The sequence below is a fragment of the Hippocampus zosterae genome, chromosome 3 (genome assembly GCF_025434085.1).
Source record: "Hippocampus zosterae strain Florida chromosome 3, ASM2543408v3, whole genome shotgun sequence".
Lineage (NCBI taxonomy): Eukaryota > Metazoa > Chordata > Actinopteri > Syngnathiformes > Syngnathidae > Hippocampus > Hippocampus zosterae.
The window spans coordinates 15,410,443-15,521,380 of NC_067453.1; the positions used below are offsets into that span (position 1 = coordinate 15,410,443).

The following is a 110,938-nucleotide window of genomic DNA, read 5'->3' on the forward strand; positions in this document are numbered from 1 at the left end:
AGAAATGCGAGACAAGATCGCTTTACAAAAGTCAAGATGGAAAGCAAACCTTCATTGTCAAAGTTGTGTAAACATTTTCCCACTAGTATATCAAACATGTTTGCTTGGTTTATGTTTGATCAATTTGGCCTCACAGGTAGCTTGCAAGCTAATGTAAGCTCCACTTCGCGCTATCAATTTGACCATCTGACGAGCATGTCCGCGGCATCATCGAAAGTGCAGGGATCATAGGTTTATTAGATAAGTGTGAAACACATACCTCAAGTCAAGTTTGTTCTTCACATCGCCCTTCATCACAAAAGATTCTCAGGGAGCTTCACAAGCCCACAGTTGACAACTATTAACAACGTCCCTTGACCCTAACTCCACAGAAGGCAAAGGGAAAACTCAAATAAGCCCATTGGGTGGTAAAATAACCTTGAGAAGGGGCTGCAGATATGGTAATCCCCCTTCCAGGATGACCAGACTGCAATAGATGCCGATTGGGCAATGTTTATCTGATAAAATGCTTCCATACAATATTAAGTAAAGTCCGTTCGTTTAGCGGTGTGAAGCACGACAGTAAGATGCCTCTGGAGAAGTGGGTCTTCCTCAAAGGCTATCCCGTAAACGCTGGCCATAACACTAAGATGTCTCACCGTGTGTGCGTGTCCTGACTTTTGGAATGACCCAAAGGCCGCAACCAGAGGACCTGCAAGCGCTTGCGATGGTTCGTTAGGTCACAGGAGTTCAAAGAGATGAGAAGGTCCAAGACCATTCAGACATTTAAGAAGCCCAAAAAATAAATCAATCCTAAAACACACGGGAAGCCAATGCAGTGATTTTGAAATCAGCGCAATATGCTCCCACCTTTCCAGTCTTCATCATGAAACGCGCTGTCATCATTGTAACACTTGGAATGCTTTTATTGGGGAAGACCGGAAAGTAGAGCATTACAGTAGTCAATCCGATTTGCGATAAAAGCATGCATTAGCTTCTCAATGTTTGCCCGAGAGAGAAAAGGGCGGACTGTGGTGATATTCTTTAAGTAGTAAAAACCTTTTTTTTTTTTTCACTTTTTAACATGCGGTGCAAAATTGAGCTGAGAGTCATGTTTGTGTTTGTTGTGCTGCGTTGTATTTGTTATTCTGGTTGTGTTGCATTTGGGTTTTGTATTGTATTATGAATGTTGCTTGTGTTGTTTTTTTTGTGTGTGTGTTTCAGTTGTTTTGGTCTTTTGTCTGTGTTGTACTTCATTTGTCAGGCGTTTTGTGTTGTGTTCAAACTGTATTTGCGTTGTTTCGTGTATGTGTTGTGTTTTTGTGCTACTTTTCTGTTGCGTTCGAGGTTTCTGTATCGTGTTTTTGGGTGAGTTTTGTTGCACATATACTGTACGTTTCCGTGGTTTTATCTTGTGTTGTATGTCTGGTGCTCATATTGTATTTGTGTTCTTTTGCATGTTGTGTTGTATTTGTGTTGTTGTATTTTTGTTGTTTGTGTTGTGTTGTTGTGAAATTGTGTTTTGGTTTTATTTGTCTTGTACCTGTGCTATTTTATTTATTTATTTGTCTGTTGTTGTTCAACCTCTATTTGGGTTGTTTAGTGTGTTGTTGTGTTTGTGCAATGTGGGGATGCTCCTCTGTCATCCAGTGCCCATTTCACACATGCTACTGCACTATACACTTCAATAATCGCAATGCAAACATGCATCATCAACACTTCCACGCTTGATGTGCTTTTAATTGCAAGGTGGACAAGGAAGGAAGGAACAGGGAAAATACTAAACTGGCATAGTGTCGATCACTTGTTTGTTTGTTTTGAAATGTTTAAATAGTGACCTTTTACAGTCTCCACCAGAGCTCCATCATACACATAATAAGGCACATTGCCATATTGAAAACATCACAGACACACAAGAAGACAAATCAGAAGAAGAAGCAGCGAGGAGTCATTTGTCTCTCCTCCAACTCGTGATGGGGAAATGAAGCCTCAAATTTGCTTCATGAACCTTTTTTTTTTTTTTTTACTCCTCTCAATGACACTCTTTGCTCAACGTTGGACTGAAAGCACACTGACTTGCCCATTTAAGAAACCCTTTTATTTAAACCAACAGTGCCATTAACAGTAATAAAAAAAACCCAATAAAAATAATAAAAAATAATACAACTGCTTTATGAAGCAAACCTGAAGCTTCATTTTCCCATCACTACCTCCAACACAAAATGTGTTCTTTAATTTCAATGAAGCAATTGAAAATTACAATGGCCTAACTCAATTGTTGTAAACATTGACTACTGGTGTAAATGAAGGTCTGGTTCCAATTTTGACATTGGGTCCAGTCCAATCTCCACTTTCCGATTCATCAGTGCAACACTCGGCCAAAATGCCTAAAAGTGACTTTCAGCTATTGATAGAAGACTCAGAAAGTAAGCAGTGCATTAGCTTGGGTCCCAATGAAAACTTTATGAAATATTGATTGATTTAATGAATGTTTGGATTTATGCCACTATTTTGAGAAACCCTTTTTTCTAATCCCTGTTTGTTGACCGACCGACCGACCGACCGCTCTGCATTCAGGCAACCTAGATTATATGAACTGGGATCCAAACTATGCAGAGGATGAGAGTAACTCAATTACAGATAAAAATGTCATTATAGTTGGTCAGTCAAAATATTTGTCAAGGCAACAAAATCGGAGGGAAATGGCAGTTTCTGTAAAATAATGAGCAAGAAGTAACCATTGCCAGATAGATAGATGGATAGGGTGATATTTACTCCCCCCCTCCATAATATAACTTTAAAAAAAAAAATTCTACTTTTTCCTCTTATTTCTACATTTGTATTGCAGCATTCCACGCTATATTTTGTAATATTGCAAATATATTTTATGTTATAATTTATTTCCATGACGTTTTGACTGTCATAATGCAACTATGGCTATTTTAGTTACATTTCATCTTTATCCTTGAGATTTTTACTTATTTTGTCTTGTAATATCACCGCTTTATTTACGTCACATTCAGATTATTTTTTTCTTTATACATATTGTAACATTCTTGTAACATGAAGAATTTGAATCTGATGAGTTTACATTTTTTTTCAGAAATATTTCTTGTAATAGTTAGACTTGACTTTCCCTCCAGCGTTTTGGATTTATTTCCATGTCAGATGTCATTTTAATATTTTGGCTTTACTCTCACAATATTTCAACATTTTTATCAAGATATCCTAATAATCTCAACACTCCTTTCATATTTTATTCTCCCGACAATTAGGTTTTATATTCTTTTGGTGATTCAGACTTCATTTGTTGTATGTGACTTATTTGTCACTTAGTACTCATAATCTTTTGACTTTTTTTTGCCATACTTGCACCAATTGAGTCATGTAAATTTAAAATGTGTTTTTCTTGTACTATTTTAACTGTCCTTATGTGAGTAGGACATTTCCCCGGTATTATTTGAAGTATATTCTGTCCATCTTTAAAACTCATCTCAAAACTCATTTTTATTCTTTGGCTTTTGACCCAGCATGACTCAGACTTGATTTCTTTTGTTTTACTATTTTTGTGCTTTCTACCGACCTTGTTATTAATTTATTGTTATATTGATTGTTGTCTCTTTTCTGTTTCTACTATTGCTTGGGTGAACACATGCATGTGCATGTAACTGGCCATTTGAATAAAGGGATTCTATGATTAGACATGTTCTTTTATATAAAAACAAAAGTATCAAAAGCAACATAATTCCATGAAGACGTAGTTGTAATGTAGTTCTTTTTTTTTTTTTTTTGTACAAGTTGTCCATTACGCTCACATTCAGTCCTGCCCAAATACTGTGACACTCATTGTGCTGTTTCAACCGTGGGCCATACTACACAAAAAGATACACACTAGAAATGCATACATTGGAGTATTATCATTATTACAATGAGAACCTACAAAAAGACCATGAGAATAAACATCATAACAATAATAAAAAGTCAGTGGGGTATTGCAAAGGTCCTCTTCTTACCACCATCTTGAACCTATTTACATCATAATAACAAAGCTATCAAAAAACAAAATGCTCCAAAAGATCCTCCTAAAAATGTTTATGGTCCCTTTTTTATAGTCTACATCCCACATATTTACAAGCCTTTTAGAAAATAATTTAATTACTGTATAGTTATACATTTTCTATACTGCTCGGACCGGTCAGTTACGGAGGCTGCAATAATTGGGTAGGCCAATGAAACCTCATTGGTTCATAGGGACTTGGTGGGCGGGGTTAACAGTCGCAGGGCGTCTTTGTGGGGTGGGCGGTCACAGAGACGAAGTGGTTGAGTCGACAATTTCTCTGCCGTTGCACACGGTCGGGACATAGTGGGCGCTGACGGAAGCTGCAAACAAAATGAAATCGCATTTCATAAATGTGACATTTGCTATTTATGGACAAAAAGCCTTTCAATGGGTCCTGACCAAATTCATATGTATGGCTTGATTGGTGGGAATGAATTCTATTACCTGGGAAACATGCCTGAAATTTGAAAAAAATGCAACTTTATATTGATTTGTTGCACTTTTAGTCATCCCTGATATCTTCACCCTACCATATAAGAATGTGGCTCATGATGAAAATGAGTTTGACTTTCCTGGTAAATAGTGATGACAGCAAATTGAGTGTGAAAACAAAAGTCAGTGAAAATGATGCCAAACACAGTACAACGCTACAGTATGTAACTTGTGCCCCTCCACCGCCACCCCAGGCCATAATTCTGCACCTTGTTGGGATGCTCAGTAAGAGCTTGGACAAATGTTGAGTTTAATTGTGACAGCCACTATTTTCACTTGAATAATGATTTTCGTTTCCAAAGAAATTTCTGTATGATTCTTCTCTGTTTCGTTAGCTATTTACAATTTGGATATGAGCATGCTCAATTGCTAGGTAGATCACATCATTTAAGCGATATGATTCACAGTGGGCCAGTGCAAATGATGGCATTCGACATGAAATATCAATAATCAAATACGGAAAAATAAAGCAAGATGTTAGATCAGTTATTAGCCTTAATTAGCAATGTGTCATCTCCTCTAGTATTGGTTTAAGTGAAAGGGACTTTTTTTAAGCAAGAAAAATATGGTACAGATACTTCATTTGCTTTCGAGGGCCACAAAAAAAATGAGGTGACAGGCCCTCTAATGCCCACTGGCCTCGAGTTTGACACCATACCGTGAGAGGCATAGGAGGCGACAGCTGCCCCGCTGACGCTGAAGCGATTAAGGTTGAGCCTGTGACTGGTGACGTTCTTCTGGGGCTGGAACATGATGATATGAACCTTGGGGGCAAACATGCAGCCCAGCACCACAAAGCCACTCAGGCTCACTGAGATGCACATGGTGGTCGTCTGGACCTGAAAGCACACCCGTCGTAGTGTGAACAAAACTTTAACAGCACAGTGCTACCTCGACTTACCCCTGACCCAAATCCACTTTTTCCAGCAATGAGATGTTACTGAGAAATTTTTTTGCTTTGTCATGGGAGACTGAGTAACTCCAACTCTCAACCTTTAAATGCCAATCAGTTTGCTAAAAATTGTGCTTTTCCCTTATGTTTGTGTAGATTTCCAACCACATAGGTTGAATGGGGGCAACTAGTCTCTTCCTGTTTTTTTTTCTTGTTTTATGAAAATGTTCAACAATGACTGAGGCAACTGTGCTATTAGGCAAACAATTTTTGTGTTGAACCTGTTTGTCTCTTTCAATAAACGACTGAAAGAGCATCTGTGACCATTGCTCTCCTTGCCCACAGGTGAGGGCATTACGATACAAACGCTCCATATTTTTTTCCCTGATAATTCAGGTCACCAAACAGAATGATGCCATTTGTCTCAGTTTTTCGAACAGGAGAAATATCAATAATGATATGAATGCTTGTGTCAGGTGAAAAGTAGTAAGTACTCTGTAGTCACTGGACGTGACATAGAAGATGGGCAGAAAGGCCAGCCAGATGATGCAGGTGGTGTACATGGTGAAGCCAATAAACTTTGCCTCGTTGAAGTTCTCGGGGCACTTCCTGGTCTTGAAGGCATATCTACATGGGAGACATTCATATTCATATTCAGAAAGCAGCGGTGGCGAGTAAGCAAGTGCAAACCTGTTATTTACTGTTATCATGTAGATTTTTCAGGTGTCTATACTTTACTTACGACAGCGCAGTATGCATTTTTTTTTCTGATGTTCTTCTTACTCTAAAAAGACATACGTATTTTCCGCACTAAAAGGCGCACATAAAAGCCTTCCGTTTTCTTAAAAGCTCATTGTGTGCCTTAAAATCCGATGTGCCTTATCTATGGTCATTACGGTAATATTTAGACCCCAAAACGGCTCCATGGTCGAGACATGCTGACAATGCAGAGTTGAAACTTAAGGCAATCGATCAATTACGCAGTTGAACATGGAAATAGAGCAGCGGCAAGAGAGTTCAACGTTAAATTAATGAGTCAATGTTATACCTTGCTGTTGGTTAAGTGAACTGTGTCGCTGCATTATTAAATACGTTTTACTGACATCTGATTGTTCAGTTGGTGTTTCCTTGAGCGTGGCTCCATCTAGTGGATGCATTGTATATTGCGTCTCATAATGCGTTGCGCCCAATGTATGAAAAAAAAATCACAAAATAGGCCATTCATTGAAGGTGCGCCTCATAATCCAGTGCGCCTCTTAGTGAGGAAAATACGGTAACCTATCTGGTAAATCTAAAATCCATTTTAGTAAAATTTGACCTGTAAAATCCTCAGCACTTTGTAGCACCTCCGCAAAACGTTTACATTTTCAAATATTTGTCTCCGGTATAACACGCTGCATTAGTATCATCATAAACAAGGACATGACAAATAAGTATGGAAAAATAAGTATGGCAGGACATTCTGGAATGTAAGTGAACCGCAGTGTGGTGGTACCACCCAGTGACAACTGTGAGACAATGTGCAAAATATCAAGCAGACCTAAAGTGATCAGTGGTAGAATACAATACGATAACAGTTGTACAGTTGGTGCAGAAAATCATTGAACCATTTAAAAGTGACCATTGGTGTTAACAGGGGTCAAATTTGGCCCAAGTAGTAACCCAGTCAGCAAAGGCATCTGGCCCGGATTCGGCATGAAGCTGGCACAGCTGGCCTTGAGTCGGCACTGGAATAATGCATGTGGGCCGAACACGGCCCAGCAGTGGCAAAGGAGGCACTGGCTTGACTCTGGCATACCAGATGAGGGCCAGTTGTGGAGTGAAGTATTTGGGCCAGAAATCAATTTACAACTCCAGCCCGTATATGGCCAGCCAGTATTGAGCCACCCTTAAATGCAGTTTCAGATTTATTTTTTTCAACACACAGCCTTGTTTTCCAATTGCACACCGATGCGGGATTCCATTCATCACACACACACACACACACACACACACACACACACACACACACACACACACACACACACACACACACACACACACACACACACACACACACACACACACATACACACACACACACACACACACACACACACACACACACACACACGCGCGGTGTTCAATCAGGCCCGCAGGATAATTTAAAAATGAAAAAAAAAATGCATAAAAAACAGAATGAATATTTTTAATACAGTGCAATTCATTGAGTATCCGCTAGGTTTTAACCAGAGTTTTAACCAGAGAAGAAGACAACAGCAGCCTAAGTCCGTCACTGACACAGACCCATGACAACAGACGCTATCAATAGCACTCTCACATTTACACATTTAATAGCACTCTCCTTAGTTTGTAAGGTGTAGGCAGGGATTACATTTAGATTTTATATGCATGTGTAAATGGTGTAAAACTTTCTAAATTTCTTTATAAATCTTGTTTAATCATAAAGTGCATTACTATAATACAAATTACTTGTTAAAGTTTGTACAACCAGTGGGATCAGTTGCAATGCATATATGTGAATGATAAAAGTAAATTGCGCATTTGTTGAAGGAAATGTAAGGTGCTTCATGAAATGTTTTGTAAAAGATTCGTTCATTAAATTTCAACATTTTCCAAATGTCCTTGTGCTTCTTTATACCAAAACATACAAGGAAAGACATACTGTTTTGGTTGATTATAACAAAGTATGATATCATTTTAATGGTCCGGCCCACTTGACATCTACCGAGGCCGTATGTGGACCACCATGTGAAATGAGTTTGACACCAGGGATGTATAGTAAGGCGTTTTTAGCCGCAAAAAACAACCATGTACAGAAAGGCGTTTTTAGCCGAAAAAAACATGTGTAGTAAGGTGTTTTTAGCCGGAAAAAAATGACCATATATATAGTAAGGCGTTTTTAGCCCCAAAAAACGACCATGTATTGTAAGGCGTTTTTAGCTAAAAAAAAACAAAAACAAAAAAACGACCATGTCTATTAAGCCGTTTTCAGACCAAAAAAAAAAAGACCATGTATATGAAGGTGTTTTTAGCCGAAAAAAACCTACCATGTATAGTAAGGCGTTTTTAGACAAAAAAAAAACCGACCAAGTGTAGTAAGGCGTTTTTAGCCAAAAACAAAAAAACAAAAACGACCATGTAGAGTCAGGTGTTTTTAGCTGAAAAAAAGGACCATGTAAGGCGTTTTTAGCTGACAAAAACGACCATGTATAGTAAGGCGTTTTTTGCCCCAAAAAAACGACCATTTATTGAAGAAAACACAAAACAAACAAGAAGTTATGTGGTGGTGTGGCTCAGGTGTAGGGAAACCATGTCCTGAACTAGCGGTGGGGTGTTCGGTCCCCAGAGGTTGCAACCATATGCCGTCTTTCTTTGACAAACATGATAAGTAAGGCTTATTGAAGTCGTTTTTTTGAATCGTAAGGTGTTTTTCGCCGCAAAAAACGACCATATATGTAGGTGTTTTTGGATGAAAATTTTAACTGAAAAAAAATGACCATGTATAGGAAGAGGTTTTTAGCCGACAAAAACGACCATGTAGTAAGCCATTTTTAGCCGAAAAAAAACGACGATGTATAGTAAGCCGTTTTTAGCGGGAAAAAACGACCATGTAGTAAGCCGTTTTTAGCGGGAAAAAACGACCATGTATAGTAAGGCGTTTTTAGCTAACAAAACAAACAAAAAACGACCATGTCTGTTAAGCCGTTTTTAGACCAAAAAAAAAAAAAGGCCATGTATATGAAGGCGTTTTTAGCCGAAAAAAACCTACCATGTATAGTAAGGTGTTTTATTGGCACTCCATCACTCTACCATTGAGCCAAATGACCCAGAGAGCAGTGTGTTGTGTTTTTTTTTCTTTTTTTTATTAATCATGGTCGTTCCTTTCGGCGAACCGCGTTGCTATACATTGTATTTTTTTTCGGCTAAAAATTTCGTCCAAAAATGCCTTACGCCATATACTTGGTATTTTTTTTCCGGCTGAAAACGCCTTACTAATATGGTCGTTTTTTTCGGCTAAAAACGCCTTCCTTCACATGGCCGTTTTTTTCGGCTAAAAAAGCCTTACTATACATGGTCGGTTTTTTTAGCTAAAAAAACCTTACCATAAATGGTCATTTTTTTCATCCAAAAACGCCTTACTGTACATGGTCGTTTTTTTTTTTTGTTTGGCTAAAAACGCCTTTCTATACATGGTCGTTTTTTTCGGCTAAAAATTTCGTCCAAAAACGCCTTACTATGTATGGTATTTTTTTTCCGGCTAAAAACGCCTTACTAATATGGTCATTTTTTTCGGCTAAAAACGCCTTCCTTCACATGGCCGTTTTTTTTCGGCTAAAAACGCCTTACATGGTCATTTTTTTCGGCTAAAAACGTCTTGCTATACGTGGTCGTTTTTTTTGCGGCCAAAAACGCCTTACTATACATGGTCTTTTTTTTTCGGCTAAAAACACTTTATATGGTCGTTTTTTTTCCGGCTAAAAACGCCTTACTATATACGTGGTCGTTATTTTCGTCGAAAAACGCCTGACTATACATTTTCGTTTTTTTGGGTTAAAACACCTTACTATACAGGGTCGGTTTTTTTTCCGGCTAAAAACGCATTACTCTACATGGTCGTTTTTTTGGGCTAAAAACGCCTGACTACACATGGTCATTTTTTCATCTAAAAACACCTTACTATATACATGGTCCTTTTTTTCGGCTAAAAATGCCTTACTATACGTGGTCGTTTTTTTCGCTTAAAAACGCCATGGTCGGGTTTTTTTCGGCTCAAAACACCTTACTACATGGTCGTTTTTTTGTCAAAAAACGCCTTACTATACATGGTTGTTTTTTTTCGGCCAATAACGGCTTACTATAAAAGGTTTTTTTCTTCCGGCTAAAAACACCTTACTATATACCATATTTTCACGACCATTCGGCGTACCGTATGGTTGGGCGCAGTCTCATTAATGGCTGCTATTTCTGTATTTTACACATAGACAAAACACACTGTATTATTGGGCGCAGTTTTATAGTGGTAAAACATACCACAGCTTAAACATATGGCATGCATGCGCGCACGCTAAAAACACGTTAGCTTGAAGCATACGGTAGCATGCCAAGACATACAGATACAAGCTAAAAACACGTTTTTAAAAAGGCAACGGAAGCAAAACTGAGTTCCGTTCTATTTTATTTAGCCATTGTACAATGTACTCATGTTTTTTGATCAATCATCAACCAGAAATCCATCAAAGTCCTTATCCTCTGTATCAGAATTGAACAATTGTGCAAGTACCGGTAATCCATCAAAAACGCTGTGTTCCCTCTCGTTGTCAGAGTCACTCTCATTGCCGTGTGGCTCCACAGAAATGATGCCGGCTTTGCCAAAAACTCGAACAACAGTGGAAGCAGACACGTTCGTCCAAGCAGCCAAAATACATTCGCAAATTGTGACGTAACTTGCCCAGCGCTGCCTCTCACTCTTTGTAAAGTTGTGTTTGCCATCAATCATCCATTGTTCCCATGCCGTTCGCAACTTTACTTTGAACGCCCAGTCGCAACTTTACTTTGATGCCGATGTCCAGCGGTTGGAGTTCTTTAGTCAAGCCTCCGGGAATAACGGCAAGCTCAGAGTTCATTTGCTTGACTTGGTTTTTCACCGCTGCTGTGAGATGGGCACGCATGCCAAAAGCATAACCGATGGCTTGAAGTTTGAACTGAGGTTCGTAGGCGTGTCTCTTTGTCGAATTTATTTTCGGGGGTTCTTAGAAACGAAAACCGGAGTTGTTTTGCAACAATGCACATTGCCACACTCTATACAGGTGTTGGTACCTGCTTGCGGCGTCCCTTTAGCGTCCACTTACACGCCCACCCTTCACCCATTGGCGGACTGCTCCCCAAGCATGCCTGTCCTCTCTCTCTCTCTCTCTCTCTCTCCATATATGTATTGTTTTTCATGGTCTTTTTTTCATCTAAAAACGCATTATTATACAGGGTCGTTTTTTTTGGGTTAAAAACGGCTTACTATACATGGTCGTTTTTTTCGTCGAAAAACGCATTTTTATACAGGGTCGTTTTTTTTGGTTAAAAACGCCTTACTATACATGGTCGTTTTTTTCGTCTAAAAACGGCTTACTATACATGGTCATTTTTTTCGGCTAAAAGCGCCTTACTCTACGTGGTCGTTTTTTTTCGGCTCAAAACACCTTACTATACATGGTCGGTTTTTTTCGGCTAAAAACGGCTCATCGTTCACTTCAAAGACTTCTTTGTACCCGCTCGTTTGCGACCGACACATCACTTGTGAAAATGTAGGTGATTGAACAGTCAGAGGTGCTGCCAAAAAGAACCCTTTCTGCACTGAAATACAATGAAATTAATTTTGATTCCGTTTGCTGCAATACAAACTGGATACTTCATTCTTGACCATAAAGTTAATTTAATACTAAGTACCTCAATTCAAAAACAAAATCTGATGTTGAAAAAAAATGTCGTTTTGTATTTGTAAGACTGAATATAAAAATGAACTGCATTTAATTTTCAGTGAGGATCAAATACAGTTTCAAAGAAAAAAAAGTCTAGCGTATCAAATTCAGATTGTACAATTCAGATTCAGTTATTCATTATGATTCAGAGTGAAATATACAAATACATCCATTATCCGAGCCACTGACCTTCAATTCACGTAATTCAAATTCAGTATAACGTTTAGTTTTTGGTGGCAAATATTCCGCCCCACAGCATCACACCTAGTTTAGTTTTGTTTGTAAAGTGTCCTAGAGTGTCTTGAAAGACGCTTATAAATGAAATGTATTATTATTATTATTATTACAAGAAATTTCAGGGGTTATTTTTACCGACCATTCATTGTTCATGACATGTACAGTACAAATGTTTGTTTTCCTAACACACTGTCCATTCTTGTTTTCTTACAGTTCTTACAGCCGCTGTGAGACCTAATAGCCTAACATCTTGGGCCTCAGACCAGGAAATTGATGTCACAAACAAAAGATGGCTACATCTAGCTCCTTATCGGGATGGTGACAGGAAGGAGAGCATGAGAAGAAAAGAGGACATGGAGAGTGAAAGAATTTGAAGGATAGAAAAATACCGTTCAAGAGTAAGCTGCATTCCAATTTGGACTTTGTGTTCACTGTTAAATAAAGAAAAGTGCATTTTATGAGTATGTGGAGTTATATGTGAGGTTCACAAATTATGACAATAAACTTATTGTCGTTTTTGAGACTTTTTAAAAAATGTGGGTCAAATATGGGTCATGAAAGATGTGGCTTAGTTGAGGTTGAATTTAGGCTGATATCAAGAACCTGTTCTGGCCCAGCGTCAGGCCGGAGTAGGGCCAGATATGGTTTTACAATGTGGTTCAGATCTGGGCCAAATGCAGCCCACATCATGGATGCCAGACGTGGGCCACTGCAGGACCGTCATTCATTAAGGTATGCGGGCCGAGTGCACGTGCCGTGTCTGCCCCAGAGCTGGGCCAGACCAATTTTGCTGACTGGGAAGTGTTAGGTTCATATCAGAGTCTGTCATTCTATTTTGTGGGAGTGGGTCCACTTTTGAAGTCATTGTCAGAAACAAATTAACAACATACTACTGGGTGGCACTTATCCATCAACTGGTTGGTGTCTGACCTTAGGAAAAACACCAGCACTTTTTCTACTACTGTCAAAAACAAATGAACAACAAACAGGAGGGATGACACTTACACAGTACACAGGATGACCAGGAGTACGTCGTAGCTGAGCGACAGCAGCATGCTGGCCTCGCGCACGTTGCACTTGAGGATGACCGTCTGCCGGCGCTCAGGCAGCGTGAAGCGCCGCGTGCCTGGAACTTCCAGCAGCAGCCACACGGACACCATCACCAACTGCACCGAAATCAGGCTCAGGCAAATGAAGACCTGTGACACATGGGGAGTGCTCGGGTCAGGACGTCGCTGAACTATGTCATGTTGTGTCGGTCATTTTGGCCGACGCTGACTTGAGAAGACGGGCTGATGAAGCGCGGCCTGGCAGCACCCGCTCCATCCTTGACGCCACCGAAGATCCTGGCGATGCGGTTGGTTTTGGTGAGCAGTGCCGAGTAGCAGACGGCGAACGATGTGCCCAGGCCGAGGCGGCGCAAGGTGCAGATGGCCGGCGACGGCTTGGCCAGGAAAAGGAAGGTCATGGCGTAAGACATGAAGACGCCCAGGAGGAGGATGTAGCACAGCTCGCGGCCCGACGCCTTCACCAGTGGCGTGTCATTGTGGCGGACCAACACCCACAGCACCAGGCCGGTGCACAAGAAGCTGGAGGGGTAGATTTAACATAACATGCGTGTAAATCAGTTAGTATTTGTGGATGTAATTCTCTAGATCAGCTTGAACATGGACAAACATTCACATAGAGAAAAAGAAAAGGTTGCTCGGCATCGCACTTCATAGAATTATCTTCAGTAAGACAATAATTAAATAATCAAAATCAAATATTCAAAATATTTCCAAATCTATTTTTAAATGACTTAAACAGTACATATAGTTCTTGACAAATTTGTTTCTATTCATTTCTATTGTCTGGGTTTGTGATGCATTTCCAGTCTGCTGCGCACAAATCTTCACCCGTCGACTCCCATTAAAAGCTTGACTTGCATCGTAGAACCTTTTCATTTCAATAGATAGGACCAAAGCGGGGCACAGCAATCAAATGCCCTGAGTTGGCCAGCTTGTCATTCAGCGACACCCAATTATAACCTTGGCTCCTTGCTGGGAAGGACGTCGTATGCAAACAGGTTCAACTTCAAGAATGGAGAGATCAAGTAATTCAGTGAAGTCACTTAACACCTTTTGTAAAGCCAAACCATCAGGAAGGAGATGAATAAAAACCTCAATCTGAGCGACATGCACAGCAATTCATAGACACATGCTCTTTGGAAGGCTCTTGCTTTATTCTGCTTTAGTCCACCTCATCAAATCAACCGAGCAATGGCTCGTCATTGGAAAAAGAAACTTGTCATTTGGGATACTCGTAAATCCAGATACCACAGAATGTACTGAAATCAAGACTTTAGTATTGCTTGAGTGTCGTTTACTTCCCATTTTGGTACACATTCAAGAGAGTACCTCCATCATAACCAAATCATTTTCTGGAGGTTTAATCTGCTTGGGTCAAAACGAGCGCAGGCATGATGCATGACGATCATCACTCACCCCACACAGGCGATGGTAATGGGCCCGATGGCCCACGCGTCTTCCCACATGATGTAATCCTCAGGGAGCTCGTAGCAGGACGTCAGGTCGTCGGTGGGCCACTGACCCGGAGCGCAGGGTGAACAAGTGAACTCGTCAGCCAGGTATTCGTGAGGCTCGCATGCAGTACAGATCCAGCAACAGTACTCGCCTGGGACGCAGACAGAAAAAAAAAACTGGCGATAGGATTTGATCTGCTCTCGGACTGATAGTGTGTGGTGAAAATGCAAGCAATGGCTGTCCCACCTGCCTGCATTTTCTTCATCTCATTGCGCTTGCAGGGGTCGCTGCACTGCGAGGTGGGGGCCGCCTCCCTGGGCCACTGAATCAGACCGCCATTAAGACTGAGACTCTCAGCCCATTCGCCGACCGGCACGTAAGCGTAGCGTTCGCCGGAGTGCTGGTAGCTGAAGATGTTGTAGCGGCCTACGCCGTCGCCCTGGGAGTCGAACTTGACGGCTGTCTCGCTGCCGGCGGGGGAGAAGGGGGCTGAAAAAGAAATGAAATGATGAGTGGACATGTGCGAACAATCACACCATGAGAGAATTTTTGCTGCGAGCACCTTTCTGAAGCCTCAAAGTGACCATGAAACTTTGACACCATACTTCCTCTTCTATTTCTTGCATGCATACCTGAGACATTTTTATGCATGATGTTATGATATACATCGGCAACAAATTCCAGTTCAATAAACTGCTTTCAGGTTTTTTAAATTTATTTTTTAACCTACATCTCATGTGGTGTTACTGAGTGTGATTTTGGGCATAATATTCTCGCCCTGTCAAATAAATGCAATGCAATTTTACCAGGGTGCACAAACATGTAAAAATGGATGAGTTTCAAGACCGTTGAGGTCCACGAAACTAGCCATTTTTTTCCGTTCTTCCCTTTTTGATGGCTTCTTGGAATGGTCAGCAAACATTGAACCCATGCTTCATCCAGATAAGAGGACATACAAAAAAGCTTCACAATTGAGCACACACATCTGTGCATACTTCCACTTGGGCTCATTTGGGTGACTTATCAGCATTAGAAAATAACACGTTAGTCTACTACACCCACTTCTTTTTCACAATAACGACTAACCTAACTACTTCTCCCAAACATATCATCTGTCTACATTTACGTCCATCAAGTACCATTAGTGCATTGAAATTTGACAAATTTGAAATTGACAAGAACCTATATTTCACTGCAGTTTACTGTTCACTAGTAAAATCAAAAATATAGGAGAGGAGGTTCGGTTTGGAAATCCAGTGACTACTTTCAGCTTGTGTTACCGAACACACACACACGCACGCACACACGCACGCACGCACGCACGCACACACACACACACACACACACACACACACACACGCACACACACACACACACACACACACACACACACACACACACAAACACACGCGCGCATTGTGCTGTTGGATCATTGTTATATTCTGATTGGAATTCTAATTGGGGCTGATTTGGCCGAATTCAATTGAAGGAGAACCTGGACTTTACCAGAAAATGTCTTCTTTTTTCAATTTTTTTTTGCATCATGTTACGATAGACATGTCCACTGAATTCTGTGTCAGGCGGAGGAACTGGTGTCTAACTTTGCAGACGGTGCAACTTTGGCAAGGCCTGGTGCTCGGGCTCTCATAATAAAGTTGTGTCTGCGGTGTGTGAGGCTGAAAAACTCAGAGCGAGACATTTTCATCAAGTATTTGCAAAGAGGCTATAAAACGCCTGCTATGCTTGGCCATGTCTGCCTCTGTCAATGGCCTCCAATTTGTCCCCGAGGCCACATCGACACAAAAATCACGGCTCCACAATGAGATCTGACAACACCTCGTACCGAAATGCGTCGTTAACAAAGGGCCCGTAAAATCATGGAGGCGTGGAGGTAGAGCACAAGATCCCTGGGCATCGCTCTTGCTGCCCACTCACTGATGGAACTGGCTTCGGGGGCTTCTCTGCGAGGGCGCTACGCTGAGGAAAAGCGCCAAATTGGTTTGTACACAAGTTGTTAGGAGAGGATTAGCTTGGACCCCGAGGACATTGAGCTAGATTGGAACATTGGCGGCGAGCAGGAACGGTAATGGAGAAGCCCACCAGGAAAAGGAGGATCCAAGGAGTGCGAGAAGGTAATTTTGGACGTGACACCGGAACAACTCACCGACGAAACAAAAATTACATCAAATTATTACGTGGTAGCAGCCAGGAAAGAGCAGAACAGACCTTTGGCTTTGGATCTTTCATGCGAATCTGTCACAGATCCTCCGTTATTTGACGATGTTGTATTTTTAGTTGCCTGCAGATGTCGCAAGGCAGTGGCAAAGCACTTACCGGTAGTTTGAAACACGCACCCTCAACACTCTAAGACCCTACCCTAAATTTGACATGACTTGAAGCTCATCAATAGTATTAGCCAGCACAGATTATTGGTGTCTGCATTCATTTCAATGGAAAATGATATTTTCTAATGGGTATTGAGTAGAGAGCGTGGGAACCGAGCAAATCAGTTTGCACTGTGCATCTCAAATTTTGGCTTGCAACACAAAGCCAACAAACCGTAACACAGTATTACAATGAATACGTTTATAAAAGCAGTAGCTGTAAAAATGTCCTATACCCAAGGAGCAGATATTTCCTAAAAAAACATTTGGGAGGTGTTTCTAAAAGTGTGTCCCTCTCCAGCAGCTGACGGCTGCTGGCTTGTGTCCAGGCAGACTGCTGGCTCCAGCTCGTGGGTTGGACGGCGCAAATTAGCTGGGACTGTGCTGTGAGTGGCATTTCAATTGAAATCTTTGCAAGCGTCGAAAGCTGCTCCAACGGTGGCGGGAGGTGGGACTTTTATGAAATCCATAAATCACGGAGACAACATAACTCTCGCATCTCCGTCACAGGAAATTCTCCTTGTCAAGTCTATTTCGGAGTTTGGTGGTGGGGGTGGGGTGGGTGGGGTGTGGGGGGGCTAAATGTTGGGGTGACAGCTAAATGAAAATGATTTAAATAAGCGCTGATAACATCTGCAGACGAGGAGGAGGAGATATGAATCCATTATATTGCCAAGTTGGCAGATAATAAAGTCTGTTAAGAACACTAAAGCAATAAGACAAGCGGGGCCCACCTCCCATTAGACACCCATACACACTAACACAACAGTTGGCCACTGGTTATCATAACGACTCCTTATTAGAATCTGTGCTGAACCCTAATTAGTGTGTACATAATGAAAACTAAGATGTCCTATTTCGGAGCATTAGCGATCACGAACACCAGTAACCTTGCTTGAGCGACCAAAAAACCCCAGACTGGCAAATGTTAAATTGTGCTCAATCTGACCAGCCGTCACAATGCACAGAAGCGCTTTGGCCTACGGCCTGATGCCAAGCGCTGATGTTAGCACAAAGCCTGAACCTGTGTCAAAAGGACATGCTGATGTCAAGTTCAGTGGCGTTAAAGTTAGGCCCCCACTAGGGTTTAGCTTCTTAGCAGCTACAAATACCAAGCCTTGCCATGAATAGCAAAAATCTGCTATCGGTGGCGAAGGTACAGGAATTTAAGTACCGAGGATCAACAGATCAGCAGATCGCAGATCAGCAGAGGCTGTGGAAGAGAAGTGAAGAATAGAGTGCAGGCATGATGGAACAGCTGGAGAAAAGTGTCAGGAGTTATTTGTGATCGAAGAGTGTCAGCTAAGGTGAAGGGAAATGTTTACAGAACAGTTGTGAGACCAGCCATGATGTACATTCTAGAGACAATAGCAATAGGCAAAAGACAGGAGGCAGAGTTAGAGGTGGCTGAGTTAAAAATGCTGAGATTCTCCTTAGGACTCACAAGGATGGACAGGATCAGAAATGAGGTCATCAGAGGGCAACTCAGACAGGAAAGTTTGCAGAAAAAGTTAGAGAGGCCAGACTGAGATGGTTTGGACATGAACAGAGGAGGGACAGTGGATACATTGGTAGGCGAATGTTAGAGATGGAGCTACCAGGTTGGAGACAGAGAGGAAGACCAAAGAGGAGATACATGGATACCGTGGGGGAAGACATGCAGGTAGTTGGAGTCAGAGTAGAGGATGCAGAGAACACGGAGAGATGGAAATTAATGACTCCCTGTGGCAACCCCTGAAGAGGGACAAGATGAAAGGAGAAGAAGATGCCAAGATAGTACCTTGACAATAACCCTGGTTGTTTTAGTTAGCAAAAAACAAAACAAAATCAGGAAATCTCTACTCGACACTCCACCACTAGGTGGTGCCAGTGAATTTCTCATCATAGTTTGCGATTTTGCTTTGCCAAACCTTTTCTCAGTACATTTTTGTCGTATTGTTGTATTGTTTTGGTTTTTTTGGTTGTATTTGTTTTAGATTTCAAGCAGTCACAAAAACAAAAAAATATTCATGTCGAAGTCACTGCTCTGCTTGACATTCTTTGCTCTTTTCACAAAAAGCTCATTTTAGCTGCTTTTTTCAGCTCATTATTTAAAATGTTTGAGTGTTTTCAACGAAGAAAGTTGCTTGAAGATGGTCAAGGTACCTTGGTACCAGCGTTGCAGCTCCGAAACAAATAGAGCTGTCGTGTTGTTTTGTTTTTTGAACATACACTATATTCATTCTTTTAACACTCTCAAACAAATCACAAAACACATCTCTGTCCGACAACGCGCCTTCTCTTCTGCCGTTCGGTTCAAGAGGCGTTCAGAGACCGCCTCGGAAAAACGTAAATTAGCGATAGCTTGGATGCCAACATCGAAAATAATGCACCAAATCAGAAATTCCAGAAATCACAAAATAAATTATGTGTGTGTGGGCGGGGGTGTTTGTGAACAAACAACAAAGGAATACATAACATAAACAGTTCTGAAACAGCCCATTCCATACACTAGTACAGTACAGTATATACTTTCTAATCTTGAGGAGTCCCGAACATAAGATAACACAACAGCTAATTTTACTCATATAAGCTATGTCAATGTTGCCAATAGCAGGAGCATGTGTGTTGACATTAGGCTGCAAAGTTTAACCAAGCTTGCAGATGGCATTATTCTCGCCCCAAATGACTAATCATGACTTTTCCACACCGCTCAGTGACTATAAGCTGCATAACCTTTTACTTTCAGATGTCCCTTACCTACTTATAAACAAACGAACCAAAAGCATGTCTAAAATTAATCCAATTAATTAGAATTTAAAGGTGTTTCTGAGCTTTCATGTGTTCTCCAGTGTGCTGATAACAAGGGAACGAAACGCTTCTATTCCAAAGAAAAGCTGCTGGTTGGATGGAACGGGCTACAAAAATGATGGTCAGAGGTGTGATTGTAATATCTGAGCATACAGTGATAATGTATGATGATGAAATTGTCACCAAAAAAAAGTACCATGAGAGCAAGCGGCACACAATGTCCTACAGCAAGTATCCAAAATGAGAAAGTGCTTATTATTGAAGATTAGGGGTGTGGTGAAAAGAGGCTTTTCCTTTCAGAATGAGTAATTAATTATGTTCTCGAGCATGTCAGGCTAAGTCTTGCCCAGGGGGGATTGTGGGTATTAAAGGAGGGCAGCGAGAGATAGAGAGAGATGACGACAAAGGAAGTCAGTGGCTGGAAAAAGTCATCTAAAAGTGAGGAGATTAAGGTTGCCAGTTTGGCTTCACTTTTCTTTGTGTGATGCAAATTTGAAATGGTAATTAGGCAAAGGGATTGACAACATTACAATATATTATGAGACTGGACCACATATTAGGGCTGAACTATTCATTGCATTTGCAGTAACATTGCAAAATAATAAAATCATTGATTAAGATAAGATATCCTTTATTTGTCCCACAATGGGGAAATTTACATAATTATTGATTGTAGCGAGCTTGCTAGCACAATTAATACATTTTAAAGTCTGTAAACTGCAGCATGAGCGAGTTACTTTCACGTGTGTTATAATTCTAAATGGAGAAAAACACTGATGTGTAATTAACTTTCTCGTGTTTTGGTACGCAGCTCCTCCTCAAAGTTCCTCTCGTCAGCACAATGAATACATGCTGAAAAGACATCACCCAAAACATCTAGACTAGAAAATAAGATAGATAGATAGAGAACAGATAGAGAGTGATAGAGCTTGATACTTTTCATTACTACAAGCTTGATTACAAACACTGCAGTGATGTTTTTCTTTTTGGCTACTAATTTGAATACACACAATTTTTCCTATTCCAAGAAAGATTTGATGGTAAATATTACCCCGTATTCACATTTTAATTTCAAAGCTAATGGAACATAATACATCCATCCATCCATTTTCTAATCCGCTTATCCTCACATGGGCTGCAGGCGTGCTGGAGACTATCGCAGCTGTCTTCAGGCAGTAGACGTGGTACCCCCGGTACCGATTTCCAGTCAATCGCAGGGCACACATAGACAAACAACCATCAATACTCACACTCACACTCACACCTAGGGACAATTTACAGTGTTCCATTAACCTCTCATGCATGTTTTGGGAGTGTGGGAGGAAACTGGAGTACCCAGAGAAAACCCACACGGGCACGGGGACAACAAACTCCACACAGGGAGACCGGAGCCGTAATCGAACCCTGTACCTCTGCACTGTGAAGCTGACGTGCTTACCAATTGACCACTGTGCCGCCTAATGGAACATAATGCATCTGCAATTGATTTTATTAATAGAAAATATGTGAATACTATGTACAAATGATTCTGAAAGTACTGTATGGTACTATTGGTACACTAAAGAATCACTACCTGCGGTGGACACTTCAGTTGTATGTAACTTTTAAGTTAATTAAATTTGTATATAACCTTTAAGAACAGTTTTATTCCTAACATTTCAGGCAGAATTACTATTTAAGCTACCGGTATATGCAATGCATTCTAATAAAATCCTCTCTCTCTGTCTCTCTCTCTCTCTCTCTCTCTCTCTCTCTCTCTCTCTCAATTATTCATGTTATTGTCCTAGTGTCATGATGTGGAGCCATTGTAAAGACTCTCTTAAGTTAACAAATGTGTTCCTTACGAGTCAGGGCATGGATATACGTATGTTAGAATATACCTGCTCCACATAAACATAACAATCAATGCTCTGCAGATGCCTTGGCCAGCATTACACAGACAAAACCCCCTTTCTTTATTTACTCCAGAGAGTTGATGACCTTGGTACACCTGTGGCCAGTGCACGCAGCATAAAAGGGACGCACTTACAGATCTGGACGTGGGGATGCACTCATATGTCACCAATGTGCACACACAGAAACACACAGTTTCTATATTTGTTCTCCCTGTGGAGTCAATCCCCAGGGGGGGAAATGAGCAGCAGCGGCAGCACACAAGGGCGGGAAGACTAAAACAAGGCAGAGCGATGCATAGACCGAAAGGTGTGTGAGGAAGGTAGCTGAGATACAAGAGACAAAAGGAAGACTAGAAGAGGAGAGCTGAGAGACAAGATAAGAGCAAAGAAAGGTGGCGAGTATAAAGGGAGAAGATGGCAACAGAAGGTGGGCATGACGGCATTAAATGGAGGAATGCTTGAAGGACGGATGGATGGACGGATGGGGAGAGGGATGAAGGAGGCGACAAACAGACTGACGCAGAGAGGTGGCGAAGGCAGGAGAGCAACCTTGTGAAGTCTGAGTGGGATGTGCTGTTTTTGAATGTGGCGAGAAAACACTTTCTAAGTGCGAAAGACGAGGAGCAGGAGAAGGGAGTCTGAGAGAGATGTCGAGGGATGGAAGGATGAGGAAGAGAGCGACAGAGACGGAGGAGGAGGAGGTGAGGAAGGTTGTTCTCGAGCATCCAAAACGTCACAGTAAGCTCTCTGCTGCTCAATATGGCCCTGGAGAAACGCCACCTCTGCCAATACAGACACATCACACAAACGCATGTGCACATTTTTATCACTCATGTCATATATCTCAACTTGGAGCCATAGAGAAAGGGACATTTGAAGCCCGAAACTGAGAAGTGTGAGCCAGATGTGCGAACCACGAGACCACCGACTGTACACAAGAATGACCAAAATGCACTCTGGTGTATCAAACCACGAATATGCTGTGCAAATCACTTGTGTGTGTCTTGAAGTGCTCCTCCTCAAAGCCCCTCTCACATCTGCAATTAATATGTTTAAGTCAGTCAACCACATAAAATAAACATACACAATTGCTTTGGGTGAAGAACATGATTGAGAGATGGAAGGTGTTTCCCTTTTTAATGTCTTGACAAGCAGCTCCTCCTTGAAACAGTGAATACATTTAGGTTTACCAAACGCATCATCTGATATAAAACACAAACCAGCTGAACTAGAAAATATGACTTTGAACTAATATTTGGTCCTCATGAATGCATGACAATGGGTTAGGCTTAGACCCATATTGTGAACTTGGCACTGACAAATAAACGAGGACAAGTTCATCCAACACGATGGGCCCTATTTTGGTAGACCGGCACCCGTGCATTCCGCGTAAAAACAGGCGCAAATTCATTTTCGTGCTGGAGCTGTTGCTCGCCCAAGGTACCGCAGATTGTGCTATGCATAGAAAGCAGCGCACCGTAATTTTCTTGGTGGGGCAACTCCAGTTTGGCGTGTTTGTGATTTTGGCAGGATATGCTATTTTTTGATTGACATTGACATTTTGGCGAACTGTATTGCACGCCCACGTCGCAGCTCGCAAAGTACGTCAACCGCCTCATGTGATGCAAAATCTAAACAGAAAATCAGCCTGACTGAATTAATTTAGACTGCAAATTTCCCCAGTGTGGGACATATAAAGGTTATCTATCTTATGTCATCATATTTTATCTTATCTTATCTTATCTATCTTATCTTATTACTCAGCTTCGCCCCGATCAGTATGACGAAACCTAAGGCTAAAATGCATCTTGTTCAGTTAGTCCTAATGATGATAGGAAAACATTTACAGCTTAAACACGTGTTTCTGAACACGGTCCCCATAAAGGTTAGAACACTCCTCCTCAAAGTTCTTCTCCCCAGCGCAATGAATACATGTTGAAGTCCGACAACCACATCATGTGATGCAAAACCCAAACTAAAATCAAAAATAAGATTTTAGAGAATTACTACTAAGCTTGGTCTCCATAAATACATACCATAAGTACAACTAATCAATATACACTTACAAAATTCAGACCTAACAATCATGTCCAAATCACACAGTTTCTAAACTTGGTCCCCATAAAGCGAAGAAGACAAGCAAGGCTAAAACACCCACATCTTCTTTAACTAAAAAGAAAACGATATCATCGAGATGACTTGCATATCTTTAAAATATTGTCATGCAGTACGTTCTCGAAGCTCCTCTCACCTGCATAATGGATATACAAGAATGTCTACCACAAAATAGAATAAAACTGATTGACTTATCTTCAGTTCGACCCCCACCAAGATTGAAAGATAAACTAAAACACATGGCTTGGGTATCTCTCATACATCATCGTTTGTGCTTGCGAGTTTGTGTGTGTGTGTGTGTGTTAGTGTGTTTGTGTTTGCTCCACGTCAGAAGAGGCGAGTGGGTGGTTGATAGCTGGTAGAGGTGTCTGTTTCTGTGTGGGTTGTGTGTCTGCAATTTCATGCGAGTTAAAAAACAAAAGCTGCCTTTGTAAAAAGCCAACAAACAAAAACACCTTTTGTCTACATGTGCATCTATCCACATATATACCAGTGGTGCATGCTGGTCTGTCAAGGAGGGGAAGCTCATTTTCGGCCTACATCATAAAATGTGTCCATTTATTGACACGTGAATTCTAATCTCTGTTCCTTTTCAAAAAAAAAATGAATAGGATGCCTTCACCATAAGATTGGTGATTGGCTCATTTTGCTGTCAATCATAAAGAGATTCAGCCTCAGACAGGTCATCCAATCATCATGCAGAAAAACTGAGCGTCCAGGCCAGCGATCCACTGTCCATAGACTCTCAGAGACGCTGAGCGTCCGATGGGCGGGACAAAACCATCATTTATCCAATGACTCGTCTTGTTTTAATGCACCGGGACAACCTACACTGAACTCTCTAGACCATGCATTTCCAAAGTCCGGCCCGGGGGCCAAATCCGGCCCGTGTTCGAATTTCATCCGGCCCTCGGCCCCTGTCATAAAATCAGTGCCGTCTGGCCCGCAGGTTGGGCGCAATGGAACACGTGTTGCATTGACTGAGGTCGCGTAGACTGGTGAGTGATGTTTCATAGAGTACTTCCCTCTAGTGGCTAAATGAGTAATAGCATTCACTAAATGAGTAATAGCATTTAGACACTAGAGGGCATCACTCACGAGTTAACAAGACATCACTCCGTGTTTATATTGACTGATATGTCATAGTTCAAATGATCCTTGCAGTTGTGGATTTGTTCCTTTCCCTGTTGTTCGAGTCAAAGGTTTTGTGACTATTGAAAAGTCATGGTGATACATTTTATGTTTCAAATCAATCAATTTGCACTCAGAAGACTTCTGTTTAAGAAAAAGTCAAGTGAATAAGCAGTTGCATGTGATATACCTGTTTCAAATGAACCAAAAGAAATTCTTAAGATTGTTGAAATTAAAATAAAAATGGAAATGTGAAACAGACTGGCTTACTAAAATTTGTTGAACAATATTGTTGTTCAATGTAAAGAATGTCAGCCAAGGTCGGCCCCCCGACATTGTACCACATAAAATCTGGCCCCCTTGGCAAAAAGTTTGGACACCCCTGCTCTAGACGGCCAGGGTCCACACGGTCGACGCTCAGCGCCCACACAGTTTAAAGCACAGTGAAGCTGTGGGAATGAATGAGAAGAGAGTCGCGTCGTAACCAGTAATAAGAGGCTGATTCGGAACAAAAGTTGAGCGCGTTGTAGCGCATATTTAGTCAATGACATGTCCACACAATTGTATGTACACACATATATTTGATCACATATTTTTGACATTTTAGGGGAAGCTGAGCTTCTTATATATACAGTATATATATACAGTATATATATATATATATATATATATATATATATATATATATATATATATATATATATATATATATATATATATAGTCCTAGAGCAATCGCCTCTGATATATACAGATTGTCTTTGTGCGTGTGGCCAGCAACAGGGCCCATTGCATGATCGACTGGAAGACTCGAAACAATTGGCACCGTCTGCTTGAGTACCATAGCAACCGTCGAGATGAACAGAATGTGAACACACACCGCATGCAGCAACAGCAGCGCGCCGAAAGCAACACACACTCTTGGATTGTTTTCAAACGGCGGGCTGAGAATCTTGCCCTCCTCTCAACACTTTTAAAACTTCTCCTGACTTCTCTTTCTGAACAGTGATGAAAAAGTAGCAACGATTGGAGCAGCTGGAGCTCTGGTGCACAACCTCGGGCTGAACATGGTCAAGACTGTAGAGATGATCATGGACTTCAGGAAACATTCTTCTCCACAGTTGCGCCTCACACTATCCAACTGCCCTGTGTCAACCGTTGAGACCTTCAAGTTCCTGGGAATCAGAGTCTCCCAGGACATAAGATAAGATATCCTTTATTCGTCCCACACTGGGGAAATTTACAAATTTACATGAAGTGGGAAGTCAACACCATCTCCATCCTAAAAAGGGCCCAGCACAGTATGTGCTTCCTGAGGCTGCTGAGGAAGCATGGCCCGACACAGGAGGTGCTACGACAGTTCTACACGGCAGTCATCGAATCAATCCTGTGTTCTTCCATTACGGTTTGGTTTGGTGCCGCCACAAAAAAGGGCAAAATCCGACTTCAACGGACAGTTAGGACGGCGGAAAAAATCATTGGCACCGTTCTACCCACTCTTGAGGATGTGCACACTGCAAGAATCAAGACAAGGGCACGGAAAATCCTCCTGGATCCCCCGCACTCTGCCCACCACCTTTTCCAGCTACTCCCTTCAGGCAGGCGCTATAGATCCATGCGCACCAAATCCAGTAGATACTTAAACAGCGTCTTCCCTCTAGCCATTAACTAACGTAGTCACTCTTCTTGTACTACAAATACTGCTACTGGTCATTCTAAAATGGTTCAATGATTTTCTGCACCAACTGTACAAACTGTCATAGTATTGTATTCTACCACTGTTCACTTTTGCTCTGCTTGACTGCTTGACTTTGCACTTGCCTCACAGTTGTCACTGGGTGGTACCGCCGCACTATGGTTCACTTACATTACGAAATTTCCCTGCATACCTATTTGTCATGTCCTTGTTTACGATAATACAAATGCAGCGTGTTATACCGGAGACAGATTCCTTGTGTGTTCTACATACTTGGCCAATAAAGATGATTCCGATTCTGATTCTGATTATCCACTGCGTCACACAAGTCCATCCATTCATTTCCAAACAGAGCTTGGCCTCATTAGAGTTGCGGGTGAGCTGGAACCTGTGTCGGCTGACTTTTTGCAGGGTGTTAAATGCGGAAGTTAAGTGTGCTGTTGATTTGCTCTTTGTGTATTTTGACTAAAGAGTGTGACAGTCATGTTAAAAGACACCTGGGTATCGTTTTAACACTTACAAAAAGTACTGTTTGAGTGACAGTAAATGTCATCCATCATTACATTTGTTAGCAATATAAACATCCTCAGGTCATTCTTTAGCTTTTGAAATTCGAACGGTTTTCCAAAAGTGCCCCCTAATTCACAAAAATATTATCAGTTACAGGTGCTATAAAGTCTGTGTCCACTGAGGTGATTCCTGGTCAAATTTGACCCATTTTTAATAAAATAGATTGAATCAAAGAAAAACATTGTTAATAGTTGAAATCATGAAGCCCTACAGGCCCTAAACACCTTTTTTTCTTGTTAGCACAATGAATGTATTTCCCTCAAACATATCATATAGCGGCGGCCCGGTAGTCCAGTGGTTAGCACGTCGGCTTCACAGTGCAGAGGTACCGGGTTCGATTCCAGCTCCGGCCTCCCTGTGTGGAGTTTGCATGTTCTCCCCGGGCCTGCGTGGGTTTTCTCCGGGTGCTCCGGTTTCCTCCCACATTCCAAAAACATGCGTGGCAGGCTGATTGAACACTCTAAATTGTCCCTAGGTGTGAGTGTGAGTGCGAATGGTTGTTCGTTTCTGTGTGCCCTGCGATTGGCTGGCAACCGATCCAGGGTGTCCCCCGCCTACTGCCCGAAGACAGCTGGGATAGGCTCCAGCACCCCCCGCGACCCTAGTGAGGATCAAGCGGCTCGGAAGATGAATGAATGAATGAATGAATATCATATAGCCAAACTAGAATACAGGGTACAAGAAATAAAATCAAATAAACATGTGTAATTTTTACAGTGGTAACAGTTTGAAATAGTACGGTTCAAAACCAACAATGTTGAACTTTCTCTGTCACATTTGAACAGGTTGCCACAGAAACAGGGACCTGTTGGTCTTTGAAGAGATGTTGGGGTATCTCCAAAAAGTACCGGTATACAGCATAAGAATGTTACTGAGCATGCCAAATACTTAAAGGTCAACTGTGAAGTAATTTCAAAAAATACCAAATGCAATATTTTTATGTAATCAGTAAAGTAATTTGAGAACAAACATTAAATAAAGAATGAAAAAAAGTAATTTTCTTTCATAAATTTGACAAAGTGATCGTTTTCCCAAAGTGAAACCTGGATGAGCGTCAAACCCGGAAATGTGACGTCAATTCAAGAACACAATGGCACAACCTAATGTGGATAGTGTACAAAGTGACTCAGAAATTGATTCAGAAAGTGATTTTTCAAACATGTGTTTGAAGAATTGGCGCTAGAGCAGGTTGTTGGCAATAAGTATGTTGGACCATACATGTACGAGCCAGATGCTTAGGATTTGGAAAATGCTGTGCCCGGACGACCAGACATGGAGTGGAGATGAGACACATCGGTAATGGAAGAAAGGTAAGCTATATAGGCTGCGGTTATTAGCCTCGTGTTATTGCTTGCAATTCATCGTGGGTTGGTGTACATTGTCATTGGTAAGGGACCGGTAGTTCTATCGCGTTGTTGGCCACTCCAGACAATATATCGGCAGCCTTCTGCAGCATTGTTGGTTGGAAAGCATTACAGAGGATTCCATACATGCACTAATATTTTGAATGTTTTCATATAGGATTTTGAATTGAATGTTTTTATAAACAAAAGCCAATTTTTGATTGATTTGACGAGCAATACCATTTTTAAATAAAATACCCAATCATAGTATCACCACGCAGGATTTTACTTTTTTGACTCAGGTGAACTGAGTCAATGGGTCAATGAGTCACGGAGAGCTCTGTTACAAACCAACAAACCATAGACGGAAATAAAAAAACAAACTCCGATCTGAGGAATTACAAGGTTGCCTCCAGACTGAAGAGGGTGTAGGAAGCTTGTTTGGAGGGCATTTCTGTTTGGAATACCAAATGCACAGATCCACATCAGCTTTGTGATGAAGCGCTGCCTCCACGAGTGAAAATACAATTGTAATCACGCCTCCCATTTTACAGGGCACTGTGAGAGGGGCTTTTGAAAGAGGGCATTCGGGTTTGGTGTTGATTCACTTCACAAATTCGCAAGTGAACTGGGCGGCTCGGTGATGAAGTGCTGCATCCACCAATAAAAATTCAATCGCAATTACTCATTTCCCCAGCACAGGACAGTGTGACGGAGGGCTTTGGAGTGAGAAGAGCTCTGTCGTGCTACTGTTTGCGCATTTTTGATGTTCGGGCATGGGAAATAAGCACCTCTACACCTGTGTCAGTCCCTGTGACGCTTGAGTTTATTTATACCGCTGCTTCTGTCGCGCTGTCAATCAACACTTTACTCCCTCTCTCTTTCTCTCTCTCTTTCCGGCAGATATGACGAGAGCTGCAGATGCGGCAGCAGGCAGCCCGCTATAGGAGCTATTATAATGCACAACCAATCTCATTAGTGCAAGGAGGAAAGAATACGGCACCGTGGATTAGCCGCCGCTCTTATTGCTCAAAGCAACTTGGTCATGGTGTGTCGCCAGTAATAGTTGTTGCTGTTTAACAATACATGGAAATTAAGGCGATTGGTCTCAGGACTTGGATCCTGAGGCTGTGAAGGACATCAGCTGTCCTTACTGTTCATAAAAGGTGACAAAACTACTCATGCTCCATACTTAAGTAGTACAGACAAAATAAAAAGTTAAAAAAAAAAGACTGGTAAAACTTGAAGTACTGATTCAATGTCTTGACTTAAAGTAGGCTACACATTCTGACTTATGAAATATACTTAAGTATAGAAGTAGAAAAAAGCCCCATTCTTATTTGGAAATGACAAGCTGTAATTGAGATTAATTTTCACAGAACAATGGCTACTTTTCATGAGACAGAACTCATTCATCCATCCATCCATCCATATCTTTGTTTTCCTGCCTTGCATGTCCCCAAAATTTAATTCATTCATTTTGTAAAGCCCTTTGCCTAACCAGGGTCACAGATGAGCTGCAGCCTATCCAAGCTGACTTTGGGCGAGAGGTTGAGAACAACCTAGATCTCAATTTACATTTTATATTGTTGTCACGTCATCATCAAGTCAAGAATGGAGTTACAGATATCGGTGGTCAAAAGTGTTCCCTGGTCAAAAGTTCCCTGGTCAAAAGTGTTCCCTTTTGACCAGGTAAAACTTAATTGCGACACCTATCCACTCCAGTTTTTAGATCTTAAAAAGACTTGCCCTTGCAGTCTTTGGAGTTCCCACGCAATCTTACCTGTGAAGCTGACGTTCAGTATGAAGTCCCGGTAGAGTCTGCGACCATCCAAGGCCTTCATGCTATCGCACAGTGTGCTGGTGTTGAAGCAGAGGCTGCGCTGCATATTGTGAAGAGCGTAGGCCATGGCGTACACTGCGTTTACCACAAACATGATCTTGGACTCAGGTTCAAAGTTGCTCTTGTCCATGGATATTTCCTTGTCGCACAGGGGGAGAGATGTTTCCCCTCCGCCGCTGCCCAGTGAGCACTGGAAGCGCTGCTCCCAGAATTCCCTGAACCACGGGTTGCGAAGGTTTTTCTTGGGGTTCAGACTGAGGAAGTAGCGGTTGAACTCTGGCACGTGATTGGCGGCCAGCTCCAGCGTGATGGCTCCTTCGGCAGTCACCTCGTTGCCCTTGACGATGCTCTCCTGTGCCCCCCAGCCATCGCTGGCCACCCAGATGAAGGAGGCATTAAGCCTGGCGGCGGCGGCCAGGAGCTCTCGCGCGTCGTCGCTGCGCAGGAACAGGACGGCCACACGGGCGTTGGGCTTCTGGAGGAGTTGGCGGACTACGGCTTCGTATGACTTTTTGGCGTTGGAACGTCCCACCTGTATAGATCCAAGGTTTTGAACCAAATGGCACATGAAAAAAAGTCCACTTGTAGAAAGAAAACATACCAGGTCAAAGTTAATTCATTTTCTTTCTTGCAGGACACTGAAATACTGATACAAGCCTTCTACTTAGAGTTATCAATGTCAGGATGGGGAAAAAAATACCTTGACTCAACCTATATTGTTAAAAGCAGGTGGGTCAAACCCATTTTTGACACGGGCCACGTTTTAGTTAACGTTTCCCTTGGAGGGCCGTTATGACTGAAACCATAAAACGAAGTCAAGAATAGTGGTTTATTCAACTGTTGTTTAAGTTACTGTAATGAGGGGTTTGGTAACAAGAAAATGCCTCTCTTATTTACTATGTATGAGAATATGAATTTTGGCACAGATTTTAGAACGCATCATGTAAGTGGACATGTTTGATTTGGTTGCGCGGGCCACATAAAATTGACTTTGACACCAGTGGTTTAAAGCATCCGTACCAATCTTTATTTGTACTGTATCAGAAAGGTCTGTCACTAACTTCCATGTTCATTACAGAACTGCTAACACTGCTGCAATAGCAGCAATAACCCCATAGCAGAATAAAGGTTCCATGTGCAAAAACCTATGGATACGATCCAAATATTTTGAATAATATGTAAAATCTTTGATTGGTCGTAATGTTGTAATTTGTAGATCTATCCATGATGTCATGAATCGGAGCCGCATAATCCGACATTGAGGGATCTCAACATAAACAGTATGATTTTTTTTTTTTTTTTTCAATTGTTCTTGTCTGTGAATGTTTCTCAGCATTTTGGAGAATATATTTTAGGCTTTAATTGTGCCTATTGTTGCCCAATGCATTTCAATGGGTGTCCTTAAAACAAAAATATCTGCTTTTCAGTCGTCCAGTCCCAATCCTCCGTCAATAACGGGGGTTCACTGTAAATAAACAAGTTGTTTCAATTGGTATGCTGGATTGGTCCATCTTCTGATCGGATCGGTGATAGTTTACAGTAATCCCTCGTTTATCGCGGTTAATGGGGACCAAAACCCCAAAAAACGAAAATCCGCAAAGTAGCGTCCAATTAACATAAACAGGTAAAAAAAAAAACATGTTCTTTTTTAAAAGTCCGCAAACGGTAAGAGATAAGCTGCAAAACAACAGCGAGTCACATAGAGGAACATATACAGCACTGTACTCCATGTATATGTTAAAAAAAAAAATATATATATATATATATATACATACTGAATATATATGTATTTTTAAAATATGTTTGAAAAACGCACTGAACCCGCAATAACCGAACCGCTGAGTAGCGAGAGATCACTGTATTAATTTTTTGTAATTGATCGTGGTTAGCTGCAATATTCTGATAAAGTCTAGCATGAATGGTTAAGATCAGTACCTCCATTTTACTTAATGCATTGCAATCATTTGTGGCATTGCCCATCACTCTTTTTAGTCTTTCACTTCTGAGAACAAAAGGCAAAAGAAAATGGTGCATTATCACGCTCTGTGTCAATGCAAATTAAAAACTTGATCTAAAGTTCATCTCCTAATCATACCATAGCTTACTTTTTCTGATGTGGCAATGCAGATGTTTCTCATGCGGGCCTCCTGCTCGAAGGCCTCGATGCCCGTTTCTCCGTAGTCGCCCTCCGACGCCACGGTGGAGACGTAGGTCCAGTTGAAAAAGCGCAGGATCTCAGCCATGGCCTTGGCCTGATAGAAGTCAGGCGGCACGGTGCGGGCGAAGTAGTCGTAGCGGGTCTTGTCACTTAGCTTGGCGCTGGTGGACGCGTAGCTTATTTGGGGGATCTGGAAGAGCCTGAGAAGGTTGGCAACCTGGATGAAGGGCAGATGACAGCGACCACAACTGGATCATTGGCAAGATCTTGAAGATTTTGTGTCACAACTTGGTACGCGCAACTGCTTTTAGATGTGTCAAAAATCTCATTCATACATATTAAACATTTAAAACACTAGCAAGGGGTTGATTTGGTGAAAAACATACAGTAAGTAGACACTACTTCTTTGAAAAAGTGAGTGAATCACCCTGGCTGGTTGACAAGGTTGATTTCACTTTGTGAATGTGCAAACAGCGGCCCGTGGCAGATAAGGAAGTCGAGCTAAATAAAACTAGTGTACCTTTCACTTCCTTCACAGCTCTCTAACACGGCCCAGTGGGAACTAAAACAAAACAAAAGAAACCCCGCAAAACATGGAAAACAAACCCTTTCAGCACAATAGTCACCAGAAAAATCCCCCATCGTGTCTTTGTAAGGAATCCTCCTTGTTCGACGGCAAGTAAAGATGCGCATACAGCTAATGATGTGTTTGGTTTCTGTCAAAATTCATCATGTATGGAATTATTCAGCGCTCTATATAAGCACACGCTCTGCATGTGTTCATCTTCTCACTGTTTTGTATTGGCCAGCGCATTCCTTGTGTGTGCGTGTGTGTGTGTGTGTGTGTGTGTGTGTGTGTGTGTGTGTGTGTGTGTGCGTGCGTGCGTGTGTGTGTGTGTGTGTGTGGAGGTTTTTAATTAAGCGTGTTAATGAAAGTTTGATCAGAAATGACTGCTGGCCTGTAATTTAAAAAAAAAAAGGCTTAGAGAGTAAAACCCATACAGTAGAAACGATCCTCTAATTAATGCATTTTCCCTCCTTTTCAAAGATAAAAATGTCAATATATTTGGAAGTTTGCTGCTGATAGCAATCATGTATAATCAAATTCGGTCAAGATACGAGTGAAGTGTCACACATGCATGCAGGCACGTACGCACATCTAAAGTATGTAACGGTGATATGTACCGGTAGTTCGATTTTTAGGGATGTTTTCTATTGCACGTTGTCTAGTTAGCACACACACAAAAAAAATCTGCATTACAACAAAGTGTTTACAAGGTCAACCTAGTGGATAGCATGTTTGCCTCACAATTTTGAGATTCTGGGTTTGAATCCCTCCTGTGTGTGGAATTTGCACATTCTTCCATGTCTCCCAAGAGGTTTTTTTTCCTGAGTAGTCCGGCTTTCTCCCACAAAACGTGCATTCTAAATTTTGTAACGTTTATTCAAGACTAAATCCGCTATTTTCAGTTTGGTAAACATTCCACCCAGTTTAAATTGAACCAAGACTGACACAAAATCTCACTGGTCTAACTTTACTGCCCCATGCTAGTTACGAATGATGATACAGGGTGGCCCACTTAAAAGTAGCCCGGATTTTTTTTTAAATTAAAATATTTTTTTAATTTTTTTCAAAACATGTATTTAATTACGTGAATGTTACAAGTGACCCAAGTCTTTCCAAAACCTGTTTTTATTACTTACTGGTTACAAGAGATGCTGGAAGTGTCCCCCATTGACATCTATACATTTTTGAGCACGGCACAGGATGTTGGCTGATACTGACTGCAGCTCTGCTAAGGTGATGCTTCGGATAGTGTTGGTGATGTTCTGTTTGAGTTCGTTCAGGGTATGAGGATTATTTGCGTACACCTTTTCTTTTAAATTCCCCCATAGATAAAAATCGCATGAGGTCAGGTCCGGAGACCGTGGTGGCCATAACCCCTTGCTCACAGTTCGCTCTTCCGTAAAGACTTCATGAATGGATGCCAGTGACATGTGGGACGTGTGACATGTTGCACCATCTTGTTGGAAGAAGGAGTACATTCTTTCTTGTGGTGTTAGTTGCTCGTAAAACTGTTCCAAGATGCCCAGATAAACATCGGTATTCACTGTTGATTCAAAGAAAAATGGGCCCACTATCCGTGTTCCTGAAACTGCACACCAAACACCGATTTTCTGGTCATGTAGTGGTTTTTCGCGTGTCATGTGGGGATTCACAGAAGACCAGTACCGCGTATTCTGGGAATTTACGTATCCTGATAAGTGAAACCATGCTTCGTCCGACAAAGTATAGCAGTGGGTCCAAAAGTCCGTCTGCAATGGTAGTCAGCAACCATGTACAGTAATTAATGCGTTTAGCTTTATCGGGCTGCTTTAGTTCCTGAACACATGAAATTCGGTATGGTTTCAGTTTCAGAGAATTCAGTACACGCTGACATGTCGTTCGTGATACACCAACTTGCTGGGATAGTCTCCGAGTTGACTTGTGAGGGCTATTTGTAATTCGCTGCTGAACATCACTGACAACTTCGGGCGTCCGGACTAATTTAGGTCTCTGCTTCTTCACGTTTGCGAGAGAGCCAGTGTCTCGCCATTTCTTAACCAGGCTCTGAACACAACGTTTAGCCGGTGGTTTTGTTTGTGGGTACTCGCGAGTGAAGGCCTCTTGTGTTTTCTTAATTGATCCGGTTCGCACATAGCCTTCCACAATCACTATTCTCTGCTGCAAGGAAAACACCATTTTCTTGAGGTATGGTACGCACCCGGAGAAGGTAGGAGCACTACTGTTCGTATATAATCTAAAACAAACAAAAATTGGCTCAGCGCCAACGTGTATAACCGGAGCAGTTTTGGAACACTTCCAGCATCTCTTGTAACCAGTAAGTAATAAAAACAGGTTTTGGAAAGACTTGGGTCACTTGTAACATTCACGTAATTAAATACATGTTTTGAAAAAAATTAAAAAAATATTTTAATTTAAAAAAAAATCCGGGCTACTTTTAAGTGGGCCACCCTTTAGTTTGCCCATCTCTCCCTGTGCTTTCGTAGTGGTGAGGTGCAGCGCGGCCCTCGAACTGCTGAGGAAAATCGCATTGTGAGCGGAACCGAGTTGTTTTAGAATAAATCGCTGAGCAAATTGAAATTTATCGAGTGGCTAATTTGGATTGTTAATCATAACTCACACTAACAGTTCACACAGGACTGACTCATACATCCGAGGAGCGTTCTGAGACAGTGGAAGTATCATAACCACACACACACACACACACACACACAAGGACACACACACACACACAGGCACAGATGGAGCAAAGACATTTAAACAGCACGATCAAACATGCATGCACAGACACAAATAAATACAAGGCCATTCTTTGAAGGATTCTCCCATCTGCTGCGAGCTGCCACAGGAAAAACAAAACAAAACAACAACAGCAGACAAAGAGGAAAATAAAAATAAATAGACGGTGAATGGATTATGGTTTAATATGTAATTGCTAATCTTTTCCAACATGATGATTCAAAGTGATCATATACAGTTCTGGAAAAAGAAAACTTATTCAACAATGTTGTCATTTTATGACCATCTTTCCACATTTGGAAGTATCATGTCCACCCCAGTCGCCCCCCCAAAAACGAAGAAGATTTGTAATGTTTTTTTTTTCCAAGAAGAAAAATAGCACTACACTTTTTTTCTATTTTATAAAAATGTAAGGTTAAGACAAAATTGAATACAATAAAAAATAATTCTACAAGTTTAGCCACATTTTTGTGGCTAAACCTCTGATTTTAAGGCCTTGGTCACCAAGACAGACATATGTACAGCAGTATAGTCAAACCTCCACAAGTCGCAGTGACAGTAGTAGTAGTAGTTCTTCGCAGAAGATAAAGAATAGTAGCAAGGTAAAAGGGAAAAACAAAAGAATGGAAATAAACCGCCAGATTAAAAAAAACAAACAAAAAAAGAAACACTGGCTGAGCAACGGGTTTGACACACAACTCAGGTCCCTCGTTTCTCAAAGCATCACTATACATCTATTAATACTTTTTCAAAGATTTTTTTTCCTCATACCTTTGTGCATATTTTTTCTACGTAATTTTCCAAATATGTTTGTCCGTACATTTTACCAACATTACGGAGTTTTACATTCATTGCATGTACTTCCAGTGGGACTATGGGACTATATATATTTTTCCAAGTCTACCTTTTTCCCCTAATATTTCTGTAATTTCTTTCAAATATGTTCCATTTTTGTATTATATTTGGATTTGGGTTGATGTTGACGTTGATACGAACCCACACAGAGACTGTCAGACACATATTGACAGCTGCTTTTGATGGCATGGGCAGGTTTTATTTTCAAGCTGGACGTTGATTTAAATGTCATCAAAGGGCAGCAGCACATTGCTCCATTATAGCTGCCCCCTCAACAAGCAGCACATGCCCATATTATTATCATATTATATGTTGATTTTAATGAAATATGCTTTGTGTAGCGTGCCTAATGTTATGCCCATTTGCGCCACACCCCTTGACAAATCCCTGACACGCGGGTACAATAGCCGCTACAACCTGAGCGAGGAGAGCAGCACTTGGCTCAACAAAGGGAGGATTCCCGACATCAAACACAGAACTGTGTGTGGTGTTTCCACCGCCTGCCCCGGGACACAGGAGGATGAGAAGATGAAGAGGAAGAGGAAGAGGAGGAGGCTGAGGTCAGCACACAGTCTACAAATATCAGGCAGAGACGCCTTACAGGTCAACAAACAAGTCGAGTATCGGGAGCAAAATGCTTAATCAGCCCTCCATGTTCTCTCTCTCTGTTCCGCCCCCCCCCTTTCTCTCTCTCGCATCCATTGTAGCAAAAGCTCAGGATGTGCTCCTCCGAAAATAGAGATGCTTGGAGTAGGATATTAAAGGAAATAAGTGCACATTTTAAGAGGATGGAACTTCATGAGGGAAGGCATTTTATGAGAATAATGAAAAAGAATTGAAGAGAAAGTCTTGTTCGGGGCAAAACGGTCTTGATGGGATAATACATATTGTGACTGAGGAGAATAGAAAACAGTAAAAATGTGTTTTGAAAGAACAACGTTGTAGTCAGGCAAGACTACCACTTATCACATTTCCAGTTTGTAGTAACTGTGACTAGGTAACTGTAATTACACAACTGAAGCTAAGTAATGAAGGCTATGGAACTCAGTAACTAACGTAACTGAGTAACTGCACCTAGGTAAAAACTGAATATAACTCAACAGCAAGTACATACAAACTCAAACTGCAACTCGAGTGAATGTAACTAAGTCGCTACATTTGTAACTTACTGTAACTAGCTGATGTGGCATCTTTTTCCCCTGAGTAAAATGTTTCATTTATTTTTAAATACAGGTTATGGGTCATACTAATGTTAAATCAGGGGTGTCAAACTCTGTTCCTGGAGGGCAGCTGTCCTGCATGTTTTCCAAGTCTCCCTGTTGCAGCACACCTGATTCAAATGTCAGGTTCAATGTCAGGCTTCCGCAGAGCTTGCTGATGATCTGATCATTTGAATCAGCTGTGTTGCAACAGGGAGACTTGGAAACCATGCAGGACAGTGGCCCTCCAGGAACTGAGTTTGACACCCCTGTGTTAAATAAAACATTTTGAAATAACTTCTCTTGGTCTCATTGTATCTGGTATTCGAACAGCGGGGTGTAGACTTTTTATATCCGTGGACAAAAGTTTGCTTGTCTTGTCTTTCAGTAATTCAGCAAAGCATTATTGCTCACCTTCTACCTATAACGTCACACTGTTCATGTCAGTCCATGCCGTTAATCCGAGCAACAAAAAAGGTCAGTCATGACTGACACATGTTACCTGTATGGAGACACTGCTGAAGGAACCGCCGATGACGCCAGCGATGGCGAGTGGGCTGTCATCCTGCAGGGCATAAGAGCCGTCCGGACAGATGAACTCCGAGTCGTCCACCTTGGTGAGCGACGCGCGCACAAACTCCAACGCCTGCAAAAAGGCAAGCGGAGCTCATCAGAAGTGTACCCGGGGGGGGGGGGGGGGGGAGCCAGCCCATCGTGAGCATTATTAGATTTGTCGGGCCAAAATGTTTCATACAACTCTTGCTTTGAATCTCACTCGTGAAAATGTCGAATACAACTCGCATATGTGAAAAAAGAGAGATATTAGTATAATAATATATTAGTATAATTAATTAATATAATAACATATTAGTATAATAGTGTACCATTTGTTATTTTTGTTTATCGTATTGCTACTAATATATTATTATTATTACTCCTCCCACATTTTTGATATGCATCTCCTTTCATATAATTCGTCCAATCCAATTTCCACATATTCCCAAAATTCACATCATGGGGCTCGTATTTTTCTTATTCAAACAATCCACGGTTTCGCGAAAGTCAGCAGCATTTTTCATCCCAAAAGTCTCCACTCATTCCTCTTGCCAGAAACAACAAAACAGATTCCCGTCGTTCCCATTTCAAATTTGTATTCTTTTCACCTTGGAAATGATTTTCAACAAGGCAAAGTTTTCACACCTGACAAAAAACATTCGAAAACGTATTCATTATATCATATCATTATGTCATTTCACATCATTTTACATCTTTCATGATCATTCAATATTTTTCAATATCATTTAATGTTTTTCAATATCATTCCGTGTTTCAATATCTTTCCATTCAGCATTTTAGCCTTCACGTGCAAATGTCCAGTTTCCTTTTAAAACTGCCGTACAAGGTATTTTGTATTTATTCATTTAATGTGTTTATTATATTTATTTATTACATTTATCAACCAAACCTCCATTGGGTTTGTGGAAGACATTTACCTCACAAGTATGACTTCATTTAGGTGAGTGTCATTGTGCGTTCGACCAACCTGCTCCAGTGCGTAGGTATCTCGCGAGCACGTGTCCAAGATGTGCACACCGAGGGAAACGCCAGGCAACAGTACAGGGTCCCTGTTGATGGCGTCTATGGCGAACAGCATGGCCTCCAGTCTCTGGATGCCTCGATCTTCATTGACACGGCCGCACTCCTCCATGCCGCTGCCTTTCTCATGTACTGGGAACAAGCCGCCCAGGACCAGGTCGCCTTCCATTCGGATCTCCCGGCGGGTCGGCGGCGGGTCTCCGACAGACAGCAGCACGCCTCGACACAACATCACCACCACGAGAGCGCGGGCCACCATGGTTGAGGGTTGGGAGTAGGGCCGGGTGAGGAAGGTTAGGGGTGAGGGGCTAAGGGTGGAATGGCGGGGGTCACTTGGAAGCCCATGAAATGGTCGAGGGGGACAAGCAGAGCAGTGCACGTTGAGGGACACAGCATAAGGACATCAGCCCTGAAGGACAGAAAACAAGTCATCCGGATTTTTCAACCGAAATAAACCACTTACCGGTACATACACCGCCAAAGACATTTATATTGCCAAGCTTGTCCGTGAAATTCAAGGTACGAACATAACTGTAATGACAAACAGACCCCAATAGATGGCAACATTGAATCTCTTTGGATTTGAGATCAGCACAGCTTTTGAGTTGAAGACATAGAGTAGGGGATCAATCTAAGCTTGTCACGTCAGTCATGAGGGAGAGAAATGCCAACGTGTTGGAAGTCGGAAAAGTTTGGGCACCTCACACTTCAGCAGATCATGTATGATGAAGTATGGTCAAAACAGAATATGTGTTGCTCAAGGTAATAGAAAGTGTGTGTCGCGATGATGAGAAAAAAATGATGCATGAATGATAAACACCATATAAAAAAGCCACAAACATCCTACTCAAGCCATATGGTGAATTGGTATCATTCACAGCAAGTTTCCTAGTTGTATATCTACAGCTATGCAGATTTAATGAAAAGACACAAAAAAAGACCATGACAGCTAAACTGCAAGACTAAACTGTAATGCCAAAAGGATGCCACTGAGGTTATTTGAATATTTATACCACAAATTCCATGCTAATTTCTTTAACCTGTCTATGGCATTTTCTTATGTGTGGGCTTGAAGATCGTGGACTTTTGTAGGATGACACTGTGAAATGTACAACATGTAGCTGTCTTTATATTGTGTTAGTATGACAGTAAACGTCCTGGGTGTGGCAATAAACATCTTGAAACAAGCATTATTTTTTCAACAACTGTTCACTATCTGCAAAGCTAGTATATGTCAAGCTGGTGAAATGTTATTTGTGTCATCGGATTAGCCCGTTTTTAAGAGTACAATTGCAGATGGACTGATACCGTATCGGTGCATCACTAACTAAATGTGTGTCGAAAAGTGTGTCGAAAGAATAAAAATAGTCTCTCTGCATTGCAGATTTTTTTTTTACCAACACTATAGCAGATGGGTCAGAAAGCCACTGAACTGAGTCTGAGAAAATACAGATGTAGTGTACAATCCTGTGCTGTAAATATCAAACATCTGTGGTCCCTCTCAGGGTACAGAGACAATGTCCCCCTAAAGGTTCAAGAATGTTCTTGATATCAGAGAGTAGCTGCCATGACTAACACGGATTTGGAGTTGTTTGCTGATCTCCACCCAGCTATCCTTTAGATCACACGGTCAACCTTCTTCTTCTTCTTCAGGTTATGTGTGTGTGTGTGTGTGTGTGTGTGTGTGTGTGTGTGTGTGTGTGTGTGCCCCTGGTTGTATCTGGATAAACCAGCTTAGATGGCTGCTTGATACATGAGACTTCTTATAGCACAAATCAGAAAAGCTGCTCTTATCTGATCTTGATTGCAACACTTCTCCACTCTCCCCCGGCGAGTGTCTGTGCACATGTGTGTGCGTGAGTGCACATGTTTGCGTGTGTGTGTGTGTGTGTGTGTGTGTGTGTGTTTGTGTGTGTGTGACGACAAGGACATCTGATACTACCAAGTTCACGACTCAATCCAAATTATCGGAAGCTGTGTTTTGGCTGCCGTGTTTGCTAATGTGATCACCGACTTTCACCTCAAACACTAAAACAAGAAAAAAAAAAGAAAAACAAATCAGTCTAATGTGAGCGGAACACACGAGACAAAACTTCAAAACATTCAAAATTTGTAGAAGGCAGCGAGACAATGTGTATTTAAGGTGAAATCAGGGCACTGGGAAAGGCAATACATTTAATTCAAATTATGTTGCAAGAATAAGAATTACGTTTTAAAGTGGCATGCAAATGCCAATATGGCTGTCATTCCTGTGACGATTGGGGGCGGAGCGAGGGCATCGTGACAAAGTGAGTGCTCCTCAGCATTGCCGACTTAGTGACAGTTCCGGCAGCAAATTTGTTCCCTTCCAAAAAGCAAACAAACGCCTGTGATGTTATGGAGCAGGAGATGTTCACCTTCCGTGTGCAGACTGTAAATGAATCACCCTTGCTCACCGCGGCAGCTTGACAAACCGGATGTTGACATGGCATCGAACATGAAACCCACCAATACCGAAGAATTGCATGCAGTGTGATATTGGCCTGCTCGGAGTGCTAGAATATAGCTGATTGATTGACAGAAGCTAATGCCGATCTATGCATCCAGAGACACCACAGCTCTACTTAGCTGACACCACAGTGTTTCTGCATTGTCTGTATGCCACTTGAAAATTACAAATCTTCGCCCATCACAGCGGCCAAGTCACCAGTGCACAAAACACAAGGTACTGTAGAAGTGGTATTATGCAAATTCGTCACAATGCACAGTTTGCTGAGACACACAGTTTTGGAGCTGGGCAGTTTACAAAAAAAAAATTACTTTAACTTCACACTTGATCAGTGGGAAATTACACTGGACTATTTGTCTACAAGCAATTAAAAAATAACATATCCACAACCCCCCCCACCCCCACCCCCACACTATAATGAAAATGTTATGTTATCTTGGGCTTTTATAACTTGAAAGCGGGTTTTATAATGCTCGGGAAGCTTGACGACAGGTTCTTTAATGTATCTCAAAGCTGAATTGCAGAATCACTGAGTTGTGGTGCATAAAAGGTCAGAATCAATGCAGTAAAGGGGTTGGAATCGCTTGAATTGTATCATCCACACGCTGGGCAGAAAACTGATCATATTGATCTGGCTCAGCTCGGCGGTCTGGCCCGCATGGTAATGACGGCCAAGTTTAAGTGCGACACGAAGGTCGCAATCAGCCGGCGGAATCAAAAGGTCACACTCCTCTCCCCTCCCGCCCTCGTCCCAACACACACACACACACACACACACACACACACACACACACACACACACACACACACACACATGCACACACACACACTTCCCCTGCTCGCTTAAAATACCAACTTTCAGCTGAATCATACTTTTGATCAGAATCATATAGAATGTGGGGTTGGTTACAGCAACAGTAGTTCACCAGTAATTAAGCTTCAATGATTAGCAATAATGCATAACGTTTAGTGGGACTGGGCTAGCCGTTGCGCTAATTGAATAAATTGCCGATATATGTCACAAGATACAGTATGTGGCAAGGCAAGGCACTACTTGTGGCACTACTTGTTTCTCAGTGAAGCTCTTCAACTCAATTCTGCATGGTTTCTTGTTTTCAAGATACTACAAGAAAGCAGCAAACCACTTCAGTAAAACCCAGAATTATTTTTATGGAATTTGCCGACACAAAATGAAGTGCCTCAACGTACTTTGACATAGTTCCATGTCAACAAGATGCGGCGAGTTGTTGGAAAAGCACTACAGCAAACTCCCTTTTGTTCTCAGTTCAGAAGTTGTGAACCCCTCAATAAAGCTATGGCACAAAGATGACAAGAGATGGCAGGTGGCAATTCACAACAGTAAACTCTCACAATATTCATGGTTCGGAATTGGCTTATTCAGAGATTTTTTTTGTAACCTGCGTTATGCTGAAACGCTCTCCTGTTTGCATTTTTTTTCTGCTCAGGTCAAAGCCATGTCTCATATAAAAATATTGCTTGCACACAGTATAATATATATATATATATATATACAGTATATACTGTATATACATATATCAAATATATATCAAGTCCCATATATGTCCCATATATGAATATATATCACAATATATATTCACACACACACACAATATATCAAACATTCATTGAAGTGTAATTGGACAGCAATTATTATGAAGGGCTGCCTCCACAAAGGAAAATGCAATATGTTTTTAGGGTTTTTGTGGTGGAAATGTATGCCTTTTTGCCTTTCACATTCACTTTTCGAGAAAGAAGCCCCACCCACTAACAAAGGCCACACTTGGCACTGGCTCTACAGTCCAAGGGGCAGGGTAAGCAGTGGTAATTTAACAGTTACATCTGACGGGCTAATTTTAGTTTTGCTAGAACAAGAATGAGCAGTTTGCTATCATGCTTAATCTTTGGGTTATTTTGATGAAAACATGTCACAGACATGATAATAAGACACCTGCGAGGTGTTTTAAATCATGATAAAAATGTGCAATATGTCTTCTGTCAAATAAAAATCGTAAATGTTTGGCCTATTAGAACAAACTTGAATGTCAATCTCAGTGTGTGTGTGTGTGTGTGTGTGTGTGTGTGTGTGTGTGTGTGTGTGTGTGTGTGTGTGTGTGTGTGGGCAGGTAGGAGGATGAAAGCTTCCCTTTGGATGCAGGCAGCAGAGATTTTTCTTCAGGCGGCTGCCATATCTTTACCACTCTACTCTGTAATATGACACACACGTAAAGACAAACAGGCGCCCCCACACGCACACACACACACACAATCCACACACACACACCTCTGCGGCCTCTCTAAGGAGTTGACCTAAAAGCAGACTATTTCTATGTCTTGCCGCCTCCCTCGTCTTCTTCCTCTTCTTCCTCTCTCTCTCTCTCTCTCTCTCTCTCTCTTTCTCTCTCTCTCTCTCTGCAACAGACGTCTGGAATGCTCAGCAAACACCATAAACGCCTGTTTCAGAAAGCAGTGCGGTGCTAATAAGACAATTGAAGTAAGATTTGTATGACCAAGTCACTGGCGTCTTCATCTTTTCCCATCACAAACCGACAGGAGGCGAACTGACGTGTGATGATCACCCAGCATTGAGACTCAACAACATCTCCATGATATGCTTTGTTTTTAACTTTTACGTAAGAGATGTTGATGTGTTGTTATATAAAAGCAGCCGAGACTCTGAATAATGTGCATTCCTCGAAATGGGCCGAATAACAACTTCTCTGGTGTGTGCGCTTCATTAGATCTTGATGGAAAATCATAAACTTTTTAAAACTTTTTGTATTTTAAACAGAGCATGTTTCACTTGATGATCCATCTTTGCCAGTGTTGCAGTGACAGGCAGAACCATCAAATGTTTACATTATCAGGTCATGCAAGAAAAAAGAAAAAGCAGAAGCAAGAACAGAATTCTTTTTTATAGACCGTGGTGCATTCTAATATTACAGGGTGTAAAGTCAGTGGCTAGTGTGTGTGTGTGTGTGTCCTAAAATGCCTTATTTTTCTCATCAGATAATCCCAGTTGAATTTTTTTTTAGCCTGGAATTAATGTCCTTGAAAAAATGCCAGCAAAATCCATCGTTCTGTTCAAGCACCTCTGATTCTATTTTCAAGAATATTAAGAATATTGCCATCAAAAACCGTCTCGTGATTCCCAACCACTCAACAGTGATGGGAATTCATAAAGATATCGACTATGCTTACATTATTGATACTACTTATCGATCAGTTTCCTTACAGATTCTCCTTTTGATTCTCTTTTGGTGAACAAATACAAATAATTGTTACACAATGTAACAGTTGGAGGTTGATAGGTCACATGAGAGTGAGGGACAAGTATGACGTATTAGAAAGGCGAGTTTTGGTGTGGTGCTGTCTCTGAGCGAACAGAGCCAATACTATCGTCTTCACTTCCAAACCACAATATAATATATGTTGCACGGTTGGATGGTATTGCCAAGTTGGTAAAGTTGCTGAACCAACATAGACTTGCTTGTTGATTTAACATATACTTTACTCTAAAAAAGAACCGGTTTCAAGTTCCCATTCCTAGCTGTGGCACATTAGTGTGAAATTATTCATTTTCACCAAACTGGAACAAACACATTTCGTTTTTCATGACAAATAATTTTGTTCAACTATCCAAGCCAGCGACATGATGGACAGGACAATTAAATTCACGTGATGGCAGATGATCCAATCAAACTGCTTAAACAACCTTTGACATGCTTACTGCTCTAATCCTTGTGTTAAACTACACAGGACTGGATTTTACACGGAGTATATTGGGAGTATATTGAGATAAGCTCATCATTATTTCAAAATATGTCATTTTGGTGGCATTTTTATTTTTTGGGGCAGTGTGCCATGAGAATTTTCTAGTCTAAAACTGCATAAAATGGGGAATGCCGATTCGGGAATACAAACTCGGTCACATTCACAATTAAACTTGGAAGTCAAGGAACTCCCGTACCCTGAGAAGTGCCTTACCTGAATGAAGAAGAAACAAAGCAGATGGCCGATTGCAGCTTGCAACATCTCTCACCTATTGAGGACAGTCATGCAGAACATGAGTAAACAGTCAGAAATAAAAAAATAGAGATGATCATGAGCTAGAGATTGAGCAGTTGAGGGACGCGTCAAGCGCACACTCCCTTCTCATGTTGTGCCTGCTTTTTAAAAAATGTTTTCCACCACCGCATCCTGTACTCGTCTAACAGGCAGGACTGCTGTGCAGGGCACGCATCCGTGCAGGGTCGATGCTCAGACCGCCACATAGCACAAAGCCCAACAGATTTCATTGCAGCCAACCAACAATCTCTGCCGTTTTGTTTTTCTGTCTTTTGAGCAGGTTACGATCAAGGCACATACAGTTTAAAAATTTTTTTTTTAAAAATCAGCTGGGCGAAAGTCATTGTCAGGGTCCATAGAGTAGACCAGGGGTGCCCAAACTGTTGTGACCAAAGAGCTACTTTTCAAGCCAACCAACCCTCCGCTATCGACCGTTACCGTACATGCACGCATACGCACGCACGCGCGTGCCCAAGCGCTACGCATGCCATGATGAGCAACAGCCATAACGGCCCCGAACATGAACAAAACAGGAAAAAAAAAGTAGATACAAGAGTTCATGAAAATGAAAGCATTGCCTGACGCGGAGGCATGGGCCGCACTTTGGCAGCGTGTTAAATGCATCAACATCACGATCGCAGCTCACTTGTATCATTTTAAAATGCTTCTCCTGGAGCTCCCTATTTCCATTCTTTGCCCGTGCCATCTGTGAATTGCATATGAAACAAACGAGATATATTGCAACAGCTCTGACCGCAAGCTGCAATTACAGACTGTAGACTGCTAACAACTTCCGGTGATGAGGTCACCCACCACCAAAGGTAAATGGTGACCTGCTTTTTTATTTTATTTTTGAAAGACCATACTTTGTTGTGAAAGTGAAACTGATAGGATGCTTAGGGTCTAGTGTACACAAACACAAAACTATAAAATAATAACACTCACACAAACACATCTCTACCCGTCCCCAATTGCCCCTGACATCGGCAGCGATCGACTTGGGGCCAGTCCAGTTGATCGCGATCGACTGGATGGGCACCCCTGCAGTGGACAAACAAAGAGCCAGTCACCAGCTAATGTCAAGGCACATATAAATAAACAATGGATTGTCCGTCACGGTGGAGTGATTGAAATTCTGATTCACACAATTAAGTGTCTTCAATGAGCACATTGTGCATGTTTTTGGAATGTGTGAGGGCGTCAGAGTACCTGAAGAAAACCCAGGGTGAAACCAACAAACAAACTTCACACAAGATTATTTGAGCCGAGATTGCTATCCAGAACCTCTCAACTGTTAGGTGAAGGTCAAGTGATCAACTGGTCAATGCATAATAATGTACGCCTATTTACCTGACCATTGTGTACCAGTTGAGCTCAAATCTGAGTGAATTTTGGCAAATGTTAAAAAAAGCTGGCCCCATCAGTCAGATGACTCCATGAGTCCATCAGTTGGATGATGTGCCTGTAAAAGGCAGAATTAACCATCTGCAAGAGACATCTATCAAGCTTAAATGTCATGTAATGACCCTGGGGGCAATGGCGGAGGCATCATTCAAATGCGTGATTGCCGGCCCTGGCTTGATTCATATCCATGCTGCGGCCGTGGAAGCACCAGCGGTTACCAAGTGGAGACACAAAGAGGTGATACAATTACAGAAATACATGCATACAGACAAGCTACACATTGATTTGATGATGAAAAACAGAAAAAAAGGCAGTCGCAATCTAGCTGCTGTAATATTTTTCACAGAGGATAAAGGAGATATGCCTGCGAGTGTTGTTGCATTCTGTTTGTTACTACCGTTTGTGTTTGAATATAATTAGTTAGATTAGAACTGCAAACACATCAATACTAGTTTCATGGAGGCTACATGAGGAGTAGACTTTGAAGGCGTCAAAGGACTGAGCCTGAGAATGGTCTATCTAGAATTTGTAAATCACATGCACCTGAAAATGCAGCCTCCAGAGGATGCAGTCTGTGAATTTAGACACAGCCTACTTGTCCATTGCCTCTGATGGAAATTTTGCACCTGCCAATATGGTCGCCATATAAGTGTGTCTGTTTGCTGGACCTGGTCTATACACCACTTTATGTCTTTGACAACTGCGGAAACACATGTACCAGTCCCTAGTAGACAGACTTTGACAACTACTGTACAAAGGGACAATTTAGGTGGATTCTGTTTTCTCTCCATTACATTTTCCAATGTACATTGTGATTTATCTTTTTCTTGCCGTGTGGGGAGTCTTGGATATGATTTAAAAAATATATATCTTTCTGTTTGAAGGTAAAGCGAAGAAAACAACAGCAGAAGATGGCAATATCTTAGTACCATCAAAACTTTGGATTTGTAAGGCTGCAGAGAAAGCGTCCCAATTGATTGTGGTTGTTATCATAATTGCTCTGGCCAATGCAAATGGTGGCCCACTTATGCACCCTTTGGTCTAATTAGGATCATAGCCAGCTGACAAAATTTGAAACTCTCAGACCCCTTGTCGCCTGAACTGTGAACAGGCAACATTAGTCTCACTGCTTATGCACACACATACTCTTCTCCTCTAAAAGTGAATGTGTGTGTGAGAGAGAGAGAGAGAGAGAGAGAGAGAGAGAGAGAGAGAGAGAAAGAGAGAGATGGAAGGGCGATCTTCAGGCGCTGTTCATTAAATCAGAAGAAACAGCAAAGCATTAAAACACAAACGCATACACATCCCCACCAAAAAAGCCTGAAAAGCAGAGACCACTACAGGAAGCCTCCAAGGTAATTAGTTTAATGTTATAATCATGGCATAGCTGAAAAACTGTTACATATACAGTAATGTTGATCCCAAAAATGTTTTTTTTTTAAACTAAATTTTTTAACACTTATAGGATGGCTTTTGCAGTTGATTTGAATGAAGTCACATTTTATGAGTAGGAGTGAGGTTTACATTTCATGTGGAGCTTCAACATGGCTGAAGGATACTGGAGCAACATTTCAAGTAGAGGGCTCTTTTAAATTTGGATTTGAAGTAAAAAGGCAACATGAGGTGACTTTATATTAGAGTGTTAGCCTACCCTCCTATACTGCCTATTGTATAGATTGTGCCCCAGCCATAGCGCAATTTTTTAAGAAATTGTTTTTATGGGTTTTTACAGTAAAATTGCACTGGCCTATTTACCAACATTCACCATATGAACATTTTGGACATTCTATGTTCCTCAATACATTGGTAGGTCAGAATCTTCAGATATCTACCTCCAGTGCAGTGCCAAGCTCTACTTTAAAAAATGCCGTTTAATTAGGAGCAAAAGGAAGAGGATGTTTCACATTTTTTAACTTCAATATTCTTGTTCCCATAGAGCAAATATTTGCCTGATAATTGTCGTATGCTCCATTTGTTTGTGTTGCTAGTATGAGTGTAATAAAGTAGCAGTTGTTTGACGGTTTATAATTGTTCTAACATACATGCTAATTTCTGTTATCCTGCTTGTATGTTCTACATACTTGGCCAATAAAGATGATTCTGATTGTAGTGATTCGTATTATATGTTAGCTTTAGGCTAACAGCTAATGTTGGTTGAACATTTGGCGGCCTATTTTGGTAGAGTAAACCTGTACACTCGGTGTAAAAGCGGGCGTATCTTCATTTTCGTGCCAGCGCAAGTCTAGTCTTGTGCCTCGGGCCGTGTTGCGCCCATTTGGACATTTCAGTGCACGGAGTTGCCTCCCTCTGAGTCATCTGACGATTTGGTATCAGAAAATAGTCTGCGCTGAGCGTAAAAAGGAGTGCTTCGCCATTTTCGCGCGAATGCAATAGACTAATTCAGCGTGTTTGGCCTTACCGGTCGTTTATGCTTCACCCCCCAATGCATCTGCAAATTTGTTCATATAAGATATAGACACAATTTTATACTTCTCAAAAGCAGGTTTATTTTGTAGCGCAGGCAGGCGGTTGAATGCGATTTTGGTGTATTTAATTGAGGCAGATTGGGTGCTCCGCGGATTCTTGTGGTGCACGTCGCCGAATATGATTCATAAATATGTAGAAATCAATTCAATGAACGAATTATAATCATAACACCTTAAAAGTATTTTAATATCACCCCCCACCCCGGTCACTATTGCATGGGTGCATCTACATCTCCCCTAAACACACATGATTCAACTTAAATATATTTGACACACATTGATCGGCTGATCAATAATACAATTGAATGTTGAAGGGTGAATACTCCAAATTGTCCCTAGGCGTGAGTGTGAGCGCGAATGGTTGTTCGTTTCAAAGCTGAGGAGAACAGGTTCCAGCTGAGCCGCCACCTGTTGAAAATGGATGGTGGATGGACATGTGGAATGGTCTCACATCATTATCCTGCACCTGATTTCAACCTCACATTACCTCGGGGAGTTGCTTGTCGCAAGGTTTTATTTATTTATTTATTTTTAGGACAATCCTGCCAATGCGGGGAGGGCAATAAGTAAGTAAAGTAAGTTAAGTAAAGAACTGGTCCTCATATACAGTAGAATCTCCATCAAACATTCAATAAAGCTAATTGCAACTTCTCTTTCCCTGGTAGTCTGTGAAGGCAAGGAATTGCAAAAAATGTGATGGAGAAAAGACAAGGTCAATAATCATACAGGACTTGCTTGAGTCAGGCAAGAACAAGGAATGCTGGTAACGTGATGACAAGGTATAACGAAATTGTGATGAAACAGAATGAGACACAAGGTAAAGTATGATGTAATTGAGGATAACAAGGAGCAGATCAGGAAGAAACTTTCAACATCTTCTATTTCGGCATCGTCCATACGCACATCATGATTTGCCAAGTCGACCAGAGACATATCTCACTCATATTTTTGCATGATTTCAAGCTTTAATTTAAGGGGCATTCATCTTCTCAGCCCTCACTTTCCGAGGATCCTTTGGATGAGGCAACCACGAGAACTGATGGTGAATGCATTTCGTGAGCTTGGCCATCACCATCTAGTGGTGGAATGGCTTTAAGTCAAGATAACTCCATATTTGCATTCAGAGCGTATGTACTCTTTGGTCTTTTCAAACATGTATAGTGCTGGTGTGTCATTAGGTGGTTTATTCCAAATATTTCACTCCATTACATGTGCTACCTGCTTTCAAAGACACAGACCATTGGAGGCTCCACAGCATTGGAGGGAGCTTGTATGCAAAATAACACCTCTTAAATTTTGAGCTGTTCCAAGATCGTCTATATTTTGATCTATCGACCATGTTCAAGGATGTACACGCTCACTATTGGGGTTTGGTGCTGAAAACAAAGGGCTTGTCATAAAACAAACAAAAAAAGGTTTCCATTCTCACAAACACAATAAACTATGTTTTGAAAAGACAAAAGTCAAATAAAAGCATCATCACTAGATTTGTGAGCCTAACAAATTCATAAGTGTGTATCTTAACCCATTCACTACTGTGGATGTTCACAACATTTGCGTTTTTGGCAGAGAAAAGAGTTTCACGTAATCTAACTGCCAAATTCAGATTTGAAAACCACTGCAATGACAAAGAGATCCCTATAGATGGCGGCCTCACTTTGGATATGAGATCAGAACCGCTTTTGAATAGAGGAAAAGATGAGGTTGTGATTCTCAATTTATCCCATCAATTATGATGGAGAAATGTAAAACATTCATTCATTAATTTTCCAATCCGCTTTATCCCCACAAGGTTAACCGGGGGTGCTGGAGCCTATCCCAGCCGTCTTCGGGCAGTAGGCTGGGATAAAACCGGATGCCAGCCAATCGCAGGGCACACAGAGACAACCATCCGCGCTCACACCTCGGGACAATTGTGAGAGAGATTTGTGTTTAGTTTTTCTTTTGACATTACCACAAACATGCACCACTGCTGTGTAAAAACACAGTATAGAGACACTTAATATGTCACACGCACGAGCATCACTGATAATTTCACATTGCTGAGGCAGTGTACTGCATAGTCCGGTGAGAGGGGTTGTGTGGAAGCTACAAGGCCACGCATGCATGCATGCACGCACTTGCGCACGGACACACACGCACACACACATGCACGCGCACACACATCATCATCATCAAGGTGCTCCAACAGGAGCTCATGTAAGCATATTCACCAGCAGAGAAGTGCTGAAACACAAGGCCATGTTGCAGGCTCGCCCCCTCTCACATTAAAAACACACAGCCTTTGAATACACACAAAATATATCTATGCAGAGCACACATGCACACCCACACAGGAGTATCGTCAAGGTTTGACACACCGTGCCAAATTCCCGCTTCCTACATCTTTTCATTTTTTTGTACCCACCTTTACTACCCGAATCGCAGACACACAAACACACAAATATGTACATGAAAAAGAAGTACCATTAGCCTAATAGCATAACTGCCCATGTTATTTTTACCTTACTGTCACGACACCGAAAACTAAAATAAAATCTTGAGGTGTATGTAGATTGACAGTCGTCTGGGTCATTGCATTCCGCAAAGACTGAATCGAGGTAACCTTACTTTTCTTGTTTGTTGAATTTGTCGTGTTTTTTTTTCTTGTTTTGACAAAAAAAACAACATAGGTTATTATGCTAACAATAAGACAATGCGTTGGACAAAACATGGCGCCTGCACATCCTCAGAAGATCAGTTTATTCAAATTAATATTGTTAGAGGTATTATTACTTTCATGACATTTTTGTCAGGATTTTACGTACAGAGAACCATGACATATTTGTGGTTCGTCATGAGCATGGTAGGTAAAAATATTGCTTTGACTGAGGAAGGAGCTTAATTTCATCCTTTTTGTGTTGGCAATCATTTATCGTGGATCTTTACTTGGCGGGGTTCAGTTCACTGCTCTGTGAAGAGTTAAAAAAAAAAAGCTCTTTATCATATTTGATCATTCTTCTTCCAAACATTGTTAAGCAGCTTTAATTCTGGATGTACTCTCGCTAAAATATTAGGTCCAAGATAATGAGCTCCACTACAAGGAATTGTATCATACATTTAAAATCGCTGTGCTCCTAATTCTTAGGACATGCCCCAAAACTCTGATTTTAAATGATCTGCGTGTGAATGTATGCATTTTAGGGGTCCTGGAAACGCAAACTACAAAAATATTTGCCCCAGACGTCAGTTTCCGCGATTAACGTGGAATCGGGTAAGCATGTCATGCATGAAAGTCTTTAGTACCAATGCCTGAAATTTGGCAGGCAGGCAGTCATTTTGAGCCCCAATCGAAAGCAAGTAACCTTGACAGAGGGCGACACTAAATGCTCAAGCTTTTTTTGCCGACATCGTCTAATCAGACCATCGAAGTTCGATGATTTTCCATGAAAAAGGGATGCCGGGGACCATTCTAATTTGGGCCCCCAACACCAATTGCGCCGATCAACATGAAAACATTGAAAGAGCCCATGCTGTACTCCGGCTTCCTCCCACTTTCCAAAAACTTGTATGTGTCGTTCATGACGGGTTGTTTGTCTATATTTGCCTGGCGACCAGTCCAGAGTTGACCCCGCCTCTCGCCTATAGTCAGCTGGGATAGATGCCAGCACAACCGTTCCCTAATCAAATAAAGAAAATAGAAGGGAGGGTGGATATTACAAGCATGTTGTCCCCACCAAATCTCTTTTTAATCTTAACTGAATAATAGCTGAACCATATTCTTGACTTGTGACTTCTGATTTCAAATCCAATTTGTTGTTAAAAGAAATGTACAGTACTGTATAATAACGAGAAACTAGAAGGGGAAGTGAAATCAAATGATGAGGTGTTTATACAATTATTTGATTGTCAGATAAATGATGAAAAGGATCTTGACATCGAAGGAGCATTTTGAGATGCCATTTTTGCTTTGCAACAGCAGAATTTTTTTTCGAGACGTGCAGGCATACCTAATGTTATAGTCAGAGCCAGATGTGAATAACATTGATGTGCATTCTTTTAAAAAGTAAGGAAAAAGCAAGGTCACACTTCCACAATAAGCTGCAGCTCTCCACCTTTGTTTGATTTAACAGACGGCAAAGTTAAGCCTTTTGCAAGGGCGGCGTGACAAAATGCATGCAGATTGGATGCAAACGCTTGCGACTTCTGCACCTTTACTTGCCAGAAAAAAACAGACTATTTGTTGACGTGGGTGCACTTTTAAAGGATTTTGAGGCAAGATCGCACGGGGTCATCAGATGGTCCACCTGTATGCATGAGACGCCGACGTACATTTCCATGAGAACTTCAAACACACGACTGCATCATTTCAGCTTGTCAGTCACACATATGCTGCAGAGGACCACCGAACAGTACGTTTCTTCTTGCGATCAGTAGAAGCGAAACAAATCAAAGTTCAACATCAATTAAAGACACAGACAGACAATGTATTTTCTCAGTTATCTAACAAAGATGAGAGAGATGGGGAGGTTGTTTTTTTACTCACCTTACTGTTGTCTTGTTGTGAATCCCTTCTCTGCTGGAAGTTTGACTGGGTCTGCTCCCGATCCCCGGAGGAGTCGCGCTGAGAGGGAGGATGCTGCCGCTGTGTGTATGTGTGTGCGTGTGTGTGAGTACATGTGTGTGTGTGTGAGAGAGAGGGAGAGAGGGAAAATGTGTGTTTGTATATGAGAGTGAGAGAGAGGGAGAGGGAGAAAGAGGGAGGGAAAAACAGACGTGGTGAGATGAAGCCTGCTGCCAAAGGATGCTTCAGTCTCCTAGCAACAAAAATCGATCTTTGCGTGGAGACATTTTTATTGGATAAAAAGAAAACTTAGCCATTCCAACAGCCCCGCCACCACCATCCTTTTATGTACGTGTTTACCACTCGAACCAACATGAGCCAACAGAAACACAGCAAGGAGAAAAGAGATGTAGAATTTACCTTTAACCATCCTCTCCAGTCCTCCTAAAGTGCAAAAATATAAAAATTAATATAGTAAAAATGCAAGTAGAAATGCAAAAAAATTCATGGAATCATCATCAACCTTTGACGGCATGCTCCTCCCACATTGGATTCCCATAGATAGCTTTGCCTAGCCAACTAGGAGATCTGCTTCTGATTTGTCAATTGCCTTGAAGATCAAAATATGTTCCCTGAATTTTGCCCGTAAAAATGTTGCTTTAAACCAACATGGCCAACCTCCTGCAGCCTACTTGAATCCTGTCATGATAGTGTCATGTTCTGTCTGTTTGTGTTTTGAGTTGCTAACGAAGGCTTTTACAAAATACCTACTGTATGTTGCACCCCCCTAACTCTGGTCGACTGGGGAGCACTGGGACAACACTGCCCCAACTCCTGAATCCGAAGCGTCAACTTCTACAACAAACCCACCCCTGTGCCTTCTTCTCTCGTTGACTAACACACTTGTGTTAGTCACCAACTATGACGTGGAGAACAGAGAACCGATGGCTATAGTTCTCGTGTTACAGGAGTGGAGACACTGGCTGCAAGGCACCAAGGAGCTATTCACTGTGTACACCGATCACAAGAATCTAGCATACCTCCAAACCGCTAAGAAACTAAACTCTTGCCAGATACAAAAGCTCCAACAATACCAAACCAGATGCATTATCTACTACCCCTACAGAGGAGAGAGGCGAGCTGGACAATATACACTCAGACTTCATTTTTGGGCTACTGAGGCAGGGGGTAGAGGAGATAATTGAGCAGGCTCAGGAAGGTACTGAACTACGATCCCAGCTGGATGCCCTTCTGGAAAGCTTTTCGTGCCTCCATCTCTTCATTCCAAGGTGAAGCACACCTCCAAAAAGCCTGTTCTGCCTGTGTCTGTGGTAAGGCCACTCACCAACCTCCTGCAGGGTTACTATATCCCTTACTGGTTCCGGCTCGACTCTGGTCCCACATCTCCCTGGACATTATCGTCGGCCTTCTTCATAGGGCTATCTGTAATACTCACCATAGTAGATCGATTTTTTTCTAAATCTGCCCACTTCATCACGTTATCCAAGCCCCCATCTGCACTAGAGACCACACATTTCCTCTTTAACCATGTTTTTGGTATCTATGGAATTCCGGTGGACTTTCTGTCAGTAGACCAGTGTCCGCAGTTTGTGTCACAGGTATGGAAGTGATTCTGCCGAGCTCTGGGAGCCTGTTGTTTGGATACCATCTACAGTCCAATGGACAGCCTGAGAGGAAGAATAAGGACCTGGAGATATCCTGATGGTGCGAATGCCTTCACCAACCCGCGTCATGGGTCACACATTTGCCATGGGTGGAGCATTCGCACAACACCACCATCTCATCCGCAACAGGCTGGTATCCCTTCATGTCAGCATCTGAATACCCGCCACCACTTTTCCCGTCTCAGGAGAGGTTGGTAGAAATTCCCTCCATCCAGCTCCACCTGAGGGGGCTCATAGCATGTGGAGGGAGACCAGGGCTGCACTGCCATACACCACCTCTCAGAATAGGCTCATCGCTGACTGTCGGCGCCACCTCACTCCAGTCTATCAAGTTGGACAGAAGGCCAACTTGCCTGTCTTCCATGTCTCCCTGTGGCATCCAGTCCTCTAGCTCCTCCACCCACCCCAGCCCCTTCTACATGGGTAATCGACGGCGACCTGGTGTACACAGTAAAGGAGATTTTGGACTCTAGGCTCAGGGCAGGGGCATACAGTAACTGAATGACTTCGTACATGACACTAATCCCACTCGTCCAAGCCAGGTCTTCTGCCTTTTGTACTGTCATGTTCGTTCTGTTTTTGTTTTGACATGGACACCAGGTTTTGTGTTGATCGGTAAAACTGGTAAAAGGGACTTATTTTTTCAAACTTTCCAGGGCGTACTGCTGAGTGAGTTTTGAGTGGGTTGTGGCAAGGTCTCCATATGGCCTCTTTTTGAAGGTGCCAGCTAATGTGATCCAACATTCAGAACTATTGTCTCTCCAGATGACCATCCAAAGCTATCGTGTAAACAAGTCCAAAGCTCAAAGTGGAGAGGAATGCACACACGCAACAATCTGTGAGCGCGAACTTGTTTGTATGAAGCCACACTCATTAGAATGCAAGTATGCACGTCTGCAGTGCCGATTGAACAGAAAATCCTCTTCATGCATGATTGAGTCACAGAGCCTTCTCACTCAGCTCAAACACACAGTCTCTGGAGAGGCCTGATTTCTCTGTTGTAAAGTTAACAGGGTGCATGAACATACACTGTGTGAATGCTTTCTGATTGCAGCTAACGGCCAAAGATGCACATTATTCTCATGCATGTACAAGTATTTACAAGATGGGCAGGTCAGGTTGGAGCAAATGCCTTTCAATTTGCATCACATCACATCGCACCAGACTTAAGCCTATTTGACACGTCATGCATTCATTTTTTTCCCCGTAATAGTATGAACTTTCGTAGAAAGTTTTGATATTCTGCTCATAACACTGTACATTGCTGCCAAGCTTCAGTTTGTCAAAAAAATGAAGTAGCCAATATACTGTAATGCCCTTGAATGTGAACAAGTCGAGGCATGTGCTCCAATGCAGTTTCAGCTGTTTATCAAATCGTACAAGCAGCCAAAAGCAGACATGTGAAATGAAACAACTGTGAGGAGAATGGAACAAATGTTACCTGTGGGAGAAAATGTGGCCAACCAGTGCTCACAAGGCCTCGCCCCTTCAAGGCACACAGCATACAAGTGCACAACTGTGTGTCTTTGACTTTCAGCTTTATAATGCTTCATAAAAGCTGTTTTTTGTTCACATTCTATTTTATGAAGCTTGATTATGTTTTTATATTATATTGAGGGTGACATTGATGACCGAATAAATTAAGCTTATGGCCTCCAAATAATAGCCAGGAATTTTTTGTTAATTTTGTTAAGTGCTATTTGATATGAAATATGGCATTCTATTATAACGTACTTCATTAAAAACACAGTATTGCCATAATTAAACAGAAGATTAAGACCCCCCAACCCATTTTTTTGCTTCACTTAAATGGGCATTGTGCTACTCCTTCTCAGATTCATGCCTATACCACCCGGGGTGAATACTGTACATCCATCCATTTTCTGAACCACTTTATCCATGCTGGACCCAGCTGTCTTTGGGCAGTAGGTGGGGGACACCCAGATGTCTGCCATGCATGTTTTTGAAATATGGGAGGAAACCGGAGTACCCGGAGAAAACCCACACAGGCACCGGGAGAACATGTAAACTCCACATAGGAAGGCCAAAGCTGGGATCAGACCCACGACCTCTGCACTGTGAGGTCGCAGCGCTACACACTCAACCACCGGGCCGCCCGGCAGTGAATACACACATACAAATATACCATACATGTAGCCGGTCACAAGTTATCTGTAAATTGCAATAATATTCATTTATTTCACTGAGGAACAACATTTGCCTTTGAGTGTTGTTTAATGATCTGTCTACATGTGTTGCGTCACAGATTTTGCTTGAAACTCCAAACAAAAAGCTGGAGCCGGAGTCGAACCCTGCACCTCTGCATTATGATGCTGACATGCTAACTATTTGTATACTGTGCTTCCCCCAAACATTTCCATATAAGTAAATGATCAACCCCCCCCCCCCCCCCCCCAGACTTTCTTGCAGCCATAAAACTTTAAACTCCCTCTCCTATAAAATGACAAAAATGGATTTAGCTCAGTAGAGCTCTCACCCCTCAAAAGAATCATTGCCGACTTCAGCGTGAATGATTTGTGATGCTAATTTTGTCTCCGCCTCTTTTGTGCTACCACGCTGTGCAGGGGAAAACTGCGTGTGATCAGGCAGTGATTGATCAGGGGGGGACTAAAAGCATCTACTTCACACTTCTGACTCGTATGTGTGCAGACACGAAGTGGAAAGTGCACGCACGCGCACGCAAACACACTTGCACACAATCACACACACACACCAACACACTCGCACAGTGTCAGTCACAGCTTTTCCCCTGACCGCATCCCAGAGCAAGCAAGCGAGATGCTGCCACTCTAATAAGGGCCTCATTGTCTGTATGGCATGCATAAATGCAGTGAGCTCCAGAAAGCCAGCTTTGTCCAGTAAGGGTCCCTCAGCGAGTGGGCTTTGTGCCCAATACTTCCCTACAGAAAGAAAAGGGGGAAAAAAATAACTAAAGATGGAAAGAAAAGGAAAGAAAGAAAAGACATGAATGCAGAAATCTATACAGATGATAGTCAATAAAATGGACCAATTGGAGACCAAATGGCACCGCTGAGTACGATATATACATTCATTCATTTCATTCATCTTCCGAGCCGCTTGATCCTCACTAGGGTCGCGGGCGGTGCTGGAGCCTATCCCAGCTGTCTTCGGGCAGTAGGCGGGGGACACCCTGAATCGGTTGCCAGCCAATCGCAGGGCACACAGAATCGACCAACCATTCGCACTTACACTCACACCTAGGGACAATTTAGAGCGTCCAATCAGCCTGCCCATGCCTGTTTTTGGAATGTGGGAGGAAACCGGAGCACCCGGAGAAAACCCACGCAGGCCCGGGGAGAACATGCAAACTCCACACGGGGAGGCCGGAGCTGGAATCGAACCCGGTACCTCTGCACTGTGAAGCCGAAGTGCTAACCACTAGACTACCGGGCCGCCCGATATATATATATATATATATATATACACATACATACATACATACATATATATATACACACACACACACATATATATCAAGTTGTTATTTACAGTAACAAGTGTGTACGTGCGTGCGTGCGTGCGTGTTTCGCCTCATCGCCAGTTCATGGAGCAGGAAGTTGGTACACCCGGTCCACACGCTTTTCCCGATTTACCACAGATGGTTTGCGTCCGTGCGCTAATAGCATTAGCAGCGCCTAATTTCACACAACCTTCGTCTGCGATCCACGAGATGGATGTCGCGCGCGCGCAAACACACATGTCTGTGCACGCACACACACACACACACACACACGCACACACACACACACACACACACACACACACACACACACACACACACCCACACACACACACACACACACACACACACACACACACACACACACACACACACACACACACACACACACTTGTTACTGTAAATCCCATCGACTTTTGCTTTAGTAGTCACTTGTGATGTCGTCAAGTGGCTCAAAGTTCTCCCAAAAGTCATTAAAAGACAAATCCAATTTAACTGACCAATTGCAAACAAATTACAGTCAAATTACAAATTACACTTGCACAGCCAATGATTGACGCTTGCACGTACTGGTCAACCAGCTTGCTGCACTCGTAAAACTTTGTGCCCCGGTGTTGTTATGTTGTTATCGGGGAACATTTTCTGTATTGCAGATTTCATTAATCTTGAATGTAATCCTGTGATGGACGGGGTGCGAGAGGGGTGTTACTCTGACATACTTTTGTACAGTATGAATAGATTAACAATACCACTGACTCACCATTGGGAGATGTGAAGCCATCGGCGGCTATCTTAAGTTGCCACTCTCCTAGCTTGTGAAATGTAAACCTAACCCAATGTCGTTTGTGAAAATAGTTGTGAAAATCTTTGTGTAAGACTGCACTAGAGTCGGTACTGTACAGTGGTACCGTCAGTGATATTGTTTTGGGCTCTGCGTGGGTCTCCAAACAGGGGGTCTTGTAATTAACTTGTGTACACAGGCATGGCTAACACACTTCACAGGACATGCACTGACCTGTCTATTGTTCATCTGCTCATGTTTGTCATTTTCACTCCTGGAAATAAACACAAAACTACTTAAAAACTGTAAATGTGTCACAATCTCACTTCTTGGGGGGAAAAAAATGAATATTTACACCCCCGCGTACCCCAAAATCCAGTGTACGGTGTGTGATTTGTGGTCTCCTCAGAGCCTTCTGACTACGAGCACAATTCATTAGTAATTGACCGTAGCAGCCTCGCTCATGAAATATTAACAGGCTTGTGGTGAATAATTGATTAATGATATGATGCGGTCTGCAGCAGCATTCTGACAATAAGAGCAGCAGCAAGAGCACAGCGGCCACACCGCCGATTCATGCTCATCACTCAAAACACACACACACACACACACACGCACACACAACTCAGTCATTTGTAATCTCTTGTAGTCATTCACATTGCACACTCACCCCTCATTCACCTGGCCACTCATTCATTTCATCATTCCATTTAGATACATTATTGCTGACTTCCTTGGCAGTGTATCAGATACCATAGGGTTGAGTTGGCAATGCAAAGTGGAAAATGCAGCACTGAAGTAACATAGCCTTTCCAAACTTTGCTGTTCATTTTTACATCCACGTCAGTTTTGCCCAATAATGTCCTCATAATTGTTTGCATCAAATTAGCATTAATTCACTTGTGTGGACATTTATATTTGTCAAGTTGGAATCCAGCCGTTTACTGCCGCCGATGAAAAAAACTGGTCATTATGATTTTAAGAAGTCCCGCCCAGCTTGTCTGTGAAATTCAGGTTTGTAAATTGTAATGAATCATAGATCCCATTAGATGGTGGCATCACATCACTTTGGAATTGATGTCAGCACAGCTTTTGATTAGCCCATAAATATTAGGGGGTGCATTACATCTTGTCATTCTAATTATGAGAATCCTAATCAGAATCAGAATCATCTTTCTTGGCCGAGTAGGTACAAGGAATATAGTAGTAGGAATTTGTCTCGAGTACTGTAATACAGGCTACACTAAAGGGGTGTTCACACGGCACACATTTGCTCCGGCGCTGCACCAATGTAGTTTGTTGCGATATATTTTGCACCGCAGCAAATTTTGTGGAGCGTTCACACGTACAAAGCCGCTGAGCGCGTCTGCACCTTAATAGCGTCGGTGAAGCCCCACTTGCGTTCACACGGCAGTTTCTGCAGCGGAGCAAAACGAGCTGCCGTGTTGGTTCTTTTTAAAACGTATACACAACTCAAGCGAATACTGGACAGGCACGTCCTTCTCCTTCTCGGTCTCTGTGCCTTCTGCTCGAGAGTGACCGCCCCCGAAAACATAAAAGTCAACGATGACTTCAATGACACTCAGAAAAGCAAATACATAATGCGCCAAACGGAAAATCAAGAGAGGAAATCACAAAAAAAAATATACCGTATATGGGGAACGGGGGGTTGTGAACACACAACAAAGGAACAAACTACACAAACAACTCCGAGACAGTCCAGCCTCCTACAAAAGGAAAGATGTTACCAGCCAAGTCTTGTGTCGTTATTAAACAAACACATGACGGAAGTCCGACATAGCACGAAAGCAACGCATTTTCGCCATACGTACTATTCACAAGCATTTGTTCTGGAGCAAAATTAACCCAGTTGCGTTAACACGTGCAAATTTACATCGGTGCTGCTTCGCAAACGAGCATTTGCTCCGGAGCAAATTTTTAAACCACCTCCCTGAGGTGGATCAAATTTGGTCCTGTGTAAGCCTTTTTCCGGGGCTACGCCGGAGCTAATTTGCACGTGTGAACGCTCTACTGGGGCAGCCCCGGCGTAGCACTCGACCAAATCTTGCCGTGTGAACAGCCCTAATGTGCAGAGTATTGAGCAGAGATAAAGTGATCACTGATGCAATACAATACCATGAAGGTTGTGCAGTTGGTGCAAATAATCTTCGCACAATTTTTAAAGTGAGCAGTAGAAGTACTTATAGTACAACTTTAGGTGTGCAATTATACATCAAGTCCTTGGCCGCTTTAAAGAGTCTGGCGCTGTGGAATACTGATCAATGACAGGGAGACAAATGCCAACATGTTGGAAGTAGGGCAAGTTTAAGCAGCACACAGGCATCCCTTTTTCAATCTTGTGTTGTTTTATATTTAGAGGTGTCACAAAAGCAAACATAGAGCCAAAGTCAATATTGTGCTCGCTATGTTTCTTTAAAAAAAACAACAACAACAAAAAAATTTCTCGATGCACAGTGTGGTAAGAAATGAGTTTTTGTTGTAAATGAAACTCGTGTTTTGTTTATTATTTACTAAAGAGCAGAAGAGAAAAATCTTGAAAAATGTATTTGGGAGAAAGGTGAGAGTTGACAAATTTTCTGGGTGTGCTCCATGCTTTTATTGTCATTGAGCAGCTACCACCATCCCATTAAAAATACTCACATTTATGGTACGTACAGTTTCACGGTTTAACAAATTTTTGTTACTTTAACACACCCTGGCAACTCCCAAATTCATTTTAGCCAACAGAACAGCTTCACTGTAGACACATTTTACAGGGCCTGTACAAAAAAAAAAAGCTTTTTTTTCAACCCAGTTTAATTTTTTTAATGCATCTTCACTCTATAAAGTCATCAAATTCCAGTGTAAAAAGAAATACATTTAGGGTATTTTTATGGGTGCCAAATGTCAACTTTGACTAAAACAGTTTGGAAGGGCTGAAGACTACTTTAAGGCTACTTGAAGCTGTCAGCAGATTGCGATCTCAGCGGTTGAAGAGTCAATGAAAAATTCATGTTTCTTCATTTGGTCAGTTGAGATCCTCACGAAAATACGTTTCTTTGTTTTATTCACCACATCACAGTCAATTTTAATACAGATTATACATCTTTTCTTTTTTACTGTAACACAGTGAAATGTGCACGTTTACATACGTCTTCCTATCCACGTGATATTGATGCAGGTCCTAGAAGTGAACATTGGGAGAACGACACTTGATGACACTGATGATGATGATGATGGCACGGAAGATGAGAGCTAAATGTCACGCTGAGGGACGAGCGAGCTATTCGCAGAGAGACAAAAAGTGTGACGACGTGTCCACTGTCAGCGCTGATGAAACGAACCGGGACCAGTCACACATGGCCATCTCTCCCTTTTAAATCGACTAATGATCTGTGTGTGTGTGTGAGTGTGTGTGTGAGTGTGTGCGGATAGGCGTGTGTATGTATTCGGTGTTATAAGGAGAAAGCTCCATTCACAATCACGCGTTTTAATATTTAATTGATCCAATGGGAAGAAATGTCACTCATGATGAGACCCAAAAGAGCATTCAAATGTGATACATCTACACTAGGAGTGAAACCTTGATGTACAAATAATCCAATTTCACAAGTTTTGTGGAATAATAAACTTCCTCCCTTTTTTGCTTATTTTTCTCCAATAATATTCCATACTGAAGCATCACTAACCGATAAAGACTGTAACGCAAGCTAAGGAGAAGAAGAGAAGATTAAATTCACTAAAGATTAAATTCATTGAAAGTGATTTTTGTGGTTTCCCATTAGCAATTAAAGAAAAACTGTTCATTTCATTACACATGACTTTATTCTGTTTTTATTGCTAGCAATGTTTTTTTTTATTGGTGGGTTGGGGCATAGGGCTGTGGAATGGATCCATGGCATTTCTATTCAGGAAGGTTGATGTTGACTTGAATTACAGATAATCTGGGTTATTACATTTAGGTATCATTGCACTACTTTTGGTGTATCACAGCATTGTATGTTTAAATGCGAATGGAATTTTTCCATCGATAAAATTTGGTAGGGGATTTTTTTTCACAGTTTTTTGACAGCTGGATATTTGGTATGACTTTGATGAAAATAACTGCATTAGACAATAAGAAGGTATTAATGACTTTGACTTGACATTTTTCAAATTCTATGCCCCCCTCTCTTTCATACACACACACAAAAAAAAATGAAATTAACATAAAAAATAGTGCGATACAATTGAGGATTCCAAACAATTATTTTTTGTCTCGAACTTTATGGGGAATTTATGCCGTTCGTGAAAACACACAATCTTTAAATGTGTTGACTCATATAATCATAACGTAATGGCGGGTTACATTTTGTTTGATGATAACGTTGACCCGATTTCTTTTTGTTGTTGTTGTGATTAACCCTCGTAGTGGACCGCTTGCGATAAATGTAAAAATTATGTCTTTGAATCAAAGGCAAACGCATTCAGAAAAACAAAAGAGAGCTGAAACTTATGGAGGGGTTCTAAAATAGCCTAAAATTTATGACGTCACCGGCTGATAATTCTCAGGCATTGCAGCAATAATAACAAAACGTTTTGATACCTTAATCTTCACAATTTACATATTTTGCACCATAGAGACCCATTATAATTCATATTTTTGAATGCATCGTAAACCTAATGTGTAAACATGCATTTCACGCGATTTTTACGCCAATCGCTTTGTTTTTGCTTGGACATATGTATGCATGCCACATTATTGGGTTGAGGTCATTCCAATTGTGCAACTTTTAGGTGGCGCCAGAGGATCGCCTTTTTGCAGGAGGCTTCAAACCAATGCATTGTACATGAACACGTCCGGTCGGGATTAGTAGGGCTTGGTTGGGACCTCCACAATTTTTTTTTTCCTTTTTCAAAAAATAAAGAATAAAAAATCCCAAAGAACTAATAAAAATTATGTATGTATGGATAACACAGATGCCTCTGAACATTTTGAGTGTTTGAAAAAAAAAGAAAGTTTTTATAACACAAAATACATCATTACAAAATTGTAAAATGCGTAACTTAAGGCCTTTTTAATTTGGAGCACACAAGGGTTAAGTGTGCTACTTGTACCCTATTCTAATCCTCCTACCGGTACATTTAGCGAATCTGGTCATTATCTGCTATGAGATCCTGTTATCTCTAGCGACATGCATGCTTGAACAGCGCCCAAATCATCTCCCATCCATTAATCTGCCATCTGCTTCATTATCACAGTCGCTATTTGCGACGCATTCAGCTCAGGTACACAGACCCTCCCAACATTTCTGGGTTGCCGTGCTCAAGGTGGCACACAAAACAAAGTTAGGAAGGACAGATGAAGCCAAAAGATGCTTTTCGGAGTGAATGCTACCCATGAGTCCCTGGGCATTAAATTGCTATTTCCGGCCTCACTGCACTGGCCGCTATTACAAGCTCTGAGGAGATGCCCAGGTGGGAACTTGGCAATAGAGCAGCGTTTTCTGTTATCGCCGCTGCACGCGGTCCAAAAACTTCCCAAATTAATTATAGGATGACAGGCTGTCCTCGATGGAATCCCAAACGTTATTGTAGTCAAACCTGAAGAAAGGGAAAGTGTTGACAAATACTGTGTGTCTCGGATGCCTGGAGTATGATGAATGAAGCAAAAAAGGTGCATACATTCATTTTGGCTTGAAATATGGCAGGGATTTACAAGCTCTGTCTGAAAATCACTTACCTGAGTGTTAAGTGCATGCGGTTTGAATTTTAGCTCTGTTAAAAACTAACAAACAAATAAACCCATTAAAAAAATACTTCATCTGTAAAATAAAAACCAACTGAATATAATATACTGATCTTGAAATTTGGCATGACTTTTCAAGCCCCATCTGATAATCATTCAATGACCTGAACTTGGAATGCGTCATGAATTTAAGCGCTATTTAAAACAAAACAAAAAAAATCCAGAAATAAAACAAGAAGTGTTATAAAATTGCTAGCTGTTGAAATTTGGCATGAGATTGTTGGGTTAGCTAGAAGTTTAGTGTGTCTTTTCTCATCAACTGCTCAAAAATGGTCAAAGAATTTAAAAAATCTTAAATTTCTAAAGTGGAATGCATTTTCTTTAGAAGGCATGACTTTTCCAGCTACCCATTTCAAAAGAAAGGCCTTCAACTGCACCTGCCTTTGTCATCCTCATTGATCTTGCTGCTTCTAAACTGTTAGATGAGACCATATGTGCCTGGTTGTGTTGGTGTGTAATTACCTGTGCAATTTTATGCCCACGTTTAACGGAGGCAATGGAGCCATTTTGGGAAAATAAACTTTTTAAGCGCTGGATGGTCTGAAGCCCTTAAGTGTAGTCATTTCCTGCTCCAGCTATCTTTTGGATGGCCTGTGTGAATCTAAACTAGACAAAACATTAGACCAAGTCCAAATAGATCCTGTAAACACACTTTTAAACTTGGAACCGCGATTAATACATTCCCGCTGCCCCCGTTTTTTTCCCTAGTCAGAAATATTCCACTGTATGATTTTATACTGTGTAAAAGAATGTTTATTCACTCACACCACGCGTAATCTCACCCCTCTCCTCCTCACACAATTGATCATCTATTTTTTTTTCCACGCTTGAATTTAATGTGCTTCATTTGCCTCTTCTAAGCACTCACTTTCTTAGTACTAATTTTAATGTGAAAACAAAACTCACAACATCTGCATTAACAACGGAAAATGCAAGCACAGAAACCTGTAGTTTAACGGAAGGTAACAACATAAACTGTTGGGAGGGCAGATGTTGCGATGTTTGCTGCCGCCCTCTAGGGTGTCTGAAGTTCACCCGCAAATCAGATTTTTTTTTTCCCCAACACAAAGCAAAGCAAAAAAAAAAAAAAAACATGCTTCCTGCGAGCGGTTTCGTATGTTACACAGTTTGTCCAGTTCAATAAATGATCCTAGTGCAAAGGTGACAATGGCTCCCCTTGAAACAACGAAGCTGTGCGATGCCTCGGTGTGAAAAACAGGTAACCGCGTATGCCGCTCAAGACCTTAAACGTCCGTATTTGTGTCTTCTGCTGCAGAATAAACAAGTAATGAAGGTCACGGTGCTGATTTAGACACGGTGCTTGTCTTACTTTGAAAGGACACATCTTCTATTATTCTTCCTGCATGAAGAACAAGAGGACCATTTGCCACGCTAGCCAGGCAGATACGGAAATTCACTTTGCATGCTGGCTCACAGTTGGGTCGAGTCGGCTCCAAAACAGACCACCGAGCAGCAGAGATCGCAATGTAAATGATTCTGGATGACGTTCCAGGCCTTTATTTTCTGCACTGTTAGACAGCCCCGTGGGATGTCAAATGCTCCTGCTAATATCATCCCAAAGGTGACACTGCCGCCAGTGAGTCACATATACACAAGTAATTGCATACTCCGGGCATACTGTACATGCTGTATAGTGCCGTGGAAAAAGTTATTTGCCCTGTTCCTGAATTCCGATTATTTATTTATCACACTGAACTGTACATTATCCATGAACACACAGTATATTCTGAATCAATGTGATTGTAGCATGATCAACTTCATTAAGAACTCTTCTGAAAAGAAGACTGAGCCAAACATAGACATCTCCACAATCCAAAACAGATCAAATGTAGCATGTACTTTCTTATTTGGATCAATGAAATTGAAATCTCAACGACACAACTAAAGCAGAACCTTGAGACACCCCTTTAGAGACATTCAAGTAAGTTATTGTTATCTTATGTTGCAGTATTTTTATTGCCGTCCTATGTCAAAACGGTTCAGTACAGTAAGCACTGTAATGTTTCAGATCGTTAAGACAATTTTATAAATCACCAACACAAGACAAGAAAATACAAAATGCAGTTTCGAAATGATGATTACATTCAGGGACGTGGGGAAAAATGTAAACGAATCAGACCTCAAAAGTAATTGCAAAATTGAGATGACTGTGTTTAGCCACAATGTTTGGAAAGCCAATTCAATCTCATGTGCCACACCCGGGCTCGGCTCCTGCTCGATTGGTCAAATCAAGAAATCACTTCAAAAGACAAAGGGAAGTGGGTTGTATGAACTCAAAAAGAAACGCATCATGTCACGATTCAAAGAAATTTAGGACCAAATGATAAGTGATTGGAAAAATCTATCCGTCTGGAATTGGTCATAGAGCCATTTCCTAGGATTTATGACTCCAGCAAACTACACTCAGAGCCGTCATCCACAAATAGAGAAAACAAGGAACAATGGTGAATCTTCCCAGCAGTGGTCAGCCAAACCAAAATTAGACTCCAATATGACTGAGTTAGAACAATTCTGAAAAGAAGACTGAGCCAATATTCCTCCACAACAATGGGAAAGACTCATCGACCACCAAGGTCACAAACACATATTTAGGTTCAGCGATCTTTTTTTTCCTCCTCATCGGACCAGATCTGTTTGGATAATTCCCCTCTTAAGGAATAAAATCATAATTTAGAAAGTATTTCTTTCAAGGCACTGATTTTTTGGTTGATGTGTTAAGTGTGTGAGGAACAAGGCAAGTATCTGGCATATGGTAAATAATCATCCAAAAGGCACACCGGTTTGAAATTTTTCGTCCAGGTTCAGCTCATTGGGGTCTATAAAACATACGTAAAGTCTACCTGATGGAATTTGCATAAATTGGGCATAGGGGCATGAGCAAAGCAAGTGTGACAGGTTTATGCAAGATTGGTCCACAGCACTTTGAAAAATTCACTTTGAAGTTTTCTAACAAAAGTTCAGACAAAGAGTTCAGACTATAAATGTAGAACACAGATTTTAGTTCGTTAGTTTACTAAATTTTGCTCACCGGCTCAATTCACTGACACACTTCCATAATATTTTAGCAAGGTTACCAAATAAACATCAGCCAAAGATTTATATTCCAGGGGTGTGGTTTACCAGCGAAATTGCTCGCAATTCACTGATCCTTAATCTAGTCCACAGTGTCAAAATCAAGGTGCGGGGGCCACATCATTTTATGTGGCCCTCTAAAGAAAATCATGCGTGTCAACTTGCGTGACGCTTACTAAAATCTGCACTGAAATGTCAAAATTGTCATGTGTAATAAATGATATTGAGATTTTGCAATCATTTTGTGACCCTTTTTACACTACTTCAACAATAATGCAACAAACCAATAGCTGTTTTTAAGACACATAACAAGGAAGCAGTGACAGCTCCGATGAAGGCTGAAGTGACAGCTGAAACTGTCAGCCAGGTACGAGTTGAAGTGAAACTTCACCAAAAAAGACTGTCTGGAAAAAAAAGAACCTTTCAAACTAATTTAACAAATAAATAGTTGACTTGAGTGATTTCAAAAGTAGTAATCCATCAATTGGTTGTGTACAATTTATGTGAAGAGATGATTAAACATTTATTTGTTTTCACTGTCGTAATGGCCCGCTGAGGGAAACCTCAACTTCAAAGTGGCCCGCGACAAACATGAGTATGACACCCCTGATCTAGTCATTATAAAACCCTGAGAAGATCTGTCCAAAACGTCTGTCATGAAATGTTTCCGGAAGCCATAGGGGTGCCACAACTGCCCCCACATAAGTGTAATCAGCTTGAAAACTCACGCATAATTCCAGCTCAAGGTTCAGACTTTTAGTACCTTAGTGTATTGACTATCCATTTATGAAATTTGAGCTAGATTATTCAAGAAACATGGAGGCTATGTTAAAATTGGCATAAACATATGGTAGGTGGGTTGCATTTAGGATGAGTGGGGGCAAGTAAGCAGGATAAGTAGACATAGTCACGTATTCCCCAAGAACCGGAGACTTGATTTTGCAGCAGACGCGAGTTGAGCATGTGGGGCGGCATACATTAATCACAATGATTTTTGCACAGAGTGACAGATACTCATATCAGCATTTACATAAACAAGGAGAAGTGCTTAGGAATCCAAAACGGTTCCCCATAAAGAATGCGCGGCCTCAGACGAGAACGCCGGTGTAAACGCTGAGCGCGGCGGCGAGGAGCCTCGGGGAGGCTGCAAGCGACAGCAAATAAGAGCGGGAATAAGATGGATGGTGCAAAACAGGAGTCGCCATCTGCAAGTTCAGCTCACATCAATGAGCTTGGAAAAAGTTCAACTGAAACGCGCTTCAGTGGTTCAAATAGTAGAATCACTGTTGTTTGAGTGTGTGTCACAAACACCCCCGATCAAAATGTTGATTATAATATTTCAAAGCAGTTGTTCACAACCGCAGCAAAAGGTGTTTCGACAAAGTATTAACCCAGAGGGCTGAATTCACACTACTGTGTCCCACTTGGTGTCGAGTTTTCACAAACAGTCCAATTTTACACAGTGCAGAGGTGCAGGGATCGATTCCGGCTACGGCCTTCCTGCGTGCAATTTGCATGTTCTCCCCATGCCTGCGTGGGTTTTCTCCGGTACTGCGGTTCCCTCCCACATTTCAGGTTTATGGAACACTCTAAATTGTTCATCTAACGTGTACCCTGCAATTGGCTGGCAACCAGTGCACGGTGTACCCCGTCTAATGCTGAAAGGCAGCTGGGATAGGCTCCAGCATGCCCGTGACCCTCCTGAGGATAAGCGATTAGAAAATGGATGGATGGATATTTGAATCCTGAAATGTGGCAAAAGGTCAAACAGTTCAAGTTTGTCGTCAAGTCAGTATGTTGATATGCGAGTCGAGTACATAGGTGGGTCAGGTAAGTCAGTTATATGCAGGGTAAAAAGGTACATGGATAGGAGATCTAAATCATTCAGCTGTGTAGGTAAGGTTGGTAAATCACATAGGTAGGATAGGTAGGCATGTATGCGTGGAGGTGGGCAACTCAAGTAAGGCTGGTCGGTAGGAAGGCGGATGCATCTAAATGCCAACTCTTCAACGTGATTAGTCATAATTAAATAACTTCCATCCAAAGTGGAGCGTATCCAAATGGGTGTCGCTTTCAGACTATAGCGTGTGAGTGCGCGTAGGTGTGTGTATTCAGCTCTTCACTTGTGTGCTCCTCCAGTGCACAAATTCAGGCAATAGGTGATGCGAAGTGTTTGAAGTGTGGCTGCTGTGGCGGCGGCGACGGCGGCAACCCGAATGTCGGATGGCTTTGTTGCCACATGAAACGTCGTGAAGGAATGAGGGGAGCAGGGGGAGGTGGGGGGAGCTGTTGGAGAGAGACAGAGCGGGATCCGCAGCTGAACCCAAGTAACCCTCTAAGTGAGAATTTAACTCAAAGTTAAACTTTTCCTGATTGTCATTTCGTCGCTACTTCTGCGCCAGAACATTCGAGATGCAACTGTCGTTTTGGACTTCAGTCGAATAAGTTTGGCGGATGGATACACTGGGATTGAGAATAGTGAGTCAAATTGGGAGGTTAAGTCGCTATGAAGTTCATCAGGGAGGGTGTGTTTTAGACCACCTTGCCGTGTAACTAATAAGTATCAACTTTGGAATAAAAAGAAAAAAAATCAAAATAGATTCACATATTTAACATGGTTATGTTCATGCAAGCAAAGAAATGTGTGCCACAGAGACTCAGTGTTTGCAAACTGTATGGAAGAAATCATAAAAACCAATTTGTAGTCAGAAAAAGTAGGCTTCCTGATGACATTTTGTAGTACAGCAGATGTATTTCCAATCTGAAGCTTGAAGTAAGCTCACCCGTTCCCAAAGTGATACCCGTTTAGAGTTCCGTCCTTGATATGGACCATTATCAGCCGTCTGTTGGAGGTGCAACCCACCTTCCGGCAATAGCTAGCAAGGGGTCTTTTGCTTGTTGTTGTTGACTGTAACACAAAGTCATTACAGTGCTTTTTCAATGATGTGGGCCAATGTCAGTATACTCAGATAGGAAAGTAGATCAGCTAAAAATGGTTAGGACAGCTAAATCAAGGAGTGAAGGTAGGTAGATATGTGACTGAAGTAGGTAGGTGTGAAGGCTCATTCACACAAAAATAAAAATGTTTGGAAAGCAAACTTGTAAAATGCAAGTGGGGCACCTTAATTTGACCTTGGTCGACTTTGTAAAAGATGGATTAAAACGCCCAGACTATTGGACTGGAAATCAAATCCCTCTGAATTGTTTACACTTTGGTGAATCAAATTTCGGAAAAGGCTATCTGCACATGCTCCCAACTCCGTGGTTGATGACAACACAGAATTTCATTCAAAAATAGTAGAAGAAGCCAATTTGAGAATCCCATTTGTCATTTGTTATTTCAGGTCTGCATTGAACATCGAGATGAGTTCAAAGTATCTGCAACAAGAATGATCGCGTGAGAAAATGTAACTGTTTTCACATTTGGTGGCAACAGTATTTTATGCCTCATGCGTCACGCTTGCGTTTGCTTGACAGTGATGGGTGAGTTTTTGGGGTGTGAAAGTGTAGAGGGGGCTCGCTTCATTCATACGATTTACATCGCCCACAGCGGTGCGCTCTTTAAACCGCAGCGGGGCCCTTTTATCATAACCTTGATCCCTCCGACTGAGGGCTGACTTGACTGACTTGCGTGTCAGAGCTCAGGTTGTCACGCAAGCACCATGCACATCTAACTTTCCCGCATATATTCTTGTCAACACCTAAATAGTTGCCATATTTTTACGCTTGTGCTCATTTTCGACATATGCCGTGTTCATTTGCTACCAGGCGCCGCCTACAGGCATAAATATAAAGCCACAGGGTTAAACATGCGTTTGCTGCAAAGACACGGAAAGAATAAGATGACAAAGTCGTGGAAGCAGTACATTTCCAAAAAGTTTCCGTTAAAATTACAGCCAGGGAATTTTGGAAACATCACAAATTGGATAACTTCCATGGGAATTAAGTCAGAATTGAGGGTATTTGGAAATGGAAAGAGATAATCTGTTTTTTTGGGGGGGGGGTCATCCATATTTTTAGTTGGGTGTCAATGCAGCACATACACACAGTGTAGCTAAAGTGTGTATGAGACAGGTGTGAAAAGGGTCCTCAAATTCTTGATCGCTGAGGTATTTTGACAAAAGCAAGTCACATGGAACTTGACTGAGAGACATGGGAACTGTTTTCAAAAAATATATATATATACAGTGGTGCCTTGAGAAACACTGAAGTGACTCCCAGGTTTGTCAAGCTACGAGCACTTTTTTTTTCATGAGATACGAACAGAAACCTGAGATACAAATATGCTTCACACCCCAACCGCTACACAGTACCAGCAAGCATTACAACACCTGTGGGGTTTGAGAACAAACCGAATGATGTTTTGGAGCGGCAAAATGCAGACACAGACAAAGTGTGGACAACAAAAATGTTTATCAAAAAACGCAAAACCGACAAAGTCTAAACAAACCTAAATCGCTGGTCACCAAGAGCCAGGAAAGACAAGCCATAAACAAAAAAGCGCTTGAAAAAGGCAAATGACATGACGAGAGTCCAATTTACATGAACAAACAAGAACAAAATCTAAAAGCTGAAATAAAACCAGTACTTAAAAAATGAGGAACGAAGAGAGCAAAATGACTATGAACAAGCTGGAGAGTCGTGAAAACAACCCTTGACAATGACTAGGCAGCGTTGCGGTCCTTTCATATACAGCAAGGCTTGATTGGAAACAAGGAACAGGTGCGCCTGCTGGAGGGAAACGCCCTTCACACCATCTGGGGCTGAAAACAAAATCAACACAGAGAAACATGACAATGCCTGGCCAAAATGAGTTCACATTGGCAGTGAAAAGACAAATCAGCTGGTGCTGCGCTACTTGGCCAAGCGACAATAGACGCCACAGAAGAAGAACGCCAAGGACAGACACCACGTTAGGCACAGTACAATCATACAGTATGATGGGTTTTCTTTTTGACAGGTTCTGTGGACAAAGAATTTCACCATTTTCTGTTTCATGAGATTTTTGCACAACAGTAACTCAGATTACGTGTATTGTAAAATAAGTCATATTTGCAACCACAAAGCCCCTTCCAAAACATTTCCTTTCCGTCTGAGCTGTGCATTATCAGGATTTGTTGTTACTGTTGCATAAGAAACAGGAAACAACACATTTTAAGACGTGGGCGAAGTGTTGATATGTGAAATGGCAAAAGACTGCCGAAGATGTGGCCTCCTGCCTCCTTGTGCTATTTTGATTTGCAGAGTTGCTTGTGATATGAAAAGACAGCTATATTTCGAAACACGTCATAGCACTTTTGCTTCCTTCACATTGCTAGATTTTCTTAAATGGATCAAATAATAGTGAAGATGAAGTACGGTTCATGAATAAATGGGACAGTTTATTCCTCTCAGGATGCTGCTCAGTTTATCAGCAGTCTTGTGGGAAGTGCTCACTACAATCCATTTGGGTTCTGACTTTGGGTATTAAAAATAAATTATACTCAAATCTTTCCAGTTGGACCAGATGGGATACTCATAACGGAACCAACATATTAGAAACTGCTCTCAGTATGATGGAGTACCATTCGACCACCCATTTCCTGTTGATGTTTTCATGTTTGTTAACAATAGAAAGGAGGGGACTTCCTGGTGGCAATAAAATGCTGAACTACCGCTGGCCTGAAGTGAGACCATGGCAAAACGTTTTTGAGTTTGGGGTTGCGTGGCTAAATATACCACCATTTAAATTTTTTTTCTTCAGTGAATTACCTCTCGTTTTAGTCTTAGGAATGAATCTTAAAATTCATCGTTATTTTAACCATACTTCAGTCATCTTCGCGTAAGGCTATAGTCAAGAGAGAAAGATTCTTTGCGGAACAAGGATGCACAGACCACAAACCAGTGCTCCTCTCAAAATATGCATTCTAATTCTAAGGGTTTTTGCGTGCGGCCTTGAAAAACCCGAATAATCGCCAATATTCGGGTTTTGAAAGGGTGCACGTAAACATAGTCAGTGAATACTTCCTTAACATTAAGTTGCAACAAGAAGGCAGCAAAATAATACTTTGTATTCTCAATCCCTTGAATAACAGCGGAGCGGTGAAAAATAAATATCCAGGTGAATTTGTGAAAACCGAAGCGCGAATATATTGGAGTTCACTTTATGAGTAAATTGAGTTGTGAGCTTGGTCACAGAACAAATGTAAACTCTCAAGTCAAGGTACCACTGGATTCTCAAACTGTTGCTATTTGACCACTTTGTTTGCATCGGTTCACAATGAGGAGAGATGACCCCATTCTTCGAATTGCATTCAGTCACTTTTCAACAATTAATTACACCCCACACATTAACTTGTTGAAGGCTAAAAATTAGTCAAGCCCTTGACCAAATGTGACAGTTCCAAAATGACGTCACGTGACAGAGATGACTGAACCTCCTCATGGAAGGCGTACTGTATTGCATGCCCCGCATTAACAATTCAGCGCCCAAATGTCTATTCATCTGCACGGTCGTCACTGCGAGTCAAAGATTTATTAGCTCTGATTAGCAAATTCATATTTTAGATACCGCAGAGCCCCATCAATATTCAGCGTCCAATTCTCACACACACACACACACACCAAAAAAATGAATCGGCATCCGGGGTGAGCGACAAAACTTTCTTTGAACTTGATGATTAACTCCACCGACTGCATTTGGAGCTGCTGAGCGAGTCTGAGATCACTTTCGATAAGACTGCAGTGGGTCAATGGATCTGTTGATGAGTGTCAGTGGCACTCTTTCAAACTTGAAGAGACCTCCACTCGGACCGTGAGGGTCATGGGAATTCTCTCACTTGTCTTCTCCCTCTGTCGCCATTGAATTGCAACACGCACGCACGCACACACACACACCCACACACACACACACACACACACACACACACTCCCTCCAGAATGGATTAGCACCAATGTTTTGGCCAACGACTTTGCAGGCCTACATGTTTCAGCTCAACTTAAAGGGCCAGTTAAGATTTACCGGAACTACTTCAGGGGTTTTTCAAAGGGGGCATTTCCTCGTTCTTTCATAGCTCATGTATTGTGTGATTTTTAACAATTGCAGGGATTTTGCGGAATATCAAGTCATAGAACATTTGAACAAATCACTGGCTTCTATGGCTGTAATAATTATTTGAAAGTACATCCTTGAATTTTCACAGTTCCAAAAGTCAAACTTGTGTGCAGTTTCAAGTGTTTTGAACATCTTACAATGGGATCTGACAATGATATAATCATTGCTACAAATAAATGATTTTACAATCTACGCTTGTTCACAAACTGATTTTCTGCTGGCGTCAACTTTTGCTCTCCCTTCAGACCTAAAAATCAATTTTGCCTTGAACATATAGCAGAAGCCAGTTAAAATGAGGATTAAAAAAAACTATGTACCGGGTATATATGTTCTTAAGCTCCTGCATTTCCCCATTGTATGCAAAGATGGCTATTTTAACAATAGTTGGAAGCAAATTAATGCATGGCCTTTGTGAGAAATTTGAAATACAGTATTCCAGTTTTGTAATTATTTCTCAAGTTGCTGCTCCTCCTCGAAAACATTTTAGCATTTGGCATCAGAAGGCTCTGTCAATGAAGTAACTGTACGCAGTGTTGTTTCAAAGATTTGCTTTATTTTTTTCTCAAGTTGCTCCATTAGACACGCCTTTGGTAAACATTGCTTTTGTCACAACAGCTAGCTTTTTTTTCCATGTCGTTTTTAAACATACATATCCGACTTGTTTTTGACAAGAAATATCCCCTGCTAAAATATTGCTAACAAGAACACGAAGCTAACTTTTTCAATGCATTTTTTTTTTCAAGCTGCTGTTATCGAAAAGAGAGCAAACCAAGTTCAACGTGAACATTTCAAACTGTTTTTTATTATTGTTATTTTTTTAAAATGCTGCTTCTATTAGGCTGTATAACACACACGGGAACGCACGCACACAGAAATGAACGTCCACCGAAACAATACAAATAATGCATCACACATAGTTCATTTTAAGAGGAGCACAAGTGACACTTTAACGAGCCCTTGTTTATTTATTTATGCTACTAAATGTCTTGCTGATTTGTTATTTGTACTGGTGTTACAATAGACTGTATCTTTTGAAAATACTTTAAAAGCTGAATTCAAAAAGGTTTATCCTCATCATTAACCAGGGGAAATAAATTCTACGAGTGATAAAATAATGGCTGGTGCCTTGATCACCTGACATCAGATGTCACAAAAAAAATGCTAAGGGTTCTTACTTGAGATGGAATGCTTTTGTGTTTACAGCTGCCGCTGTTGTGAAAGCGCTATATAAATCAGCATGTATTGTTAGGATGGTGAAAACAGCTTTGCCAACATCCTTTTTTTACATTAATTAATTTACTTTTAATAAAGAAAACAGCAGTCCATGTTGGACTTTGTAAAAACATACAGGAGTGACATAATTAAAGAGAATGTAAAGATGTGCTAAATCAGCAGCGATGCACTCGTGTCGTACGTCTTAATTTGACACTTCAATTATTGCGGCATTTCGGCAACATACAGCACAAGTGGCAAAGCTGGAGCAAGGGAATGTTTGTTATCTACAGTACACCCAAAACAATTTCCCGCCCTAAATCGGCCGACAACGGTGTGATGCATGGCCTCAATTAAGCTCATTTTGCCAGGTCGGAGTGATTTGCAATCCATTAAGCAATTTGCACAAGTCTGTGTTTGTTTTGAGGGAAGAGTGGAGGCAAGAAGACATGAAGGAAGAGGAGAAGAAGAAAAGAAGCATACAGTGTAATTAGTGTGTCTTGCGTAGAGTGCTAATGAGGTTTACACACACGCATGCAGCTGCGGGCATGCAAATTCATTTGGATTTCGCTTTCAAACGTGTCTGGCTGGAAATATTCTCACACATGTACACACTGCAGTGTAGTGCAAGGTTGCTGTTTAAAACAAACAAAAAAAAAGCTTTATGGATTTAAAATGCTGATACGATAATCCCTCATTTATCGCGGTTAATGGGGACCAAAACCACCCGCAATAAACGAAAATCCGCAAAGGAGCGACCAATTAACATATTTTTTAAAAAATATTTAAAAATTAAGTTCGCAAACGGTCCGCGAGAAGCTGTGAAAGTCATCAAAACAACAGCGAGTCACATAAAGCAACATATACAGTACTGTACTCCTTGTATATGAAAAAAACCCAACATTTGTTATGAATATGTAAAATCCGCCATGCTCTGAAGCCGCGATAAACAAACCGCGAAATAGCGAGGGATCACTATACTTGGGAAATGACTTTAGCCATCTTCTCCACTACTGTTTGAACGTGTTAAATTTTACTCACTTGGCCATTTAACAGAACAAAAAAATGAAACAGTTACGACCAAAAAGAAAAAAGCACACCCGCCCCAAAATGAAATTGAGGTGCAAGGCAAAATACATACAAAAGGAACAAAACAAAAAACAAAGACGAAAAACACATATGACTAAGCGTGATGGGAAGAGGAAAAAAAAACAACACAATTTTTTTACATTTTTTTGCAAAAGTATTGAGGGAGGAGCTTGAAACAGTCCTGAGAACTGGTTATATATATGTCCACCACACAGGCACAGGTTGTGCAGAAACATTTACCTAATGGTCTTTATTTGGTCTTAATTTTGAAACAGTAAAAGCCCAAATCACGTTTCTTGTTCATTTAAATGGGACAATAGGAAGAGTGTTCACGGGAGAACTTGAAACAGACCGGACTAGTGTCCACATTACCACAGAAAACATACACCTGTTGTTCTCTGAGGGGTCATGGGGGGAAAAAAATATTAAACTCAATATCTGTTATTTTTGTCAAGTCTTAGGCTAAATAGGACTGGTACCGTTATAAGGTGCTTAGAATAGAAGCTCGAATTGTGGCTCTGGTTGCGTTATGCATCCACTAGATGGAGCTATGTGAAAGAGAATACAAAACATTCATTCATCTTCCGAGCCGCTTGATCCACACTAGGGTCGCGGGGGGTGCTGGAGCCTATCCCAGCTGTCTCCGGGCAGTAGGCGGGGGACACCCTGAATCGGTAGCCAGCCAATTGCAGGGCACACAGAAACGAACAACCACTCACACTCACACCTAGGGACAATTTGGAGTGTTCAATCAGCCTGCCACGCATGTTTTTGGAATGTGGGAGGAAACCGGAGCACCCGGAGAAAACCCACGCAGGCCCGGGTAGAACATGCAAACTCCACACAGGAAGGCCGGAGCTGGAATTGAACCCGGTACCTCTGCACTGTGAAGCCGACATGCTAACCACTGGACTACCGGGCCGCCCGAATACAAAACAATGCAGTGTTATTTATATAGAGCTTTCACAACCGCTGCAGCTGTAATAAAGTGCTTGACAGAATATTTAAAATAATACTTCCAAGAAATCCGAAATTTGATCCATATATAAGGTACACTGTCGGCTTTTGAGAAAATTGAATGCTTTTAGGTGTGCCTTATAGTGCGGAAAAACTGAACTCAAAACTGTCACGTCGCGTGTCCGCCAGCAGGTGGCGGGTTTTCTCCTCCGCCATCTGCACACCTGTCCGTAATTTCGGGCTGATTACCCCCCTTTATTAAGAGACTCCGGCAGTCATCTCACTGCCGGAGAATTCCACGCCGTGCCATATTACTCTCGCGCTCGATTTCGCTATTTGTCATTTGACCCGTTGCCTTTTTGTCTTACGGCCTATACTCTTGTTATTCGCGTTTAGCCTCTAAAGATTTTGTATTATTCGTATTTCCGCCAATTCAGGCCCTCCTCGCGCTTTCTTGTTTTCCGCGAGCGTTTTCAGTTGTTGTTTCCTTCTTTGTTATTCCTGGTCCTTATTTGACCAGCGTTTTGTGTTACCGTTTTTTCCCTGTCGGGCTCTTTCTGTTTTTGTCATTAAATACACCCTTTTCTTTGACAAGATTTTTTCGTTGTCTGTTTTCCGGGTATCCAACCCTTTATTTCCTTGTTCTGCACGGAGCGATCGTTATCGCTTCGGGCAGAACGTGACAAAAACATTGATTAAGCTATTTAAAATCATACAGGGTATGGATACACTTTGAAAATATCCAGTGTTCATGATTTGATCGAGACCGTTATTATGAGAATATAGTCTTTCCCCATAACTCTCTGTAAATGGAAAATACACCATATGTAAGGGTTAGAAAAACACATGGAATCAAAGTTACTTGGTACATTTGAGGCCCCTCGTCACTTGCTGTGTTTTGGTTTCTGTCGACTGTTACACAAACACGCACACAGTCGTAATGAGCTAATCCGTGTAGCCGCAGTAGGGTCTGCGCACGGGAGCCCATGTTCTCTCAGGCTGAACCATCAGCAAGCTGTTACCCTCTCAGACACTTAATGACTTTCTGCTCCGTGGACAACTCGGGCCAAAGAGATTACATAGACACTGTATATATAAAGCAAACCAGTGTACGGGAGAGAAGGAAGGACAAAGACATACAAAGAGAAGTCGGCCGAGAGAGAGATGCGGTAAAGTGTGGTTCTCCGCTTCTCCAAGTTGAGTGTAATTTGGATCAGATGCTGTTGATATTGATCGCTGATCAGAACATCTGTGACCAACGTCATGCTTACTAACTTTCACGTCAAAAGCAACACCAAGGAGCCTGGTAAATTCGGTTTGTGTCTACAGGTGGGCGTCTCCCAACAAGAGAACCATCCGTTCCCATGAAACGCAGAAGCCAAAAGCTATGTTGACCGTTCCAGCGTTTTGCCATGTCACAAGGCCTTGTGGGCCTATAAAGATGCACCTGTAGTTACACGACGATACCAAGGTGGTCAAATAGCTCGTGCTGAAGATGGTGGAGCGTGTTATTAGATTCGATGGATTGCAGGAGTGTGTGGGATGATGATTCTCATTCATCAAAATTGCATTGTTGTTCCTTTAAGCCTGCCGCACGCTGGAGCTGTCTGCTGAGCAAAAAGTCATTTGAGAGTGTTTGCTCAGCAGATAGCTCGGCATGTGCGCTTTGCGCTCTACCTTTAATTCTTGCCACAAGTGCCAACAAGAGGACTGAGTGTATGTGGGTGTCATTGGAACATGTAAGAGGATATTTTTGTGTGTGATCTGTTGACCTACAACATGCCATACCATGCCAACGAGTTCTATTCAAACAAGACTTATCTACTGTAAGCAGGATTTTCTTTATGCTTTCAGGGACAAGAGCTAATTTTGTAGGGAATCAATGTGCCTTGACAGTTTTGTCGTTCCATATTAATCGCAAAGGGTAGATTATAGTTTGTTTATTGATGTGAAATTATTGAACATTTTATCAAAAAGTATTACAGATGATGTGTTAAAAGACAAAAGTGCATTATTTTCCCATTGTCTGGAAGGAAACAAATGTGGAAGATGTCTGGGAGAAAGAGCGAGAGATGGTGTAGGGCAGCCATGTCCAAAGTCCGGCCCGGGGGCCAAATCCGGCCCGCGGTCGAATTTCATCCGGCCCTCGGCCCCTGTCATAAAATCAGTGCCGTCTGGCCCGCAGGTTGGGCGCAATGGAACACGTGTTGCATTGACTGAGGTCTCGTCGACTGGTGAGTGATGTTTCATAGAGTACTGCTTCCCTCTAGTGGCTAAATGAGTAATAGCATTCACTAAATGAGTAATAGCATTTGGACACTAGAGGGCATCACTCACGAGTTAACAAGACATCACTCCGTGTTTATATTGACTGATATGTCATATTTCAAATGATCCTTGCAGTTGTGGATATGTGTATTGCTTGTTCATTTCCCCGTTATTCGAGTCAAAGGTTTTGTGACTATTGAAAAGTCATGGTGATACATTTTGTGTTTCAAATCAATCCATTTGCACTCAGGAGACTTCCGTTTAAGAAAAAGTCAAGTGAATAAGCAGCTGCATGTGATATACCTGTTTCAAATGAACCAAAAGAAATTCTTAAGATTGTTGAAATTAAAATCAAAATGGAAATGTGAAACAGACTGGCTTACTAAAATTTGTTGAACAATATTGTTGTTCAATGTAAAGAATGTCAGCCAAGGTCGGCCCCCCAACATTTTACCACATAAAATATGGCCCCCTTGGCAAAAAGTTTGGACACCCCTGGTGTAGGGGATGTAAAAAAAAAAGGCTCCACCCCCCTGTTCAAATACCAATTTAAAAAAAAAAGTTACAACAATGTAAATTATTTTTATATTATAAAGTGTTACAAATTATTTCAATTGCATTTTCCACATTTTCATCTGATATATATTTACAACCACTACAACTCAATTTCCAACTGTCACTCTGATTTATAACCAAGATGACTCAATTTAAAAGTAAAAAATTAAAAACTGCGAAAATAGGGTTGTATAAGTGTGCACATAACTGGAAAGTGCCATGTCACAACAACCTGCCATTTAAACACCGGGGCTGTAGTGTTTTTAAATCCAATGGAGTCAGACAGTCTCTAGATTAAGATTAGTGAAGATAAATTTGGAACATTTGTACCTGTGCTGTAAACCGTGGCCTGTATGTGCAATTTCAATATCAGAGGGTCCAGGCTAATAACGCCGGCTCCATTAAGCAGCCAGATGTTCCTTTCAGACACAGAGAGCCAGATACAGGCAACACAACTATACATTGTTGCCTCCCTGCGGTCTTGCACCAATTACGTGCCGGTTGGAATGCCTTCCCTCTACTCTGGTGACCTGGCGTGCTCATTGTCATGCTAAACTACTTTTCATCTGCTAACGACCATGCCTGAATATGTATAGGAGGGGCCAGCGGCTATAATGGGGATGGGCTTGCTCCTGCCCGATTGTCCAACCCATCAGCCTTCAATCACCATTCAATCTCAGACACTCGCACCTGCACTGGTGTGTGTTGCCAATTTGCCAAGCTCTCATTCCGCGGCGGCTAACACATGCGAGCGCAACCGAGCCTCTCTGATATGCAAAGCATCCACTTCACTGCACCTGGTATCCATACGCTCCTCGTCCCAATTTGCTCCCTATTCAAATGTAATAGGAAAACACTCATACAGGACAATGCTTTGTTTTGTCTGCCCTCCTTGATAATAATGCCCCCTCCCCACCTCCTATTTTGCCGGGGATGTGCCTCTGTGTGTTTGTGATGAACAAAAGGTTGCGTTTGTACAGAGGAGTGGTTACAGGTGTGATCGAAAGATAAACATAATGACCATTATGCTACTGTCATATTCAGAAAATCTTGATGACAACCTTGTATTAGCAATGTGGTAACCATATTTTAAAAAATAGGTCTGAGCTAGCTGTTCTGAATTTTGCGATACAACAGTGAGGCTAATTTACAATATACTGCCCTCTCACTGAATTTCTCAGCTCATGATTTGACAGATAGGCTGCGTGAAGAACCGCCACCTTCAAGTGCCGGCTAGATCCCACAAAACAATTCCACGTCGAAGATGAAGGCTAAGAAGAGTTGAAGTGTAGATTGGCGTGAGCTTCTGCTTCTGTTAAACGACACATACTCAAATGTACAGCAAAGTTGCTGACATGGGGTATTTGTGTTCAGCAATATGTCCGCTGCATGTGACACATCCATAGATCTGCACATTTCTTTGACTTTGTCGAATTGGTGGCTTTTGTGATGGATGGCTGCCACAGGGATGAAAAGCCAGCCCTGTTCGAAACCTGGATAAAGATTTGCAATACTTCTTCAACGTCAACAAGAGCAACAAACAACCATTCCCCTTTCAACCCTTTGTGCTGACTAAAAAGAAGTCCAAAGCTGTCATGAGATGTGATGAAGGACTGCGCAAAAGGGTTCAACTTTTGGAGTGCTCCAACTTCAATGCAACAATGTTTTCTTTTGTCAGCATTAAAATGCAACATCATCTTTTCAATAGATTACTTTAAATGGTTTTGTCACAGCAGTAACTCGGCTATCTCCAATACCCGCAATAATGAATCATCGGCTGACATTTCTAATATCTACTGTGAGTGTGTGCATAATATGTATGAAAAAAGATGATAAGACAGTCAAGCCTGCCGTCTCCCGTCTCCTCCACGATGTTGAAATAAAATTGGTGACATGTTCTCCGAAATTGATTATCAATGCCTGGCCTTGTTACCACGCTGCAATTAAAGAGTGGGACTCTTCTTAAAACATGAGAAATATAAGCTGGTTGATGAAAATGAGTCTAAAATAAACGCTGTTTTCAAAATCTGCAGATTGAAATAAGAATATTAATAATAATGCTGCCAGCATTGATAAACTGGCTCTCGCAACCCCTTAATCATCAAAACCGCGAAACAATGTCATGCAACTCCCATAATAGATGACATCGCCCATCTCAGTAGGATAGCTGCTTCCATTTGTCGCTCTTTGGAGAGAATTCCATAGTACAGGGTGGCCCACTTAAAAGTAGCCCGGATTTTTTTTTAAATTAAAATATTTTTTTAATTTTTTTCAAAACATGTATTTAATTACGTGAATGTTACAAGTGACCCAAGTCTTTCCAAAACCTGTTTTTATTACTTACAGGTTACAAGAGATGCTGGAAGTGTCCCCCATTGACATCTATACATTTTTGAGCACGGCACAGGATGTTGGCTGATACTGACTGCAGCTCTGCTAAGGTGATGCTTCGGATAGTGTTGGTGATGTTCTGTTTGAGTTCGTTCAGGGTATGAGGATTATTTGCGTACACCTTTTCTTTTAAATTCCCCCATAGATAAAAATCGCATGAGGTCAGGTACTCCTTCTTCCAACAAGATGGTGCAACATGTCACACGTCCCACATGTCACTGGCATCCATTCATGAAGTCTTTACGGAAGAGCGAACTGTGAGCAAGGGGTTATGGCCACCACGGTCTCCGGACCTGACCTCATGCGATTTTTATCTATGGGGGAATTTAAAAGAAAAGGTGTACGCAAATAATCCTCATACCCTGAACGAACTCAAACAGAACATCACCAACACTATCCGAAGCATCACCTTAGCAGAGCTGCAGTCAGTATCAGCCAACATCCTGTGCCGTGCTCAAAAATGTATAGATGTCAATGGGGGACACTTCCAGCATCTCTTGTAACCTGTAAGTAATAAAAACAGGTTTTGGAAAGACTTGGGTCACTTGTAACATTCACGTAATTAAATACATGTTTTGAAAAAAATTAAAAAAATATTTTAATTAAAAAAAAAATCCGGGCTACTTTTAAGTGGGCCACCCTGTAGTAGGAGGTCACATTACAAGCTCTGGAATTCACCCAAATTTTGGGAAAGGAACTGATAAGATTTTCACGATTTTCAGTTCTGCTTAACGGTGCAATTCTTTATCAATTCTTTTTTGGAAGTAAGGAGACGAAAGAAATAGAAGAGTATCCACTTTGTTTTATGTCTTAAATGTATCTGTAAACAAGATACATGAAGTAACGGTGTGGTCTTAAGATGTCCACCTCGGAGGATGTACACCTACAACTGTGTATAGCAGGAATGTCCAAAGTCCGGCCCGCGGGCCAAATCCGGCCCGCGGTCGAATTTCATCCGGCCCTCGGCCCCTGTCATAAAGTCAGTGCCGTCTGGCCCGCAGGTTGGGCGCAATGGAACACGTGTTGCATTGACTGAGGTCTCGTAGACTGGTGAGTGATGTTTCATAGAGTACTGCTTCCCTCTAGTGGCTAAATGAGTAATAGCATTCACTAAATGAGTAATAGCATTTAGACACTAGAGGACATCACTCACGAGTTAACAAGACATCACTCCGTGTTTATATTGACTGATATGTCATATTTCAAATGATCCTTGCAGTTGTGGATATGTGTATTGCTTGTTCATTTCCCTGTTGTTCGAGTCAAAGGTTTTGTGACTATTGAAAAGTCATGGTGATACATTTTATGTTTCAAATCAATCAATTTGCACTCAGGAGACTTCTGTTTAAGAAAAAGTCAAGTGAATAGGCAGTTGCATGTGATATACCTGTTTCAAATGAACCAAAAGAAATTCTTAAGATTGTTGAAATTAAAATAAAAATGGAAATGTGAAACAGACTGGCTTACTAAAATTTGTTGAACAATATTGTTGTTCAATGTAAAGAATGTCAGCCAAGGTCGGCCCCCCGACATTTTACCACATAAAATCTGGCCCCCTTGGCAAAAAGTTTGGACACCCCTGGTGTATACAGTATACAAGGTATGTAAGGGTCGCGGGGGATGGTGGAGCCTATCCCAGTTGTCTTCTGGCAGCATGCGAGGCACACCCTGAACCGGTTGCTAGCCAATCGCAGGGCACACACAGACGAACAACCATCTGCGCTCACATTCACACCGAGGAACAATCAGCCTGCCGTGCATGTTTTTGGAATGTGGGAGGAAACCAGTGTACCCCGAGAAAACCCATGCAGGCCTCGGGAGAACACACAGACTTCACACAGAAAGGCCAGAGCCTCGACCTCTGCACCATGAGGTGGACGTGTTTCAATCAATTGCACAGTGTTCAACAATGTGATAGCGAGAAAAACAAAACAATATTAATAAGGTCAAGATATTTTTGTACATTAATTTATTGGAGTCATGACACAAACCTGAGTTTTTTTTTCCACTCTTTTTTAACTCATCACATGCAGAGTGGAGGCTTAGAAACAACCTTCACCTTCATGGCTGTGTGTGTGCTGCATACCTAGGTTTAAAAAAAAACAACACAAAACAGCAAGTATAGAGAAATGAGACATCGCCATGACAACACAGCAAAGAGCAGGACACATGCCATTCCATTTGAAAGGAGGGAAAAGATGTGTGCTCCTTGTACATCCTGTAATATGCAGAGGTGGCAAAATTATTCACATTCTGGATTTAAAAGTATAGGTAATGATGTAAAGTACATGTACGGATGAAAATGAGGATTCTGGTAAATGTACTGAGTCATCTACCTACTGTATGTAAAAAAATAAATACCGGTATGCTTTTCTACTTTTCATTGTGCGTGTATTGAAAGGGGGAAAAAGCTGCGTAGCGTTGGCTGAAGCTTTTATGCCACCAAAAGAGCATCTTTCCACAGCTTTTCCAACAATGTGTACTGAGTTATAAAATAATAAACCTCTAATGGTCACAGAGAGAGAGAGAGAGAGAGAGAGAGAGAGAGAGAGAGAGAGAGAGAGAGAGAGAGAGAGAGAGAATACTTATTCATAAGGGTTCTGACACATATTAATCTTCAAGTAAAGCAGACTGGTGTTTTTAAATACATGACAGATGTTTGAAGATAATTCCTGAAACCATGGTTAAAGACAAAGAACTATGCCACGTTGAATTGTGGAAAGATATGGTGAAAGTGAATCTGACCATTTCAGCTTCCTGATTTTAGGTGTGTGAATGAAACAGTGCCCAGTGTTGTATCTGTGGGCACCTTTGTTCAAATCATTGGTGTAATTAGCTAGCTAGCTCTGCCGACATCGTGAAAATACATCACCCCTTGGTCTCGTCTGCTGAAGTGGCTGCTTTAGAGTGTCTCGGTGTCTGCTGTGAGTGTGCGCATTTCACACAGAGAAACATGGTGAACGAGCTGAGTAAAAATAAATCAATTGTTAAATGAAAAGTCTAACGTGAGAGCCAGAATATGGCCCCTGGATTGGGGCTGGCGTGGCTGCTTCAGAGCACGTCGTCGTTGCAGCCACTGTCAGTAGATATTTTTGCAGCTGAAACCTGTCGTGTTCGTAGCCATAAGAAAGGTGCTAAACGAAGTAGCACCCATTTCCCAGGTCGTATCGGGTGGTATTTGATTGACAGTTGACTATGGCATGGTTTGAAAGCATCCAAAGGACACATGTCGTTAACAAGACTGAGCTATGTCAAATTTACAAGACTTTTTGTTGTCATTTTACAGGGGCTTTAAGTAGTGTAACAAAGTATTTGAAGTTAGTTACTTTCCTCCACTGCTAACGTGCATGCGTGTTCGATACAGACGGTGAGCATTCCTGCTAATCCATTTATTCAAGCCGTGCCTAATTTACCACATCAACAACAATCTCAAATCATTTCCTGAGCCCGTTTTTTTCTTAATTATTTATTCCAGTCCAATGACCTGCTGAACAGTTCCACCTGAACTTTGATTGCTGCTCCTCATTTGCATATTTATTGTTTCAAGTCGATATGTCCTCACTTTTTTCTCCCCTCCTCTTGCATTGAAGTTGCACATATTTGAACAGCAGCAGCCATCTTAAGTCAAACAATTGGAGCTTTTGAGTGAGATCCTTGATACAATTTGCCAAATCTGTGCAAACGGAGTCTTTTCGGGAGGGTAGGGGAGGGATGTCATGCCACGTGTCATCAGGAGCTGCTGGCAAAAAAGTTGCACACAGGCACACTAGTGACACCCAGTGGATCTTCATGAGTGGTGTGAGGCTTGCGGGAGACGACCGTGATTCTCTTGCCACTCTACTGTCTATCAATTCATTCTCTGAACCGCTTATCCTCACAAGGGTCTGCTATTCATTTATTCTTTGCTCACAGTATTACATTTTCACTTGAAATCTTTGTGTTTTCATTTTATGCACTGTTCAATTTATTTTGTATAAATTAGTCAATGTGCAACATGATTTTTCTCCCAAAACATTGGATTAAAAAAGGTATCTAGAGTAATTCATTTTTATTTCTAAACGGATAATAATCATCAAAAAGTATTTAACAATACCTATTTGTGGGATATTTACGGAAAGAAGCAACTAACCTGCATCCTCTAACAAAGACATTTTCCACCTTCAACTGATTCAATGCAGACAGACATATTCTGGAATGTTCTACGATCAACAAACGATGAATGGACAGTGTCCAGAGTTTAAATACAATACCGGTGGGGTGCAAACAAATTGAATCCAAGATGACAGGAAAAAGACTGCATCGAGGTCATGCTAAAGTCAAGTGGAGGAAACATACTGCATCAACACCCGGGCCAAAATTGAGCATTTGCAGTTACTGTCAATAGAAGTTGAAGCATTTATGCATCATACTTTCATACATACATTATAAAACTAACAGACTCAGTATATACATTCTCATACATAATGTGTACATACTCAGAAGACAGTCACAACAGCTCAGTAAGCTGCAATATAAATGTTATTTTTTTACATAGGATAAAGAATATATATATATATATATATATATATATATATATATATATATATATATATATATATATATATATATATATATATATATATATGGACGGCTGGATAGCTCAGTTGGTAAGGCATCGGTTTGGCATACGGGAGACGGTGGTTCGAATCCCGCTTGGGGCAAAAATGAGCACATAACACCATCCAGTGTGGGTCCTTGGGCAAGATCCTTCACGCTAATGCCTACCTCATACAATGATGAGAGACAATAAAACGAATTACATGCCGGCTCAGACGTCGCCCGGCCAAACAAGGTCTGCGTCAGGTGCTGGGGAACCAGAGCACCTTGATGAAAAATGGGCTACTGGAACAAAGCGGAGATGGGCGAGATGCGATAACATGGCTCTGTTGGAATGCTACTACTCAAGCAACCCTAGTCAGAGGGGTTACATGCAGAGAATGTGGGCTAAATGGTTACTCCGAAACCCACAGTCACGGTTGACCGCGAAACAACTAGTAGCTCAGTGTTCCAACATCCACAAACGGCAACTGCTGTCACAACTTGAGATTGATGAGGTACAACGCAGGTTCCATGGTGAAGGGCCCCAGGCTGCCAGATCAGAGGAGGAGGTCTTACAAGAGATTGGGAGGCAAGCCCCAATGAATACAGATGATGAGATTGGGTGGCCAGCCCCAATGAATGAAATGCTGAGCGAGGCAGCAACTGACCTGAAAGCTAAGATCATGGCGAGAATGAAAGCTGGGCAACCTAGAAACCGATTACAACGGCTATGTGAAGTACCATCTGAAAGTCTCATAGAAAGTGTGAATGCAGCACTGAGGGTGATCCCTACCGTAACGATCACAGAAACCAATGAGCTGATATACGCTTCAGCATCAGTGATCCTGGAGACTCTGGGCTATAAGAGCAACCATGGAAGCCATGAGATACGTTACCCACCATGGAAAAGACGGTTGGAGGCTAAGATCAAGGCGGCCCGGAAAGATGTGAGTCAATTAACGGAGGCCCAGAGAGGTGTGATGAAAAGGCCGATACCCGAGAGGTACATCCAGATGACCATACCTGAAGCACTCGAAACTGCCAAACAAAGGCTCCAAGCCTTGTCCAGTCGCCTAAAGCGGTACACGAAAGAGAATGAGGCCAGACGAATAAACAGGCTGTTCGCAACACAACCTGCGAAAGTGTACGCTCAGTGGCAGGGTCCTAACAACAGAGCTGACCCACCAAGACTGGAAACTGAAAGGTACTGGAAAGGCATATGGGAGAAGGAGGTTGCACATAACAGCAGTGCACATTGGCTGGTGACCCTGAGAGAGGAGCACAGCAACCTCCCTGAACAGAACCCGGTTACCATAACAGTGGCAGACATACAGGAAAGAGTCTCAGATATGAAGAACTGGACAGCACCAGGCCCGGACATGGTCCACACCTACTGGCTAAAGAAACTCACAGCACTCCATGAGCGCCTAGCAGTACAAATGAACCAGCTGCTGAGGGATGGGACTCACCCAGAATGGCTAACCGAAGGGCGAACCATCCTGATCATGAAGGATCCCTCAAAGGGTGCAGCCCCATCCAACTATCGGCCAATAACCTGTCTCTCCACAACATGGAAGCTCATGTCAGGCATCATTGCGGCTAAGATAAGTGGACACATGGATCAATACATGAGCGAAGCAACCTGTGCACAGCCTGGATTGATTACAAGAAAGCCTATGACTCGATGCCACATACATGGATCACTGAATGCTTGGAGTTGTATAAGGTGAACAGGACCCTCAGAGCCTTCGTTGCGAACTCGATGAGGATGTGGAAAACCACACTTGAAGCCAATGGCAAGCCAATTACCCAAGTGTCCATCAAATGTGGCATATATCAAGGTGATGCACTATCCCCACTGCTGTTCTGCATAGGACTGAACCCCCTAAGCCAAGTAATCACCAAGACAGGCTATGGATACCGCCTCAGAAATGGAGCTACAATCAGTCACCTCCTCTACATGGATGACATAAAGCTGTATGCTAAGAGCGAAAGGGACATAGATTCCCTGATCCACACAACCAGGATCTACAGCAGCGACATCGGGATGTCATTCGGGCTTGAGAAATGCAGTCGGATGGTGACTAAGAGAGGAAAGGTAGTCCGCACTGAAGGGGTCTCACTCCCTGAAGGAACAATAGCAGACATTGAGGACAGCTACAAGTACCTTGGTATACCACAAGCCAATGGCAACCTCGAACTGGCAACAAGGAAAGCGTCTACGGCCAAATACCTCCAGCGAGTGAGGCAAGTCCTAAGAAGCCAGCTCAATGGCAAGAATAAGACCCGGGCAATAAACAGCTATGCCCTGCCAGTGATCAGATACCCTGCAGGAATAATAAGGTGGCCAAAGGAAGAGATTCAGACCACGGATGTTAAGACCCGAAAGCTGCTAACCATGCATGGAGGGTTCCATCCCAAATCCAGCACCCTGAGACTGTACGCAAGCCGAAAGGATGGAGGCCGGGGACTAGTGAGTGTGAGAGCCACTGTCCAGGATGAAACATCCAAGCTCCATGAATACATCAAGGAGAAGGCTCCAACGGATGACATACTCAGAGAATGTCTCAGACAATGGGGAACAGAAGATGAGGCGCTGGAAGAGGGACCATCATGGGAGGACAAGCCCCTACACGGGATGTACCACCGGACCATAACTGAAGCGGCTGATCTCAAGAAGTCCTATCAGTGGCTAGAGAGGGCTGGCCTAAAGGACAGCACAGAGGCACTCATCCTGGCTGCTCAGGAGCAGGCCTTGAGCACCAGAGCCATCGAGGCCCAGATATACCACACCAGACAAGACCCAAGGTGTAGGTTGTGCAAAGAGGCACCTGAGACGATCCAACACATAACTGCAGGGTGTAAGATGCTGGCAGGGAAAGCCTACATGGAACGCCATAACCAGGTGGCTGGCATAGTCTACCGAAACATCTGTGCGGAGTATGGACTGGAAACCCCAAGGTCAAAATGGGAAACACCTCCAAAGGTGGTGGAGAATGACAGAGCGAAGATCCTGTGGGACTTCCAGATCCAGACTGACAAGATGGTAATGGCGAACCAACCAGATATCGTGATCATAGATAAAGGGCAGAGGAAAGCCGTTGTAGTGGATGTAGCAGTCCCAAGTGATGGAAACATCAGGAAGAAGGAACATGAGAAACTCGAGAAATACCAAGGGCTCAGAGAGGAGCTGGAGAGAGCCTGGAAGGTAAAGGTGACAGTCGTGCCAGTGGTGGTCGGAGCACTCGGGGCAGTGACCCCCAAACTAGATGAGTGGTTGCAACAGATCCCGGGAACAACATCGGACATCTCAGTCCAGAAATGTGCAGTGCTGGGAACAGCAAGGATACTGCGCAGAACCCTCAAGCTTCCTGGCCTCTGGTAGAGGACCCGAGCTGAATGAGGGACGGACACTACCCGAAGGGTGAGATGAGGATATATATATATATATATATATAGGCGGCCCGGTAGTCCAGTGGCTAGCACGTCGGCTTCACAGTGCAGAGGTACCGGGTTCGATTCCAGCTCCGGCCTCCCTGTGTGGAGTTTGCATGTTCTCCTCGGGCTTGCGTGGGTTTTCTCCGGGTGCTCCGGTTTCCTCCCACATTCCAAAAATATGCATGGCAGGCTGTTTGAACACTCTCTAAATTGTCCCTAGGTGTGAGTGTGAGTGCGAATGGTTGTTCGTCTCTGTGTGCCCTGCGATTGGCTGGCAACCGATTCAGGGTGTCCCCCGCCTACTGCCCGGAGACAGCTGGGATAGGCTCCAGCACCCCCCGCGACCCTAGTGAGGATCAAGCGGTTAGGAAGATGAATGAATGAATGAATATATATATTTCTATCCTACATCATACAACACAATATATGAATTAATAATATAAAGGGTTGTAACTCCATAACATCAATGCTAGTTGAGTAAAAGTAAGTCTTTTGGGTTATGTATTAACAAACGTCCATTGGACAATTGTCAGAGAAAAAGATGATGCGGTATTTGCTTAAATGCACAACGTGCAGGTTTTCATATTTAATTTGACGATAAACATTTTTGCTCGCAACTCAAGGAAGAAAAAATGGACAAGCAACAGCTCATATCTTGAAAACTCAAGTCGCTTGTAAGTTCAGGTACGACTGTAGTGCTTTGCTGCTACCATGTGGCAAAGCCTTTTGGGGTAGGCATGCTTGCAGATTTTTGGTATTCAGTTGACTCTGCCTGGATTCCTTGAAAATAACTTGACAAAAAGACGGAATGTGCACAATGACTTCAGTTCACAAGGGTCGCAATCAGGTGATAAATGACGACACGGGCCGACAGTGCACATAGCCAAGGGTAGCCTTTGAAGCCCGCCGCCTCAGGGGGAAACAAGCGACCTCCAGAATCCCTGTTGCCCTCCCTTCGTGACACCCGACAATCAAGGCGATGACGTTAAAGCGGAAGGCAGGAGGAGCGTTGGAGAGGGAAAGTTGTCCGTTTTGTTCTGACAGCATCAAGAGTGAGGGCAGAAAAAAAAGAGATTTAAATTTACAGCTCCACAGTTGGACAACAGCGGATAGGGAAATGGAGGATGAAAGAGTGGATTTATTGGCTTCATACGACTGTATGAAGATGTAACCACATGTAGGCGGCGGCAGCTCGGACTCTTGAGGTGAAGGTTGAAATGCGCCGGTCGTAAACCAAAAATAGGAACATTATTTGAGACATTTTATCCTTTTTTTTCCCCTGCAGTTGAGCCATTACTTACCCTGTCCCTTCTACTGCAGGGCCAATGCTAAGTATAGATTTGGTTAAAATGTTAAATAGGGCATGACTACTTTTTGTGAGCCCCATATCTAAAAAGCAAGTGCCAATTACAAAGCTCATACAAGCTCCTATAAAATTTGGAGAGTATTTTCACTTATGGCGGCAGCACTTTATTACCAAGTTGCTGAACATCGCTTGGCAATTAGCGTGTTAATCTGTGTATAATTTGCATGCGGCGAACACAAACACAACCATCCTTTCCCACCAAGTCAAGTTCCCTTTTTAAAATATTAACCAAAATAGCACAATTGTAAAAATTGAGATGTTTCTGGAATTCATTTGGAGTTGTGCGAGTCATGATCATCCACAAAGGTTGACTGGAGGCTTCTGGACTCTTGGGCCGATTATAAAACAAAAGTCGAGATATAATGTACGGCCAGGGAGGACTGATTTTGTCACTTTTGTTTTTTTTTAAGGACATTTAAAAATATGTGTGTGTGTATATATATATATATATGATTATTTATTTTACATTCGGAAAAATACAAATACGTTTCTAACATAAGCTTTATATGACCCTAATTTACAGCGCCAGTAAAATTGACTTTTTGTTAGTTGCCACATTGGCCCTGCTTGGAAACCCAATCTGCTTTAGTGACCTAATGATTTAATTGTCCTTATCAAAAAAAATACAGGTTTAATTAAATCGGTGCCACCTTCTGATGCGGGGAAAAAAGTGACAGTGGTAGCAAATTACTGGTTAAAACTACAACCCAGGTACAGCTGTCAGGCTAATTTACCTCAACATTGTTTGGGGGAAATATAGACCGTGCGCAGCCATTTACAAGCTTTTGCAAAACAATCTTCCGACTTGCGCGCCTCACCTTGATAATGTTGATTTGCGACTGTTCGCTTTGTGAGGCGAGAAGACCGGCCGTTATTTGCGAAGGTTATTTGCGACGGTGTTAATGCGCCGCCGTCCCTGTTTTCAATTTCGCACTCGAAGACTTCCATGTGGCAGCGCTGAATTGGTGCTTCGATGGAAGGTCTGCGAGTTCATTTCAATGCCAGTGGAAACGTTTGTGCTCAGGGACCGTGCACTTGATCTTTAAATCAGATAGGCCAGGTCATTTGTAGATGTGGTTTATAAATAAAGACAATTTCTTGTGTAAATCCGTACAACTTTTCTTCTTTTCCTTTCGACTTGTCGCATTTGGAGTCGCCACACTGTGTCATACGTTCCCATGAAAGTCATTTGCTTCCTTCTCAACTGCCCTCACTGTATCCATCAACCTTCTCCTCGCGCTTCCTCTCGCTCTCTTTAACCCCCACAACACCGTCCTTATAACCCTTGAACCGATACACTCACTATCTCTCCTCTGGATATGTCCAAGTCGGCTCTCGCTAACATTTTCCCAAACTGTTCCTCTGATGAGCTCATTTCCATCCTAGTAACCCCAAACGAAAATTTCAGCATCTTCATTCACGCCACCTCTAGCTCGGCTCGTTTCACCAGTGCCACTGTCTCCAACCTCGCCGCTGTATTCTTCATCCTGCAGCGAGTATTCTTTCTCACTCCCCCCCACCCCAACATTTACCTGCAACTGTTCCAACCTGCTTTGATCTGTTTCTTCACCTCCTTACCACACTGGCCCACAGTGTTTCAAGTACTCCACGCTTGCTTAGCCTTTTCCCTGTAGCCTCACCCTTCCTGCACCTGCTCTCCCATTCACCCACATATATTCATTTGGCCTTACTTCTGTTAATCTTCATTCCTCTCCCTTCCAGCGCATGCCTCCACCTTTCTAAACGTTCCTCCACCTGCTTTCACTGCGGACCACAATGTCATCTGTAAGCATCGTGGTCCATGGGGATTTCAGTCGAACCTCATCCGTCAGCCTATCTATCCATCTCTATTGCAAAGAGGAAGGTCGACTGTCGGTTTGTTGACTCACGAATGAATTCTCCTGCTTCAATTCATTCTTTATAGCTGATTTAAATATGGTTCGGAAACCTAAACAATAGTTGAATGTTAAACTCTTTAATAAGACAATTAGAATTCATTCATTTTTAATATGTGTTGAAAAACACAGTTTCATCAAGTTTTCAACAAATGCAAATAAGACGGGCAGTATGGTGGGGTATTGGTTAGCTCGTCGGTCTCACAGTGCAGAGGTGCAGTGTTCGACTCGGGCTCTGACTTTCCTGTGTGGAATTGCCATGTTCTGTGCCTGTGTGGGTTTTCTCTGGGTAATCCGGTTTCCTCCCACATTCCAAAAACATGCGTAGCAGGTTGATTGTGCACTCCAATTTGTGCCTAGGTATGATTGTGAGCACGAATAATAATAATAATAATAATAATAATAATAATAATAATAAATTTTATTTATAAGCGCCTTTCAAGACACCCAAGGACACTTTACAGTACCAAAAATGGTTCTTCGTCTCTGTGTGCCCTGCGATTGGCTGGCAACCAGTCCTGGGTGTCCCCCGCCAACTGCCCGAAGACAACTGAGATAGGCTCTAGCACGCTATACGACTCTTGTGAGGATAAGCGGATCAGAAAATGGATGGATGGATGTAATACAGTAAAACAATGTTCTATATGCATCGATTTTGTTTTATTCTAATGGTTCGATTTTATGATTTAGAATAGATCAATTCACTGAACTTTTAGCAACAACTCTGAAGGAAATTTTAAAAAAGTACAGCTAAACAAATTAAACACATAACAGACAACTCTTCATAATGTCATAAAAAGAGGAGGCTGTGTGATTTACAGTGCATGTTTTTAACGCATGTGTACACAAGTCATAGTGAATCTCACTGCTTCCCCCTCAAAGAAGTCCATAAGACACTTTAATGACTAGCACAAAAGCGACTTCTTTATACGACGCTTCATCCTCCCAAGCACACTTAGAAAGCTCTTAAAAGAAACATCAATTGGCTTCGGAGAGCAGAAAACCTCTTCAAAGTGGAACCACTCCAGTTTTTAAGAGTGGGGCTGTGACATCATATTTGGTCAAATGGCGAGTCACCCAAAAAAACTGAAGTATATGAGACAATTGATGGATGGCTTGTGTGTCACAACCCCCTACTTTTTGTCACCCTCGTGTTTTAGGCTGAAGACCTAAGCGGATGCCCGAACTAGACATACCCTGTGCCGCTCTTTTAATTTAACAGTCAACTTCAATTTGGATTGCAATAAACAATTTAGAATCATTTTTTGGAAGGACTGACAAATTACCTGTTTTGTTGACTGCTACCATACAGTGCTTGTGTCTCAAATTTTCCCCTCACAAGCAATAAAATCGTCCAAACCAGAATTGGTATGAAAGGCAGGCCGTAAATAATGCTCAGGGCTGTAATTTGTGTGAGCGAGGAGCGATACACTGAAAATGTGTTTAGATCTTTGACTTTGAAAAGGGCCACGGATGTCGGCCGGGGTCAAAAGTGGCATGCGGGCCTCAGGGAGGATTAGCGCTGCCCCCCATCCGTCAACGTCAAGCGCTTGCGACTATTTTGTGGTACCTCTGCTCCATCCCTGCAGCACATGACAAAGGAAGACATGTGCAACGTGTTGGTTGCATGTTAAATCATGTTCAAAAGCAGCCATTCTCAGTGGCACAAATCACAACATGTAATACTGCTAAAAGAAACAAAACAATTAAAATATATTTTAAATGTAAAGTATAATCATGTCAAACAAACATATTTGTAAAAGTATATAAAAGATGTAAACTCAATTAATCCTTACATACTGCTGAGGTCTAAATTGACCCATTTTGACAGTTGACAGCAATGCAAATACCATGAATGTTCTTGCTTCACCCTGAACTTTGATGAAGCGCTCCCGACAACTGTTTGCTCAGGTTCTTGCAGAGATAAGCACCTGTTTTCTTTGAAGGGTCTTGAGGCAATTTTAAAACAATGAAAGCGCATCAAAATCATCATGTCTGTCATTTTCGCCCCCCAAGTTTTAGGTACAATAGTACATTGCATTGATTGACATTTTTGTCTAAAAATACAAGTGGTGTACACTGTCAAAAAAACAACACTTTCCTGACCTGAATCATTGATAAATAATTAATTATCCACTTATTAATGTCAGAGAGGCTATGAATAAAAATACCTCAACAAAAACTCACAACGTACAGCCCAAGAACATGATTTTGGAGAGCATGATTTTTAAAATTCTTTGAGAGACTATCAAAGGTATGGGGAAAAGGCATTGTTCTTAATTTAAAAGCATTTACTCTTGAAGCGGCTTTAGTTCTGTTGGCAGTTTATTCCCTTTGCATGTAGCATAACAGCTAAATGCTGCTTAACCATGTTTGCTTTGAAACCTGGGCTCCACAAATTGATCTGAGTCTCACACCCTTCTGAGTTGTAATCCGTTAGTATTCGTTTAATGGAAACGAGAACTTAACCATTCAGGGATTTAAAGACCATGAGAAGAATTTTAAAATCTTTCCTCCCACTGACTGGAAGCCAGCGTAAAGCCTTTCAGACTGAAATAATATATTCTGAGCTCTTTGTTCTGGGCAAAACATGGGTAGCAGCCTTTTGAAGAGCTGCAGCTGTTTGATGCTCCCTTGCGGGAATCAAGTCAGAAGACCATTACAATTATCAAGTTTACTGGAGATAAAAGCATGGATGATTTTCTCCTGGTCATCTTGAATAAATGGTAGGTTGATTGCATACCTCAAGAAAAGCAGCAACAGTGATGTGGCACAGTGGTGAGTGGTTCGCACATCTGCCTCACAGTTGGGAAGTTGGGAGTTTGACAAATGTAAGATTCCAATTTAGATCCAAACGGTTTGTCATGGGCACAGAATTGGACAGCCTGTGGCAGAAAGGAGGGTGATGAACAAACTTCTGTCCATCATGGACAATCCAGAGCCCCTCCCCTACATGGCACCATCTCTAGACAGACACGCATTTTATATGACCTCACTTACATGCCGAGTTGATTTTTAATTCACTAAAGCTCTTAATTTACCCACGGATTTGAATGTTTGTTTGTGGAACGGTTTCCTGCCACTTGGCTGCTGACCAATACAGCCTCTTGCCTATAATCCACTCGGATGTACTCCAGCTCATCCGTGACGCTAATGAGGATAAGCTGCACAGAAAATGATTGGATGAAAACAGTGACTTGGATTAATCACATAAAAAGACATAACATACACATCGAAAATTTACAAGAGGCGCGGGTGGTGAGATAAAAGCAGGTGTCACACGGGATGATGTGCTACATGAACCATTTCAAGAGAAACCCCAACAAAGGAGGCCAACCAGGTCAGTTGAAGACATTAGAATCAGTGCATTCAGTGAATTTAGTCCGCAGGGTGTCCGGGCTCTCTCTTGAGATAAGGTGAGCAGCTCAGTCATCCGGGAAGGACTCAGCGTTGAGCCGTTTCTCCTCCACATCGAGAGGAGCCAGATGAGGTTGCTCTGGCATCTGATTAAGATGGACACCTCCATGGTGAGGTGTTCTGGGGATGTCCCACCGGCAGGAGGCCCCGGGGGATGACCCGGGACACGCTGGAGAGTCTATGCCTCCCAGCTGGCCTGGGAACGACTCAGGATCCCCCGGGAAGGCTGTGTAGAGGGAAGTCTGGGCTTCCCTGCTAAAGTTGCTGCCCCCGCGACCTGAACCCTGGTAAGCGATAGAAAATGGATGGCTGGATGGGTTGATTCATGTTTCGATTAAGCACACGTATCTGACTAATAGCTTTCAAGACTCTTAAAGTATGCCTGTGTGTGTGCGTGTGCATGTGTGTGTGAGTGTGTCTGTGTAAGCATAAAAGCAGGAAGCCAATCAACTGAAACCCATTCCATATTTATGTGATTTATTACTGCTGTGCAGCCAAAATGCAATGACGCAGAGCAAGCTAAAATCGCCTTCATTTCCACCAAATGCCACACGACGCAGGGACCGAGATGTGTCGGGTTTCTTCTTTGCTGACAGCCGGTGTTCTTTTCTCGTACCCCTCGGGACGGCGCGATTGCGAGGAAGACTCCTCCAGTTTAACGTGAATGATGAATGCACACGCAAACGCCGCCGTCAGCTTGTTGTTTGTGTAACTGCGGCGGCGGAGAGACAGCATGATGCAGAGACACTTGATATATGAAAGGACAGAAAGAGACATTTTGGAATAAAAGGCAGCAGCTTACATCCACGTCCGGTGGCGAAAAGCCAGTGAATACTGCTGACCTTAACCAAAAACAATAATCAAAACGTGTGCTTGGGGTTGCACCACCAAATATGTCAATCCAATCCAAACCTTGTATGTAATCCAGCTAAAGCTTTGGGTGTGGATAAATGGAGCGGATGCTGTAACAGTTTGCAGAGAAAATTCCAAGACTGCGTGAAGTCACTTGTCAAGGGTCAGAGTGGGAACTACACAAAGCGCTAACCATTAACAGCATCATCTCTACCATGAATCCAAACAGCAGAAAGTGCCTCAAGTTAATCATTTTCACCACATCTATTTTTGGAATTTAACAAAATTGTTGAAATGTAAATTACGGCTAGCGTTCTGCCTCTTTGTGCAGCATTTTACCTCACGTAACATATTTTAGTCTGACACGTCATGCATTCCAACTAGGACTGCAGAGAGGAAGCTCAATTTATTTATTTATTTGACCCAGTATTCTCAAACCTGCTGCCTTGGTCAAACCAGTAAATTACATTTTATGGCAAGTTGAAGTGGGCGAAATGTAAATAAAATGTAATCGGAGAAATGCAGTAAAAACAACGATATCGTTTTTTGATAGGAAAAGGTAGGCCTTTATTATGCTGAAGTGGATGACACATCTAAGTCACTGATTGGAGCACTTTGAGGAAATATTACAAGGAAGCGATGCATTTACCTTTTCTTGAATTATTTTTGGGAAGAGGACCTCCCTTGAAAAAGTCACCATTTTGTTTTTTTTATTGTGTTCAGGACAAAGCCGTGTCTCATATAAAATAGAGTTTTGTGCCATTTGATCGCATGTTGCTTTCAAGCACCTATGTTGAACTGAGGAGAAGACATTTATTTCATCAGACCGTAACTTTAGGAGAAATTTTGTGTTTTGGCACCATGTTGTGGCACACCTCTGTACAGCTGTCAATTAATTGCACATTCTTGCTCTGTCTTCTACAATCTAAAGGTGGGGTGGGCAACAAAAAATAAATCAATAAGCGCACACAGTACATGCAAAAGAAATACACTAATTACAATTAATTAATTAATACATTAATTTCTCGGACATTTCTCAAGGTAAGTATAAAAGACCCAATATTCGACAACAAACGTTTTATAGTAAACTAAATAACCACATACTGTGAGTTATTTTTCTGATGTAAAGGGCTCTATTGCATAAAAATGATCATTCAAGGATGGTCAAAACAGCAAATGAACAATGTTCAAGAACTCAATTTGTGCACCCGAGGTGCAAGTGCAATTAAGCAATTTATAAAAGGTGGTATTACAACTGCAAACAAATGAAACCCTGCTTTTTGTGTGGGGGGGGCCCTGGCAGCCTGTGAAGATGAATGAAAAATCAGTGCATAACTGACGTCCATTGAAATGCATTGGTGGTGGAGCGGAATTTGTTTCATAAACTCAATGATTAATAAATATTCTCAAAAAAACTGATAACGCTGCAATATAATGTACATTTTCAAAGAAAAACGGGACTTTACTCCAACAACAAAACCCCCGTCCCCAAAAAAAATCTGTGCATGGCGCTGAGCCACGAGTACTCATGGGTCACTTTAGAAGTTTATAGCTTTGATAGAGAGATGTAGAGAGGTTTTTTTAGAATTTCCCCCCACAACAAAAATAAATATTCCCCATTGATTAATCAATGAGCCACTCAGAGTGTGGGCCACCAGTTGTCCATCACTGCTGTGCAATTTATTGTGTTATACTTAAAATCGAAGAGAAGATATTTAAAATTATTACAATCCAATTTTTACATTTGGTTTTCTGTTCATTGCCTGGACTGAAAAGTAAGCTCATCGTGTTGGCGCAAAACGCCATTAAAAACAGCAATCCACAAATAGTTGAGTGTTGGTTTCCTGTTGTTATTAGGGACAAAAGGTTGCAACGCTCGGAAAATGTTGTGCTCTTGTCCCATTTGTGACACATGTAACCTAGGAAACAGGAAGTTGGACCGCAATTACAAAAGCAGAACAAAACTCACCGGGAAGCCTCACAAAAAAAAAAGATAGCTTTATGCTTTATGTAAAAGACTTATTTAATTTTACGTTGATATTTTTGTTGCTGTGGTGATGCTTTAGTGTTACGATGGTGGAAACAATTAATGCTTTGAAACACACAAATCTACACACGTCCAAAAAAACTCTCAATGTTGATGATTGATGACTGGCCTCAGGCTGTCCCTGTGTCTGAACTTCCTGGTTTTAAGTCCAGTTTCCTGCGTGGGTCATTTTAGTGTTTAGCGAGGTGATTAAGTCGACCGGAAGAGGTCACAATACACTCTGGGGTCTTTGCGCAGGTAAAGGAGGTTAGAGCAGAGTTTCCCGGTCGTCTGGCTTGCATGGTCAGCGGGGCGACATGGGATTGTGGTTGACTTTTGATGTACCGCTATATTAACTTATTCAGTACCAGCCAATTCTTGACCAAGTCTGAAAAGACGTTTAAAAACGTCTTTGGGAGTGAATGAATTAATAAGCAGTCGGTGATCTTGTGTGGATCTTCAGTGGGGTTCTTTTCATGGGATCCTCTAAGTTGATGTATTAGGGCAGGAAAAGTGAGAATGGTGAGACTCCTGGCGATAGATTGTCTCAAAGATTCCACCTCTTGTTGGGTGTTGGAAAGAATTATTCCAATAATTACAAAAATAATTGATCTCAAACGAGGTTAATCAGTATAGTGGAATCGATTGTGGTCGACTTTGGAGGTCCCACTGTATGAGGCAGTCGGTGACCTCTTATGAACCATCACTGGAGCCCTCAAGATAATACGTCAGCCCAGGAGTAATTGTGTAATGATTCAGTTGGATGGGCTTCAAAAATCCAGGTCTTGTTGGGAGTTCCCAGTCACGGACTTGTCGGAACAGAACAACACGTTCAGGATGTTGACTTGGTCTCCAAATTGCCCTCACTTTTCAAACCAGTTGAACATCTGTGCAGAACGATCCACGGTGGCCCCATCTCACAGTGTGAGGTACTTGATGATCGTGCGCCGAATAGCACAGCACACCTTTAATGGATCAGATGGAGGTCTTTGGCTTTGGATCTAATGTTATCATCTGTGTAAGCCGCACGTGGCGTGAGAAACCGTTGACATTGGACCAGCTGGGAATGCTGTTGTCTGAACTTTCAGGCCGAGAACGTGCTCGAGCTGAAGTCCAAACATGTGAAGGTTGGCTGCGAAGTTTTCAAAGCGGCAAAGGTTAAAGACTATCAGTTCATAACAAGAGGCCGTGTTTGTGCCCTTACTTCGAGAGAAACTCACATGCAATTCTAATATTACTGTCACAAGTATCTTGAGAATCACACATGGAAATTGCGTCTCCTTTTGCATTTTGGTCCACGACTATGAGCGGCGTCCTCCTGAAACTCAATGCTCCATCACATGGAGCCTGTTTGCGTGCTAATTGAGTTTTGTACTTTGACAAGCATATGGTCTTGATTTCACTTGCGCCGTTCCAATCTAATGAGCAATCCCAGGTGGAAGGAAAATATAAGACTTTTCGGATTTACAAGCAAATCCGACTTGTCAGTAGTGACCTCGGATTCCGAAAGGTTAAACACGTAGACGAGCACATACTCTACCAAGGACCATTACGTAGATGAAAAGCAGATATGGAGGTTTCTTTATCTGCATTTACATTGCGATGTTATCCTTCTTTCCATTCTTCTTAGACCTTCTTTAGATTGACGATCACGTTCTTTTAAGGAGTGTCAAAGTGAGGCTAAATAATCATACAATACTTGATTTTCAATAGTAGCCAGACAGACATGGCTAAACACACATCTTCAGTATTTCTTAATTACATTTTGTACTAAATACGGGCATTTGACGAAATGTTCTTGTTCAAACAGGAGGAAAATTCAGAATTATTTTTTGCACTGTTTAGTTTTTCACTAGTGTTGTTTTGAGATGTAGCTGAGGTTCACCTGGATGTTTTAACTGACTGATGACTTTTTGGGGGATTGAAAACTCACCGTAAATTAATTAATCATTTACAGTATGATGACCATACCTCACTTGGACTTTGCACATTTTCAGACTTGCAGAAATATTTAACAGAAAGAGAGGAGCTCAACTAAGGGTGAATACAATCTGCTCCAGTCAGGGCGATATTCCAGATTTGTTCCAAACAAACGTTCCAGTTGGAAACAATGTAAATGAAAATGGGAGATTGGGTGGGGGAGAAAAAAATATATTGAAAAAAAAAATAGAAGAAAAAAAAATCTGCGAAGATGTGAATCAGTGGGTGTCCACCCGCAACAAGAAGGACGTCCACTGTAGTCAACAATTTGGCGCCTCCACGAGTGAAAATACAAACCATTCTTTTGCTGTCTTCACAGGGGCTTGTGTGCAGTTTGTGATTCACACTTGCTGCCGCTTGTCACCATGGCAACAAAAGACATACTCTGTTTTGGCCTTGTAGATTAGCAGACCGCGAATATAAGCAGCACTTCACTTTTTAGCCCAATCGTTTGCCTTGGTGAAAGTGGGCTATATCGAAGACGACAGCTCAACCAGCAGTCGCCGAGGTTTGTTTACATGACTGTCATTTGTTCATTTTATTTGACACATTTCATGTAAAAAATAAAATGAAAAATGCTATTTTAAAAAGGCAATTATGGGAGCTTGGTCTGCCATTGGAGCTGTTAAGGCAGTTATTGAATCAGTCCTGTGTTCATCCATCAGATGATAATTAGTTTTTACCAGCCTGTGTGGAAAAGAGAGTGATAAGAAACACTCTTCAATATACCGGTACTTAACACAATGCCCGGCGACATTTACCAGAGCCATACATTCAACGAAACATCAAGTAGTGCGAATGAGCTGAAGTGCTTCCTGTCTCCCGGCCATGTGGGCCCTGGAGGTCAATAAGCGGCACACTTGACTGACACCGTCGCTAACACTGCTAGCCTAGGCTATTGCCCAGCGCCACTTGCACTCCACAGTGACTCATTGTACCAGTCGCTCCTAATTTCCTGCTTGGCTGAAGGACGGCGAGCTGTGTGCCTTTTTCCATCGCCTCGTTAGAAACAAATGGAGGTGAAGGTGTTTTTATGGCTCAGGTCTGGACCAGATACCGCCACAAATGCCTACACACACACACAAACACGAGTCACCCACCTTGCTTTCTACCATCTTGGTCACCCAACAGAAGCACTTAAAAAACGGCTCAACTTGTCTTCCGACTCTTTACTGCTCCGAGGTGTTTCCAATTAGCTGTTATTGCTTCTTCCAGTCTTGGGTTTCACTGACTCACATCAAGTTGGGATTCTGACAATGGCACTACTCTCCTTGAAATGCACAAAAAGAGCACATGTTGCAAATTGGACACCCGTGTGCATGCAATTTGTGTTGAACGTACATGTGATTCATGGTGTCTAAGAATGAGCGGAACCAGAAAAGACATTTGAGGCTGAAGATGACAATAAATCTGTATCCAATCCAAGATTTAGAAATGGCAGTCCTATGTGGAGTTTGCATGTTCTCCCCGTGCATGGCTGAGTTTTCTCCTGGTATTCCGGATTCCTCCCACATTCCAAAAACATGCATGGCAGGCTGATCGAACACTCAAAAAACAAACAAACAAAAAATTCTCTTCCCCCCTCCAATTTTACTGCCGTAGACTGCAAATTTCCCGGGTGGAACGACAAATAAAGGTTATATTATCGTAAAATGTGTGATTGTGTGTGTGAATTTGTCTCTATGTGCCCTGCGATTGGATAGCAACCGGTTCAGGGTGTCCCCTGCCTACTGCCCAAAGACAGCTGGGATAGGCTCCAGCACGCCCTGCGACACACACACACACACACACACACACACACACACACAAATCAAGCTATAAAGTCAGGTGATGGTCCACTGAGATCAGAAACGCATATTTCCGCTGCATCCCGTCCTTTTAGGCTATCTATCCATCAATCTGTCTGTCGATCTGTCTGTATGTGTGTGTGTATACACAGTATATGTAGATAAACGTTCCCAAAAATTGACATGAATTGACGTGGTTGGATGTTGTGAAGTTTTCTGCTGCAATGTATTGATGGAGTGGTTCAAAACCACTTGAAAGTCAAATAGTTACTCGCAGAAAACAATGTTGACTCGTTTCCCCCAAAATTTGTAACTTAGGGCACTGGTAAGACAGGGTAACACTATATGGAGATACCAGGAACTGTTGTAAATTGTGAAATTAAAAACTCTCCCTAAAACACAAATGAGTCACGCGCCATGCACAGTGAGACTTCATTAAATTCATGTCAATACTTTTATGATGACAAGGTGCAGAAAACAATAATTGGGTTAATAACAGAGTCAGTGGTGCAGGCAAGACATTAAGAACAAACAGTGGATGTTCTGTCAGTGACCAAATAGGCCAGCTATGTCTGGGCTATGCCGCCATGTTTCTTATCAGGAGTGACTGGCTGCAATTTAGGGATGAGGAACATGTTTGTTATTTTTTTAACAATTAAAAAAAAAAAACTCGACTATTTTGTGAGAGATGACCCCGCAAGCAGTAGTTTATCAAGAAATCTATCATGCCTCCTTCCACTTCCCTCTTTCTCCCGTGCTCTTTCTGCTCCAGCGACCGCACGTACGAGCTTAGGCCAACACACAGGATGCGGCCGCAATCTATAGTGATTCATTTAGCGAGCGTCGAGAGCCGGCCGGCGCAACGAAACGCATACTCCCTCTGCATGCCGTCCTTTCACGTTAATGTCAACTGGCATGAATAATGTAAAGAAAACGTAAACGTGTCGGTTGAGTGGACACGTGCCCTTTACAATGTTGCCTGTCCCGTTTGCTTAAACTCTTCTCAAGTCTTGTTTTTACTTTCTCGGCTGACCACCTCTCAGTCACAGGAAACAAGGCCGACCGCAATTTATTAAAACCCGTCAAATCCTGATTCCGTCTTTCTGAGAGCTGTCTCAATGTTTGGGGAAATCCAGCCGAGCTCAGTGGACGACCCCCTCGATTTCACAGAGCAACTTGTGATGCTTGAGGCGCTCGAAAAAAACCTTTGGAAAACCTCCCTTGTTGCCCCCTTAAATAGAAAACTTCATAAATGGCGTTGTATGGTTCTAGTGTACCTTAACCTTTAATTTAGAATTGCAACAGTTGTTGATGTATTAGCATTCATAAGAAGTGAGTGAGTCCAGTCTGTATGCTCAATAAGCACAGTGAAACGTGGAGGTGTGCGAATATCTGCATGCATTTCCACCAGATGAAGAAACCCCAAAAACTCTTTGTTTTTCTTTCATTGACCATCTGACTGTGTCTGTTTGCAGTATTTGTATGGATCCGATCATATGTTTCAAGTATTCTCTATCAGAACAAACATTTTTTTCCCTGCAATAATATTCAAACTACTCTACTTCGGCTATGCTGTTCGTTTGATGGGATGAAAGTGGATATGACTAGATTTATAATCCATGGCACTGTTGACACAATTGCAAATAGTTGCTCTCAAGTAGCACAATTGGCTAGAATAAACAGAAAAAATGCATGAAAATGGATATGTTCAAAGTGGAATCATGCCTCTTGCAAATGTGGATACAAATCCGAAATGTCAGATTGATGTGACAGTCATACACCCCCAAAAATACGTTAAAAAGCACCCACTGCTCATTTAAACAACAGTGAAAGCATATACCACAAAATATGATGAAAGTATCGAATATTAGAAGTGAGCCCATCATTAAATCGGCAAAACCAAATCCAGATTACTGGAGTAATCTGGAGGTCAAACCGTCACAGCGGCTCATAGTCTTCTTTATTTTTCCTTTCCATCCTCTATTCTTTTTGCGCTGTGTAACGCACTTTGCACTTTTACGGAATTCTAGCTGTTTTTTTTCCCCATGTGCTCTTAGACACTGATGATAATGTTCAAGGTAAAGTTATTTGCCAACAGTGCAGTTGTTTAGATTGGAACTTAGGTGCTGCAGTCCATGCGCCATGCCAAAGTCACGCAAAGTGAGATCACAAGGCCTGTTTGTCATATCACACGCGATAAAGTCTGCTATCTAGCTAAAAGTCTCAACGGATGAATGTTATTTATGCCGTGATGGCGAGATTGCAATTTCAAAATCCCAGCACCCGCGTCAGTGGACAGATGGCTTCATTGTTGATTAAATGTTCAATTGCAGTGACAATGAAACTCTTCTTGTATATTTTCATGAGTATATTTATTATGTATTGATTATATATCTCTCTTTATGCCTTGCTTATTGTGTTTTATGTCCAGCATTTGGTTACAGCTGCAGATGTTTTTTTAAAAGTGCGCCATAAATAAAGTTGAGTTCAGAAATATACGGTATGGGACTTATTTAGTGTATATACAGTGTTCGAGTCTCCAAGGCACCATACTATGGTCTTTAAGTCGAGCACCATGTGGTTTGAATCTCAAATATGAACATATTATTTCACAGAAAAAGTGTGTCACACCCCTGTTGGGTGGGCTAATATTTTAACGATGCCTTTTTTTTTAACATGTCTCCCACCCTACTGCAAGCAGTATAAAAGCATACTGCACATTCTCCTTGTCTTCACTTCCACTCATTGACCAGGACCGTAACCCTACATGGGTTAGAGGTTAGGGTTAGAGTTAGGAGTAAGGGTGTAAAGATGTCAAAGTCAGAGGTTTCTCATGCCTTGTGATGGTTTGAGTGAGATAATCATTGAGGTATCCCAATGTTTCTCTCTCCTTTATCCAACATGTGGTCAGTTACATGTCATTTGGAGTAGAAAATATGCAAGGTAGGGGCCGACGGTCATCATGCTTCCCATTCCCTTGTGACATTGCAAAAATGTGCAAATATTTTGGCTTCACTCAGATGTGAAATGGTGCTGTTGTGCTGAGGAACTGAGAGCTAAATTTGCTCGCCATTGGGTTTTGGATTCAACCGATGTGTTCTATGTTCACCTTGGAATATTTTTGTTGTCGATTTTTAAATGTGCTGGACACTTCTGCGGTCGATCAAACTCATTGGATTTGTCAACCATTTATCACTAGACACTGGGATTGATCAAGTCCTAGATGTGTCCAGGGTGTGTGTGGAGCGCACAAAATGACAAAGTTAGAGCTTATTCACACCGCACTTGGTTTCCTCTGTGTTTACTGCGAGGTGGAGCCCAGGCACAACGGCACCCCGGTGCAAGCTTGGCCATTTTTGGTATTGGCTGTTTGGCTTCCTAATTGGAAGTAGCCAGGAGGCTTTTGCCACTGCTTTGGACATTAAGTAGATGGAACATCAGCATCTCTGATATACTGTATGTGGTGGAGATCTTCATCCATTGTTGTGCCCTCCGAACCAAGTCATGTTTTTTCTCATGTCCCAACGCTCAGGACAGTTCAATGCCGCATTTATTATTAGTTCCTCCATTTCCTCTATGATGTTTACTGCATATATACCGTAATCCCACGAGCTATATATACGTATATACGAATATATACGTATCTCCCCACGAGCCTCTCTCCAATCGGATGGATGCGTCCGTCTGATGTCAGAGTGACGCTGCTGCCGAAGGGAAAAGATTCTGCCTGAATGACAAACTCTCACCTTGCGTATTGCGTGGTGACATGACACGACGTTCCGTTGACACATTGCTCTGACTTTTTCATCATTGCACACACACCCTGATACTAACACAAAAGGGCTTTTCATACTGCACTTAGCTCTGCTCCCTGCTAAATTCAGTGTGAAAAGTCACTGAGAGGAACGGTTCGGGTTTGTGGTGAGGGTGCAAATATGACAGTCGGAGCTTATACGGGCTTGGCGGTGGACATGCCAAAGTCACGCAACGTTAGATCATAAGGCCTGTTTGCCATATCACATGCGATAAAGCCTGCTATCTAGCTAAAAGTCTCAATGGAAAAGGAGATTGTTACTGTAGGATTGGAATATTTGCTTTACGCAGCGAGAACAGCTGGCTGAGGCGGGAGAGGTCTCTGTGATAAAACCAGACAGCTGCCCTTCATCAACATATGGACACACACACACACACACACACACAATTGGAAATAGGAGGAGGCTGGCTCAACGCGTTCAAAATTGTCCTGTGGGTCCAATTAATGCATTGTCCTCCTTTGGAGCTTCTCGGTCCTCCTTCAGAAGCACCGCCGACGTTATCGAGATGAGATCCACGTTGTGTTTATTTCAGCAGAGAGGAATGTCAGGGGCCGTCAGAGTCCCAGACAGACGTCAGCACAACTATTTAGTCTGCACATCCTGCCAAAAGAAATGAACGCCCCAGACTGGCGCTACAGGAAAGCACCTTTATGACAGCGGTGTGGTTTTTTGGTTGTGAAAATCAATTTCATTTATTTGCTGAACTTCAGTGCGGATGAAACAAATCAGGAGTTTGTTCAAAAGTGGGAGGGAGAGCAACATTTTCCTTAAAATAACATTTATTTATAAAAGTGAAGACAAGATAACAGAGCAGACCATTTCCTCAGA

The 110,938-nt window shown here is 42.0% G+C and overlaps 1 protein-coding gene and 2 long non-coding RNA genes across 4 annotated transcripts; 1 reads left to right on the forward strand and 2 right to left on the reverse strand.

Moving 5' to 3' along the window:
• Positions 1–1,702: 1,702 nt before the first annotated feature.
• Positions 1,703–55,851, reverse strand: grm3 (glutamate receptor, metabotropic 3). Of its 2 annotated transcripts, XM_052060242.1 has the most exons (15): positions 54,963–55,851; positions 54,525–54,623; positions 46,029–46,083; positions 39,483–39,944; positions 38,442–38,585; positions 32,529–32,798; positions 30,364–30,955; positions 14,905–15,147; positions 14,620–14,809; positions 13,413–13,722; positions 13,139–13,332; positions 5,918–6,050; positions 5,190–5,370; positions 2,056–4,359; positions 1,703–2,022 (listed from the first exon to the last, which is right to left on the reverse strand). In XM_052060242.1, exons 4-14 carry the CDS (start codon positions 39,792–39,794, stop codon positions 4,283–4,285), a joined length of 2,646 nt encoding a protein of 881 aa, XP_051916202.1. In that variant the 5' UTR covers positions 39,795–39,944; positions 46,029–46,083; positions 54,525–54,623; positions 54,963–55,851; the 3' UTR covers positions 1,703–2,022; positions 2,056–4,282. The 2 variants fall into 2 exon arrangements, with proteins under 2 accessions (XP_051916202.1, XP_051916201.1); XM_052060241.1 differs by lacking the exon at positions 54,963–55,851 and having other exon boundaries at positions 1,703–2,039; positions 2,073–4,359; positions 54,525–54,873.
• LOC127597349 (uncharacterized) lies at positions 5,959–7,536 on the forward strand. Its single transcript, XR_007961635.1, has 2 exons — positions 5,959–6,105; positions 7,236–7,536. It is a non-coding gene; the product is annotated as an uncharacterized LOC127597349 (long non-coding RNA).
• Positions 55,852–65,588: 9,737 nt separating the features above from the next.
• LOC127597345 (uncharacterized) lies at positions 65,589–72,285 on the reverse strand. Its single transcript, XR_007961632.1, has 4 exons — positions 72,175–72,285; positions 66,761–66,899; positions 66,233–66,267; positions 65,589–66,093 (listed from the first exon to the last, which is right to left on the reverse strand). It is a non-coding gene; the product is annotated as an uncharacterized LOC127597345 (long non-coding RNA).
• Positions 72,286–110,938: the final 38,653 nt, after the last annotated feature.

Coding starts and splice junctions, on each gene's coding strand:
- grm3 (XM_052060242.1), bottom strand. CDS start 39,794: ATGGTGGCCCGCGCTCTCGTGGTGGTGATGTTGTGTCGAGGCGTGCTG. Junction 30,956..32,528: donor GCATTGCCACATCAGAAAAA/GTAAGCTATGGT, acceptor GGATCTATACAG/GTGGGACGTTCCAACGCCAA. Junction 6,051..13,138: donor CTGGTCATCCTGTGTACTGT/GTAAGTGTCATC, acceptor TCTCCCATGTAG/ATATGCCTTCAAGACCAGGA.